Raw genomic sequence first — 132,856 nt, 5'->3', positions numbered from 1 at the left:
TGAAGTATGGATAGTTGATGAGTTGTAGAGGAAAATGATCAATGGATTTGAGACTGAAGAGAGAGTTTTTTTTTGGAAGGTGTAGATACATTGGAATTCCATTTGAAAGCCTTTTAAATTCTTCTTAGACACCATGCAGTCTTTTTATTTTTCTAAATCATTTTCCAAAGTGATTTAAACACTAAAAAGGAATACCTTAGACCATGCAATAAAGGACAGACAGATGATCTAAAGGACAGGACATAATCAAGATTTCAGTGGAAATTCCCAAGGTACTTAAGGAAACAATTGGGGTCAGAGGAAGGCTAAAGAATACCATGGCAAGTTTTGGCTATGTTAGAATTTTTCCTGCCCAAATCTAAGCTGAAAGTTTCCAGGAAGGAACTCTGAAAAAGAGAAAGTCCTCTTCTGTGTCTCCACGGCAGGCATATTTGCGATTTTTGGGATCCTGATGCATGCACTGTTGATGAAGATTTACAGGAGTCAGACCCAAAATCAACGTTAGTGGCCTCAATTTGTCTTCATCTGCTGCAGCTTTTTACTGAGAGTTCTGGTGATTGTTCCATACCTGTTAATCCAACTAGATTTAACTTAGTACAGAAAAGGTCTTTCATCCCTGTCATCTCTTCTTTTTTTCTTTTTTCTTTTTGAGACGGAGCCTTGCTCTGTCGCTCAGGCTGGAGTGCAGTGGCGTGATCTCGGCTCACTGCAACCTCCACCTCCCTCATTCAAGCAGTTCTCCTGCCTCAGCCTCCCAAGCAGCTGGGATTACATGCATGCGCCACCAAGCCCAGCTAATTTTTGTATTTTAGTTGAGTTGGGGTTTCATCATGTTGGCCAGGCTGGTCTGGAACTCTTGACCTCAAGAGATCCACCTGCCTTGGCCTCCCAAAGTGCTGGGATTGCAGACGTGAGCCACTGTGCCTGGGTTTTTTTTTGAGATGGAGTCTTGCCCTGTCCACCAGGCTGGAGTGCAGTGGCACAACCTCAGCTCACTGCAACCTCCATCTCCCGAGTTTGAGCGATTCTCCTGCCTCAGCCTCCCGAGTAGCTGGGACCGCAGGCGTGTGCCATCATGCCTGGCTAATTTTTGTATTTTTAGTAGAGACAGGGTTTCACCATGTTGACCAGGTTGGTCTCGAACACCCGACCTCAGGTGATCTGCCCACCTCGGCCTCTCAAAGTGCTGGGATTACAGGCATGAGCCACTGCATCCAGCCCATCTCTTCTTAATTTACCTTTTCTCTCATACATTGAATCTATCTGGCTATTCACCATTATTCCGTCTCCTGAATGATGCATGGCTGCCTTTCTGTGTTTTCTGTCCAGCTCTCCAGCTTATCTGTTTTACAGTGCTCTACTTTGTCTTTCCATCTTGACTGTTACAAGTTCATAAGACAATACCTCCCTCCCTGAGCTGAGGTAAGAATGAAATGTAGTAATTAATGCAAAGGTGTCATCGTAGTGACTCGGCATGTAATAGATACCCATTAAAATGTTAGTTCTATGCCTGGCATGGTGGTTCACACCTATAATCCCAGCACTTCGGGAAGCCAAGGTGGTGGATTGCTTGAGCTCAGGAGTTCGAGATCAACTCAAGACCAGCCTAGGTAATGTGGTGAAACCCCATCTTCACCTAAAATACAAAAATTAGTCGAATGTAGTGGTGCACACTTGTGGTTCCACCAACTCAGGAGGTTGAGGTGGGAGGATCCCTGGAGTCCTCTGGGAAGTTGAGGCTGCAGTGAGCTGAGATTGTGCCACTACACTTTAGCCTGGGTGACAGAGTGAGACCCTGTCTCAAAAAAGGAAAAAAATTCTTTAAAGCAGGGGTCCCCAACCCCTGGGCCACGTACAAGTTAGTTGCTTGTTCAGAACTGGGCTGTACAGTAGGAGGTGAGTGACAGGCGAGTGAGTGAAGCTTCCATCTGTATTTACTCCCCATCACCCGCCTTACCGCTTGAGGTCCACCTCCTGTCAGATCAGCAGTGGCATTAGATTCTCATAGGACCGCGAACCTTATTGTGAACTGCAGATGAGAGACATCTAGATTGCATGCTCCTCATGGGAATCTAATGTCTGATGATCTGTCACTGTCTCCCATTACTCCCAGATGAGTATTTGAATTACATTTGTAAGCCTCACTGTGCTGTACTTTTTATACTCATAGACTCTGTATCTAAGTTAATGAGACATTTTATGTAAATCCTGCCCAGTGAGTCTAGTCTAGTTGCGCAAAGACAAGCTTAGAGCTCCCACTGATCCTACATTATGGTGAGTTCTATAATTATTTAATTGTATACTACAATGTAATAATAATAGAAGTAAAGTGCACAATAAATAAATGTAATATGCTTTAATTATCCCAAAACCATCCCCCTCCACCATCTGTGGAAAATTCGTCTTCCACAGAACTGGTCCCTGGTGCCAAAATGGTTGGGAACTGCTGCTCTAAGGGGGAACCATGCTGTCTGTTTCTTTTTAGATCCAAAGTTTTTTTTTTTTTTTTTTTTTTTGAGACAGAGTCTCGCTCTGTCGCCCAGGCTGGAGTGCAGTGGCGCAGTCTCGGCTCACTGCAAGCTCCGCCTCCGAGGTTCACGCCATTCTCCTGCCTCAGCCTCTCCGAGTAGCTGGGACTACAGGCGCCCGCCACCACGCCCGGCTAATTTTTTTTTTTTTTTTTTTTTTGTATTTTTAGTGGAGACGGGGTTTCACCGTGGTCTCGATCTCCTGACCTCATGATCCGCCCGCCTCGGCCTCCCAAAGTGCTGGGATTACAAGCGTGAGCCACCGCGCCCGGCCTAGATCCAAAGTTTTCTGAGCCCTTAGATGCCAAACAAGTGCAAAAAAATTTGAGACTTTTTTCTTTTTGAGTCTTTGTTTTTGTCTTTGTCTCTGTCTCTTGATTTTATTATATCTTTATTTTTCATTTACATTCAGATTTCTCTTTTGCTATTTCTGTTTCCCAAGATTCCTTTCATTCAATCCATCCTCAACCAGATATACTTGGAGGACTAGCCTTAAGGGGACTAACATAACCTGAGGAAGGTAAACTATAAGGAAGTTTAGGTGAACCTAAAGCATATTCCCTGAATAGACTGAATCTCTCTGAGATTGCCCACAGTAGAAGTGACAGCACTTGAGTGTTTGAGTTACATCTGGAAGTCTCATTGTGCTGTACCTTTTATATTCATTGGCTCTGTATCCTGGTTAATACATTTTCTGTAAATCCTGCCTAGTGAGTCATGTAGACTCAGGTTTCAATTTAGACAAGAAGGTAGTTTAAAAAGGATTCATTATCAGCTCAGATGAGCAAGTAAAACCTTGTATAGACCCTTGTAGTCCCTCCTCTTCTGCAGCTGAAGAACAATATCTTTCAGTTAACAGAAAGCATATTAATTGTCAGTTTATCAATCAACAACTGTTTGCTGATGTGTGTAAGATAACAGAAGCCCTCAAAACAAATGGGAGAAACTTTTGCAAGTGAAGGAAAAAAGTAGAAAATAAAAATAAAAAGCAGGTAAAACATAGTCAAGAAATAACTTCTGGTTCAATGGAATTGTTTTGTAAGATACCGGTGATTCTTCTTTTTGGAGAACAATCATAAAGTACCTCAACTTCAAGCTAGCCAAAAATCTAGGTAGACATTCTTGAACACAATTGGGGCAGTTTTAATTTATTCATTTGGTGAGTAGCAGACTCTCACCAAAGGGCTTTGTGTGTGTGGGAAATCATGCTCCCAAATCGCTTGGGAAGAGAGAAGCAGCAGTTCTCAAGACAGATATGACCCTGTATACCCTAAAACAGCAGTCCCCAATCTTTTGGGGGCCAGGGACTGGTTTCATGCAAGACAGTTATTCCACAGACTGGTGGGGCAAGGTGGTTTTCAGATCAAACTGTTCCACCTCAGATCGTCAGGCATTAGGTTCTCATAAGAAGCACACCACCTAGATCCCTTGCATGAGCAGTTCATAATAGGGTTCGTGTTCCTATGAGAATCTGATCTGACAGGAGGCGGAGCTCCGGTGGTGATGCTCGGTCGCCTGCCACTCATCACCTGCTATGGCAGGCCACACATGGTTGCTAGTCTGCGCCCTGGGGTTTGGGGACCCCTGCCCTAAGAGGAATGTGAATTAGTTTTTTGTTGTTGCTATAACAAATTACCACAACTTAGTGTATTAAACAATGTATTAATAAATGTATTATCTTAAAGTTCTGTAGGTCAGAAGTTTAACCTGGGTTTCACTATGTTGGCAGCGTGTGTCCCTTTCTGGAGAATCTGTTTCCTTGCCCTTTCTGGCTTCTAGGCTTCCTACATTCCTTGGCTTATGACCCTCTTCTTTCATCTTCAAGCAATGAAAGATCAGTTCCTTCTCATGTCACTTCGTTATAATCCTCTGTCATTCAAATGCTCTCTAAAATGGCAGAGAAAGTTTGTTTACGTTTAAGGATTCATGTGATTAAATTAGGCTCATCTGGATAATCCAGGATAATCTCTCTATCTCAAACTCTTAACTTTAATCACATCTGCAAAGTCATTGTTCCCATGCAAAGTAATATATTCACAGGTTCTGAGGATTAAAATATGAATATCTTGGAGGGGGGCATTATTCTGCCTATGCAGAATTTTAATTATACTTTCCCTATTTTCCTTCTTTCTTGACTGATTTTTGTCAACGATTTGGAAAATTATAAATTTCCCAAGAAATGCCAGGAAGGAATTTCCACATGGAAACATGGCAATACAGCCTGGAAAGCACTATGTACAGTTGCATGGACCTCATAGTAAGAAAAATCTAACATAGGCTTCAGGCTGGGGAGAGCTTTATAGACAATGGTTGTCATAAATAGGTTTTGAAGAATGTGTAGTAGTTATCTTTGTGAAAGTTAAGGGAAGAGAGGATTGGAGTCATTAATTTACAGGACTATGATTAAACTGAGACATACAAATTTCGTTTTTAGGGGGAAGTTAAAAATAGTTTAGTATGAGTTCAAATGTAGGAGGAGAGGGATATAAAATTTGAGAGTTAAGCATGGGACCTGTGTAAGTCTATTCTCATGCTGTTAATAAAGACATATCTGAGACTGGGTAACTTATAAAGGAAAGAGGTTTAATTGACTCACAGTTCAGAATGGCTAGGGAGGCCTCAGGAAAGTTAGAATCATGGCAGAAGGGGAAGCAACCATGCCCTTCTTCACATGGTGGCAGCAAGGAGAAGTGCCAAGTGAAAGGAGAAAAAGCCCCTTGTAAAACCATCAGATTTAGTGAGAACTCAATATCATGAGAACAGCATGAGGGTAACTGCCCCCCATGATTAAATTACCTCCCACAGGTCCCTCCTGAGACATGTGGCAGTTGTGGGAACTACAATTCAGATGAGATTTGGGTGGGGATACAGCCAAACCATATCAGACCCAACATGAAAGTCTAAGAAGCTTTGACTTTTAAGACAACATTAGGAAGTGCTTGAAGGGTTGTAAACAGTGGCACCACAAAAAAAAAAAAAGCTATGTTTTTAAGATAACTTCAGAGGCTACAATACAGAGTATACATTTAAATACAATCAATAGATTAAAATGAAATAAACAGGGAAATGGTTTGAGAACCTGCATAGTAATCACAATCAGAAACATTACAGTGACTTCAACTAAGTGGAGCAAGGAAAACACTAATATACAGCTACTGCGAGTGCAAGTGAATGCAGTAAATTTGGAAAAGAGTGTGGCAGTATCTAGCTGAAGATACATTTTTCTTACCAGCAATTCTGTAATCACTTGACAGGTTCTTCTTGTCTGCTGCGCAGAAAAGCCAATGCAGTGAGAACGGCAGGTTTTGCAGCAAAGAAAGAGTTTAATAATTGCAGGGCCAGCCAAGTGGAAGGATGAAAGATAATGCTCAAATCCACCTCCCTGAGAATTTGGAGGCCAGAGTTTTTCAAGGATAGTTTGGTGGACAGGGGGTATAGGTACTGGGGAATGCTAATTTGTTGGGTAAGGGATGAAATCATAAAGGGTCAAAACTGTCTTATTGCACTGAGTCAGTTCCTGGATCAGGGGTTCATGAGACCAGTTGAGCCAGTTTTTTGTTTGTTTGTTTGTTTGCTTTTTGTTTTTTGTTTTTTTCGAGACGGAGTCTCACTCTGTCACCCAGGCAATGGTGCGATCTCGGCTCACTGCCACCTCCACCTCCTGGGTTCAAGCGATTCTCCTGCCTCAGCCTCCTGAGTAGCTGGGATTACAGACGTGCACCCCCATGCCTGGCTAATTTTTATATTTTTAGTAGAGATGGGGTTTCCCCATTTTGATCAGGCTGGTAGTTTTTTGTTTGTTTGTTTGTTTGCTTTTTAATGGGTTACCTGTCCAGGTGACATCAGCTGGTCCATCAAAATACAGGGTCTAAAAAATACGTCAAGCACCAATCTTAGGCTTTACAGTAGTGATGTTATCTATAGGAGCAACTGAGGAGGCTACAATCTTGTGACTTCCAGCTACGTTATTCCTGAACCATAATTTTAACCTTGTGCCTAATTTGTGAGTTTTACAAAGGTAGTTTCAGTACCTTAGCAGGGAGAGGTTACTTTTGGGAAGCAGCTATTATCATCTTTGTTTTAAAATTAAACTATGAATTCCTCCATAGTTAGCTTGGCCTATGCCCAGGGATGAACAAGGACAGTTTATGAAGTTAGAAGCAAGATAGTCAGCTATGTTAGATTTTTCTCACTGTCATAATTTTTGCAAAGATGGTTTCAATTCCACTCATTTTTGTATAGAAAATGCATGCTTATGTGTACCAGGATACACATTCAGGAATGTTTAGAATGGCATCATTTGTAATAACTGAAGGATAGATATAATATAATAGCTATCAATGGCAATATGGTTATACAAACTGTGATATGTTCATACATGGAAGTCTGTATTGCAATGAACAATATCAGGCAAGTGGTCATCCATCAACATAGATGGAATTTAAAAACATAATGAAAAGTTGATATCAAAGAAGCCAGATCTAATAATATCCTAAATGATTCCATGTGTATAAATATTGAAAACATACATGTACACATACATGCATGCATGTATACATACATACATTCAGAAGAGTTTGGAAAAAGAAGTCTTGCTGAGTCTTCAGGCCTCCATCTTTCTCCCATGCTGGATGCTCCCTGCCCTCAAACATTGGACTCCAAGTTCTTTGGCTTTTGGACTCTTGGATTTACACCAGTGGTTTGCCAGGGGCTCTTGAGCCTTTGGCCACAGACTAAAGGCTGCACTGTCGGCTTCCCTACTTTTGAGGTTTTGGGACTCAGACTGGCTTCCCTGCTCTTCAGCTTGCAGGCGGCCTATTGTGGGACTTCAACTTCTGATTGTGTGAGTCAATATTTCTTAATGAACTCCACCTCATAGACACATCTATCCTGTTAGTTCTGTCCTTCTGGAGAACCCTGACTAATACAGATCCAGGTGTACATACAAACAGATTTTTTGAACATACATATATGTATACACACACACACATATACAGCATACATCCATCCCTACACATGCATGTGTGCACACATACAGGTACATGTGCATGCACGAATACACATGTCCATACATATGTGTGCACATCCACACACATGCCTACACACATGCATGCGTGCACACAGTGCACACACAAATATGTGTACAAATGCATGCACACACACATAAATAACGTGTGCATACATGCATGTACACACATGCACACACATACGTGCACACACACATAATGCATGTACACATATATACATGTAGGCACACATGAGCACAATGTATACATGTACACATGCATATATATGCATACACATGCACACAAACGTACATGTGTATACACACATGCATACACACGTATACATGTGTAAACAAATGCATGCAAACATGCATGTGCACATTTATGCATACACGAATACCTACACACAAACATGCAAACATTCTGTGTACACACATACATGGATACACATGCATGCATGCACACACACACATGCATCCATGCTTGCAGGCATGCATGTGCAGACATGTGTGTACACACGTGCATACACACAGATGCATATGCACATGGGTGCACACACATACATATAGTTACACACATGTAGATGCATGTGCACACAAGTGTACATACATGTATACATACACACATGTATTCACATGTACATGCATGTATGTATGCATGCATGTGCAGACACACGTGTACAAATACGATACACACACATACATGTACACATATGTATAGTGCACATATGCACGCACGTGTACATACATTTAGGCATACACACGCATATGTAGATGCATGCGTACATGCATGTATACATGCACATATACATCTACACATGCACGGACACATACATGTACACATGCATACTGTGTACATAATACATGTATACAGATACATGTGTGCATGCATGTGTACACACATGCATGCATACACACATGCATTTGTAGATATATGTGTACATGTGTACACACAACATACACGTATGCATCCACACATACACATATACACATGAGGTGGCACGTTCAGCTTTCAAGAGGACAATCAGGGACTTTGTCACCTTGACAACTTTAGCCTCCCCTTCTTCTAGTCATCTTGCCGGAACACTTGTGCCCATGTTTTTCTAGCACTGTCATAAGAATACTTTTACCTATCAAGGCAACTGAGGGTTAGGAGAGCTTTTTGCACAAAAGGGTACTTGGCTTTGTTCGAAAACATGATACATGAGGATTGGGGTGGTGAATCCCTCACATGTTTCTTCATATGAAAAATGAGGACTGGGGGATTCTCTGGCTGGATCTCAGCACCTAGAGATGGATCTGGACAATAGGAACTGCTCAGTATTAGCTACTGCTTTGGTTGCCTTCTCCCTGTGGAAAGCTGGCCTCTCACTGAATTTGTGTCATAGGCACTCATGAGGGTCTTGACTGTATCAATATCTGATGAGAGATTTTAGTGCAGTTCTGTTATCGTGGCTGATTTGCTCATTTGGTAGCTAGCATCCAGCTTCTTGTGAACATTAAAATCAAATAAAATAGATTATGGAGGAATAGAATACAGATACATAGTAAGGTATTATTTTCCAGACAAAACGGATTTGGATAAAAGAATCTAATTAAGAATTTGTGCGTGATTCTTTTAAAATTCTTTTGAATCCACTTTTTTTTTTTTTTGGCCTGTTTTTCAAGTCTCAGATTTTTGTCACCCTTCTCACACCAGGTCAGAGAGATAGCTAATGGTCAGAAGGAATCTTCCAGCAATGACCATAGCATTTTCTTCTGCCTGCAGATGCCTCTTTTTATTCAGCCTTTATGGGAAGTAGCGCACCATCCAGTTCTCAGAGAGCAAGCTCTGGAGTAACTGAGCTAACCCCAGTCGCAAATCTGAGCTAACCCCAGTTACCCCAGTGGATTTACAGATTAGAGTTAGAACCCAGCAGGGTTCTTTTCCTGGAAAGAATAGGCTTCCCTCTAAGGTTTCAAATAGACCCTGGGTGAGGAAAGAGCCCTAAACAGCTTGAAAAATTGAATGCTCTTTGGGCAAAGCAGGAAGCCCTCCTGTGGAAGAGCATCATTTGAGCATAAATCAGGTTATCAGTACAAACAGAGTGTTCAGGAGGTCAAGATGGTTAAGCAGAGAGCCTGACCAGAATGTCCGTGGCGGAGAGAAACAATCTTGTTGGGAAAAGGTTGACAATAATTGGGGACTTAGAATAAAGGCTAAAAATGATTCAAAGAAAATGCAAAAATAATCAGGCGCAAATCATTTACCATATTCTGTTGTGCAAATCTCACCTTACTATGTATTTGTATTCTATTCCTCCACAATCTTTTATTTTAATGTTCAAAAAGACTTGTAGGTGCCAATTAAATGAACAAAACAGCCAGTGACAACAGAACTGCACTAAAAAAGTCCCTCATCTGCTCTTGAGAGCAGATTCCTTAAAGGTGAACAATATTCCACATACAAGGACTTTTTCAGCACCATGCATTAGAAATGGAAGTGAATGTTTATTATTTTTTGTATAAGTTGGTTGATATGGCTTTTCAGCTTCCCTCAGTATCATTATCCAAATTTTGTAGATGACACTAAAGCTCAGAGGAGTTAAATCATTTTCCTCAAATCACATAGCTTTAAATAGGAAAACCAGATATGAAAAGCAGATTTTTTTCTAAATTAAAAAAACAAAAACAAAAACACATGAGCTCTTGCTTTACCCTAGCACAGTCTCACCATCTGTTTTCTCCACACCAGGTCATTCCTGTAACATTCATTCACATAACAAACACAAATAAATGAGTGGATTCATTCATCAGATATTAATTCAGAATCCCTTTTGTGTCTACCACAAATCTGGACCATCTCACAACCTTTTGTGCCTTCCAGAAATCTGGACCATCTCACAACCCCCAGAGAGTCTCAGCTACAAGGAACAAGTGATAATGCCATCCCACTTTTATAAACACACACACACACACACAACACACACAACACACACACACACACACAATCATTTCATCATTTTTAATTATTTAATTATTTTTTAAAAATCAGTGACACTTTAGCTGGGCAGGTCTAGGTAGGTCCTTCTTTGCTGGAATGTGCCTTTTTCTGCCCCGGAATACCCTAAATTTGACATTTTGGCAGCATGAGTTTTCCCTTTGTGACTTTCTCCTTCTTCCCTTTTTTCCTCCTTCCTTGCAGAGAATGAGTAGCCACTGCTCCTTGCCCTGGGCTGTCAATGAGAAGATCTGCTCTTAGTAGAGCCCTGCTTTCCTGCTGAAGGCCCTGAAATCACCTGTGTTCCAGGCCACCCACTAAGGATAAACAAAGCTTCCCTGATGTGGGGAATTAGCTCAAGTGGTAGAGCGCTTGCTTAGCATGCAAGAGGCAGTGGGATCGATGCCCACATTCTCCAAGCTTTATTATTTAGGTATCCAAACCTGAGTCAGTGTCTGAGAGCAAGATACTGCTTTGGTTCAAGACATAGGAGCAACAACAATACAGGACTGGTGACGGCTGCCTCCCGGCATTCAGTATAGTGTAGATCTACTGTGTAATTCATTTGCTGTTTCTTCAAGGAGCTGTGAAACCAAGGGACATATAAAACTGCTCTTTTCTCCCTGTTTCTGCCTGCAGCTTGGTCCTAAATGTGAGACAATTGTGAAAAGTGCAGGACAGAGCCACCTGAGTAAATATAGTCCTGGCTTTCTGGTGAGGGGACTGAAACCAGGATGTGTCAAATAACTAGAATATGCCTGGACAGATACTGTAGAAAGCAAACCCATAAAGTTGTTGATGAGCTTGTGGACACACCTCCCAGCTGTGAATAAGTGGCTGTAATCCCAAACAACTCACCTAAAAAGAGCCTGAGAGCTGAACTGCGCAATGGCCCACTTTCCAGTCCTCACGGACCACTGGGTTGCACACACTTTGGAGATCTCTGAACAGCAGTGTCAAAGCTTTCAAATAAAGTTATCTTTGAAATAACAACAGATGGAAGGCTGGTTAGTACTTGGAACGTGAATACAAGGCAATTGTGTGCCTAGAAAAACAAAAATAGCAATATTATCCTTAAGATTTCAACAAGACACAGTGTCTCATCACATATTCCAAAGAAGTCCAGGTTACAACCCCAAAATATTCAGTATGTGGAAAACAGGCAGATCTTAATTTACATGGCAAAGAGAATCCTCGAATAACAATACTGAGAGGACACAGATGTCAAAATCATCTGACACATACATTAAAGCAGATATTATAACAATGCTCCTAGAATCAGGGGATAACATTCGTGAAGTGAATGGAAAGTTGGAAAGTCTCACCAAATACTTCGAATATATAAACACCAATTTAAACTGAAGAATTAAAAAAATGTATTAACCAAAACTCTTAGGGGAAATAAAAAGCTTCATTGGATGATCTCCATAACAGAATGCAGAAGACTAAGGAAAAAGTCAATGAACTTGAAAACAGAACAAGAATACCTACATAATCTGAACTATAGAGAGAAAGGAGGATTTTATTGTCTCTGAACAGAGGCTCAGGGACAAATAAAAAATAACAAATCCAACATTCACATTATTGTAATCTGGAAAGAAGAGGACAAAGAGGTCTTTGTGGGATAAAACTTTGAAGAATTAATAGCTGAAAATGGTTCAAATTTGTCAAAAGATACAAACAGATTTTTAAAGTTCAGTAAATGCCAATCAGGATAAACCCAAAGAAACTCATAGCAACACATATCATAATCAAACTGCTGAAAACTAAGAAAATACAAAACAATTTTGAAAGCAGCCAAAGGCAAATGAAAGAGAAACTACCATATGAGTGATTGCAGATTTCACATCAGGAATCACAAGGGCCAGAAAAAATGTCATAACATTCAGTAAGTACCAAAAGAAAAAGACATGCCAACCCAGAATGCTATGTGGAGCAAAAATATCTTCCAGACATAAAGGCAAATAAATACATTCTCATTGGAAGGTAAGTCAATACATTCTCATTCTTAGGAAGAATGCTGGAAAAGAATTAGCAAAGATTTGAGATAAGAAAAGTGATCCCAGAAGGAAACTTAGAACATCATCAATGAAGGAACAAAAGCAGAAATAGAAAATGTCTGGGTAGACATAACAAACTATTATTCTTCCCTTGAGTTCCTTAAGGTATGTTTGATGATTGAAAGCCAAAACTGTAACTTTATCAGAAGCAGTTGTCATTGTATCTAGATGTACTACATAGATAAGATAAAAGGGTAAGTGTAATGGGCCTAACTCTTGATGAGGTTTCTATATTCAATTTGAATGGTAAAATATTGATTCTAAGTATAATGTGAAAGGTTATATATGTATATGGTAAACCCTAGACCACCTACTAACAAGATTTAAATAAACCAAAACAAGATAGAAAGAGGAACATAGATGAATTAAAACAAAGGGAAAAAAGGCTAATAAATTATTAAATAATAGACCTATCTAAAAACTTATCTATAATGACATTACATGTAAATAATCTAAACGCATTAATTAAAAACTAGAGATCATCAGAATGTGTTAAAAATAAATATGCTAACTAAAGAAAGCCACCTGCAATACACTTATATATAAGAATAAAAGTTATATAGCAGATTGAAAGAAAAGAGTGGGAAAAGATACGGCATGCAAGCACTAATCAAAGACAGCTGTGGTGTATATATATAAAATCAGACAAAGTAGATTCGAAAGCAGAGAAACTTTTCAGGAATAATGAGGGCTGCTAAATAATTAAGATTGTTAATTTTCCAGGGGAATATTGTCCCAAGTGTATATGAGAACACAGAACTTCAAAACTCATAAACAAAATTGGATATGCAAGGTAAAAACAGAAAAATCCAATTATAGTTGCCGACACTAACACTCCTGTCTCAGTAGTTGGTAGACTTAGTAGAAAACAAATCAGCAAACATATTGGAGAATTGAACCACACCATCCAGTAATGGACCTATTAACTTCATAACGCAAAATAAAAATTTAGGTAGAAGGCAAAGACAAAAATTAAAAGACAAGTAAGATCATGTTATAACCAGGAAATTAAGAGTAGTCCAGCATATAGAAGAGTGCTATTATTGAAAGAGTTTGAAAGGGTTATTTGATTGTTTGGAGACGTTTTTTGAAGGAGTTATTTAGCTGGAAATGACAGAAAGACTGAAAATGGTGAATCTGGAGGTGGATCTTCCTTCGTCCATATTTATTTTGTCTTGTTTTGAGGTCTAGGGTGTCTACACTTCCTCCGAATTACCTACAGTGTCTGGCACAGAGCATCTCCCCAGTGAATATGTACTAAATGAGTGGAAAGTAATTGATAGATTCAAAAGAGTTGTGCAAGAATAATGTTCATTATTTGACAAATCTCTGAATGTGGTGTTTGAAGGAAGACAATGAGTCAAAGTTGACTTGAAAGGTAAGCCCAAGGCCAGACTCTTTTCTGTAATCCCAGCACTTTGAGAGGCCGAGATGGGCAGATCCCGTGACACCAGGGGTTTGAGACCAGCGTGGGCAACACAGTGAAACCCTGTCTCTACAAAAAATACACAAATTAGACGGGTATGGTGGTATGCATCTGTAGTTCCAGCTACTCAGGAGGCTAAGGTGGGAGGATCGCTTGAATCCAGGAGACGGAGGTTGCAGTGAACAGAGATAGCACCGGTGCCTGGACAACAAAGTGAGACCCTGTCATAAAATAAAATAAAATAAAATAAAATAAAATAAAATAAAATAGTTAAACCCAGGCCGGGAGGGGTAGCTCACACCTGCAAACACAGCACTTTGGGAGGCTGAGGTGGGCAGATCACCTGAGGTCAGGAGTTTGAGACCAGCCTGGCCAACATGGTGAAACCTCATCTCTACTAAAAATACAAAATTTAGCTGGGCATGGTTGCAAGCACCTGTAGTCCCAGCTACTCAGAAGGCTGAGACAGGAGAATTTCTTGAACCCGGGAGACAGAGGTTGCCATGAGCCAAGATCTCACCAGGGCACTTGCAGCCTGGGCGACAGAGCGACACTCTGTCTAAAAAATAAAAACGAAACAAAACAACAACAACAACAAAAGAAGTTAAGTCCAAAAAGTAAGTAAAGAGGAGGTTTGGAATTAGGTATTCGGTATATGAATGAACGGGCTAAAGTGCAAAAGAACGGGCAGAATAACTGAGCTGGTACAGAGGAAAAAAATCACATTTAAAATCTAAAACTATCTGCTTCTCAATTCGGGCTTTCCCACTTAGCAGCTTTGGCATCTTAGAAACAACACTTAACTTATCTGAGCCTCTATTACTTCTAAAAAGTGCATAAAGTGCACCCTAAGACATAGCATTTTGGCAAAATTCAGTCAGACTACATCAAGTAAACTTCCTAAGTCTCCTAGTATAATTCATGGCACAAAAAATTGGGGAAAAAACAGGGAGGATATGATTATAAGTTCAGTTTGTGTTTTTTGTTGAGTGAATGTCTCCAGTCCTATAGATGCAAGTGTAGATACACAGTAAGAGTAGTATGAACGGGAGACAGCTTGGAAGGCTATTTCTTCCTTCATTCATTCAGTTGGTCACTCAATGAACTATCACGAATTGAGCACTGCCTCTGTTTCTTATCAACAAAGGAGACTACGGAAAGGAAGAGTGACTAAGATCTCTGAAGAAGGGAAAAGCTAGATGACTGGGCCAAAAGAGGAAAAATAGCAGCAAGACAGGTACAATTGTTTCTGGTCCCTCAAGCCAGAAGGTCCTATCATTATGTGAATACTGGAAATGGGTGGACTCCACCTGTGCTGAGTGGGGAATTCTTCCAGTGCAGCATTGGCTGATAAGGAGTGATTTCGAAGTAGCATTGATTGTGTTCTTTAAAAGCTAGGAATTGATAAAGCAGCAGTGTGTGGGAAATGAGATTTGATAATCTGGATGTCACCTCTTAGGAACAGTTGCTCTCTTAGAGCAGCAGGCCGCCTGTCAATCTCGTATTCTGAAGGTCCTGAGTTTGAACATCAGACAAGGTACAGCTTTTGCTGCTATTTCCATTAAGGGAAATGAAATAGGTGTGATAAATAATGGAACACAAATGCCGTGAGATAATGATTTCAAGACAGACCAAATATTAGCTTAAAATTTAAAAGTGAGCTTTCTTTCCTTCCTCTTTCTTTCTTTCTTCTTTCTTTCTTTCTTCTTTCTTTCTTTCTTTCTTCTTTCTTTCTTTCTTTCTTTCTTTCTTTCTTTCTTTCTTTCTTCTCTCTCTTTCTTCCTTCCTTCCTTCCTTCTTTTCTTCCTTCATTCCTTCCTTTCTTCCTTCCTTCCTTCCTTCTTTTCTTTTCTTTTCTTTTCTTTTCTTTTCTTTTCTTTTATTTCTCTCTCTCTTTCTTTCTTTGTCTTTTTCCTTCTTTTGGCTTCTCAGTGGTTTGAGTACAAGGCGTGGTGAAGAGATATAAATTACACAAGAAACTGCAAGCTATGTCATATGTCTACCTCTCTAGCTGACAGGGGAAGCAGGGGAAATTTCACTTCCAATTGCCTGCTCTGAAGGTCATCCAAACATAATTATGGGGTGGGGTGGGTGAAGTCTTTTATTCTTTTAATCATCCAACAAATATTTCTCAAGCACATACCTTGTTAAGAGATTGTTTTGGGTACAGTAATTCACAGTGAATAAAACACAGATATTCTCACCTATGTGATACTACGTCATAGTGGGAAGGAGTGGGGAGAAACAGACAGGAAGTAAAGAAGAAAAATAAACAAGAAGTCATGTGATGATATCTACTGGGAGGGACTCATTAGGCAGTAAAGGACTCGGCAGTGTGGAGATGACACTTTCAGTTTTCAGGAGAATAATCAGGGAAGTTGTCACTTTGAAGCTATCATTTAGCTTCACTGTCTTCCAATCTTCTTTCTTTACATGGGAAATAAGGATTGTGGGATATTTTTGGGTGGATCACAGCACCTAGAGATGGATCTGATCAATAAGAACTGCTCAGTAAGCATTAGCCACTGCTTCGGTTGCCTTCCCCCTGTGGAGTGCTGGCCTCTTGGATTGAGCTTGCATCATAGGTGTTCAGTAGGAGCTTGCTTAGTGGATTTACAGGTTGAGGTTAGAACCCACTGGAATTCTCTTCCTGGAAAGAACAGGCTTCTCTTTAAGGTTTCATACAGACCCTGGGTGAGGAAAGAACCCTAAATTACTTGAAAAATTGAATGCTCTTTGGGCAAACCAAGAAGCCCTCCTATGGAAGGGCATCATTTGGGCATATATCAGGGTCTCATTAAAAGATGAGTGCTCAGGAATTCAAGATGGTTAAGCAGAGAATCTGACCAGAATGTTCATGGTGCAAAGAAATAATCTTGTTGAGGGAAGGATTACAACAATTGGGGAATTAGAATACAGGCTAAATGAGATTCAAAAATAATACAACAAGAATCAGGCACACATCTGTTACTACTACATTCTTTTGTACAAATCCATTTTGCCTAGAAAATCATACCTTACTATACATCCCTATTGTGTTTCTCCACCATCTATTTTACTTTTTAAACTTTATTTCATTTTTATCATCACAGAAGCTTGTTGCTACAAAATAAATGAGCAAATCAGCCAATGGCAACAAAACTGCACTGATATCTCTCCTTAGACCCTGAGAGCATTTTCCTTAAAGGTGAACAATACTCCACATTCAAGGACTTTTTCAGCTCTATGTGCTAGAAATTATACTGACTGTTTATTAATTTTTATGTAAGTTGGTCGATATAGTTTCTCAGCTTCCCCAAGTATTCTTACCCTAGTGTTACAGATGACACTGAAGCTCAGAGCAGTTAAACCACTTTCCTCAGGTCACATAACTTTAAAGAGGGAAACCAGATATGGGAAGCAGATTTCTTTCTAAATGAAAAAATTGTGAGCTCTTGCTTTCACTTAGCACATAGTCTCATCATCTGTTTTCTTCACATCAGCTCACTCATGTAACATTCATTCATTTACCAAATACAGATAAATGAGTGGATTTATTCTTGCATTCATCAGATACAAATTCAAAACCTCTTCTGTGTCTGCTACACTGGGCTCAAGACTTGCCACTTGCCAGTGCCTTTGTCTCCTCTCCCTCAAATCTCTCCACCCAATGTCTTGACAAATACTATAGATCCTTCCTGCATAAACTCTCTAGAATCTTGTTCTTCTGTTATCCATGCTACAGTGTTTATGGAGGATGTTTTCTTTACCCGTGAAGTGTGATGGGGGCTGAAGGTGCAGACTCATGCTGTTCACCTCAGGAGCTGACACAGTAAATGTGGATAAACCTCAATCCTTTAATATTTTTATGACTTCTTTCCCCGTTACCCCAGCGAATTTATAGATTGAGGTTAAAACCACAACAGGATTATCTTCCTGGAAAGAATAGGCTTCCCTCTAAGGTTTCACATAGATACTGGATGAGGAAGGAGCCCTAAATTGCTTGAAAAATTGAATGCTCTTTGGGCAAAGCAGGAAGCCCTGCTATGGAAGAGCATCATTTGAACATAAATCAGGGTCTCAGTACAAACGGAGTGCTCAGGAGGTCAAGATGGTTAGTTAACCAGAGAGCCTGGCCAGAATATCTGTGGTGGAGAGAAACGATCTTGTTGGGAGAAGGATGACAATAATTGGGGACTTAGAATAAAGGCTAAAAATGATTCAAAGAGAATGCAAAAAGAATCAGGCACACATCCTTTACTATACTCTGTTGTGCAAATCTCACCTTACTATGTGTTTGTATTCTATTCCTCCACAATCTTTATTTTATTTTATTTTTATGTTCATAGAGACTTGTTGGTGCCAACTAAATGAGCCCAACAGCCAACGACAAGAGAACTGCACTAAAAAAAGTCCCTCATCAGCTCTTGAGAGCAGATTCCTTAAAGGTGAACAATATTCCACATACAAGGACTTTTTCAGCACCATGCATTGGAAAAGGAAGTGAATGTTTATTATTTTTCATATAAAGTTGATTGATATGGCTTTTCAGCTTCCCTTAGTATCATTATCCGAATTTTGTAGATGACACTAAAGCTCAGAGGAGTTAAATCATTTTCCTCAAATCACATAGCTTTAAATAGGAAAACCAGATTTCTTTCTAAATTAAAAAAACAAAAACAAAAAAAACTTGAGCTCTTGCTTTACCCTAGCACAAAGTCTCACCATCTGTTTTCTCCACACCAGGTCATTTGTGTAACATTCATTCACATAACAAATACAAATTAATGAGTGGATTCATTCATCAGCTATCAATTCAGAATCTCTTTTGTGTCTACCACACTAGTCTCAAGACTTCCCAGTGTCTTTGTCTCCTCCCCCTCAAATCTCTCCACCCAATGTCTTGACAAATACTGTAGATCCTTCCTGCACAATGTCTCCAGAATGTGTTTCTTCCTTTTCACTCACCTCTGTCGTCATCCATGCTACAGTGTTTATGGAGGATGTATTCTGCAGCATGAAGTGTGATGGGCACTGGTGCTGCAGAAAGACTCCTGCTGTCCACCTCAGGAGCTGACACAATAAATGTGGGTAAACCTCAATCCTTTAATATCTTTATGACTTCCTTCTCTTTCCCTTCAATTCCTGTTTTCTCATGTTCAAGCTCTGACATTCAAAACTAAACCCCTTTCTCTAACATGTTGCTTTAATTATTTAAGCATTCTGCCTGGGATTTTTTCAACTACTCTTGGGAGTTTTCATAAAACTCTCCCAACATATCTCTAAGTGACCAGGATTTTCAATCACTGCTTCCCTCCATGTGTATTTCACACACACACACACACACACACACACACACACACACACACACACAGTACTTAAATAGAAGAGGTTTATTTCTTCACACAGGAATTCCTACAAACAGCCCAGTTTTCTCCACCATATGTCCACTCCTTCTCTGCATAGCTCAATTTTGATTCTTACACTCTGATATTTTACATATTCTTACACTGATATGATCTTGTCTCTTATTCTTTATAGCTCTGCTCTGTAATTTTGTTGATGTTGTTCTGAGATATAGTTGAACATGTAACTTGTACATGACACACCTTAGCAAGGAGGCAACCCATATCTCAGATGTAAGTGGAAGAAGCACTCTCCAGGGGTTTCCTAGGGGAGTGGTCAGAACGCTGGCCTGATTCCTGAAAGGGCCCAGTTATGAAAACAACAGGAGCTTTTTGCCTTCCAGAAATCTGTACCATCTCAAAATCCCCAGAGAGTCTCAGCTACAAGGAACAAGTGATAATACTATCCCACTTTTATAAACACACACACACAACACACAACACACACAAAACACACACAAAAAAACATTTAATCATTTTTAATTATTTAATCATTTTTTAAAAATCAGTGACACTTTAGATGGGCAGGTCTAGGCAGGGCCTCCTTTGTTAGGATGTGCCTTTTTCTGTCCAGCAATACCCTAAACTTGACATTTTGGCAGCATGAGTTTTGCCTTTTTGACTTTCTCCTTGTTCCCTTTCCTCCTCCTTCTTTGCGGAGAATGAGTAGCCACTGTGCTCTTGCCCTGGGCCATCAATAAGATCTGCTCTTAGTAGAGCCCTGCTTTCCCGCTGAAGGCCCTGAAATCACCTGTGTTCCAGGCCACTCACTAAGGATAAATAAAGCTCCCATGACGTGGGGGAATTAGCTCAAGTGGTAGAGCGCTTGCTTAGCATGCAAGAGGTAGTGGGATCGATGCCCACATTCTCCAAGCTTTATTATTTAGACCCTGGGTCTCCAAACACTCAGGTCTCCAAACCCAAGTCAGAGAGCAGGATGCTGCTTTGGTTCAAGATGTAGGAGCAGCAACACTACAGGGTTGGTGACGGTACCCTCCTGGCATTCAGTATAGCGTAGATCTACCGTGTAATTAATTTTCTGCTTCTTCAAGGAGCTGTGAAATCAAGGGACATAAACAATTGCTCTTTTATCCCTGTTTCTGCCTGCAGCTTGGTCCTAAATGTGAGACAATTGTGAAAAGTGCAGGGCAGAGCCACCTTGGTAAATATAGCCCCGGCTTTCTGGTGAGGGGACTGAAACTAGGATATGTCAAGTAACTAGAATGTGCCTGGACAGATACTGTAGAAAGCAAACACATAAAGTTGTTCACGAGCTTGTGGATGCATCTGCCAGCTGTGAATAAGTGGCTCTAATCCCAAACAACTTACCTAAAAAGAGCCTGAGAGCTGAACTGAACAATGGCCCACTTTCAATTCCTCACTGACCACTGGTTGCACATACTCCAGAGATCTCTCAACAGCAGTGTCAAGGCTTTCAAATAGAGTTATCTGTGAAACAACAACACATGGAAGGCTGGTTGGTACTTGGAGTTTAAATACAAGGCAATTGTGTGCCTGCAAAACAAAAATAGCAATATTATCCTTAAGATTTCAACAAGACACAGTGTTTCATCACATAATCTGAAGAAGTCCAGATTACAAGCCCCAAAATATTGAGCATTATGAAAAAACAGGGAGATCTTAATTCACATGGCAAAGAGAATCCTCGAATAACAATATTGAGAGGACACATATGTCAAAATCATCTGACACATACATTAAAGCAGTTATTATAACAATGCTCCTAGAATTACGGGATAGCATTTGTGAAGTGAATGGAAAGTTGGAAAGTCTCACCAAATATTTGGAATATGTAAACACCAATTTAAACTTAAGAATTAAAAAAAGTATTAACCAAAACTATTAGGGGAAATAAAAAGCTTAATTGGATGATCTCAATAACAGTATGCAGAAGACTAAGGAAAAACTCAATGAACTTGAAAACAGAACAAGAATACCTACATAATCTGACCTATAGAAAGAAAGGAGGATTTTATTGTCCCTGAACAGAGGCTCAGGGACAAATAAAAAATAACAAATCTAACATTCACATTATTGTAATCTGGAAAGAAGAGGACAAAGAGGTCTTTGTGGGATAAAACTTTGAAGAATTAATGGCTGAAAATGTATCAAATTTCTCAAAAGATATAAACCAGATTTTTAAAGTTTAGTAAATGCCAAGCAAGATAAACCAAAAGAAACCCATTGCAAGACATAATCAAACTGCGGAAAACTAAGAAAATACAAAACAATTCTGAAAGCAGCCACAGGGAAATGAAAGACAAAATACCAAATGAATGATTGTAGATTTCTCATCGGGAACCCAGGAGCCAGAAAAAAATGTCATAACATTCAGTAAGTACCAAAAGAAAAATACATTATCAACCCAGAATGGTATGTGGAGCAAAAGTATCTTCCAGACATAAAGGCAAATAAATACATTTTCATTGGAAGGTAAATAAATACATTCTCAATCCTAGCAAGACTGCTGGAAAAGAATTAGCAAAGATTTGAGATAAGAAAAGTGATCCCAGAAGGAAACTTAGAACATCATCAATGAAGGAACAAAAGCAGAAATAGAAAATGTCTGGGTAGACATAACAAACTATTATTCTTCTCTTGAGTTCCTTAAGGTATGTTTGATGATTGAAAGCAAAAATTGTAACTTTATCTGATGCAGTTGTCATTGTATCTAGATGTACTACATACATAAGATAAAAGGGTAAGTGTAATGGGCCTAACTCTTGATGAAGTTTCTATATTCAACTTGAATGGTAAAATATTGATTCTAAGTATACTGTGAAAGGTTATATATGTATATAGTAATCCCTAGACCACTTACCAACAAGATTGAAATAAACCAAAACAAGATAGAAAGAGGAACATAGATGAATTAAAACAAAGGGAAAAAAGGTTAATAAATTATTAAATAGTAGATCTATCTAAAAACTTATCTATAATAACATTATATTTAAATTATCTAAATGCATTAAGTAAAAACTAGAGATCATCAGAATGTGTTAAAAATAAATATGCTGACTAAAGAAAGCCACCTGCAATACACTTATATATAAGAATAAAAGTTATATAGCAGATTGAAAGAAAAGAGTGGGAAAAGATACCGCATGCAAGCACTAATCAAAGACAGCTGTGGTGTATATATATAAAATCAGACAAAGTAGATTTGAAAGCAGAGAAACTTTTCAGGAATAATGAGGGCTGCTAAATAATTAAGATTGTCAACTTTCCAGGGGAATATTGTCCTAAATGTATATGAGGACACAGAGCTTCAAAACTCATAAACAAAATTGGATATGCTAAGTAAAAATAGAAAAATCCAGTTGTAGTTGCAGTCATTAACAGTCCTCTCTCAGTAATTGGAAGATTTAGTAGAAAACAAATCAACAGACATACTGGAGAATTGAACCATGCCATCCAGTAATGGACCTATCAATTTCATAATGCAAAATAAAAATTTAGGTAGAAAGCAAAGACAAAAATTGAAAGAAAAGCAAGATCATGTTATAACCAGAAAATTAAGAGTAGTCCGGCATATAGAAGGGTGCTATTATTGAAAGAGTTTGAAATAGCGACTTAATTATTTTGAAACATTTTTGAAGGTGTTATTTAGCTAGAAATGACAGAAAGACTGAAAATGATGAATCTGGAGATGGATTTTCCCTTGTCCATATTTATCTTGTCTTCTTTTGAGGTCTGGGGTGTCTATACTTCCTCTGAATTACCTGACCCTCCTACAGTGTCTCGCACAGAGCATCTCCCCAGTGAATATGTACTAAATGAGTAGAAAGTAATTGATAGATTCAAAAGAGTTGTGCAAGAATTATGTCCATTATTTGACAAATCACTGAATGTGGTGTTTGAAGGAAGACAATGAATCAAAGTTGACTTGAAAGGTAAGCCCAAGGCCAGATGTGGTGGCTCATTTCTGTAATCCTAGCACTTTGGGAGGCCGAGATCGGTGGATCCCTTGACACCAGGAGTTTGAGACCAGCCTGGGCAACACAGTGAAATCCTGTCTCTATAAAAATTACAAAAATTATCCGGGTGTGGTGGTATGCATCTGTAGTTCCAGCTACTCAGGAGGCTGAGGTGGGAGGATTGCCTGAACTCAGGAGGCGGAGGTTGCAGTGAACAGAGAACGCACTGGTGCCTGCACAACAAAGTGAGACCCTATCATAAAATAAAACAAAATAAAATAAAATAGTTAAACCCAGGTCGGGAGGGGTGGCTCACACCTGTAATCCCAGCATTTTGGAAGGCCAAGGTAGGCTGACCACGTGAGGTCAGGAGGTTGAGACCAGTCTGGCTAACATGGTGAAACCCCATCTCTACTAAAAATACAAAAATTAGCCAAGCGTGGTGGCAGGCACCTGTAGTCCCAGCTACTCTGGAGGCTGAGACAGGAGAATTACTAGAACCTGGGAGGCAGAGGTTGCAGTGAGCAAAGATCTTACCATTGTACTGCAGCCTGGGCAACAGAGTTACACTCTGTTGAAAAAAAAAATGTTAAGCCCAAAAAGTAAGTAAAGAGGAGGTTTGGAATTAGATATTTGTTGTATGAATGAATGGGCTAAAGTGCAAAAGAACGGGCAGAATAAAAGAGCTGGTACAGAGGGAAAAAAATCACATTTAAAATCTAAAAATATCTGCTTCTTAGTTCAGGCTTTCCCACTTAGCAGCTTTGGCACCTTAGGAAGAACACTTAACTTATCTGAGCCTCTATTACTTCTAAAAAGTGCATAAAGTGCACACTAAGACATAGCATTTTGGCAAAATTCAGTCAGACTACATCAAGTAAACTCCCTAAGTCTCCTAGTATAATTCATGGCACAAAAAATTGGGGAAAAAACAGGGAGGATATAAGTTCAGTTTGTGTTTTTTGTTGAGTGAATGTCTCCAGTCCTATAGATGCAAGTGTAGATACACAGTAAGAGTAGTATGAACGGGAGACACCTTGGAAGGCTATTTCTTCCTTCATTCATTCAGTTGGTCACTCAATGAACTATCAGGAATTGAGCACCGCCCCTGTTTCTTACCAACAAAGGAGACTACGGAAAAGAAGAGTGACTAAGATCTCTGAAGAAGGGAAAAGCTAGATGACTGGGCCACAAGAGGAAAAAAAGCAGCAAGACAGGTACAATTGTTTCTGGTTCCACTTATATAAACACACACACACACACACACACACACACAAAATCATTTAATCATTTTTAAGTATTTAATCATGTTTTAAAAATCTGTGATGCTTTACCTGGGCAGGTCTAGGCAGGTCCTCCTTTGCTGGGACATGGATTTTTCTCTCCCGGAATACTCTAAACTTGACATTTTGGCAGCGTGAAGTTTTCCTGTTGTGACTTTCTCTTTGTTCTCTTTTCTCCTCCTCCTTTGCAGAGAATGAGTAGCCACTGCACCTTGCCCTAGCCCATCAGCGAGAAGATCTGCTCTTAGAGCCCTGCTTTCCCGCTGAAGGCCCTGAAATCACCTGTGTTCCAGGCCACCCACTAACGATAAATAAAGCCCCCCCGATGTGGGGAATTAGCTCAAGTGGTAGAGCGCTTGCTTAGCATGCAAGAGGTAGTAGGATCGATGCCCACGTTCTCCAAGCTTTATTATTTAGACATCGTGTCTCCAGACACTCAGGTCTCCAAACCCAAGTTTAGTGTCTGAAAACAGGATGCTGCTTTGGTTCAAGATGTAGGAGCAGCAATAATAGAGGGCTGGTGATGGCTCCCTCTTGGCATTCAGTATAGTGTAGATCTACCATGTAATTAATTTTCTGTTTCTTCGAGGAGCTGTGAAACCAAGGGACTTATACAACTGCTCTTTTCTCTCTGTTTCTACCTGCAGCTTTGTCCTAAATGTGAGACAATTATGAAAAGTGCAGGCCAGAGCCACTTGGGTAAATACAGCCCCGGCTTTCTGCTCAGGGGACAGAGTTTGAGGCACTACAGGGGAACCAGCCAAAGTATGAGACCCATATGTTGAGAGTGACAGAGTGCAAAGTTCAAAAAAATCAAAATATTTAAAGATTTATCATGGGTCTTGATGACATGATGGAACCGCTCTACTCTCTGGACTTATTATGTGTGGTAATAAATCTACTTTTTAAAAGCCGGTTGAGTGTTTTTAATGTTGTGGAGCTATTGCTAAGAGTTTCCTGAGTTTTTTTCTAGTAATGTAGAGATCTTTGTGCTAAATATTTCATAAAGAAGTTTGGTGGGTATTGTGTTCTAAATCCTAATCACTGGCATTAACTCAAACCAGCCATATAAAAGGTATGAGAAAGGTCTGTCTGGCGTGCACTTGTTTCACTGAGCTTTTGCTTTCCTGTCAGCAAATTAGACATTCTCCTCATTTAGGAGGCCAACTTCTCAGCCACTGGCTCTAGCCTAGCCCTATGGTTTGTCAGTGGCTTTAGATTTAATTGACACATGCCCAGCCCCAGCTCTCTCCTGCCTTAAGGATATAAGAGCCATTGTAAGCCTCAAAGTTATTATATCCAAGAACCCAGAAAACCACTTTTGTATATAGCAGTCCACTGTTTTTTCATTTAAACATATGGGTTGGAATAGCATAGGATCATACACCTGTGAGCCTACCTGTTTTGCGTGTTAAACCTTTTTCCTAATTCTTGCAAGCATTTTTTCTCACTCAACCCTACATGCATGTGTGCAGACTTTTAAGGTAAAATTAGTTTTTGTAGACACTGAATGTGCTGCCCTCAAGGAATATTACAATGGAGTAGGGAAGACAGTTGAGCAAACAGCTGTTTACAATTCTGATAAAAGTCACAATTGAGATGAATACTCAGGACACTAAAAGTACAGAAAGGAACACTACTCTCGAGAATGAGTAGCCTGATAGGGTTTGCCAGTGTTTCTGTTATTTCATTTGTTCATACCGGTCCCTGACACCTGGTTTCCTTTTCAAGCAACAAAATCCTAAAATCTCCATCATCTGCTGCTTTCACGTTCCTCACCACTGAGGTCAAGGACCTGAGGCTGGCAAGAAATTGAACTAACGACGCTTCAAGAAGACCATGAATCTTTTCATTTTTTTCAGCTGGAAAGCTGAGAGCAGACAAATGGGAGGGAGGCCAAGTGCTATCAACCACATTTAGAAATTTTATTTAATCTGCACATCTTTATTTGGTAGAAAGTTTTACAAATAAAATTTAACATAAAACAATTTTTTTTGAAAAACGATGTTGACTTAAGCAGAGCCAATGATGCAATGCATAATGTATCAGAAGATTCCTGATTCAACTGCTAGCTTGAAGTTGCCCCCTCCTTGTGTTCTGGAAAGATGGGGTGTTGTTTATCAGCCACATATCAAAAAGTAAACAGAAAGCAATATTTCTGAAACCATTTCTTTATGAGGAGATCTTCATAAAACTCGCATTATAACTCTTGTTGGATCATCACACACCTGAGAAAGATTCGGTGGAGGAAGGTGAAGAAGGCTGGAAAAGATTTACAAGGGAATAAAACAAGAATCTGGTCCAAACTGACTAATAGTATCTTCTGCATCAACCCATTTCCAGTGAAAAGTCCCCCGTTTTAGAACTTTTGGCTCTTTTTTTTAATGCTGCCTCCTGAGAATTAACAAAAATTTTGATTACTCTGGGCACACTACCTGATTAGCCCTGCTCCGCAAGGAGCAGTTATATATATAATCACACACATTTTTCAGGGAATCCTGCCTAATTTCTTCCGAAGTTCAGCTGTCCCAGTTCACAGCAAAACAAGTCACATGATTTCATAACGGATAGAGGACAGAAGCTTAAGGAGGGAGGGCCGAACGCACCGGGATCCCTAGTCAAGTGTAGGAAATCATGACGAGCGAGGCAAAGCAGGTCGTGGGCGACGAGACCTTCACTCAGGAACGGGGACGATGTGAATCGTGTTTCTATCGAGTGGCCGTGGGACCGGGTTGGGATCAGCCAGGAGGAGGTAGCCGCACAAGGCTTAGCTGGGTCTCCCGCGCAGAAATCTCCTGGACAGCGACCCAGCGCCGCGCAGGCGCTCACGGCCCGGCTCCAGGCCTGCGGGTGGCGGGTCGCTGCCGCTGCCCGGCGCTCGCCCTCGGGGAAGGACGGACACCTCGCGACGGCCGAGGATGCACCAGCGCAAGTGGTTCCTTGGAATCTCCCCATGTAATTCCACGAGATTAAATTTTTAAAGAGCCTCATACTCGTGACCTCAATGCCATCTAGCAACCATTCAGTGGCTGAATCCTCAGACAGGCACTCAGCATCGCCAGAGCCTAGGGGCATGCCATATGCCCCCATATAAAGATTTGTTGAATGAATGAAGGTGTCTAACTCCATTGTCTTGCCCTATTAAAGATGTATACTTTCTCTGCCTAGACCATTATGGTAATGCCCTGACCTTCCTCATGATCTTTGCACTCAGTTCTCAACTCTGTGCCCTATTGGAATGGTACTGAAATGCAAATTCAGTTACAGTGTCTCCTAAATTCATTTACCAGCAAACTTTGCTTACAGTGCTTAAACATTTTATCCTGACATTCAAAGCCCTTCATAAAAAGCTGGCCTCTCTTGCAGCTTTACTCCTGAAATTCAATCCTATGCACACTCTCAGAAAACAAAATCATTGTTAATTCACCTTCAAAACCTGTTGTTTTATTCTTCTGAGACTTTGCAAATACCTTTGAGCAAGGCATCTGGATAGCTCCTCATTTTTAAATGTAACTGCGGCTACTACCTTGAGTGGAGATGGAAAGAAAAGGGAAGCTGAAGGTTAATGGATTGTAAAAATTCGTGCTTTCTCATTCTTGTCTGATTTGATAATCAGTGCCTAGGAAGGAGTCAAAGAAGGTTTTCTTTATACATCTTCTAAATAACAGAAAACCTAGCTCCCCATTAAAGCCTTAGAATTAGTTTCTGGGATTAACTAAAAAAGCAGTAGATTTCAGACTGCCATATTCAGATTCCCACAGATGTTGCAGCCACAATGCAGAATACTAACCACTAAAGGATCATGACAGGCCACTGGGAAAAGCTGATGACTTCTATTTATTACAAATTTGTCATGCCAATTGCCTTTTCATCAAACCAGTAAGAGCTCAAAAGAGCATACTTTATGATTACAAAGTAGAAATAACTTTGCAAAATCTTCATGGGTAGATTAATCTTGCTTATTTTCACCTGTGGCCAATTATCTTGCTCATTCCAGAAAACCAGAAAGGCTCACAGCTTGCCATCTTATCTTGGTTTAAGAATTCTTTTTGAACTTACCCTGTGAAAGAAAACACACAGAAGAAAGCTTTCCCTCTGCATGTCACTGATTTCTGAACAGGAAAATACAAGAAAAGTATTATCATAACTGTAGACACTGGGTATAAACTGGGGAATCTAGATTGTCAGCTTTTCAAGAAGCTCATATTCTAGGGGAGAGATAGAAAATAAAACAATAATTTAATATGTTTTCCAATTTATTAAAAATTTTATTTAAAAGATGGAGAGAGAGGCAGGACATTGATTCAGCTAGAGAGGTCAAAGAAGGGCTCTCTGAGACAGTGACATTTGAGTTGTGGCCTCATTGTTGAAAATGAGTCCACTGTTCTGGATCTGGAGCAAAAGCAGTGGAGTTCAGAGGCTGACAGCTGGGGTCTGGGCCTCTGTGGGCAGCCAGAAGATGAGCCAATGGAGGACCGCACTTACCAGACTGATGGCAGAGCCAAATATGAAAATGTTCTTTTTTCTCAGGCCTCGAGACTGCACACCAAAGTCCCAAGCAATCAAGGTCACTCCATTTCCAGTTCCTTGGTGACTAACGCATAGGCTCAAAGTGAAGCAGACTTTTCCTGTGGTGAAATGCGGGACAGTCCCACTGCTCAGCTCAGTGAGGATCATGACCTTCCTGCCCTTCCCTTCTAGCTCACCCTCACCAGATTCTGAGGACTGATGAGGAAGGAATTGCTTTACAGCATTTTCTGCTGAGCATTTACTGCATGATTAGGTCAATCTCCAGTTCACTGTGCACTTAGAGAAAAAAAATCTACCAGGTTTCATGTGTGACTTTGAAAAATGTCCTCATTTGTTCCGTTTGTAATTTAGCAGGTTATCCAGAGGAATTTTCTCTGGATGTTATTACATTAAACGGTAGACAGAGAACTGCAAAGGTGAGGCCCAAGGCAGATGGAAATAACCACAGTTAACTCCCTGCTGCCACATACACCTTATTCCTAATCTGCCTGTGAGACTTTTTTCTAAGGATTTAGTTTATGCCAAATCTTTTATTCCCTGACTCTGGCTTTCTCTCTGTCTGTCATCTCCAGTGTCAGATATCGGCCTTTCTTATTTTTGAGGCTAAATCTCCACATAAATCTCAATCTCAGTTAGCAAAAAGCTCTTCCCATCACCACTGAAATCACCTTATTTTGGGCCCAGAGTACAGGGAATGGATGTCTGCTCCCACCCTCTGTAATGCAGCATGCATTCTCTTGGTTTTCTTTACCTTTTATAGTCTTTTACTTGGAGTGTTAGTGAAATAATTGCCAAGCCCAACCTGTACATGTCCAATGAAGAAAGAACCAAAAACTCGAACATCCATTACTATCTACATTTGAACCTCTGAAAAAGTGGAATAGTTCTTCTATTTATCAGACATTAATTCAGAATCTCTTTTGTGTCTGCCACCCAGGTTCAAAACTCCCAATTGCCCTTGACTTCTCCTCCCTCAAATCTTTACACTTAGGGTTTTTATAGATACTGTAGAGCCTTCTTATACAACCTCTCCAGAATATTCTTTTCTCATTTGTCTCCTCCTTCATCCATTCTACAACATTTATTTAGAGTGTGTTTTGAATTAGATGCTGATGATGCAGAAAGACTCATGCTGTTGACCTCAGGGCCTGACAGAATAAATGAGGATGAATCTGGATCCTTAATTTTTTAAATAATTTATTTCTCTTTCTCTCCAATTCCAACCTCTTTAAAATTCACAACTAAAATCCTCTTCCTAAAATGTTACTTCGATTACATAAGACATCTGCCTGGAGTTAAACCTCTCCTCAATATATCTCCAAATGTCTAGGCTTTCCCAACACTATTTCCATCAATACGCGTTTTACAAACATACACACACACCCCTACCAATTAAATAGGTATGTCCCACATACACACCAAAATATTTCTATACTATCACTGTTCTTTCTGTCCTGTGTGCCATCTTCATCTTCATTTCTCACCTATATCCATTTTTATTTCTTCTCTTTAATATGGCCTTGCCCCTTGCCACCTTTCTGTAATACGTTTCTAGTTTTTTGCTATTCACTCATATGTTATGATTATGTGACTACATATGAAACACATTAACAGGGATTGAAATTTAAGTTCTTATAAGTTTAAAACAGCCGGTTGTAATTATAAAATGTTTTAGGTAAACCTCACGATAAATAACCACAAGACCAAAACCTATAGTAAATCCACAAAAGATAAAGAGAAACAAATAACAGCATACTACCACAGAAAATAATTGAATCACCAATCAAAACAGCAAGAGAGGATGAAAGGAACAAAAAACCCTAAAAAACAACCAGAAAATACTTAACAAAATGTCAATACTACGTCCTTAACTGTCAATAATTGCAATCATGTAAATGGATTAAATTCTTCAATATAAAGACATAGAGTGGCCAACTGGATTTTTAAAAATATACCCCAAAAAAGACCCAACTATATGCTGCCTACAAGAAATTCACCTCACCTTTAAGGACACACAGATTGAAAGTGAAGAGATGGGAAAAGACATTATGTGCAAATGGAAACCAAAAGAGAGCAGATATACTTATATCAGATAAAGTAGACTTAAAGTCAAAAATTGTGAAAAGAGAGAAAGGGGTCTTTATATTATGATAAAAAGGTCGATTCATCAACAGGATATAACAATTATAAATTTATATGCACCCAACATTGGAGCACCTAAATATAGAAAGCAAATATTCATAGATCTAAAGAAAGACATAGACTGCAATCGAATAATATGAGGGGACTTCAGTCCCCCACTTTCAACAATGAACAGCTCATCCAGAGAGAAAATCAATAGAAAATATTGGACTTGATATATACGTTAGACCAAATGGACCTAACAGACATATACAGAATATTCCACCCAACAGCAGTAGAATGTCACTTCTATTTAACATGGTGCTGGAAGTCCTAGCCAGAATACACATTCTGGTCAAGTGCACATGAAACACTCTCCAGGAGAGGCCATATATAAGGCTACAAAACAAGTCTTAATAAATTTGAGAAGACTGAAATCACATCAAGTATCCTTTCTGACCATGATGGCATGAAACAAGAAATCAACAACAGGAGGAATTTTTGAAAATTCACAACTATGTGGAAATTAAACAACATGCTTCTGAACAACCAATGGGTCAAAGAAGAAATCATAAGGGAAATTGAAAAAAATATTTTGGGACAAATGAAAATGGAAATACAATATACCAAAACTTACAGGATACAAGAGCAGTTCTAAGAGAGTTTTCATCAAAAAAGATGAAAGATCACAGATAGACAACCTAGCATCCATTACACCTCAAGGACTGGAAAAACAATCAACTAAGCTAGTTACAAAGTTAGTAGGAGACGAAAATGATAAAGATCAGAACAGAAATAAACAGAAGATAGAAAAAATAAAGAGATCAACCAAACTAAGAATTGTTTTTTAAAGGTAAATAAAATTTACAAACCTTTGGCTAGACCGATTAAGAAAAAAAATGCAAAGACTCAAATAAAATCAGAAATGTAATCAGAAATGAAATGAAGAGGTAACAACAGTTACCACAGAAATACAAAGGATTATTTAAAAACTACTATGAACAATTATATGCCAACAAATTGGATAACCTAAAAACTGGATAAATTCCTAGACACATGCAACTTGCAAGACAGAATCAGAAACTCTGAACAGACCAAAAACAAGTAAGGAGATTAAATCAGTGACAAATCTACCATCAGAGAAAAGCCTAGGACCTGACAACTTCACTGCTGAATTTGATGAAACATTTAAAGAGGCAATACCAGTTCTTCTCAATCTCTTTCAAAAAACTGAAGCAGAGGAAATACTCCCAAATACATTTTACAAGGCCAGTATTACCGTGAACCCATTGCCTGAGGAGAGCACTACAAAGAAAAAAAAAATTACAAACCAATATCCCTGATGAACATGTATGCAAATATACTCAATAAAATACTAGCAAATTGAATTCAACAGCACATTTAAACAATTATATACCATGATCAAGCAAGATTTAGCACAGGGATACAAAGATGGTTCAACTTACACAAATCTGTAAATGTGTGATACACCATATTAACAGAATGAAAGACAAAAACCATCTCATCATCTCAATAGATGTGGAGAAAGTATTTGACAAAATTTAACATTCCTTCATGATTAAAAACTCTCAAAAATTAGGTATAGAAGGAATGTACCTTAACACAATAGAGGACTTTATAGGACAAACCCACATCTAACATCATATTCAGTGGGAAAAAAATTGAAAGCTTTCCTTTTAAGATCAGGAACGGCCGGGCGCGGTGGCTCAAGCCTGTAATCCCAGCACTTTGGGAGGCCGAGGCGGGCGGATCACGAGATCAGGAGATCGAGACCATCCTGGCTAACACGGTGAAACCCCGTCTCTACTAAAAATACAAAAAATTAGCAGGGCGTGTTGGCGGGCGCCTGTAGTCCCAGCTACTCCGGAGGCTGAGGCAGGAGAATGGCGTGAACCCCGGGAGGCGGAGCTTGCAGCGAGCCGAGATCGCGCCACTGCACTCCAGCCTGGGGGACAGAGCAAGACTCCGTCTCAAAAAAAAAAAAAAAAAAAGATCAGGAACAAGACAAGGATATCCAGTCTTGCCACTTCTATTTAACATAGTACTGGAAGTGCTAGCCAGAGCAATTAGGCAAGAGAAAGAAATAAAAGACATCCAAATTAGAATGGAAGAAGTTAAGTTGCCCCTGTTTGTAGATGACATAATCCTATATATAGAAAACCCTAAAAAATTCACCAAAAATCAAAACTGTTAGAAATAAAAAACAATTTCAGTACAGTTGCAGAATACAAAACAACATACAAAAATCAACATACAAAAGCTAGCATTTCTATACACTAACGGCAACCTAACCAAAATAAAAAATTTTAAAGATCCCATTTACAATAGCTACAAAAAATACTTAGAAATAAATTTAACCAAGGAGATGAAAGGTCTGTATACTGAAAACTATTAAACACTGATGAAAGAAATTGAGGAAGACACAAATGGAAAGATATCCTGTGTTTATAGATTGGAAGAATTAATATTATTAAAATGTCCATACCCTCTAAAGTGATATACAGATTCAGTGCAATCTGTTTCAAAATCCCAATGACATTTTTCACAGAAATAGAAAAAAAAACCCCTTAAAATTCATATGGAAGCACAAAAGGCCCCAAATAGCCAAAGCAATCTTGAGCAAAAACAAAACTGGAGGCATCATACTACCTGACTTTAAAAATATACTACAAATATATAGCAATCAAAACAGCATAGTACAGGTGGAAAAACAGACATATAAACCAGTGGAACAGAATAGAGAGGGCAGAAATAAATCCACACATTTATAGTCAATTAATTTTTGACAAAGGTGCCTAGAACACATAATGAGGAAAGGATAGTCTCTTCAATAAATTGTGTTGGGACAACTGGATATCTACACACAGAAAAATGATAGGAGGTCCTTATCTCATACCATATACAAAAATCAACTAAAAATTGATTGAAGACAAACATAAGATGTGAGACTCTAAAAATTCTAGAAGAAAACATATGTGGAATGCTCCATAACATTGGTCCGTGCAATGATTTTTTGGATATGAACCCCCCCAAAAGCAAAAAGACAAAAATAGATAAATAAGATTACATGAAACTAAAGAACTTCTGCACAGCCCCCTCCCCAAAAAAAAATCAACAGTGAAGAGACAACCGATAGATTGGGAGAAAATATTTGCAAACCATACTTCTGTAAGTGGTTGATATAAAAAATACATAAGGAACTCAACTCAATAGCAAGAAAACAAATAACCCAATTAAAACATGGAGGAAGACCTTAATAGACATTTCTCAAAAGAAGACACATTGCCAACAGGCATATGAAAAGTTGCTTAATGTCATTTATCATCAGGCACATGCAAACCAAAACCACACCTGTTACAATGGCTGCTATCAAAAAGGCAAAAGGTAAAAGGTGTTGGCAAGAATGTGGAGAAAAGAGAATCCTTGTACATTGTTGGTAGGAATGTAAATTAGTGCAGCTGTTTTGTCCAGCAGTTCCTCAAAAAACCAAAAAGAGCACTATCATATGATCCAGGAATCCCACTTCTGGGTTTGTGTTCAAAAATCGGTCTATTGAAGAGATATCTGCACGCTCATGTTCATTGCAGAATTACTCCTAAAGTAGCCGAATCAACCTAAGCGTCTATCAACAGATGAATGGATAAAGAAAATATTACAACTGCACAATGAAATACTATTCAGTCTTTTAAAAAACAGAAATCCTGTCATTTTCGATGTCGATGAACCTGGAGGGCATTGTGTTAAGTGAAATAAGTCAGGCGCAGAAAGACAAGTACTGCACGATCTCACTTAAATGTGAACTCTAAAAAAGTCGAACTCATCAAAGCAGAGAGTAGAATGGTAGTTACCAGGGGCTGGGGGAAGAGATGGGAGGTAGGAATGGAGATGTTTGTCAAAGGACACAAAATTTCAGTTAAACAGGGGGAATAAGTTCAGATCTACTATACCGTATGGTGACTACAGTTAATAGTAGTGTATTCTATACTTGATAATTACTGAAAGAGTAGATTTAAGTGTTCCCACCACACACACACACTAAGTAATAGATATGTTAATTAGCTCGAGTTAACCATTCCACAATGTATGCATATATCAAAACAGCATGTTGTACATCATAAATATATACGTTTTGTATTTGTCAACTAAAAAAATTGTAAAAACAGGTATTTAATGCTCATCTCAAAATATAAAAGCCTGCGATGCAAAGGGTTTCTGTGGTGTAGTAGTTACCACGCTGGCCTAACACATGAAAGGTCCTCTATTTGAAACCCAGCGGAAACAACAGGTTTCTCAGGTCTCCCAGAATCCGACCTGGAGTGGCCGCTTCTTCCCGGGAGTCCAGAGCTGCAAGGAACAAGTGATAATCCCGCCTCTTTTAAAAAAAAGATCGTCATCCTGGGATAACTGTGCCAAATTAGCAGGCCGCTCTGGGCGGGCGCTCCCCAGCTGGGACGTGCTCCCTTCTCTCCCTGAAAATCTGGAACGTGAAATCTTACAGCACCAGACTTTTCCAGTGCCCACTTTCTCCTGGTTACGTTTTTCCCGTCTCCCTCGCAGAGGAATAGCCATCATGCTCTTGCCCCTGGCCATTTGTGAGTAGACTCGCTTTAAGTCGAGTCCTGGTTCCCCATTAATAATCGAGACATTTCCTTTGTTCTGAGCCTCCAGAATTGGTGGGTAATCGCGGCACATCTACTCCTGAATAAAGGAAAGGGCAGAAAGTTTTGCGGTAGGTGACGAATGAGCTCAAGTGGTAGAGTACTCGCTTAGCATGTGAGAGGTAGTGGGATCGATGTTGTCACTTGGGGCCCCATGTCCATACAGTACTACATGGAGAATGGCTTCATTAGTCACCTGTCGAAGAAAACGAGGAAGCACCAGCCATCCTGAATGCCTCACTGGTAAAAGACCTATGGGCATAAAGAAACAGTGCTAATAATAGCCCCTAAACGTTCAGTGCACAGTACCCGTTTTCTAAGTTGTTTTCTCTTTATTCAGAGGAAAGAAGAGATCCCAAGAGGGTGGGACATACCCAATTGTTCCTTTTCTCTCCTTTCTGCAGCTTGACTCAAAATGCAGCACAGCTCTGGAAAGTGTAGGGCAGAGCAGGATAAGTAAAACCCCAGCTTGCTTTCTGGTCAGGGCACTGTAAAGTGGAGTTCCAAGTAACCGGAAAGTCCTGCTGATAGTGTGGAAAGCAAACCCACAAGTGGTTTGTCAACTCACCGAGTGCACCCCTGAGTTGCGAATATGTAGCTCTAAGGAGCAAAACCAAATACGGAAAGCTTATTTTTTCCCAGTTTAAAAACTTGTTTTGTGATTCTACTTTAGATATCTTGAATAGGCAAATTCATGCAGACAGAAAGAATAGAAGTTGTTGGGGAGAGGGAAATGTGGAGTTATTGTTTAATGGGTACAGAGTTGCTGTTTGAGATGATGAGAAACTTCTGGAAATGGGTAGTGATGATAGTTGTTCACACTGTAAATGTACTTAATGCCACTAAATTGAACACTTAGAATTTTGAATGTAAAATGGGTTATGTATATTTTACTGCAATAAGAAAACACAAACTCTTGTTCTTTCTTTAATTTAGCACATAGTCTCATCATCTGTTTTTCTCCACACCAGCTCATCTCATCCTTCTATTCATTTGACAAATACTTAGAAATGTCTAGATTTATTGTTCCATTCATCAGACATTAATTCAGGATCTCTTCTGTGCCACACAGTTTCAAGACTTCTCCCTCAAATGTGTACACCAAGGTCTTGACAAACACCATGGATCTTTCCTGCACAACCTCTCCAGAATCTTTTTCTTACCTTTCACTCATGTATCTCTTGCCCATTCTGCCACATTTATGGAGGATGTAGTCTGCACCACAAAGTATAATGGGCACTGGAGCTACGGAAAGACTCATGCTGTTCACTTCAGAAGCTGACGGAATAAATGTGAATAAACCTCAATTCTTTAATCTATTTATAAATTCTTTCCATTTCTCTTCAATTACAGTCCTCCTATTCCCAAGCTCTTTGACATCCAACACTAAACACCTTTTTCTTAAATGTTAATTTGATTATGTAAGCTGTCTGGAATTTTTCCAAGGGTTCTTAAGTCTCAATGTTTTCCCAATCATTATCTCCATGTGCACAGGCATTTCAATTACTACTTCCTTTCATTTTATAAACAGGCACACACACAAGCAGTCACACGTGCACTTGTGCACTATGCATCCCAAGTGAGCAGGCATGTTTCCTCACACAGGAATTCCTACATCTATGCATGTTCCTTCAAACTTACATTCATTCTTCCTCATCTGCATCCTTCAAGGTTCGTATTTATCCCTTTACTACAAGCTGATCTTTTAATCCCCATGGTTCTTGTCTGTAATACTTTTGTGATTTTTGCTGTTTTCTTATATGATGTGAATATGTGAGTTCTATATGATGTAACTTAAAAAGACTTGAATATATGTATGTGTATATATATAAATCTAACATAAATATATTTTATATATCTTATAAATCTAAGATATATACATATCTTAAATATCTTAGATACATTTATCTTAGATTTAGGAAGTCTGAGGGTTTCCATAGTGTAGAAGTTATCTCACTCACTTGCCTAACACGAGATGAGGCCCTCAGATAGAAAGACAGATGTTACATAATTATAAAGCATCTATTTACCGAGGGGATGCAACTGTCCTAAATATGTCTGTTTCTGGCCACAGAACTTCAAAACTTGTGAACAAAATGGATAAACCAGAAAGAAAATAGACAAATCCAATTACAGTTGCAGACATTAACACTCCTCTCTCAGTAATTGATAGATTCAGGAGAAAACAAATCAGCAAACATATTAGAGAATAGAACAACATCATCCACCAATGGATCTAATAGACTTTATAAAGCAAAATCACAACTTATGTAGAAAGATGAGCCAAAAAAATCAAAGAAAAGCAAGATCATATTTTAACTAGGAAATCATGAATGGTCCGAGTGCAGAAAAGTGACATTATTGAAACTGACATTTCTGAAACAGTTACTTAAATAGCAGGAAGACTGATAACAGCGAATCTGTAAGTGAATCTTTCCTTGTCCACATTTATCCTACCTTTTCTTGAGGTCTGGGCTGGCCAAATTTGTCCTGAAATTCCTGGGCCTATTACAGTGTCTGGCACAGAGCATCTCTCCAGCAAATATGTACTGAATGAGTAGAGAGGACTGACGGATTCAAAACAGACCTGCAAGAATAATGTTCAGTATTTGGCAAATCACTGAATGTGGTGTTTGAAGGAGGACAATGAGTTAAAGTTGACTTGGAAATCTAGGCCCAGGAGGAGGTTGAGAATTAGATATTTGGTATATGAATGAATGGACTACTGTGGAGAAAAACAGGCAGAGAGATAACGAGCAGGAGCAGAGAAAAGACTCACCTTTTGGAATCTAAAATAAATCTGCTTCTCAGTTCAGGCTTTGCTACCTAGCATCTCTGGCATCTTAGAAACAATAATTATATGAGCCTCCATTACATCTAGAAAGTGCACATTAGGATACATCGTTTTGTTAGCAAAATTCAATTGGACTATGTAAACGCAAGAAATCTCATAGTATACTTAATAGCACACAAGAAAAAACAGGGGTAAAAACCAAAGAGGGTACCATTATAAGTATTTTGTGTTTTTTTGCAGCGTCAATGTCTTCAGTCATGTAGGTGCAAGTGGAGATATGAAGGAAGACAGTAGTATGATCAAGAGACAGGTTTGATGACTATTTCTTCATTCATTTATCCAGGTGGTCAGTGAACTATCATGAACTGAGAACCTCCTGTCTCTTTTCAACAGAGGAGACCATGGAAAGTGTCAGAGTGACTAAGGTTTCTGCGGGAAGGAAAAGGGAAAAAGAGCAGCAAAAGGCAGGTACAATTGATCCTGGTAACGCAGAACCCAGACGGTCCTATGAAATACTGGAAAGGCGTAGACTCCTCTGGTCGTGGGTATGAAATCTTCCTAGTGCAGCATTGATTGTTACAGTAATTTTCAAGTAGGATTGATTGTGGTTTTTGAAAGCTGAAACCGTAAAGCGGTGGGAAATACACTTCGACAAAGTGGATGTTGCCCAGGCTTCACCGTAAGCCCTCTTAGCGCAGCTGGCAGCGCGTCAGTCTCATAATCTGAAGGTCCTGAGTTCAAGCCTCAGAGAGGGCATCGCTTTTTGCCATAGAAGTTGGATACACTAAATATCGGAACGCAAATGTTATAGCACATAAGGATTTCAAGACTGACCCAATATTTGTAAAAAATGGAAACATAATTTAAGTTTTCTTGTTTTTTCGACTTTCCAGTGGTTTCAGTAAAATGAGTGGTGAAAACTGAAGAGTAGATTACACCAGAAACTACAAGCTATGTCATATAATTGGTCTTTCTAGCTGACACAGGAAGCAGGGGAAATTTCTCTTCCAACTTCCCGTTCTCAGGGTCACCTAACACTAATTATTGGGTGGATGGGTGAAGTCATTTATTCTTTTAATCATCCAACAAATATTTCTTGAACACATATCTTGTTAAGAGACTGTTTGGGGTCAAGAGTGAATACAACGCAAACATTCCTACCTCTGTGAAACTACATCCTAGTCGGGAGGAGTGGGGAGAAAGTGTATAGAGCACAAATATTCCTACCATTGCGAAACTACATCCTACTTGGGAGGAGTGGGGAAAAACAGACAGGAAACAATCAAAAATATGTAAGAAGTGATTTGACGATGTCTACTGTGAGGGAATCGCTAGGCAGTAAAGGGTTTGGGAATGTGCAGGTGGCACATTCAGTTTTCAGGAGGACAATCAGGGACTCTGTCACCTTGACAACTTTAGCGTGGCCTTCTAGGCTTCTTGCCAGAACACTTGTGCCCATGTTTTTCTAACACTGTCATAAGAGTACTTTTACCTATTAAGGCAACTGGGGGTTAGGAGAGCTTTTTGCACAGAAGGCTAGTTGGCTTCGTTGGAAAACTGATGATACATGAGGACTGGGGTTGTCAATCCCTCACATGTTTCTTCATATGAAAAATGAGGACTGTGGGATTCCCTGGCTGGTTCTCAGCACCTAAAGATGGATCTGGGCAATAGGAACTGCTCAGTATTAGCTACTGCTTTGGTTGCCTTCTCCCTGTGGAAAGCTGGCCTCTCACACTGAATTTGTATCACAGGCACTCATGAGGGTCTTGACTGTATCAATATCTGATGAGAGACTTTAGTGCAGTTCTGTTGTCATGGCTCATTTGCTCATTTGGTAGCTAGCATCCAGCTTCTTGTGAACATTAAAATAAAATAATATAAAATTGATTATGGAGGAATAGAATACAGATACATAGTAAGGTATTATTTTCCAGACAAAATGGATTTGGATAAAAGAATCTAATTAAGAATTTGTGCATGGTTCTTTTAAAATTCCTTTGAATTTTTTTTTTTTTTTTTTGCCTGTCTTTCAAGTCTCCAATTTTTGTCACCCTTCTCCCATCAGGTCAGAGAGATAGCCAATGGTCAGAAGGAATCTTCCAGCAACTACCATAGGGCTTTCTCCTGCCTGCAGATGCCTTTTTTTATTCAGCCTTTATGGGAAGTAGCAGCACCATCCGTTCTCAAAGAGCAAGCTCTGGAGTAGGTGAGCTAACCCCAGTTACCCCAGTGGATTTCCAGATTGAGGTTAGAACCCAGCAGCGTTCTCTTCGTGGAATGAATAGGCTTCCCTCTAAGGTTTCACATAGATAGTGGGTGAGGAAAGAGCCCTAAATGGCCTCAAATTTGAATGCTCTTTGAGTAAAGCAAGAAGCCCTGCTATGGAAGAGCATCATTTGAACATACATCAGTGTCTCAGTACAAACAGATTGCTCAGGAGGTCAAGACGGTTAAGCAGAGGGCCTGACCAGAATATCCGTGGTGAAGAGAAACAATGTTACTGGGAGAAGGGTAACCATAATTGGGGACTTAGAATAAAGGCTAAAAATGATTCAAAGAGAATGCAAAAAGAATCAGGCCCAAATCTTTACTATATTCTGTTGTGCAAATCTCACCTTACTATGTGTTTATATTCTATTCCTCCACAATCTTTATTTTATTTTTATGTTCACAGAGACTTGTTGGTGCCAACTGAATGAGCACAACAGCCAGTGACAACAGAACTGCACTAAAATAGTCCCTCATCAGCTCTTGAGAGCAGATTCCTTAAAGGTGAACAATATTCCACATACAAGGACTTTTCAGCACCATGCATTAGAAATGGAACTGAATGTTTATTATTCTTTATATATGTTGGTTGATATGACTTTTCAGCTTCCCTCAGTAACATTATTCAAATTTTGTAGATGACAGTAAAGCTCAGAGGAGTTAAACCATTTTCCTCAAATCATGTAGCTTTAACAGGAAAACCAGATATGAAAAGCAGATTTCTTTCTAAATTAAAAAACAAGAACAAAAAAACTTGAGCTCTTGCTTTACCCTAGCACATAGTCTCGCCATCTGTTTTCTCCACACCAGGTCATTTGTGTAACATTCATTCACATAACAAATACAAATAAATGAATGGAGTCATTCATCAGCTATTAATTCAGAATCTCTTTTGTGTCTACCACACTAGGCTCAAGACTTCCCAATGTCTTTGTCTCCTCCCCCTCAAATCTCTCCACCCAATGTCTTGACAAATACTGTAGATCCTTCCTGCACAACATCCCCAGAATCTTTTTCTTCCTTTTCATTCACCTCTGTCATCATCCATGCTATGGTGTTTATGGAGGATGCATTCTGTGGCATGAATTGTGATGGGCACTGGGGCTGCAGAAAGACTCCTGCTGTCCACCTCAGGAGCTGGCACGATAAATGTGGATAAACCTCAATCCTTTAATATCTTTATGACTTCTTTCCCTTTCTCCCCAGTTCCTGTTTTCTCTTGTCCAAGCTCTGACATTCAAAACTAAACACCTTTCTCTAACATGTTGCTTTAATTATTTAAGCATTCTGCCTGGGATTTTTTCAATTACTCTTGGGAGTTTTCATAAAACTCTCCCAACATATCTCCAAGTCGCCAGGATTTTCAATCACTGCTTCCCTCCATGTGTATTTCACACACACACACACACACACACACACACACACACAAACACACTGTACTTAAATTGAAAAGGTTTATTTCTTCACACAGGAATTCCTACAAACAGCCCGGTTTTCTCCACCATACTTCCACTCCTTCTCTGCATAGCTCAATTTTAATTCTTACACTCTGATATTTTACATATTCTTACACTCTGATATGATCTTGTCTCTTACTCTTTATGGCTCTGCTCTGTAATTTTGTTGTTGTTGTTCTGAGATATAGTTGGACATGTAACTTGTACATGACACACCTTAGCAAGGAGGCAACCCATATCTCAGATGTAAGTGAAAGAAGCACTCTCCAGGGGTTTCCTAGGGAAGTGGTCAGCACGCTGGCCTCATTGGTGAAATGGCCTAGATATGAAAACAGCAGGAGCTGTTTGCCTTCCTGAAATCTGGACCATCTCACAACTCCCAGACAGTCTCAGCTACAAGGAAAAAGTGATAATTCCATCCCACTTTTATAAACATACACACACAACACACACATACACACACACACACACACGCATAAAATCATTTAATCATTTTTAATCATTTAATCATTTTTTAAAAATGTGTGACAATTTAGCTGGGCAGGTCTAAGCAGGGCCTCCTTTGCTGGGATGTGCCTTTTTCTGTCCCGGAAAACCCTAAACTTCACATTTTGGCAGCACGAGTTTTCCCTTTGTGACTTTCTCTTTGTTCCCTTTCTCCTCCTTCTTTGCAGAGAATGAGTAGCCATTGCGCCTGGCCCTGGGCCATCAATGAGAAGATCTGCTCTTAGTAGAGCCCTGCTTTCCTGCTGAAGGCCCTGAAATCCGCTGTGTTCCGGGACACCTACTAAGGATCAATAAAGCTCCCCTGATGTGGGGAATTAGCTCAAGTGGTAGAGCGCTTGCTTAGCATGCAAGAGGTAGTGGGATCGATGCCCACATTCTCCAAGCTTTATTATTTGGACCTTGGGTCTCCAAACACTCAAGTATCCAAACCCAAGTTAGTGTCTGAGAGCAGGATGCTGCTTTGGTTCAAGACATAGGAGCAGCAACAATACAGGGCTGGCCATGGCTCCCTCCTGGCATTTAGTATAGTGTAGATCTACTGTGTAACTCATTTGCTGTTTCTTCAAGGAGCTGTGAAACCAAGGGACATATAAAACTGCTCTTTTCTCCCTGTTTCTGCCTGCAGCTTGGTCCTAAACGTCAGACAATTGTGAAAAGTGCAGGGCAGAGCCACCTGGGTAAATATAGCCTCGGCTTTCTGCTCAGGGGACTGAAACCAGGATGTGTCAGGCAACTAGAATGTGCCTGGACAGACACTGTAGAAAGCAAATCCATAAAGTTGCTCATGAGCTTGTGGACACACCTGCCAGCTGTGAATAAGTGGCTCTAATCCCAAACGACTTACCTACAAAGAGCCTGAGAGCTGAACTGCACAATGGCCCACTTTCCAGTCCTCACTGAAGTCGCACGCACTCCGGAAATAACTGAACAGTAGTGTAAAGGCTTTGCAAATAGAGTTATCTTTGAAACAACAACACATGGAAGGCTGATTGGTACTTGGAACTTGAATACAAGGCAATTTTGTGCCTGCAAAAACAAAAATAGCAACATTATTCTTAAGATTTCAACAAAACACAGTGTCTCATCACATAATCCAAAGAAGTCCAGGTTACAAGCCCCAAAATATTCAGCATTATGAAAAAAACAGGTAGATCTTAATTCACATGGCAAAGAGACTCCTCGAATAACAATACTGAGAGGACACAGATGTCAAAATCATCTGACGCATACAGTAGAGCAGTTACGATAACAATGCTCCGAGAATTAGGGGATAACATTCGTGAAGTGAATGGAAAGTTGGAAAGTCTCAGCAAATATCTGGAAAATATAAACACCAATATTAAGCTTAAGAATTAAAAAAAACGTATTAACCAAAACTCTTAGGGGAAATGAAAAGCTTAACTGGATGATCTCAATAATAGAATGCAGATGACTAAGAAAAAGTCAACGAACTTGAAAACAGAACAAGAATACCTACATAATCTGAACTATAGAGAGAAAGGAGTATTTCTGTAAATGAACAGAGGCTCAGGGACAAATAAAAAATAGCAAATCTAACATCCACATTATCGTAATCTGAAAAGAAGAGGACAAAGAGGTCTTTGTGGGATAAAACTTTGAAGAATTAATGGCTGAAAATGTATCAAATTTGTCAAAAGATATAAACCAGGTTTTTAAAGTTCAGCAAAGGTCAAGCAGGATAAACCCAAAGAAACCCATTTCAAGACATATCATAATCAAACTGCTGAAAACGAGGAAAGTACAAAACAATCTTGAAAGCAGTCAAAGGAAAATGAAAAAGAAACTACCATATGAATGAGTGTAGATTTCTCATCAGGAACCACAGTGGCCAGAAAAAAATGTCATAATATTCAGTAAGTAACAAAAGAAAAAGACCTATCAACCCAGAATGCTATGTGCAGCAAAAGTATCTTTCAGACATAAAGGCAAATAAATGCATTCTCATTGGAAGGTAAGTCAATACATTCTCCTTCTTAGCAAGAATGCTGGAAAAGAACTAGCAAAGATTTGAGATTAAGAAAAGTGATCCCAGAAGGAAACTTAGAACGTCATCAATGAAGGAACAATGGCAGAAATAGAAAATGTCTGGGTAGACATAACAGACTATTATTCTTCTCTTGAGTTCCTTAAGGTATGTTTGATGATTGAAAACCGAAACTGTAACTTTATCAGAAGCAGTTGTCATTGTATCTAGATGTACTACATAGATAAGATAAAAGGGTAAGTGTAATGGGCCTAACTCTTGATGAGGTTCCTATATTCAACTTGAATGGTAAAATATTGATTCTAAGTATACTGTGAAAAGTTATATATGTATATGGTAATCCCTAGACCACTTACTAACCAGATTGAAATAAACCAAAAAAAGATAGAAAGAGGAACGTAGAAGAATTAAAACAAAGGGAACAAAGGTTAATAAATTATTAAATAGTAGATCTATCTAAAAACTTATCCATATTAACATTACATGTAAATGATCTAAATCCTTAATTAAAAACTAGAGATCATCAGAATGTATTAAAAGTAAATATGCTGACTGTAAGAAAGCCACCCGCAAAACACTTATATATAAGAATAAAAGTTATATAGCAGATTGAAGGAAAAGAGTGGAAAAGATATCTCATGCAAGCATTAATCAAAGACAGCTGTGGCGTATACATTAAAATCAGACAAAGTAGATTTGAAAGCAGAGAAACTTTTCAGGAATAATGAAGGCTGCTAAATAATTACGATTGTCCATTCTCCAGGAAATACTGTTCCAAATGTATATGAGGACACAGATTTTCAAAATTCACAAATAAAATTAGGTAAGCCAGGTAAAAATAGAAATATCCAATTTTAGTTGAAGACACGAAAACTCCTCTCTCAGTCATTGGTAGGCTTAGTAGACAACCAATCAGCCAACATATTGGAGAACTGAACCACACCATCCACCAATGGATCTAATCAACTTCATAACGCAAAATAAAAATTTAGCCAGAAAGCAAAGACAAAAATTAAAAGAAAAGTAAGCTCGTGTTATAACCAGAAATTAAGAGTGGTCCAGCGTATAGAAGGGTGCTATTATTGAAAGAGTTTGAAATAGTGACTTAGTTATTTTGAAACAGTTTTGAAGGCATTATTTAGCTGGAAATGACAGAAAGACTGAAAATGGTGAATCTGGAGGTGGATCTTCCCTCATCTATATTTATCTTGTCTTCTATTGAGGTCTAGGGTGTCTATACTTCCTCTGAATTACCTGATCGTACTACAGTGTCTGGCACCGAGCATCTCCCCAGTGAATATGTACTAAATGAGTGGAAAGTAATGGATAGATTCAAAAGAGTTGTGCAAGAGTAATGTTCATTATTTGGCAAATCCTTGAATGTGGTGTTTGATGGAAGACAATGAATCAAAGTTGACTTGAAAGGTAAGCCCAAGGCCAGACGTGTGGCTCATTTCTGTAATCCCAGCACTTTGGGAGGCTGAGGTGGGCAGATCCCTTGATGCCAGGAGTTTGAGACCAGCCTGGGGAACCCAGTGAAATCCTGTCTCTACAAAAAATACAAAACTTAGCCGGGTGTGGTGGTATGCATCTGTAGTTCCAGCTACTCAGGAGGCTGAGGTGGGAGGATCGCTGGAACCCGGGAGGCAGAGGTTGCAGTGGACAGAGATCACACCAGTGCCCTGGCAGTAAAGTGATACCTTGTCTTAAAATAAAATAAAATAAAATAAAATAAAATATAAAAGTTAAGCCCAGGCCAGGTGCAGTGGTTCACACCTGTAATCCCAGCACTTTGGGAGACCAAAGCAGGCGGATCATCTGAGGTCAGGAGTTTGAGACCAGCCTGGCCAACATGGTGGAACCCCATCTCTACTAAAAATTCAAAAATTAGCAGGGCACCTGTAGTCCTAGCTACTTGGGAGGCTGAGGCAGGAGAATCACTTGAACCCGGGAGACAGAGGTTGCAGTGAGCCAAGATTGCACCACTACACTGCAGCCTGGGCAACAGAGTGAGACTCCAACTCAAAAAAAGTTTAAAAAAAATATAAAAAATGTTAAGCCCAAAAGGTAAGTAAAGAGGAGGTCTGGAATCAGATATTTGGTGTATGAATGAATGAGCTAAAGTGCAAAAGAATGGGCAGAATAACTGTGAGCTGGAGTAGAGGGAAAAAAATCACATGTAAAATCTAAAAATATCTGCTTCTCGATTCCGGCTTTCCCACTTAGCAGCTTTGGCACCTTAAAAAAAAAAAAAAAAAAAAAACACTTGGCCGGGTGCTGTGGCTCACGCCTGTAATCCCAGCACTTTGGGAGGCCGAGGTGGGTGGATCAGGAGGTCAAGAGATAGAGACCATCCCGGCTAACACGGTGAAACCCCATCTCTACTGAAAAAACACAAAAAAATTAGCCGGGCGTGGTGGCGGGTGCCTGTAGTCCCAGCTACTCAGGAGGCTGAGGTAGGAGAATGGCATGAACTTGGGAGGCAGAGCTTGCAGTGAGCCCAGATCGGGCCACTGCGCTCCAGCCTGGGCGACAGAGCCAGACTCCGTCTCACAAAAAAAACAAAAACAACAACAACAAAAACAACAACAACAAAAACGCACTTAGCCTATCTGATTCTCTATTACTTCTAAAAAGTGCATACTAAGACATAATTTTGTTGGCAAAAGTCAATCAGACTACATCAGGTAAATTCCCTAAGTCTCCTAGTATAATTCATGGCACTAAAATATGAGGAAAAAACAGGGAGGATATGATTATAAGTTCAGTTTGTGTTTTTTGTTGAGTGAATGTCTCCAGTCCTATAGACGCAAGTGTAGATACACAGTAAGAGTAGTATAAACGGGAGACACCTTGGAAGGCTATTTCTTCCTTCATTCATTCAGTTGGTCACTCAATGAACTATCATGAATTGAGCACCGTCTCAGTTTCTTATCAACAAAGGAGACTACGGAAAGGAAGAGTGACTAAGATCTCTGAAGAAGGGAAAAGCTAGATGACTGGGCCACAAGAGGAAAAAAAGCAGCAAGACAGGTACAATTGTTTCTGGTCCCTCAAGCCAGAAGGTCCTATCATTATGTGAATACTGGAAACGGGTGAACTCCACCTTTCCTGAGTGGGGAATTCTTCCAGTGCAGCATTGGCTGATAAGGAGTGATTTCCAAGTAGCATTGATTGTGTTCTTTAAAAGCTAGGAATTGATAAAGCAGCAGTGCGTGGGAAATGAGATTTACTAATCTGGATGTCGCCTCTTAGGAAGAGTTGCTCTCTTAGAGCAGCAGGCCGCCTGTCAATCTCATATTCTGAAGGTCCTGAGTTTGAACATCAGACAAGGCACAGCTTATGCCGTTATTTTCATTAAGGGAAATGAAATAAGTGCGATAAATAATGGAACACAAAATGCTATGAGATAATGATTTCAAGACAGACCAAATATTAGCTTAAAATTTAAAAGTGAGCTTTCTTTGTTCTTTCTTTCTTTCTTTCTTTCTTTCTTTCTTTCTTTCTTTCTTCCTTCCTTCCTTCCTTCCTTCCTCCCTTCCTTCCTTCCTTCTTTCCTTCCTTCCTTCCTTTTTTCCTTTCCTTTCTCTTTCTGTCTTTATTTATTTTTTCCTTCTTTTGGCTTCTCAGTCGCTTGAGTACGAGGCGTGGCGAAGGCATATAAATTACACAGGAAACTTCAAGCTATGTCATATGTCTACCTCTCTAGCTGACAGGGGAAGCAGGGGAAATTTCACTTCCAATTGCCTGCTCTGAAGGTCATCCAACCATAATTACGGGGTGGGGTGGGTGAAGTCTTTTATTCTTTTAATCATCCAACAGATAGTTCTCAACACGTATCTTGTTAAGAGACTGTTTTGGGTATAGCAATTCACAGTGAATAAAATGCAGATATTGTCACCTTTGTGATACTATGTCAATGTTGGGGGGAGTGGGGAGAAAACAGACAGGAAGCAAAAAAGAAAAATAAACAAGAAGTCATGTGATGTTATCTACTGGGAGGGACTCATTAGGCAGTAAAGGACTCGGCAGTGTGGAGGTGACACATTCACTTTTCAGCAGAAGAATCAGGGAAATTGTCACCTTGAAGATATCACTTAGCTTCCCTTTCTTCCAATAGTCTTTCTTTACATGGGAACTGAGGACTCTAGGATTCTCTGGCTGGATCTCAGCACCTAGAGATGGATCTGGGCAATAGGAACTGCTCAGTAAGCATTACCTACTGCTTTGGTTGCCTTCTCCCTGGCCTCTTGGATTGAGCTTGCATCATACGTGTTCAGTAGGAGCTTGCTTAGTGGATTTACAGGTTGAGGTTAGAACCCACCAGGATTCTCTTCCTGGAAAGAACAGGCTTCCCTCTAAGGTTTCATATAGACCCCGGGTGAGGAAAGGGCCCTAAATGGCTTGAAAAATTGAATGCTCTTTGGGCAAAGCAAGAAGCGCCACTATGGAAGGGCATCATTTGGGCATATATCAGGGTCTGAGTACAAAGATGAGTGCTCACGTGGTCAAGATGGTTAAGCAGAGAATCTGACCAGAATGTTCACGGTGCAAAGAAATAATCTTGTTGGGAGAAGGATCACAACAACTGGGGAATTAGAATACAGCCTAAATGAGATTCAAAAATAATACAACAAGAATCAGGCACAAATCCTTTACTACTACATTCTTTTGTACAGATCCATTTTGCCTAGAAAATCATACCTTACTATGCATCCCTATTGTGTTTCTCCACCATCTATTTTACTTTATAAATTTTATTTCACTTTTACCATCACAGAAGCTTGTTGCTACAAAATAAATGAGCAAATCAGCCAATGGCAACAAAACTGCACTGATATCTCTCCTTAGACCTTGAGAGCATTTTCCTTAAAGGTGAACAATAATCCACGTTCAAGAATTTTTCAGCTCTATGTGCTAGAAACTATACTGACTGTTTATTAATTTTTATGTAAGTTGGTTGATACAGTTTTTCAGCTTCCCCAAGTATTATTACCCCAGTGTTACAGATGACACTGAAGCTCAGAGCAGTTAAACCATTTTCCTTAGATCACATAACTTTAAAGAGGGAAACCAGATATGGAAAGCAGATTTCTTTCTCAATAAAAAAATCACAAGCTCTTGCTTTATTCTAGCACATAGTCTTATCATCTGTTTTCTTCACACCAGCTCACTAATGTAACATTCATTCATTTACCAAATACAGATAAATGAGTGGATTTATTCTTGCATCGATCAGATATGAATTCAAAATCTCTTCTGTATCTGCCACACTGGGCTCAAGACTTGCCAGTGCCTTTGTCTCCTCTCCCTCAAATCTCTCCACCCAATGTCTTGACAAATACTGTAGATCCTTCCTGCATAAACTCTCCAGAATCTTTTTCTTCTGTTTTACTCACCTCCCTCTTTATCCATGCTATGGTGTTCATGGAGGATGTTTTCTTCACCATGAAGTGTGAAGGGGATTGAAGCTGCAGAAAGACTCATGCTGTTCACCTCAGGAACTGACATAGTAAACGTGGATACATCTCAATCCTTTAATATCTTTACGGCTTCTTTCTCTTTCTCCCCAGATCCAGTTTTTCCATTTTCAAGTTCTTTGACATTTAAAACTAAAAACCTCTCCCTAAAATGCTGCATTTCTACCTGGAATTTTTTCAATGAGTCTTTAGCTTTCATAATATTCTCCCAACATATCTCCAAGCATCCAGGCTTTTCAATCACTACTTCCCTCTGTGTGTATTTTACACACACACACACACACACACACACACACACACACACTCCACTTAAATTGAACAGGCATATTTCTTTACACAGGAATTCCTACAAACATTCCACCCTATACCTACCCTAGGTTTTCTCCACCCTATGTCCACTCTTTCTCTGCATTGCTGAATGTATTTTTTTTATTCGTTCACTCTGATATGATCTTGGTCTCTTATTCTTTATGCCTCTTATCTGCATTTTTTGGTTATTATTGTTCTGCCATGCAGTTGGATATGTAACTTTTACCTGACACACCTTAGCAAGAAGACAACACATGTCTCAGATGTAAGTAAGAAAAACACTCTCCAGGGATTTCCTAGTGTAGTGCTCGGCACACTGGCCTCACTCCTGAAGGTCCCTCGGTGTGAAAAAAGCAGGAGCTCTTTGCCTTCCAGAAATCTGCACCATCCCACAGCCTCAGTTACAAGAAGCAAGTGACAATGCCATCCCTTTTCTTTTAAAAAAATCATTTAAGCATCCTGAGATATCTGTGACACATTAGCTGGGCAGAGTCCTTCTGTGGGACATGTCATTTTCCGTCTCAGAATATGTGAAACTTGACATTTTGGCAACACCAGAGTTTTCCCTTTGTGACTTTCTCTTTGTTCCCTTTTCTCCTCCTTCCTCGCAGAGAATAAGTAGCCACTGCACTCTTGCACTGGGCCATCAATGAGAAGATCTGCTCTTAGTGGAGCCCTGCTTTCGCGGTGAAGGCCTTGAAGTCGCGTGTGATCTAGACTGCCCACAACGGATGAAAAAAGATGCTGTGAGATGAAGAGGTAGCTCAAGTGGTCGAGTGCTCACTTAGCATGTGAGAGGTAGTGGGATTGATGCCCACATTCTCCAGGTTTTACTAGTCGGACCTCAGGTCTCCAGGTTACAATGGAAAAAAATATGTATTAAACACCGATCTCAGAAAACAATACGTTAGACACTGATCTCAGTAGCAGCCTGGACACTTCTTTGGCTCATTATGTAAAGGCAGCAACAATACGGGGTTGACCAAGATTCTACTGCTATGTGGTATAGTATACATCTATCGATGTGTAATTAGTTTTCGGTTTCTTTGAGGAGCTGTGATAAAAAGGGACATATCCAGTTGCGCCTATTCTCCCTGTTTCCTCCTGCAGCTTGGTCCTAAATGCAGCATAATTATGGAAAGTGCAGGGCAGAGCCACTCGGGTAAATACAGCCCCAGCTTTCTGATCAGGAGACCGAAACTAGGAGTTGCCAAGTAACCAGGAAAGACACTGTGGAGAGCAAACTTGTCAAGTTGTATGTGAACTCCTGGATGCGCCTGTGAGCTGTGAATAAGTAGCTCTGATCAAAGACAACTTACCTAAAAAGAGTCTGAGAATCGAACTAAGTGACAGCCTACTTTCCAGTCTTCACTGGCCACTGGGTTGCACACACTCCAGAGTCTCTGAATAGCAGTGTTAAGGCTTTGAAAATAGAATTGACTTTGAAACTACAACACACAAGCCTGGCTGGTTATTGGAACTTGAACACGAGGCAATCACGTGCCTGCAAAAACAAAAACAGCAATATTATCTTTAAGATTTCAACAAGACACAGTGTCTCATCACATATTGCAAAGTACAACCCCAAAATATTCAGCATATGAAGAACCAGGACAATCTTAATTCACTTGGCAAAGAGAATCCTCAAATAACAATACTGAGAAGACACAGATGTTACAATCATCTGACACATACTTTTAAACAGTTATGATAACAATGCTCCATGAATGAAGGGATAACACTCTTGAAGTGAATGGAAAGTTGGGAAGTCTTAGCAAGTATCTGGAAGCTCTAAACACTGATCTTAAACTTAAAAATTAAAAAATGTATTCATCAAAACTATTAGGAGAAAAAAAGCTTCAGTGGGTTATTTCAATAACAAAATTGAGACACTCAGAATAAAATCAATGAACTTGAAAACAGAGCAAAAGTACCAACCTAACCTGAACAATAGAGAAAAAGGAGTGTTTTTGCAAATGAAGAGAGCATCCGGGACAAACAGAAAAATAACAAAAATCTAACACTTACATCCTTGTAATCCTGCAGGAAGAAGAGAGGGAGGTCCTCCAGAAAGAAAACTTTGAAGAATTAAAGGCTGAAAACGTATCAAGTTTATCAAAAGACTTTACAAGTTCAATAAATGTCAAGCAGGTTAAACCCAGAGAAATCCATACCCAGACACATCATAATCAAACTGTTGAAAACTAAGGAAAACCGTAAAAATCTTGAAGGCAGACAAATGAAAATAAAAGGGAAACTGCCACTTGAATGGACTTCTGTGGACTTCTCATCAGAAACCATAGGGGCCCAAGAGAAACATTTACTAAATACCGAAAGAAAAGACCTGTCAACCCAGAATGCTATGTGGAGCAAAAATATCTTTCAGACTAAAGGTAAATAAATACACTCTCACAGGAAGGTAAACTGAGAGAATTCATTGCTAGTAGAACTGCTGGACAAGAATTAGCAAAGATTTAAGATGAGAAAAATGATACCAGAAGGAAACAGGACACCATCAGTAAAGGAGCGAAAGCAGAAATAGAAAATGTCTGGGTAGACATAACAGACAATTATTCTTCTCTTGAGTTCCTTAAGGTATGTTTCATGATTGAAAGCAAAAATTGTAACTTTATCTGATGCAGTTGTCATTGTATCTGGATGTACTACATACATAACATAAAAGGGTAAAGGTAAAGGGCCTAACTGCTGATGAAGTTTCTATACTCAACTAGAATGGTAAAATATTGATTCTACGTATACTGCGAAAGGTTATATATGTATATGGTGATCTCTAGACCACTTAGGAACCAGATTTAAATAAACCAAAATAAACTAGGAAGAAGAACATAGAAGAATTAAGACAAGGGGAGCAAATGATTAATAAATTATTAAAAAGTAGATCTATCGGCTGGGCATGGGGTCTCACGCCTGTAATCCCAGCACTTTGGGAGGCCGAGGCGGGTGGATCACCTGAGGTCAGGAGTTTGAGACAAGCCTGGCCAACATGGTGAAACCCTGTCTCTACCAAAAATACAAAAAATTAGCCAGGCATGGGGCCGGGTGCCTGTAATCCCAGCTACTTGGGAGGCTGAGACAGGAGAATCACTTGAACCCGGGAGGCAGAGGTTGCAGTGAGGGGAGATTGCACCATTGCACTCCAGCCTGGGTGACAAGAACAAGACTCCATCTCAAAAAGAAAAACAACAGATCTATCTAAAAACTTATCTATAAGAACATTAAATGTAAATGATCTGAAACAGTGAATTGAAAACCAGAAATTGTCAGAATGTATTATAAATGAATATGCTGACTATAGGAAAGTCACTAGTAATATACTTATATGTGAGATTAAAAGTTATACAGCATATTGAAAGTAAAGAATGGGAAAAGATATGTCATTTAGGCATTACTCAAAGAAAGCTGTGGTGGATATATTCAAATCAGACAAACCAGATTTTAAATTGTGGAAAACTTCCAGGGATAAAGGGGGCTGTTACACAATTAGAGGTGTCAACACACCAGAGAAATAATGTCCCAAATGCATATAAGGACACAGGGCTTCAAAACCTGTAAGCAAAATTGGATAATCCAGATAAAAATAGAAAAATCCGATTACATTTGCAGACATTAACACTCCCCTCTCAGTAACTGATAGATCCAGTAGACAATAAATCAGTAAACACATTTGAGAACTGAACAACATCCATACAGCAATGGATCTAATCAATCAACTTTCTAAAGCAAAATCACAATTTGGGTAGAAAGAAGAGAAAAAAATTAAAAGAAAAACAAGATCATGTTATAACTAGGAAATCAGGAATGTTCAGAGTGCAAAAGAGTGATATATCGAAACTGACATTTTTGGAAGGGTTATTTAGCTGTAAATGACACGACACAGAGACTGAAATCGTAAAACTGGACGTGGATCTTCCCTTCTCCATATTTGTCCTGCCTTCTCTTGAGGTCTGGGCTGCTTGAATCTTTAGAATCTCCTGCACTTACTACAGTGTCTGACACAGAGCATCTTCCCTGTGAATGTGTACTGAATCAATGGAAAGGAATTGACAGATTCAAAAACGTTGTGCAGGAATAATGTTTACTATTTGACAAATCACTGGATGTGGGGCTTGAAGGAGAAAAATGTGTCAAAAGTTGACTTGGAAACAAAGCCCAAAAGGTGAGTGAAGGGGATTTGGGGAATGAGATATTTGGTGTGTGAATGAATGGGGTGCTGTGGAGAGGAGTAGGGAGTAAGACTGTGAACTGGAGCAGAGAAAGAATCACGTTTTAAAATCTAAAACATCTTCTCAGTTCAAGCTTTGACACTTAGCAGCTCTGGCACCTTGGAAACAAAACTTCTCTGAGGTTCCATTACTTCTAGAAAGTGCAGATTAGGACACATAGTTTTGTTGGTGAAACTCTATTGGACTATATGAAGTAAATTCAATAAATCTCTTAGTATAATTAATGGCATACAAGATTTGCTTTACGCTTTTTGTAGCAGGATTGTCTCCAGTCATGTAGATGCAAGTGGAGATAGAGAGTAAGACACAGTAGTATGGACAGGAGACACCCTTAAAGACTATTTTTTCATTCCTTCATTCGTTCAGTTGGTCAGTCAGTGAACTATTATGGACTGAACAAGTCCTGTGTGTCTTTTCAAAAAAGGAGACCATAGGAGGTGTAAGAGTGACTAAGATCTCTGAAGGAGGGAGAAGTCAGATCACTGGGCCACAAGAGGAAAAAAGTCAGCAAAACAGGTACAATTGTTCTTGGCCTCTTGCCTCAAGATGGTCGCCTTGTTAGGTGAATACTAGAAATGGGTAGATTCCACCTGTCCTGAGGATAAAATTCTTTGGGTGCAGGATTGGCTGATAAAGAGTGATTTCCAAGCACCACTGATTGTGTTCTTTGAAAGTTAGGAACTGATAAAGCAGCAGTGCTTGGGAAAATAGCATGTGGGATGTCAACTCTTGGGTGAGAACCGCCCTCTTTCTGCAGCAGGCCACTCATGAATCTCCTAATCTGAAGGTTTTGAGTTTGAACATCAGAGAGGATACAGTTTTTGCTGCTATTTCAGTTGAGGGAAACAAAATGGGTGCACTAAATAATGAAATGCAAATGCTATGAGATAACAATTTGAAGACTGACTCAACATTAGCTTAGAATGGAAAAGTGATTTAGGTTTTTTGGTGTTTTGTTTGTTTGTTTGTTTGTTTTGGCTTCTCAGTGGTTTGAGTAAAATGAATGGTAAAGGGATATAGATTACAGAAGGAACTGTAAGCTATATCATATAATTGGTCTTTCTCACTAGCTGATGGAAGAAACGGGAAATTTTTCGTCCAACTTCCTGCTCTCAAGGTTACCCAATTGTAATTATGAGGTGAGTGGGTGAAGTCATTTATTCTTTTATCTTACATGTATTTCTCGAGCACATATCTTGTTAAGAGACTGTTCGGGGTACAGCCGTTCAACAGTGAAAAAACGCATATATTCTTCACCTTTGTGAAACTACTTTCTAGTTGATAGGGGTGAGGAGAAACAGATCAGAAGCAAACAAGAAAAATACCTAAGATGTTATGTGACAATGTCTACTGGGAAGGAATCCATAGGCAGTAAGGGACTTGGGAGTGTGGAGATGGCCCATTCAGAAGCTCTTGGGAGCGGAATCTGAGAAGTTGTCACCTTGAAGACATCCTTTACCCACCCTCCACCCCCTCCCCCCTCCCCACTCCTGCTCCTTCCTTCAATCGTCTTTCTTCACGTGGGAAATGAGGACTGTGGGATTCTCTGGCTGGATCCCAGCACCTAGAGAGGGATCTGATCAATAAGAACTGCTCGGTAAGCATAAGCATTACCTCTTGCTTTGGTTGCCTTCCCCCTGCGGACTGCTGGCCTCTTGGATTGAGCTTGCATCATAGGTGTTCAGTAGGAGCTTGCTTAGTGGATTTACAGGTTGAGGTTAGAACCCACCGGGATTCTTTTCCTGGAAAGAACAGGCTTCCCTCTAAGGTTTCACATAGACCCTGGGTGAGGAAAGAGCCCTAAATTGCTTGAAAAATTGATTGCTCTTTGGGCGAAACAAGAAACCTTCCTATGGAAGGGCATCATTTGGGCATATATCGGGGTCTCAGTACAAAGATGAGTGCTCAAGAGGTCAAGATGCTTAAGCAGAGAATCTGACCAGAATGTTCGTGGTACAGAGAAACAGTCTTGTTGGGAGAAGAATGACCATTGAGGCCTTGGAATATAAGCTAAATAAGCTTCAAAGGGAATACAAAAAAGAATCAGGCATAAATCCTTTACTACATTCTTTTGTACAACTCAATTTTTGCCTAGAAAATCATACCTTGCTATGCATCCCTATTGTGTTCCTCCACCATCTATTTTGTTTTTTAAGCGTTATTTCACTTTTATGTTCACAGAAGCTTGTTGCTACAACTACATGAGCAAAACAGCCAGTAGCAACAGAAATGCGTTAATATCTCTCCTCAGACCTTGAAAGCATTTTCCTTAAAGGTGAACAATGTTCCACATACAAGGAGGTTTTCAGCACTATGTGCTAGGAATTATACTGAGTGTTTCTTAATTTTACGTAAGTCGGTCAATATAGTTTTTCAGCTTCCCCAAGTATTATTACCCCAGTGTCATACATGACACTGAAGTAAAGGGCATATCACTCTCTTTATTCTGTGTGTGTATGTCTCTGCTTACAGCTAAGGAGTTCCTAAATTATAGTTTTGTAAACATTAGTTCTAAATCATTCTGATCACTTGAATTTTGAAAATGTCAAAACCAATCACATTAATGTAATAGAAAATACAGGTTTGAAGTGCATTGGTTCACTGTTTTATTTACTGTCGATCAGTGGAGTAGAAATTCCCATCGCGGAAGAGGGTTCATTCCTGTCTCTCAGCCTCAGCAAAGTTTAACACTTCAGAGCTTTCCTGACTTTGGATCTATTGCGCATGCTCTGTCCTTTACCACTGTCCAATCCTAGGGGCATATAGAGCCACTCAGAGCCTTAGAGGTACATTCAGTGAAATGGAACCAATCACCAGATAGTGTCGCCTATTGTTCATCTGACCAAAATGCACTATGTTGGGATAGCATGGATTCTACAGACCCGTGAAGCCCATTTGGACCACAAGACACTCTTTCCATCATGCCTGCACACCTATCCTTCACTCTTCATTGGCTCGTGCAGACTTTTAAAAGTATTTAGCAATAAGCATCCTACCCCCAAGAAGCTTATGATCTCATGGAGAAGATGGCCAAGCAACAGACAATCCCAACATGGTGAATGCCGCTGAAACAAACGTGTACCTGGATCTCCGTGAGTGCTGGGAGGAAAGCAACCCAAACTCAGAAAACTAGGAGAGGTGTCAGGGAAGACATTTTCCAGAAGATGGTTTCGTGTCTAACAAAGCCGTGAGACGAGCAAAGAGGAGATGAAAGGCTCAGCGTTCCATGGGGACATTTCCTTAAGTCCAGTATCTCTAGAGTTGAGTGTGGGAAGCTAAAAGAGAGGAAACAGAAATGAAAAATGGGAATTCTTGAGAGGCTTTACTTACCCTGCACAAGCCAAGGACAGGTCTGCGGGAAGTAAGCAGATGCACAGTTAGGAAAGCCCGTATCAGGAGTTAGTCACGACAGGGAAAGATTTGTACACTTTGGAAATCGTAAAAGAATGAAGAGCCCAGGTCCTTGTTTCCGTCTCTGTTTTTCGCGTTCCTCCCGGATTTCAATTTCCTTCTGGGATCTCAGCTCTCTTCATCATCTGCTCTGGCAGGAACACTAAACTGCAAAACAACCCTACGATTCGGCGAACTACGTCCCATCAAGATTTCTCGGTATATATCCATTTACTTTCTTGTTTCCCGTGACTTTCGATATCACTGCACACAATTACTACTGTAAGATAAACACGAAAAAGCCACGTGTGGCCAGTACGGGGATCGAACCCGCGACCTTGGCGTTATTAGCACCACGCTCTAACCAACTGAGCTAACCGGCCCCGCTGGGAGCGAGGGACCTTACCTCTCTTGAGAAGTTTAACGGCGAACGTTATTCCAATCACCTAAGAAACTTTTCTGAAGTTCTTGGAGCTGGAAAGAACCTACGATCTTTGCTGACCTGTTTAGGATCCTCGGCAAATTTCTTCTAACCCTGAAATTTCAGTTAAAATACAATTCTGCGGAAGGAAAGTTCAAATGTCACCTGCTTCAGTGTTTCATGACAAGGGGTTTTAGTGACGCCATCACTGTCCGCCGGTACTGTGGCCTGTCCGTATCACTCCTTTCTACTTTGCTTCCGTAGCTTCTGAGCGACCCGTGAAGAAACTGACGGAAAACGGAAGGAATTACCGCCAGTTCCTTTCCACGGGACGTCAAGGCCAATATAAGTCTCCACCCAGGCTCCTCTGCTCGTAACTTCTAGCACGATTCCCACTGTATTCGCCCATGTTTCCCAAAAGTGAGTATTTGATCCCTACCCCACCCCATTTTTAGCAAACTCAGGAAAACACTCTCATATTTCTATCTGAAAAGGACACTTTAGAGAAATACTTTCCATTACAGTCTTTGTGTTCGCATTGTGTTCCTTCTCGATGAAACAGGTATAAGTCCATTGGTATTTTACGCACGACAAGACAACTTTGAAGCCCGACTCATGACCTTTAGATTAAGAAACACTCTCCGGGAGCCCTGCTGATCGCTGGGTCTTACGAGGTTGATGCCTGCTGTCCCAAAGAGAACTATTTCCCTGCGTGTTTCCGCCTGGCTGCCCACTTCTCCAGTGGAGAAACAGCTGTTCCTCGGATTCATTTTTGGAAGTTCTTTGGGTCCTGGGTAAATGGGGCCGCGTCTTGCAGCGTCGACAAGGTGGTTGAATACGCAGGAACACCCACAGTACCCAGGGACTAATAAATAGCTCAATAGGTAAGTTTCGAATAATTGAATAAAGGAAGTCTCAACCAACCCCCTTGCCGTATTACAGATGGTCCACCTCTCTGCCTAGACTATTGTGCTAATGTCCTGTTCCTTCTCCCGGCTTTTGAACTAGATTCTCACCTCTCTCCAATCCATCTTTCGCGGGGCTGGCCTGTCTTTCCGCCTCATTTCTGAAATTCTATCCATTGCCGCCTCTATGCAAACCGACTCTGGTTAATCCTTCACTCGGTATGGCTCCCCTCTTCCGCACTTTGCATTGCGAGAAATGCCCTTCCTTGAGGCAGCTGGAGGCCTCCTCCTCCTGAAAGCTTAATTGTGGACACAGCCTTGAGTAGAGGCGAAAAGGAAAGAAGGCTGGGAGATAATGGGGGAAAAACACACTTTTGGTCTGGTTTGAAAGCTGGCGCCCGAAAAGGGGAGCGAAAGGACAAGAAAAAAAAACACGCTCCGAAAGTGTCTGAGATTGCTGCGGCCGTAAAGCAGAGCACTAACCGCGGTACTGACACGGGAGGGGAGCAGGGCTCCACCGCCGGGCCTGTGCCCATGGACCTAGGTGAGGACGGGCTCTCCTTCCTCCGCGCCCAAATGTTGCATTTCCCAAGACCACCCTGGCCCGCCACGCCCCCATCCTGTGCCTATAAAAACTCCCGAGACCCTAGCGGGCACGGACACAAGCGGCTGGACGTGAAGAGGAACACACCGGCGGGAGAACACAGAACACCCACCCTCTCTTTAGTCACCCTGGAGGCCTCGGAGAAGGCGGTTTCGGTGATCCGTGAAGAGACCCTGAGTCTTTTACGTCCCGGAGAATGACAAGAGAGCGAGTACCTGGGCGACGTTTACTTTCTGGGATTTCGGGAGATGCGGTTTTCTGCACGCCAGGGGCCAAGCCTGAGACGTAGACGGACGGCAGGGATAGGAGCTCTCTCCGCGTCACAAACGCCGCTGCTCATACCTGGGTTCCTTGATTTTCCTGCCTATATAACCCAACTTCCCGTGGCCGGGCTCTGAGCTCTCATTCTGCGGACTGGGACAAAGGGGTTAACTGTCATGCGCTTTGTATAACCCCAGGATTCTGCACTTGCCCAAGGGCGAGGCGCAAATCCAAAACCACGCACAACTGAACACCGAGATCAGCTGAGTCCTCAGTGTCTCACGACACAAAATCCCTACGATTTTAACAAGAGTTGTATTTGTGCTAGCACTGTTACTGACAAACGCATGTCAGATCCCATCTGTCTTTAGCTCAATGTGTGACGTTAGACACGTCGTTTTGCTCCTCAACTTTCTTATTTGGAAAAAAAAAAGCAACTGTTCTAGATTTGCAGAGGGCCTTTTCAGAGCTAAGTTCCAGTAGCTATACTGTAAGTTGATCTCTTGGGCAGTCCTGTTGGTGAGGAAAGAGGGCAAATTGAGAAATGAACAAACAGAGAAGTTGCAAAAGCCCTGTGACTTGCAGCACAGGACAAGTCTACAAACCCTGCCATGCCACACTAAGCTCAAATTGTTTTAACACCAGCTTACTCAGACCCGATGATCCAAGATAAGACCAAAGCCAAACGGATCCAGCAACTCTGCGCAGATCTTCATGTTCCAGCAGCTAAGTTCCACTGAATAAACCTATGATTCGCCTCGTTTAGAAATTCTGGCCGTGCGCGGTGGCTCACGTCTGTAATCCCAGCACTTTCGGAGGCCGCGGCGGGCGGATCACAAGGTCAGGAGATCGAGACCATCCTGGCTAACACGGTGAAACTCCGTCTCTACTAAAAATACAAAAAAAAATTAGCCGGGCGAGGTGGCGGGCGCCTGTTGTCCCAGCTACTCGGGAGGCTGAGGCAGAAGAATGGCTTGAACCCGGGAGGCGGAGCTTGCAGTGAGCCGAGATCGCGCCACTGCACTCCAGCCGGGACGACAGAGCAAGACTCCGTCTCAAAAAAAAAAAAAAAGAAAGGAAAGAAGAGAAAAGAAATTCTGTCCAGTCCCTCCTGAGAAGGACCTTACTAACTTTCCCCCTAAAACTGTCCTATGAATAGCTCCAGTCCCCAAACCCTTTAAATTCTGGTCTCTGACTCACCCTTGTTTTAGGCGGTACTGGGACTCCATAGAGGCGGGGCTCTTTGCTCAGCAAATTTAATAAATCCAAGGTAGTGGAATCAATTCGTTTTCTTGGTCGCCTTTTTTTTGAGGGAGTGGGTCTTCTAAATGTTGATTCTGATCCCTGTCTATGGATATTTATAAATAAATAGATGTTTGCACTCCATCATTATGTGGAGCCAAAAGTGTTAAATTTAACTATCTAATTACCTCTAAAATAACCACTAAATTCAACGATGTGAAACTTATCTAATTAGTTCCACATCCTGGAATGAAGGGATGTAATAGGTAATAACAGGTCTCAGTCTCTAATGGAGACATAATCACACAGACACCAGATGAAAGCTGAGTAAAGTGGAAAGCAATAGGTAGAACACCAATTTGCTTTATGCTATGATTTTTGGAGGGAAGCAAGAAAATTAATCAAGGAAACAAAGAAGAAATCCAAGACGTAGTAGTGTTGGATTTGCATTTTTGTCATATGACACTACTTCTATTCTACAGGATTCACTTGATCTCCATCTGACCTCCTCAGGGTAGACTGCTCTTTCCCAATCACTCCTGCGATTACTCTAGGAGATTTGTGATCCTAAAGTAAGGGGGAGTTTTAAATTTACTTCTAAGTACACCTGCATGATGCCATTAGTCAGGGAGGTAGCTGAACACACTCAGCTCTGAATCCTTTAAGCAGAGGTAATAATTACTGACACTCTGTTTAATCAGATTCTGAACATGATGTGCCACTTTTCCTTTTGCGTCTGAAGTGACACCAGCCATTTTCACAGTTTCTTCCACTAGGAGGTCCTGGGAGAAAAGTGATAAGGGTAGATTCAAGAATGGTTAGTTTGATAAGAGAAATATAAAGGCAAGTATCTTTTTCACTCAGTTCCCCTTGATTCTAAGAGTGGGTCTATATAAAGAAATGGAACATGCTTCTGCTAATTAATATTCAGGCGGAAAAAGTCATGACTTCCACTACAAACCCACGTCCCTTCTTCCGAAGACATGACAAATTGATGAGGGTATTCTTTCTTCTGTCGCTAAAACGAAGTCTGAAATATAGGTTGCAATATTAGCAGTGCCATAGTGCAGAATTTATCATAATTAACACTTTTTACTTGACTACATAAGAAAATAGAATTGGAATGTAAAGTTAATAAATTAATCATGTTATAAACAATATGAACATAGAAGCAAAAATTGCATGGTCTTTGGCATGCAGTCTTTGATTTGGGGAATGCATTTTTTTCTATTGCTCTCAGGAAGAAAGAACAGAAACAGTTCATATTCCCATGGTATAGACAAAAGTATGCGTTTATGTTCTTACTCCAGAGGTATATCAAGTCCCCCAATTTTTCATAATCTACTCCAAAGAGAATTGAACTGTCCGGACTATCAGCAAAACATTAGTACACTGTATTGATAGTATCATTTAAATCTTCAATGAGCAAGAAGTGTCAAATAAGTTGCAGATTTTGTTAAGCCCCGCATGCTCCAGAGGGTGGGATAGAAACACAGAAACCATTCATCGACCTGGTTCGTGAATGAAAGTTTTTAGGATCTGTGAAATTCTGAGACATTTCCTCCAAAGTAAAGACTCACTGTTGCATCTCGGAAGCTCCCGACACTTAGAAGGGAGCACTGTGCTCACCATGTTTCTTTGAGCTGTGAAAGCGGCGCGTTCCACACTTGGAGACCCTTCTCTGACATATTTACCAACAGATACTGAATTAAAATATTAACAAATTGAATCCAGCGTTATGTATAAAGCATAATGCACCATGAGTTAGGGGAGATTGCCTTGGGAATAAAAAATTAGTTAAGCACTGAAAAGTCAATTAAATGTAACATACCACATTAACAAAACAAAAAACACACGTAATCATCTCACTAGATGCAGAAGAAATATTGGACCAAATTTGCCATTCATTCGTGGTGTTTAAAAAATATCTCAGTAAACTAAGAATAGAAGGAAAATTCCTCAGATGAATAATGGGCATTTAAGAAATTCCTACAACTAGCAACATAGTTAATAGTGGAACAATAAATATGTACCCTTTAATATTGGAGAAAAGTGCAAAATATCTGTTCTTACTTCTTCTACATTTTACTGAAAGTCCTAGCTAGTGCCAGAAAGTAAGGAACGCATGAATGAAGAATAAATGGCATACTCACTTTAGAATAAGAAAAATATATTCATTTGCACACAACATGATCAGATACACAAAAAATCCTAATGCATCTACAAAAACAAGCATTATAAGTAAATGCAGCTATGTCACAGATTACAATATACAAAAATTAATTGTATTTCTATGTACTAGCATCAACAAAAATGCAAAATCAAATTACCATTTTCAATAGGTTTAAAACAAATGAAATATTTAGAGATAGACTTGTCAATGTGCACAAGACTTGTACCTAGAAATCTACAAAAGATGGCTGAGAAAAACTCAGGAAAACCTGAATAATTGGTGGTGTTTGCCATATTGACAGATTGAAAAATGTAATATTATTAAGATATCTTTTTTTTTCCTCTGAGTTGATCTATAGATTTACTACAATCCCAACAAATATCCCAGCAGGAGATTTTGTTTTGTTTTGTTTTGTTTGTTTGTTTGTTTTTACAGAAATTGACAAGCTTATTCTGAAGGACCTAGAGTAACCTAAATAATTAGGAAAAGAAAAACAAAGTTGGAGGACTTACACCAAGTGATGTCAAGACTTATTATAAAGCTAAGGTAATCAAAATAATGTGGTATTGTCTCAAGGATACTTACACAGATTGATGGAATAGAATAGATAGTCCAGAAATAGACCAACGTATGTGGTCAACTGATTTATGACAGAGGTAAAATGTTATTTAATGAGTTTTTTAAACAAATGGTCCCAGGCAACTGAGTATGGAAAAAATGATTCCCTACCCTTACCTCACATCCTATACAACAATTAAATCAAAATGGTTTATATACGTAAAGCTTAACGTTAAAGATACCAAACTTGTAGAAGAAAAGAAGAAAAGAAGTCTACACATATTTGATGTAGCCAAAGCTTTTTCAGAAGGGACCAGAAAAGCACGAGCCCTTACAAAAAAAGATACATTGGATTTTATAAAATATTAAAATGTTTTTCTTTGAAAGACAGTATTAAGAAAATGAAAAGGCAAGACATAGACTTGAAAAGAAATTTAATATATTTTATGTGCACACATAGTTGTTATACATCATATGTGTTATAGATACACATATATATAACAAAGGACTTTTACGGAGAATATAAAACACATTTTAGAACTCAGTGATACAAACACTCAATAAGGATAAGGGGAAAAACCTTGAGCAGGCATTTCACAAAATAAGATGCTTATATGTCAATAGGCACTCTAAAAGATGTTCAACAACATTAATCAGTACAAAAATGCAAATTAAATCTATCAAGGATTAATAGGTAACAACAGATCTCAACTCCCCTGAATGGAGAAACAATTAGTAACACAGATATTAGATAAAGATAAGTTACTTGAAGGATCAGTCGATGAAAAGATACTTGGGTTTATTTCCAGGTTTGTGTTCTTAAGAAGTGATGCATTCAGCAGAGCATTTGAGGTAACTGCTAATTAGGGACGGTACTTCCTTCTCTTTCATCTAATGGGAGAGTGAAATCAGATTAGAACTAGAGCTTTCCTAGTGAGATCTTTTCTCTCTTTCTCAGGATCCCGACTCAGATTGAAAAAGCAGAGGATGGTCACTGCCTTCCAGGTCTGAGGCTGTGTCCCAGAAGCTTCACTCCTGGCTTCGCCTTGGTAGGGAAGTTTCCGGAGGTGTTTGAAAACCTGGAAACTTAAGTGGGACATGGGACGATATTTGTGCCCCGGTTATAAAAATTGGCAGAAAAGACAAGTGTAGTGTGGGGGATTAGCTCAAGCGGTAGAGCGCTTGCTTAGCATGCAAGAGGTAGCAGGATCGACACCTGCATTCTCCAGTTCCTTTTAATCCCTAGGCTACCCATGGTATCTGGCCTAGACGACAGTTGCACAGTACTATTACTCGTTATTGTTGTGGCAGTTTCTATGTGGATCATTGGCCTCATCCACTGTGCCTGGTGCTGAAGAAGTGCTTCAGGAATGAATCCACAGATTGAGATGAAAATTCTCAAGCTTTCTCTTTCTCAACTCCTCCAAGGTTCTCCATCACTTTCTGAGTCCTACAGGAGGGAAGTGCTATTGAAGATGCGGCTATATGGCGTGAAGCTCTGGGGCTGGGAGAACCTGCCCCACCACTTCCGGGAGGCGGTGCCGGCAAGGAGCAGGTGACGATCACAACTCTAGAGCGGGCTGGAATAGCTGTGCCCGCAAGCCAGGCAGTTCCGGGTGGTGCTTCTCCATCCGGAATGTGCTCTCTACTTCCGAGAGATGAAGAAGGCGAAATTGGAAAGTGAGGAGAGAGGTCTCCCTCATGATCTTCTTTGGAAATCCCTATTCTTCGCACTGTCAGGCTCATAGAACTTTGCTCAAGGCAGTATCTGAGAAGCTCCTCCCTCAATCTTGTCCTGCCAGGGGTTTGGCGACCCAAAGTACCGGCAGGCTCCTAATACCCAGGAAAATGGGTGGGGTGCAGTGTTTCCCCAGTGGGGAATTAGCTCAGGCGGTAGAGCGCTCGCTTAGCATGCGAGAGGTAGCGGGATCGACGCCCGCATTCTCCAGTTTCTTGTCTGGTTTATGTCTCTTAGTCTGTGTTCCCCGTTGTTTCTCCTGTTGACGATATCGGTGCTTCTTACCTGGGAGAAGATCAGAGGAACCTGCCGCCTCCCTAGAGCCCGTGTTTTATTGATCCCCGTATAAGAGTCTTGTTGCCCCTGCTTCCAGCCTCCCTTCTTTGCCACTCCTGCCGCAGGTTTGGCGCTTCTAGGTACTCAGGTCTCAGTGCAAATTTCCCGTCTTTAGACAAGTACAGCTAAAATGATGCCCACACGATCTCTCAGTTCCTATTACATCTTCACAAATATCGTCTCCTCCGGAAAGTATGTCTTTGAATTATTGGTTTGTTTTTCTCTCCCCTAGAATGGGAGCTTCCTGAGTACCGAAACACGGTCTGTGTAGAATGTGTTTAACTCACTTCATCACCATGTGTAGAGTTAAAGTCCTATAAAATACGGTTACTGCCTTGAACAGATGAGGTGGGTAGTATAAGGAAACCGGGAGATCAAACACAAAGCAATACTTAAAAAAATTATCCTGCCACATTTCTAAAATCTTAATAGTAGCATTCACTAATGTAGTTCGGTTTTTCTTTGTGCTTTCTCCATATCCCCTTATTATTATTATTATTATCGACATTTGACTGATAATTTTCCATTTGTTTTCAAATGACCAAGCAGATTTTGCAATTTTCTAGTTAATTCCTGTGTCTCCTTCACCATTCTATTTTCTGGTTTTCTTTTGGGCTACTGCTGCCTCTTCTTTTTCTTCTTCTTCTTCTTCTTCTTCTTCTTCTTCTTCTTCTTCTTCTTCTTCTTCTTCTTCTTCTTCTTCTTCTTCTTCCTCTTCTTTCTTCTGCTTCTGCTTCTTCTGCTTCTGCTTCTTCTTTTTCTTACTTCTTATATTTGATGTACTGACTTCTTCTAATGCTTTGTAACTTGGGTATTAAAAGGTATAATTTAAAATGAGAAAGAAGTTTCTACAGAATCCTTAGAAACATGTCATTATAAGCCCCCATTTTCATTATATTCTAAGGAGCTGGAAGATATACTTTTGATTCTTTTCTAAACTGTGCATTCGAGAATTAATCTCTTCTTGTTTACTTTTATGTTCATTCTTTCAATGTTATTTTCTAATTTTTGTGTATCATTTTATTTATCAACACATAAATAGATGAGTTATATATACATGTATTTATGAATGGCAGGTGAACCACACATTAGTGCTAATATTGGTGACTAAAAGTTGGAGAACCAGACATTATGTACCTCATAAAGCGAAGCAATGGAAAGTGCACAAGCCCACCTATCAGATTGTCTTGTTAAAAGATTTGAAGCTGAATCTAAATGAGCCTCTACTTGTAACTACCAGTTTACAAGAAATAGAGTAGATTAAGAAACATGTCAAGGGGCAGGAAATAGATACAATGAAATAAATACAACATAGAGGTGTTTCTAAGGATAAAAGGCCCAGTTCCTTCAACAATTAACTGGTATTAACTCTTTATGATACTATAAGGGTAAATATATGTCATTACACATTTGTTAAAAAAAAAAAAAAAAAAAAAAACCCCAGGATGTATAACACAAAGAGCAAACTGTAATGTAAACTGTGGACTTCAGTTAACAACAATGTATTAATAATTATTGGTTTACCAGTTGTAACAAATGCACCACACTGATGCAAGATGTTAATAATAGGGGAATCGTAAGAGAGGGAGAGTGATGGAGTTTGTGGAAAATCTATCTATTCTGATCAATTTTTCTTTAAACCCAGAACTTCTCTAAAAAATAATGTCTATCAATTTTAAAAAATAATATCCACAAAAGAAAGACCAGGGACCTTTTATGGATGAAAAGAGTCTTAAAAAACATAAAAATCTGTAGATTTTAGTTTATTATTTATAATCAGCAATTAGGAGAAATTTTTTTTGTATGGGTGACAATCAGAAAAAAGGTTAATATTAGATATATTTATGATCTATTACCAATTTGTTAACAATAGGTACATACACACATACAAACATGGCCCTAAAATTTCCTAGCTCTCTCAAGCTATTGATTTCATCATTCTCTCTGCTGCTGAGTTCAAGAAAGCGAAATGTGTAATGGGTATCTCTCCTTTCCAACCTTCCTTCCAGTTCACAACCTAGTGCTGTCCACTTGCATGGGATGTTTCTTTTCCACCACAATGCTCTGAGATAACTAAGTCAAGGGAAGTTTGTGCAGCCCTCCAGACCCTCCAGATTTCAAAGGAAAGCCCACCGCTGCTGGTCTGGGGGAGCTGATGGCCTATTCATGGATGAGATGGACTAAGGACAGTGGGAAGCACAATGGACCAACAGTATTGTTGGAGGGGACTGGGTGAGGAAGCAGGAGCCTAAACAACACTCTCCAGATACTGCGTGAACACTGTCTCCAGAGGGGTCTTGTAGCATCAAAAATTAAAGCTAAATGTTGATTTCTTTCTGGTAATCATTTTGTTCAGCAACCTGGAAAAACGAAAAAAAATTATCTCATTCCCTTTCCTATTTAAAGCCTGAAATATTCAATTAAAATGATAAAACTTTAAAAAAGTGCTTATTAGGCCAGGCTGGTGGGAGGCCGAGGCGGGGGCGGGAGGGCGGCGGGAGGGGGGAAATCACTTGAGGCCAGGAGTTTGAGACCAGCCTGGCCGACATGGCGAAACCCCGTCTCTACTAAAAATACAAAGTTAGCTGGGCGTGGTAGTGCGCGCCTGTAATCCCAGCTACTCGGGAGGCTGAGGCAGGAGAATCTCTTGAACCTGGAAGGCGGAGGTTACAGTGAAGCGAGATCGCACCACTGCACTCTCAAAAAAAAAGATGCCTATTGAAATTTTTAAACTTACAAGTACTCTGACATATAAGTAAATCATTTTCTCTACATACATGGTTTTTGCACTTATACATGTCTAGACACCCTAGGAATGGTGGTGCCGTGGTGTGAACATGGAGCCTGTAATGGCCAGCCCCAAAACCTCCTCCTCATCAACTGTTGACTCATCAACAGTCAGTAATCATAACTTCCTTAAAATACAAGAGCCGCAAAACATTCCGGGATATCTGTGCTAATTAATCTGGCAGTTCCTACTGTGTCTTCCCCAGGTGTGACGTGCTCTCTTCCGTGAAATTAGTAACTACAAACTGTAATGGGAACAAGGCAATTGATTGTCTCCCCACTCTTACCCAAAGCGTTCTCTGAGATGTTTGGTAGTTATCTGGGTCCTTACTTGACCTTCGTGACCTTAAAACAAAGGGAACATGGCATTTGTGAATCTGAAAGACTTGTGATAATTTTCTCATTTCCTCCAGGCTGTGTGCATCACTCTGAGTTTGCGGAGGGAACAGCCCTTTTTCAGGGCCCCCTCGTGTCCTGAGTATCATCCTCAGAATGTGAGGCTTGGGCCCAATCTGAAGAGGGTGTGAGGGAGAGCCAAAACGCAGGGATTGTCCCACAGTGCAGTCCTGCTCTGTAAATCCCTTCCTCTGACTAGCTTGATTTTAGGCTCTGAGAATGGATGGGGTGGGATTGTGAAGGGGTGGCCTATCCCTCCACACCTGTGGGCGTTTCTCGTCGGGTGGGACGAGAGACTGAGAAAAGAGACACAGAGACAAAGTATAGAGAAAGAAAAGTGGGCCCAGGGGACCGGTGCTCAGCACACGGAGGACCCGCGCCGCCCCGGTCTCTGAGTTCCCTCAGTATTTATTGATCATTATCTCTACCATCTCGGAGAGGGGGATGTGGCAGGACAACAGGGTAATGGTGCGGAAAGGGTCAGCAGGAAAACATGTGAACAAATGTCTCTGCATCATAAACAAGGTTAAGGAAAAAGTGCTGTGATTTGATGTGCACATACATAAACATCTCAATGCATTAAAGAGCAGTATTGCCGCCAGCATGTCTCACCTCCAGCCGTAAGGCGGTTTTCTCCTATCTCAGTAGATGGAATATAAAATCGGGTTTTACACCGAGACATTCCATTGCCCAGGGACGAGCAGGAGACAGATGACTTCCTCTTATGTCAACTGCAAAGAGGACTTCCTCTTTTACTTATCCTCCTCAGCACAGACCCTTTTACGGCTGTCGGGCTGGGGGACCGTCAGGTCTTTCCCTTCCCACCAGGCCATATTTCAGAATATCACATGGGGAGAAACCTTGGACAATACCTGACTTTCCTAGGCAGAGGTCCCTGCGGCCTTCCGCAGTGTTTTGTGTCCCTGGGTACTTGAGATTAGGGAGTGATGATGACTTTTAACAAGCGTGCTGCCTTCAAGCATTTCTTTAACAAAGCACATCTTGCATAGCCCTAAATCCATTAAACCTTGAGTCGACACAGCACATGTTTCTGCGAGCACAGGGTTGAGGGTAAGGTTACAGATTAACAGCATCTCAAGGCAAAAGAATTTTTCTTAGTACAGAACAAAATGGAGTCTCTTACGTCTACTTCTTTCTACACAGACACAGTAACAGTCTGATCTCTCTTTCTTTTCCCCACAGATTGCTTTTCAGTACTTTCTGCTGAGACATTTTTGCATATTCATTTCTCTCTCAAGGAGCCTCTATAACAAAAGAGAAAAAACGGTCTCGGTTTCTGTGTGTGGCACATGAGTTTGAAGGATTTCTGAGACTATCGTTCAGGACTGGCGTTACAGATTAAACGCCAGTTAGATTCAGGACCAGGGACGATGGGATCCCTGGCAGGCGGATATAACACCTCGTTAAGGACAGACTGCCCACCACTCTCCTTTCTCTGTTTCTGAATTTATTTTCTATAAATTCCGCTGGGTATCAGAACCTTCCTTCGGCTGACTGACGCTTTGCAATTTCCTCTCCAAGCCCGGATCTGTTCCCCCAAATTCTCTCGTTCCTGCTTCTAGCTTCCCTTTTTAGCTTCTCTAGGTTCGCGTCATCGGCTTTCCATTTTTACGAGGCTGAATCCCCAGTTCCACGCAGCGGAGAGGTCTTATTGTCATAAAATTAACTTCCCTCGGCTGCTGTAACAGGGAGTGGGAGCCCACCCTCCCACTCGCCGTGTAGCACTCTGCATCTCTGAGAAGAAAGTGACCACCCCAGCCCAGCACAGATTTTCTTCGTCTTTGAGCGCCTGCTCGGAGTTCCCGCCCCTCGTCGCTCCTTGGTTTTCCCTCATCGTCTACATACAGTCTGTTGGATGTCGGTCAAGGTATCGCCAGCCCCTGCCATGGGAACCTTCTGGGGAAAAACAGATCTGATTTATTATACTTCAGAGATGCCCAATGATTCCCGGTCGTCTGTGTACCATAAAAATAAAAACAGATAAAAATAAGAAGATCAATGTATTCGACATCTGCACCCAGGCGTACAGCTCTGAGGTGATCAACTGGGAAGCGAAGGTAGCCCACCCAGCGGGAAGAAAGGAACAAAGCTGGAGAATGCGGACCCGGACCCTGCAGGCCGCTGCCTCCCAAGTGAGCGGGTTACAAATTCCGCTAACCCCAGCCCTCACCCCGCTATTGGCTATTTGAGGCATGTGGGGTTTTTTTCCGGACTACAAGTCTTGTGTTCCACCTGGTTTTTCGGGACCACTCGACATTCCTGAGCTCCACCCCTGCCAAGGTGAAGCCAGCACAAGACTACAGGCGGAGTCTCCGGACTCATCCAGAAACAGCCACTGCGCGGAGCCAGGAGCGCGTGTCGAAAGAGCACCCATAGACAGCTACTGTGGGAAAGCTCTGGGCCCGACACAATTCCACTTGCTTGATATTTTAGAAAAGAAGGAATTATACCCCAGCTGTAAAGGGAGTGTGGATTACAGCTGTAACAAGTACTTTCCTTGCAAAAGCTGCCCTCTCTGAGGCTCGAACTCAGGACCTTCAGATTATGAGACTGACGCGCTGCCCACTGCGCTAAGAAGGCGACGAAATGCGACATCACGCCAGATTGTACAGGAATTTCCTAATTTCTTTCCCCAGGCGGGTTATTTTGGGACTTCAGTTTTCTTCGCCCAGGGTCGCCAGTTCTCCAAGATTATTTCCAATAGGCACGCGTAGGCTCCTTTTTAGCCCATCGGAAGACCCTCACAGTCGGAAGCCATAGTATACTGAACAATTATGCCTGATCTCATTTTCTATTGATCTGGATCTTCGTCCCCTCAGACACATTAGGCAATAATTACTGTCCACAGTTTCCTTAGCTGGAATAGCGGGCTCTCACTAAATGGTAGTTGAATGAATGAAAAGCTCCCAAACACGCCTGCAGTTTACACTTACCTGTCTTAATTTAAATTTGCATTTCCACTTACGTCACCTGAGATAGTCCCCTCAGAATATCACCAACTGATTTTATGATGAGTCTTCATGTTTTCTTCACCTCTATGTTGCAAATACCCTATTAAAGATTTTATTCCCATAATTTCATTTCGTCCAATTTCTTTCTTTATTTATTTGCCATAAATCTATACATCATTATCCCCATCTTACTGATGAAACTGAGGATCAGCAGAACTAAATCCACAGCTGATAAGGGGCAAAACCAGGCCTTGAAAGCAGATTTCGTTTTCCAAAAAGTGTGCTGCCCTCTTTCTCCCTCTAGACCATGCAATCTCCCCTTATCCTCTCCACACCACCACACTCACTTGTTAAGCAAATAGCTATAGAATTTTAGATTCGTTGGTCCATTCAACAAACTTTAATTCACCACCTGCCATGTACCCAGCATTTATGTTCTAGATTTCCAAGGCATCCTTGGCCCTTTATCCCTCACATCCCTACAAACACTTTAAATCATTAGTTCTCAAAGTGCGGTGTCCAGACCCACCACATAATTCTCGAGGACACATTCCATTTCAGGTACTGTGCTACCTGAAGGCTTTGAGGATTCAGAGGAAATTGAGCCATCCCTGACCTCAGGAGCTGACAGGACAAACTGTCCTATCTGGTCCGGTTCCTATACTCTCAAACTTCCGGATTCTTATAAATGCATTTTCCTAAATATTTTATTTTGACACTGTAACTCTTCCATTCTGTACTAGTTTGCTAGGGCTGCCATAATAAATATCACAGACTGAGTGGCTTAACCAACAGAAAATTTTCTCCGTCCTGGAGGCTAGAAGGGTTGTTAGCTTTGGTTTCTCCTGAGGCCTCTCTGCTTGGCCCGCAGATGGTCACTTACCTTCTTGCTGTGTTCTCGCATGGTCTCTCTCTCTAGACATATTTCCATCTTTTCTTATAAGAACGCCTATTGAGAGTTAGGGTTTCGACATGAATTTGGTGACGGGTGGGGCGGGACAAAATTCCACCATAACAGACTCAAAATTGTTCACATTTTCACCTTCAAATTTGCAGTAGACTCTGTTACTGGAAAGCACTACTTGCTTTTTTTTTTTTTTTTTTTTAAACAAGTATTTTAGAGTCCCTTAATTAAACAGACCATATACCTTTCCTTATCTAGGAATTCCCACTCCAGTGCCTGGTCCACACACCCATTATTTCTCCTCATCTCCATTCTTCAAGGCCCATTCTTGATTCTTTCATTCTTATTTGAAAGAATGTAGCATGGAGGAATGTAGCACATTAGTTTTTCCCTCTGAATTGCATGACTCGTTGTCAGTAACTATCTTATGGTTTTTGCTGTTAACGACATTTAGTATGGATGTGTGATATCTTTCATTAATATCCTCCATCTAGTAGTCACTGTTTCCATAAGGAAGCGCTGCCAGTGTGCACTACACTCCAAAACCTCACATATGCATAGACTGGTTATGTAGTCTAAAGAAATCCCTGGCTCTGAGTCCTAATTCTGAAGGTAGTGGTAAACTTCAGTCCTTTGCTGTGTTGTTCACTTAGGTTCATGCCAAGCTTATGGGGCCCAATGCAGGCCCCAGGAAAAGGAGGGAGTGATGTAATGTTTAACCTGTTCCTATTTCTACCGGCCAGGTTTGTTGCTGTTGTTGTTGTTGTTGTTGTCGTTGTTTGTTTTTCAGGTGGAAGCTCAACAGCATCCATGCCATGGGTGATTGATGCTATGTTTCTCTAATGTTAGCAGTATCTTTTTCTAATGAACTCTCTCCTTGATGATCTCTTGTCATTTGTCTTGGCCAGTGTCAGTAAGGGGTCTGCATGTAAAAATGCTCGTAGGTACTTGAGATGTTCATCTTTTCCTCCTTGTTTGAGTGAATTGTTTCTTTCTTAATTTAGGGAAGTCCTTTCTCTCCATTTTCATATTCCAAGCCAATATGCTTCTCTTAAAAAACCTCTCCTTCATACTACAGCCTTTCCAGACTCTTTTCAGGTCTTGGCTTAGATCTTTGAGGGGAAATTTTTGCAACAACTACTTTCTACTTTGCTGCACACCTCCACTTAAGCTCAAATACAGACCCAAAATGATAAAAAAAATATATATATACATTTGCATCTCCAGATATATACCTCAATGCAAACAGAAAACCGTGGACAATAGAGCAGTGATTATCTGCTTTCTGCTCTGGTTTTGTACAGTCTTTATGTGGTAATTTGTTGAAAGCAGATAAGTGGGAGCTATAGGCCAGAACAAGACATTATTCTATGAGAATAATTGAGGCACATGAAATTCATGGTTTATTCATAGAATACATACTTTTTATTTTATTTGCCATTTCTAAATAGAAATTACATCTCATTTGCACTCATACTCAGAAATCGGAAATGTTGGGAGAAAAGCTGAGGCAGGGCTTGCATGTCTGACATAACATAAAAGAGTCTTGGAACATGTCCTGGATCCAGGGTCTAAAACCCCTCATGGCCTTTGGAACACCAAACTCTGTGCTAAAGGGTGGAAGGCTGCCCTGCCACACCACAGTCTAAGCCCAGGGCATACAACCCTTCATGGCTTGGATGGAATCCAGGGCTCAGGGTATAAAACCCCTCGTTGCCCCTGGAATGTGTCTAGACTTGCTGGCTCCTTGCTTCTAGCACGCCCAGGTTCATAAAACGATTGTATCTTAAACTAGAAGAACATGTTCCCCATTATCTCAAGTAGCAGAACATGTTCCATATGCTTCAAAGGAAATGCTAAACTGTCACAGCTATAGCTCATGTGCTTGATTCGCTGCTTCCTTTCAACCCGCACATCCTCACCACCTGCTTCTTTGTTTGATCACCAATAAATATTGTGGGCTTCCAGAGCTCAGGGCCTTTGCAGCCTCCACACTAGCATTGGCCCCTTGGACCCACTTTGTGCACCTTAAACTTGTCTTGTCTCATTCCTTTGACTCTGCCAGACTTCACAGCCCCCACGGCCTGGTGTTGGGTCTGGCCACCCCAACAGGAAATGCCAAGCGGCTTCTTTATATATATATATATTTTTTTTTTTTTTTTTTTTTTTTTGAGACGGAGTCTTGCTCTGTGCCCCAGGCTGGAGTGCAGTGGCGAGATCTCGGCTCACTGCAAGCTCCGCCTCCCGGGTTCACGCCATTCTCCTGCTTTAGCCTCCCAAGTAGCTGGGACTACAGGTGCCCGCCAACACAACCGGCTAATTTTTTTTGTATTTTTAGTAGAGACGGGGTTTCACTGTGTTAGCCAGGATGGTCTCGATCTCCTGACCTCGTGATCCGCCCGCCTCGGCCTCCCAAAGTGCTGGGATTACAGGCTTGAGCCACCGCGCCCGGCCCGCGGCTTCTTTATATTATGCACTGCTATGGTTCGAATACCCCCTTCAAACCTCATGTTGAAATTTGATCCCTAATGTTAGAGGTAGGACCTAGTAGAAGGCATTTGGGTCATGAATAGATGAATGCCCTCCTTCTGGGGTGAGTGTGTTCTCACTCTATTAGCTGTTAGAGCTGGTTGTTAAAAAGAGCTTGGCACCTCTCCCCTAACTTGCCTCCTCTCTTGCCATGTGACCTCTGCACAGACTAGCTCCCTTTCAACTTCTGTCATGAATGGAAGTAGTCTCCAGGCCTTCACCAGATGTAGATGCTGGTGCCAAGCTTCATGTACGGTCTGCAGAACTGTGAGCCAAATAAACCATTTTTTCTTTATAAATTACCCAGTCTCAGGTGTTCCTTTTAGCAACACAAAATAGACTAAGGTGTGTACATTTTTGTATTTGTCAAAGGTGGTTAGAATACCAAATGAGGTACTGCCTCACAGATCCCTGAAATGTCATTACTTGGCATAACAAAATCATAAAATAGATATCATAATAATGCATAAGCAGACAGGGAAAAATCATAATAATAACAAAACTCGTTAAGGGATAGCCACATAAGTTTATCAGTTAGTTCTCTCTAAACTCTGTAATATGAATGTGGCCAATCTCTGGGATTTAATAATACAAAAAATATGTTTTGGTCTCCCAGTGTCATTTTAATCTTATTTAGTAGGATACATTCTTTCCCTACCTCCATATGAAGACATACACAGTTTTATGCCTCATCCCAGGCAATACAGTCTCAGTCTCAAAGTTAAGATGCTGAGCTCCACGTAACACTCTAAAATTTAAACTTGACGTAAAGATCAGATCTCTTCCTTTACTTACTGGGGCTGTTGAGTCATGACTATTTGGATAGTTTTCTAGGGAAGATGTTTCATCTCTCTTTTCTTACCCTAACATTCTACCATTTGTTAACCACTGTTCTGAGACTTCTGTGTTTCAATTGTGGTGGAAGATGAGTTAAAGCCAGGGAGGGGTGGTGGGTAGAATAATAAAGTTCTTACTTTTAAATGGTGTTGTCATTAGTCAGTGTCATGCTTTCCATTCAGCTGTTTGAATACGAATAATTTTTTAATACGATCCATGATTGTGGATTCTCATGTGCATTTCCCTTGATGATGATGTACTCTCCTGTACCCCCTTTTTTATGACTGCTTTTCCAGCCACTGCAAAACTCAAAACTTCCTTTTGCTTCTTTTTCCTTAGCTACATTCATCCTTCCACATAGCCCACTGGGACTGGCTCAAAGTTGACCTCATGCCAATGCTCTGTCTCTCCTGATTCCCACACCTGTTTTGTGGGAAAGGCCTACATCTGGTTGTCCCTGAAAAGCCCTGGGACTACAGGCCAATCCCAATATAGAAGGAACTTCAGGCAGTCAATCTGCCCATTTCTCCCCTTTACATTTCTCATGCGTCTAACTACTGTATCTCCCATATTTTGGTGCCAGTGATTGAACTTGTTGGCACTTGTATTAGTCCATTGTCACACTGCTATAAAGAACTACTGGAGACTGGATAATTTATGAAGAAAAGAGGTTTCTTGACCCACAGTTCCACAGGCTGTATAGGACGCATGGCTGGGAGGCCTCAAGAAACTTACAATCATGGTGGAAGGCGAAGGAGAAGCAAGCATGCCTTACCATGGCAGAGTCAGAGAGAAAGAGCGAAGGGGGAAGTGCTACACACTTTTAAATAACCAGATCTCAGGAGAACTCACTCATTGTCATGTGAACAGCATGAGGGAAATCTGTCTGGAACAGGTTGTCTGAACCCATTGAGGTGTTCATCCAGTGCTGTTTCAGAGAAATCTCTATTTCAATCTATTCATATACATTAGTTATTGAAAAACAACAGACAATCACAAAAACAAGTTGACCTTTTTGTGATCCTTGAGCCCAGTTGTGAAGGGCCCTCGTGACTGGGCCTCATGCCAAACAACTCGTTACAAAAAGAGCTAGGGTTCCAGACTGTGCTGAAGCTTCATGAGACTTCTCCTCGTCTGTGCGCAGACAGGTGGCCAACTCTGGAGCCCAGGCTGTTGCTTCCCGGTCTGTTGGTGAATCCTCCATAGTCTGGTGAGTGTGGGTGTGTATATACATATATATATATGTATATATATATATATGATTGGTATATATATATATGATTGGTATATATATATATGATTGGTATATATATGATTGATATATATATATATGATTCGGATATATATATATATGATTGGTATATATATATGATTCATATATATATGTCTTTTTCCTTCCCATTGCAATTTGCTAATTATATCAGTCTGCTTATTATTTCAATTTGCTTACTAGATCATTTGCTTATTATATCTGCATTGCCAGGAATTTCTTTAGACTACATAACCAGTCTATGCATATGTGAGGTTTTGGAGTGTAGTGCACACTGGCAGCGCTTCCTTATGGAAACAGTGACTACTAGATGGAGGATATTAATGAAAGATATCACACATCCATACTAAATGTCGTTAACAGCAAAAACCATAAGATAGTTACTGACAACGAGTCATGCAATTCAGAGGGAAAAACTAATGTGCTACATTCCTCCATGCTACATTCTTTCAAATAAGAATGAAAGAATCAAGAATGGGCCTTGAAGAATGGAGATGAGGAGAAATAATGGGTGTGTGGACCAGGCACTGGAGTGGGAATTCCTAGATAAGGAAAGGTATATGGTCTGTTTAATTAAGGGACTCTAAAATACTTGTTTAAAAAAAAAAAAAAAAAAAAGCAAGTAGTGCTTTCCAGTAACAGAGTCTACTGCAAATTTGAAGGTGAAAATGTGAACAATTTTGAGTCTGTTATGGTGGAATTTTGTCCCGCCCCACCCGTCACCAAATTCATGTCGAAACCCTAACTCTCAATAGGCGTTCTTATAAGAAAAGATGGAAATATGTCTAGAGAGAGAGACCATGCGAGAACACAGCAAGAAGGTAAGTGACCATCTGCGGGCCAAGCAGAGAGGCCTCAGGAGAAACCAAAGCTAACAACCCTTCTAGCCTCCAGGACGGAGAAAATTTTCTGTTGGTTAAGCCACTCAGTCTGTGATATTTATTATGGCAGCCCTAGCAAACTAGTACAGAATGGAAGAGTTACAGTGTCAAAATAAAATATTTAGGAAAATGCATTTATAAGAATCCGGAAGTTTGAGAGTATAGGAACCGGACCAGATAGGACAGTTTGTCCTGTCAGCTCCTGAGGTCAGGGATGGCTCAATTTCCTCTGAATCCTCAAAGCCTTCAGGTAGCACAGTACCTGAAATGGAATGTGTCCTCGAGAATTATGTGGTGGGTCTGGACACCGCACTTTGAGAACTAATGATTTAAAGTGTTTGTAGGGATGTGAGGGATAAAGGGCCAAGGATGCCTTGGAAATCTAGAACATAAATGCTGGGTACATGGCAGGTGGTGAATTAAAGTTTGTTGAATGGACCAACGAATCTAAAATTCTATAGCTATTTGCTTAACAAGTGAGTGTGGTGGTGTGGAGAGGATAAGGGGAGATTGCATGGTCTAGAGGGAGAAAGAGGGCAGCACACTTTTTGGAAAACGAAATCTGCTTTCAAGGCCTGGTTTTGCCCCTTATCAGCTGTGGATTTAGTTCTGCTGATCCTCAGTTTCATCAGTAAGATGGGGATAATGATGTATAGATTTATGGCAAATAAATAAAGAAAGAAATTGGACGAAATGAAATTATGGGAATAAAATCTTTAATAGGGTATTTGCAACATAGAGGTGAAGAAAACATGAAGACTCATCATAAAATCAGTTGGTGATATTCTGAGGGGACTATCTCAGGTGACGTAAGTGGAAATGCAAATTTAAATTAAGACAGGTAAGTGTAAACTGCAGGCGTGTTTGGGAGCTTTTCATTCATTCAACTACCATTTAGTGAGAGCCCGCTATTCCAGCTAAGGAAACTGTGGACAGTAATTATTGCCTAATGTGTCTGAGGGGACGAAGATCCAGATCAATAGAAAATGAGATCAGGCATAATTGTTCAGTATACTATGGCTTCCGACTGTGAGGGTCTTCCGATGGGCTAAAAAGGAGCCTACGCGTGCCTATTGGAAATAATCTTGGAGAACTGGCGACCCTGGGCGAAGAAAACTGAAGTCCCAAAATAACCCGCCTGGGGAAAGAAATTAGGAAATTCCTGTACAATCTGGCGTGATGTCGCATTTCGTCGCCTTCTTAGCGCAGTGGGCAGCGCGTCAGTCTCATAATCTGAAGGTCCTGAGTTCGAGCCTCAGAGAGGGCAGCTTTTGCAAGGAAAGTACTTGTTACAGCTGTAATCCACACTCCCTTTACAGCTGGGGTATAATTCCTTCTTTTCTAAAATATCAAGCAAGTGGAATTGTGTCGGGCCCAGAGCTTTCCCACAGTAGCTGTCTATGGGTGCTCTTTCGACACGCGCTCCTGGCTCCGCGCAGTGGCTGTTTCTGGATGAGTCCGGAGACTCCGCCTGTAGTCTTGTGCTGGCTTCACCTTGGCAGGGGTGGAGCTCAGGAATGTCGAGTGGTCCCGAAAAACCAGGTGGAACACAAGACTTGTAGTCCGGAAAAAAACCCCACATGCCTCAAATAGCCAATAGCGGGGTGAGGGCTGGGGTTAGCGGAATTTGTAACCCGCTCACTTGGGAGGCAGCGGCCTGCAGGGTCCGGGTCCGCATTCTCCAGCTTTGTTCCTTTCTTCCCGCTGGGTGGGCTACCTTCGCTTCCCAGTTGATCACCTCAGAGCTGTACGCCTGGGTGCAGATGTCGAATACATTGATCTTCTTATTTTTATCTGTTTTTATTTTTATGGTACACAGACGACCGGGAATCATTGGGCATCTCTGAAGTATAATAAATCAGATCTGTTTTTCCCCAGAAGGTTCCCATGGCAGGGGCTGGCGATACCTTGACCGACATCCAACAGACTGTATGTAGACGATGAGGGAAAACCAAGGAGCGACGAGGGGCGGGAACTCCGAGCAGGCGCTCAAAGACGAAGAAAATCTGTGCTGGGCTGGGGTGGTCACTTTCTTCTCAGAGATGCAGAGTGCTACACGGCGAGTGGGAGGGTGGGCTCCCACTCCCTGTTACAGCAGCCGAGGGAAGTTAATTTTATGACAATAAGACCTCTCCGCTGCGTGGAACTGGGGATTCAGCCTCGTAAAAATGGAAAGCCGATGACGCGAACCTAGAGAAGCTAAAAAGGGAAGCTAGAAGCAGGAACGAGAGAATTTGGGGGAACAGATCCGGGCTTGGAGAGGAAATTGCAAAGCGTCAGTCAGCCGAAGGAAGGTTCTGATACCCAGCGGAATTTATAGAAAATAAATTCAGAAACAGAGAAAGGAGAGTGGTGGGCAGTCTGTCCTTAACGAGGTGTTATATCCGCCTGCCAGGGATCCCATCGTCCCTGGTCCTGAATCTAACTGGCGTTTAATCTGTAACGCCAGTCCTGAACGATAGTCTCAGAAATCCTTCAAACTCATGTGCCACACACAGAAACCGAGACCGTTTTTTCTCTTTTGTTATAGAGGCTCCTTGAGAGAGAAATGAATATGCAAAAATGTCTCAGCAGAAAGTACTGAAAAGCAATCTGTGGGGAAAAGAAAGAGAGATCAGACTGTTACTGTGTCTGTGTAGAAAGAAGTAGACGTAAGAGACTCCATTTTGTTCTGTACTAAGAAAAATTCTTTTGCCTTGAGATGCTGTTAATCTGTAACCTTACCCTCAACCCTGTGCTCGCAGAAACATGTGCTGTGTCGACTCAAGGTTTAATGGATTTAGGGCTATGCAAGATGTGCTTTGTTAAAGAAATGCTTGAAGGCAGCACGCTTGTTAAAAGTCATCATCACTCCCTAATCTCAAGTACCCAGGGACACAAAACACTGCGGAAGGCCGCAGGGACCTCTGCCTAGGAAAGTCAGGTATTGTCCAAGGTTTCTCCCCATGTGATATTCTGAAATATGGCCTGGTGGGAAGGGAAAGACCTGACGGTCCCCCAGCCCGACAGCCGTAAAAGGGTCTGTGCTGAGGAGGATAAGTAAAAGAGGAAGTCCTCTTTGCAGTTGACATAAGAGGAAGTCATCTGTCTCCTGCTCGTCCCTGGGCAATGGAATGTCTCGGTGTAAAACCCGATTTTATATTCCATCTACTGAGATAGGAGAAAACCGCCTTACGGCTGGAGGTGAGACATGCTGGCGGCAATACTGCTCTTTAATGCATTGAGATGTTTATGTATGTGCACATCAAATCACAGCACTTTTTCCTTAACCTTGTTTATGATGCAGAGACATTTGTTCACATGTTTTCCTGCTGACCCTTTCCGCACCATTACCCTGTTGTCCTGCCACATCCCCCTCTCCGAGATGGTAGAGATAATGATCAATAAATACTGAGGGAACTCAGAGACCGGGGCGGCGCGGGTCCTCCGTGTGCTGAGCACCGGTCCCCTGGGCCCACTTTTCTTTCTCTATACTTTGTCTCTGTGTCTCTTTTCTCAGTCTCTCGTCCCACCCGACGAGAAACGCCCACAGGTGTGGAGGGATAGGCCACCCCTTCACAATCCCACCCCATCCATTCTCAGAGCCTAAAATCAAGCTAGTCAGAGGAAGGGATTTACAGAGCAGGACTGCACTGTGGGACAATCCCTGCGTTTTGGCTCTCCCTCACACCCTCTTCAGATTGGGCCCAAGCCTCACATTCTGAGGATGATACTCAGGACACGAGGGGGCCCTGAAAAAGGGCTGTTCCCTCCGCAAACTCAGAGTGATGCACACAGCCTGGAGGAAATGAGAAAATTATCACAAGTCTTTCAGATTCACAAATGCCATGTTCCCTTTGTTTTAAGGTCACGAAGGTCAAGTAAGGACCCAGATAACTACCAAACATCTCAGAGAACGCTTTGGGTAAGAGTGGGGAGACAATCAATTGCCTTGTTCCCATTACAGTTTGTAGTTACTAATTTCACGGAAGAGAGCACGTCACACCTGGGGAAGACACAGTAGGAACTGCCAGATTAATTAGCACAGATATCCCGGAATGTTTTGCGGCTCTTGTATTTTAAGGAAGTTATGATTACTGACTGTTGATGAGTCAACAGTTGATGAGGAGGAGGTTTTGGGGCTGGCCATTACAGGCTCCATGTTCACACCACGGCACCACCATTCCTAGGGTGTCTAGACATGTATAAGTGCAAAAACCATGTATGTAGAGAAAATGATTTACTTATATGTCAGAGTACTTGTAAGTTTAAAAATTTCAATAGGCATCTTTTTTTTTGAGAGTGCAGTGGTGCGATCTCGCTTCACTGTAACCTCCGCCTTCCAGGTTCAAGAGATTCTCCTGCCTCAGCCTCCCGAGTAGCTGGGATTACAGGCGCGCACTACCACGCCCAGCTAACTTTGTATTTTTAGTAGAGACGGGGTTTCGCCATGTCGGCCAGGCTGGTCTCAAACTCCTGGCCTCAAGTGATTTCCCCCCTCCCGCCGCCCTCCCGCCCCCGCCTCGGCCTCCCACCAGCCTGGCCTAATAAGCACTTTTTTAAAGTTTTATCATTTTAATTGAATATTTCAGGCTTTAAATAGGAAAGGGAATGAGATAATTTTTTTTCGTTTTTCCAGGTTGCTGAACAAAATGATTACCAGAAAGAAATCAACATTTAGCTTTAATTTTTGATGCTACAAGACCCCTCTGGAGACAGTGTTCACGCAGTATCTGGAGAGTGTTGTTTAGGCTCCTGCTTCCTCACCCAGTCCCCTCCAACAATACTGTTGGTCCATTGTGCTTCCCACTGTCCTTAGTCCATCTCATCCATGAATAGGCCATCAGCTCCCCCAGACCAGCAGCGGTGGGCTTTCCTTTGAAATCTGGAGGGTCTGGAGGGCTGCACAAACTTCCCTTGACTTAGTTATCTCAGAGCATTGTGGTGGAAAAGAAACATCCCATGCAAGTGGACAGCACTAGGTTGTGAACTGGAAGGAAGGTTGGAAAGGAGAGATACCCATTACACATTTCGCTTTCTTGAACTCAGCAGCAGAGAGAATGATGAAATCAATAGCTTGAGAGAGCTAGGAAATTTTAGGGCCATGTTTGTATGTGTGTATGTACCTATTGTTAACAAATTGGTAATAGATCATAAATATATCTAATATTAACCTTTTTTCTGATTGTCACCCATACAAAAAAAATTTCTCCTAATTGCTGATTATAAATAATAAACTAAAATCTACAGATTTTTATGTTTTTTAAGACTCTTTTCATCCATAAAAGGTCCCTGGTCTTTCTTTTGTGGATATTATTTTTTAAAATTGATAGACATTATTTTTTAGAGAAGTTCTGGGTTTAAAGAAAAATTGATCAGAATAGATAGATTTTCCACAAACTCCATCACTCTCCCTCTCTTACGATTCCCCTATTATTAACATCTTGCATCAGTGTGGTGCATTTGTTACAACTGGTAAACCAATAATTATTAATACATTGTTGTTAACTGAAGTCCACAGTTTACATTACAGTTTGCTCTTTGTGTTATACATCCTGGGGTTTTTTTTTTTTTTTTTTTTTTTAACAAATGTGTAATGACATATATTTACCCTTATAGTATCATAAAGAGTTAATACCAGTTAATTGTTGAAGGAACTGGGCCTTTTATCCTTAGAAACACCTCTATGTTGTATTTATTTCATTGTATCTATTTCCTGCCCCTTGACATGTTTCTTAATCTACTCTATTTCTTGTAAACTGGTAGTTACAAGTAGAGGCTCATTTAGATTCAGCTTCAAATCTTTTAACAAGACAATCTGATAGGTGGGCTTGTGCACTTTCCATTGCTTCGCTTTATGAGGTACATAATGTCTGGTTCTCCAACTTTTAGTCACCAATATTAGCACTAATGTGTGGTTCACCTGCCATTCATAAATACATGTATATATAACTCATCTATTTATGTGTTGATAAATAAAATGATACACAAAAATTAGAAAATAACATTGAAAGAATGAACATAAAAGTAAACAAGAAGAGATTAATTCTCGAATGCACAGTTTAGAAAAGAATCAAAAGTATATCTTCCAGCTCCTTAGAATATAATGAAAATGGGGGCTTATAATGACATGTTTCTAAGGATTCTGTAGAAACTTCTTTCTCATTTTAAATTATACCTTTTAATACCCAAGTTACAAAGCATTAGAAGAAGTCAGTACATCAAATATAAGAAGTAAGAAAAAGAAGAAGCAGAAGCAGAAGAAGCAGAAGCAGAAGAAAGAAGAGGAAGAAGAAGAAGAAGAAGAAGAAGAAGAAGAAGAAGAAGAAGAAGAAGAAGAAGAAGAAGAAGAAGAAGAAGAAAAAGAAGAGGCAGCAGTAGCCCAAAAGAAAACCAGAAAATAGAATGGTGAAGGAGACACAGGAATTAACTAGAAAATTGCAAAATCTGCTTGGTCATTTGAAAACAAATGGAAAATTATCAGTCAAATGTCGATAATAATAATAATAATAAGGGGATATGGAGAAAGCACAAAGAAAAACCGAACTACATTAGTGAATGCTACTATTAAGATTTTAGAAATGTGGCAGGATAATTTTTTTAAGTATTGCTTTGTGTTTGATCTCCCGGTTTCCTTATACTACCCACCTCATCTGTTCAAGGCAGTAACCGTATTTTATAGGACTTTAACTCTACACATGGTGATGAAGTGAGTTAAACACATTCTACACAGACCGTGTTTCGGTACTCAGGAAGCTCCCATTCTAGGGGAGAGAAAAACAAACCAATAATTCAAAGACATACTTTCCGGAGGAGACGATATTTGTGAAGATGTAATAGGAACTGAGAGATCGTGTGGGCATCATTTTAGCTGTACTTGTCTAAAGACGGGAAATTTGCACTGAGACCTGAGTACCTAGAAGCGCCAAACCTGCGGCAAGAGTGGCAAAGAAGGGAGGCTGGAAGCAGGGGCAACAAGACTCTTATACGGGGATCAATAAAACACGGGCTCTAGGGAGGCGGCAGGTTCCTCTGATCTTCTCCCAGGTAAGAAGCACCGATATCGTCAACAGGAGAAACAACGGGGAACACAGACTAAGAGACATAAACCAGACAAGAAACTGGAGAATGCGGGCGTCGATCCCGCTACCTCTCGCATGCTAAGCGAGCGCTCTACCGCCTGAGCTAATTCCCCACTGGGGAAACACTGCACCCCACCCATTTTCCTGGGTATTAGGAGCCTGCCGGTACTTTGGGTCGCCAAACCCCTGGCAGGACAAGATTGAGGGAGGAGCTTCTCAGATACTGCCTTGAGCAAAGTTCTATGAGCCTGACAGTGCGAAGAATAGGGATTTCCAAAGAAGATCATGAGGGAGACCTCTCTCCTCACTTTCCAATTTCGCCTTCTTCATCTCTCGGAAGTAGAGAGCACATTCCGGATGGAGAAGCACCACCCGGAACTGCCTGGCTTGCGGGCACAGCTATTCCAGCCCGCTCTAGAGTTGTGATCGTCACCTGCTCCTTGCCGGCACCGCCTCCCGGAAGTGGTGGGGCAGGTTCTCCCAGCCCCAGAGCTTCACGCCATATAGCCGCATCTTCAATAGCACTTCCCTCCTGTAGGACTCAGAAAGTGATGGAGAACCTTGGAGGAGTTGAGAAAGAGAAAGCTTGAGAATTTTCATCTCAATCTGTGGATTCATTCCTGAAGCACTTCTTCAGCACCAGGCACAGTGGATGAGGCCAATGATCCACATAGAAACTGCCACAACAATAACGAGTAATAGTACTGTGCAACTGTCGTCTAGGCCAGATACCATGGGTAGCCTAGGGATTAAAAGGAACTGGAGAATGCAGGTGTCGATCCTGCTACCTCTTGCATGCTAAGCAAGCGCTCTACCGCTTGAGCTAATCCCCCACACTACACTTGTCTTTTCTGCCAATTTTTATAACCGGGGCACAAATATCGTCCCATGTCCCACTTAAGTTTCCAGGTTTTCAAACACCTCCGGAAACTTCCCTACCAAGGCGAAGCCAGGAGTGAAGCTTCTGGGACACAGCCTCAGACCTGGAAGGCAGTGACCATCCTCTGCTTTTTCAATCTGAGTCGGGATCCTGAGAAAGAGAGAAAAGATCTCACTAGGAAAGCTCTAGTTCTAATCTGATTTCACTCTCCCATTAGATGAAAGAGAAGGAAGTACCGTCCCTAATTAGCAGTTACCTCAAATGCTCTGCTGAATGCATCACTTCTTAAGAACACAAACCTGGAAATAAACCCAAGTATCTTTTCATCGACTGATCCTTCAAGTAACTTATCTTTATCTAATATCTGTGTTACTAATTGTTTCTCCATTCAGGGGAGTTGAGATCTGTTGTTACCTATTAATCCTTGATAGATTTAATTTGCATTTTTGTACTGATTAATGTTGTTGAACATCTTTTAGAGTGCCTATTGACATATAAGCATCTTATTTTGTGAAATGCCTGCTCAAGGTTTTTCCCCTTATCCTTATTGAGTGTTTGTATCACTGAGTTCTAAAATGTGTTTTATATTCTCCGTAAAAGTCCTTTGTTATATATATGTGTATCTATAACACATATGATGTATAACAACTATGTGTGCACATAAAATATATTAAATTTCTTTTCAAGTCTATGTCTTGCCTTTTCATTTTCTTAATACTGTCTTTCAAAGAAAAACATTTTAATATTTTATAAAATCCAATGTATCTTTTTTTGTAAGGGCTCGTGCTTTTCTGGTCCCTTCTGAAAAAGCTTTGGCTACATCAAATATGTGTAGACTTCTTTTCTTCTTTTCTTCTACAAGTTTGGTATCTTTAACGTTAAGCTTTACGTATATAAACCATTTTGATTTAATTGTTGTATAGGATGTGAGGTAAGGGTAGGGAATCATTTTTTCCATACTCAGTTGCCTGGGACCATTTGTTTAAAAAACTCATTAAATAACATTTTACCTCTGTCATAAATCAGTTGACCACATACGTTGGTCTATTTCTGGACTATCTATTCTATTCCATCAATCTGTGTAAGTATCCTTGAGACAATACCACATTATTTTGATTACCTTAGCTTTATAATAAGTCTTGACATCACTTGGTGTAAGTCCTCCAACTTTGTTTTTCTTTTCCTAATTATTTAGGTTACTCTAGGTCCTTCAGAATAAGCTTGTCAATTTCTGTAAAAACAAACAAACAAACAAAACAAAACAAAACAAAATCTCCTGCTGGGATATTTGTTGGGATTGTAGTAAATCTATAGATCAACTCAGAGGAAAAAAAAAGATATCTTAATAATATTACATTTTTCAATCTGTCAATATGGCAAACACCACCAATTATTCAGGTTTTCCTGAGTTTTTCTCAGCCATCTTTTGTAGATTTCTAGGTACAAGTCTTGTGCACATTGACAAGTCTATCTCTAAATATTTCATTTGTTTTAAACCTATTGAAAATGGTAATTTGATTTTGCATTTTTGTTGATGCTAGTACATAGAAATACAATTAATTTTTGTATATTGTAATCTGTGACATAGCTGCATTTACTTATAATGCTTGTTTTTGTAGATGCATTAGGATTTTTTGTGTATCTGATCATGTTGTGTGCAAATGAATATATTTTTCTTATTCTAAAGTGAGTATGCCATTTATTCTTCATTCATGCGTTCCTTACTTTCTGGCACTAGCTAGGACTTTCAGTAAAATGTAGAAGAAGTAAGAACAGATATTTTGCACTTTTCTCCAATATTAAAGGGTACATATTTATTGTTCCACTATTAACTATGTTGCTAGTTGTAGGAATTTCTTAAATGCCCATTATTCATCTGAGGAATTTTCCTTCTATTCTTAGTTTACTGAGATATTTTTTAAACACCACGAATGAATGGCAAATTTGGTCCAATATTTCTTCTGCATCTAGTGAGATGATTACGTGTGTTTTTTGTTTTGTTAATGTGGTATGTTACATTTAATTGACTTTTCAGTGCTTAACTAATTTTTTATTCCCAAGGCAATCTCCCCTAACTCATGGTGCATTATGCTTTATACATAACGCTGGATTCAATTTGTTAATATTTTAATTCAGTATCTGTTGGTAAATATGTCAGAGAAGGGTCTCCAAGTGTGGAACGCGCCGCTTTCACAGCTCAAAGAAACATGGTGAGCACAGTGCTCCCTTCTAAGTGTCGGGAGCTTCCGAGATGCAACAGTGAGTCTTTACTTTGGAGGAAATGTCTCAGAATTTCACAGATCCTAAAAACTTTCATTCACGAACCAGGTCGATGAATGGTTTCTGTGTTTCTATCCCACCCTCTGGAGCATGCGGGGCTTAACAAAATCTGCAACTTATTTGACACTTCTTGCTCATTGAAGATTTAAATGATACTATCAATACAGTGTACTAATGTTTTGCTGATAGTCCGGACAGTTCAATTCTCTTTGGAGTAGATTATGAAAAATTGGGGGACTTGATATACCTCTGGAGTAAGAACATAAACGCATACTTTTGTCTATACCATGGGAATATGAACTGTTTCTGTTCTTTCTTCCTGAGAGCAATAGAAAAAAATGCATTCCCCAAATCAAAGACTGCATGCCAAAGACCATGCAATTTTTGCTTCTATGTTCATATTGTTTATAACATGATTAATTTATTAACTTTACATTCCAATTCTATTTTCTTATGTAGTCAAGTAAAAAGTGTTAATTATGATAAATTCTGCACTATGGCACTGCTAATATTGCAACCTATATTTCAGACTTCGTTTTAGCGACAGAAGAAAGAATACCCTCATCAATTTGTCATGTCTTCGGAAGAAGGGACGTGGGTTTGTAGTGGAAGTCATGACTTTTTCCGCCTGAATATTAATTAGCAGAAGCATGTTCCATTTCTTTATATAGACCCACTCTTAGAATCAAGGGGAACTGAGTGAAAAAGATACTTGCCTTTATATTTCTCTTATCAAACTAACCATTCTTGAATCTACCCTTATCACTTTTCTCCCAGGACCTCCTAGTGGAAGAAACTGTGAAAATGGCTGGTGTCACTTCAGACGCAAAAGGAAAAGTGGCACATCATGTTCAGAATCTGATTAAACAGAGTGTCAGTAATTATTACCTCTGCTTAAAGGATTCAGAGCTGAGTGTGTTCAGCTACCTCCCTGACTAATGGCATCATGCAGGTGTACTTAGAAGTAAATTTAAAACTCCCCCTTACTTTAGGATCACAAATCTCCTAGAGTAATCGCAGGAGTGATTGGGAAAGAGCAGTCTACCCTGAGGAGGTCAGATGGAGATCAAGTGAATCCTGTAGAATAGAAGTAGTGTCATATGACAAAAATGCAAATCCAACACTACTACGTCTTGGATTTCTTCTTTGTTTCCTTGATTAATTTTCTTGCTTCCCTCCAAAAATCATAGCATAAAGCAAATTGGTGTTCTACCTATTGCTTTCCACTTTACTCAGCTTTCATCTGGTGTCTGTGTGATTATGTCTCCATTAGAGACTGAGACCTGTTATTACCTATTACATCCCTTCATTCCAGGATGTGGAACTAATTAGATAAGTTTCACATCGTTGAATTTAGTGGTTATTTTAGAGGTAATTAGATAGTTAAATTTAACACTTTTGGCTCCACATAATGATGGAGTGCAAACATCTATTTATTTATAAATATCCATAGACAGGGATCAGAATCAACATTTAGAAGACCCACTCCCTCAAAAAAAAGGCGACCAAGAAAACGAATTGATTCCACTACCTTGGATTTATTAAATTTGCTGAGCAAAGAGCCCCGCCTCTATGGAGTCCCAGTACCGCCTAAAACAAGGGTGAGTCAGAGACCAGAATTTAAAGGGTTTGGGGACTGGAGCTATTCATAGGACAGTTTTAGGGGGAAAGTTAGTAAGGTCCTTCTCAGGAGGGACTGGACAGAATTTCTTTTCTCTTCTTTCCTTTCTTTTTTTTTTTTTTTGAGACGGAGTCTTGCTCTGTCGTCCCGGCTGGAGTGCAGTGGCGCGATCTCGGCTCACTGCAAGCTCCGCCTCCCGGGTTCAAGCCATTCTTCTGCCTCAGCCTCCCGAGTAGCTGGGACAACAGGCGCCCGCCACCTCGCCCGGCTAATTTTTTTTTGTATTTTTAGTAGAGACGGAGTTTCACCGTGTTAGCCAGGATGGTCTCGATCTCCTGACCTTGTGATCCGCCCGCCGCGGCCTCCGAAAGTGCTGGGATTACAGACGTGAGCCACCGCGCACGGCCAGAATTTCTAAACGAGGCGAATCATAGGTTTATTCAGTGGAACTTAGCTGCTGGAACATGAAGATCTGCGCAGAGTTGCTGGATCCGTTTGGCTTTGGTCTTATCTTGGATCATCGGGTCTGAGTAAGCTGGTGTTAAAACAATTTGAGCTTAGTGTGGCATGGCAGGGTTTGTAGACTTGTCCTGTGCTGCAAGTCACAGGGCTTTTGCAACTTCTCTGTTTGTTCATTTCTCAATTTGCCCTCTTTCCTCACCAACAGGACTGCCCAAGAGATCAACTTACAGTATAGCTACTGGAACTTAGCTCTGAAAAGGCCCTCTGCAAATCTAGAACAGTTGCTTTTTTTTTTCCAAATAAGAAAGTTGAGGAGCAAAACGACGTGTCTAACGTCACACATTGAGCTAAAGACAGATGGGATCTGACATGCGTTTGTCAGTAACAGTGCTAGCACAAATACAACTCTTGTTAAAATCGTAGGGATTTTGTGTCGTGAGACACTGAGGACTCAGCTGATCTCGGTGTTCAGTTGTGCGTGGTTTTGGATTTGCGCCTCGCCCTTGGGCAAGTGCAGAATCCTGGGGTTATACAAAGCGCATGACAGTTAACCCCTTTGTCCCAGTCCGCAGAATGAGAGCTCAGAGCCCGGCCACGGGAAGTTGGGTTATATAGGCAGGAAAATCAAGGAACCCAGGTATGAGCAGCGGCGTTTGTGACGCGGAGAGAGCTCCTATCCCTGCCGTCCGTCTACGTCTCAGGCTTGGCCCCTGGCGTGCAGAAAACCGCATCTCCCGAAATCCCAGAAAGTAAACGTCGCCCAGGTACTCGCTCTCTTGTCATTCTCCGGGACGTAAAAGACTCAGGGTCTCTTCACGGATCACCGAAACCGCCTTCTCCGAGGCCTCCAGGGTGACTAAAGAGAGGGTGGGTGTTCTGTGTTCTCCCGCCGGTGTGTTCCTCTTCACGTCCAGCCGCTTGTGTCCGTGCCCGCTAGGGTCTCGGGAGTTTTTATAGGCACAGGATGGGGGCGTGGCGGGCCAGGGTGGTCTTGGGAAATGCAACATTTGGGCGCGGAGGAAGGAGAGCCCGTCCTCACCTAGGTCCATGGGCACAGGCCCGGCGGTGGAGCCCTGCTCCCCTCCCGTGTCAGTACCGCGGTTAGTGCTCTGCTTTACGGCCGCAGCAATCTCAGACACTTTCGGAGCGTGTTTTTTTTTCTTGTCCTTTCGCTCCCCTTTTCGGGCGCCAGCTTTCAAACCAGACCAAAAGTGTGTTTTTCCCCCATTATCTCCCAGCCTTCTTTCCTTTTCGCCTCTACTCAAGGCTGTGTCCACAATTAAGCTTTCAGGAGGAGGAGGCCTCCAGCTGCCTCAAGGAAGGGCATTTCTCGCAATGCAAAGTGCGGAAGAGGGGAGCCATACCGAGTGAAGGATTAACCAGAGTCGGTTTGCATAGAGGCGGCAATGGATAGAATTTCAGAAATGAGGCGGAAAGACAGGCCAGCCCCGCGAAAGATGGATTGGAGAGAGGTGAGAATCTAGTTCAAAAGCCGGGAGAAGGAACAGGACATTAGCACAATAGTCTAGGCAGAGAGGTGGACCATCTGTAATACGGCAAGGGGGTTGGTTGAGACTTCCTTTATTCAATTATTCGAAACTTACCTATTGAGCTATTTATTAGTCCCTGGGTACTGTGGGTGTTCCTGCGTATTCAACCACCTTGTCGACGCTGCAAGACGCGGCCCCATTTACCCAGGACCCAAAGAACTTCCAAAAATGAATCCGAGGAACAGCTGTTTCTCCACTGGAGAAGTGGGCAGCCAGGCGGAAACACGCAGGGAAATAGTTCTCTTTGGGACAGCAGGCATCAACCTCGTAAGACCCAGCGATCAGCAGGGCTCCCGGAGAGTGTTTCTTAATCTAAAGGTCATGAGTCGGGCTTCAAAGTTGTCTTGTCGTGCGTAAAATACCAATGGACTTATACCTGTTTCATCGAGAAGGAACACAATGCGAACACAAAGACTGTAATGGAAAGTATTTCTCTAAAGTGTCCTTTTCAGATAGAAATATGAGAGTGTTTTCCTGAGTTTGCTAAAAATGGGGTGGGGTAGGGATCAAATACTCACTTTTGGGAAACATGGGCGAATACAGTGGGAATCGTGCTAGAAGTTACGAGCAGAGGAGCCTGGGTGGAGACTTATATTGGCCTTGACGTCCCGTGGAAAGGAACTGGCGGTAATTCCTTCCGTTTTCCGTCAGTTTCTTCACGGGTCGCTCAGAAGCTACGGAAGCAAAGTAGAAAGGAGTGATACGGACAGGCCACAGTACCGGCGGACAGTGATGGCGTCACTAAAACCCCTTGTCATGAAACACTGAAGCAGGTGACATTTGAACTTTCCTTCCGCAGAATTGTATTTTAACTGAAATTTCAGGGTTAGAAGAAATTTGCCGAGGATCCTAAACAGGTCAGCAAAGATCGTAGGTTCTTTCCAGCTCCAAGAACTTCAGAAAAGTTTCTTAGGTGATTGGAATAACGTTCGCCGTTAAACTTCTCAAGAGAGGTAAGGTCCCTCGCTCCCAGCGGGGCCGGTTAGCTCAGTTGGTTAGAGCGTGGTGCTAATAACGCCAAGGTCGCGGGTTCGATCCCCGTACTGGCCACACGTGGCTTTTTCGTGTTTATCTTACAGTAGTAATTGTGTGCAGTGATATCGAAAGTCACGGGAAACAAGAAAGTAAATGGATATATACCGAGAAATCTTGATGGGACGTAGTTCGCCGAATCGTAGGGTTGTTTTGCAGTTTAGTGTTCCTGCCAGAGCAGATGATGAAGAGAGCTGAGATCCCAGAAGGAAATTGAAATCCGGGAGGAACGCGAAAAACAGAGACGGAAACAAGGACCTGGGCTCTTCATTCTTTTACGATTTCCAAAGTGTACAAATCTTTCCCTGTCGTGACTAACTCCTGATACGGGCTTTCCTAACTGTGCATCTGCTTACTTCCCGCAGACCTGTCCTTGGCTTGTGCAGGGTAAGTAAAGCCTCTCAAGAATTCCCATTTTTCATTTCTGTTTCCTCTCTTTTAGCTTCCCACACTCAACTCTAGAGATACTGGACTTAAGGAAATGTCCCCATGGAACGCTGAGCCTTTCATCTCCTCTTTGCTCGTCTCACGGCTTTGTTAGACACGAAACCATCTTCTGGAAAATGTCTTCCCTGACACCTCTCCTAGTTTTCTGAGTTTGGGTTGCTTTCCTCCCAGCACTCACGGAGATCCAGGTACACGTTTGTTTCAGCGGCATTCACCATGTTGGGATTGTCTGTTGCTTGGCCATCTTCTCCATGAGATCATAAGCTTCTTGGGGGTAGGATGCTTATTGCTAAATACTTTTAAAAGTCTGCACGAGCCAATGAAGAGTGAAGGATAGGTGTGCAGGCATGATGGAAAGAGTGTCTTGTGGTCCAAATGGGCTTCACGGGTCTGTAGAATCCATGCTATCCCAACATAGTGCATTTTGGTCAGATGAACAATAGGCGACACTATCTGGTGATTGGTTCCATTTCACTGAATGTACCTCTAAGGCTCTGAGTGGCTCTATATGCCCCTAGGATTGGACAGTGGTAAAGGACAGAGCATGCGCAATAGATCCAAAGTCAGGAAAGCTCTGAAGTGTTAAACTTTGCTGAGGCTGAGAGACAGGAATGAACCCTCTTCCGCGATGGGAATTTCTACTCCACTGATCGACAGTAAATAAAACAGTGAACCAATGCACTTCAAACCTGTATTTTCTATTACATTAATGTGATTGGTTTTGACATTTTCAAAATTCAAGTGATCAGAATGATTTAGAACTAATGTTTACAAAACTATAATTTAGGAACTCCTTAGCTGTAAGCAGAGACATACACACACAGAATAAAGAGAGTGATATGCCCTTTACTTCAGTGTCATGTATGACACTGGGGTAATAATACTTGGGGAAGCTGAAAAACTATATTGACCGACTTACGTAAAATTAAGAAACACTCAGTATAATTCCTAGCACATAGTGCTGAAAACCTCCTTGTATGTGGAACATTGTTCACCTTTAAGGAAAATGCTTTCAAGGTCTGAGGAGAGATATTAACGCATTTCTGTTGCTACTGGCTGTTTTGCTCATGTAGTTGTAGCAACAAGCTTCTGTGAACATAAAAGTGAAATAACGCTTAAAAAACAAAATAGATGGTGGAGGAACACAATAGGGATGCATAGCAAGGTATGATTTTCTAGGCAAAAATTGAGTTGTACAAAAGAATGTAGTAAAGGATTTATGCCTGATTCTTTTTTGTATTCCCTTTGAAGCTTATTTAGCTTATATTCCAAGGCCTCAATGGTCATTCTTCTCCCAACAAGACTGTTTCTCTGTACCACGAACATTCTGGTCAGATTCTCTGCTTAAGCATCTTGACCTCTTGAGCACTCATCTTTGTACTGAGACCCCGATATATGCCCAAATGATGCCCTTCCATAGGAAGGTTTCTTGTTTCGCCCAAAGAGCAATCAATTTTTCAAGCAATTTAGGGCTCTTTCCTCACCCAGGGTCTATGTGAAACCTTAGAGGGAAGCCTGTTCTTTCCAGGAAAAGAATCCCGGTGGGTTCTAACCTCAACCTGTAAATCCACTAAGCAAGCTCCTACTGAACACCTATGATGCAAGCTCAATCCAAGAGGCCAGCAGTCCGCAGGGGGAAGGCAACCAAAGCAAGAGGTAATGCTTATGCTTACCGAGCAGTTCTTATTGATCAGATCCCTCTCTAGGTGCTGGGATCCAGCCAGAGAATCCCACAGTCCTCATTTCCCACGTGAAGAAAGACGATTGAAGGAAGGAGCAGGAGTGGGGAGGGGGGAGGGGGTGGAGGGTGGGTAAAGGATGTCTTCAAGGTGACAACTTCTCAGATTCCGCTCCCAAGAGCTTCTGAATGGGCCATCTCCACACTCCCAAGTCCCTTACTGCCTATGGATTCCTTCCCAGTAGACATTGTCACATAACATCTTAGGTATTTTTCTTGTTTGCTTCTGATCTGTTTCTCCTCACCCCTATCAACTAGAAAGTAGTTTCACAAAGGTGAAGAATATATGCGTTTTTTCACTGTTGAACGGCTGTACCCCGAACAGTCTCTTAACAAGATATGTGCTCGAGAAATACATGTAAGATAAAAGAATAAATGACTTCACCCACTCACCTCATAATTACAATTGGGTAACCTTGAGAGCAGGAAGTTGGACGAAAAATTTCCCGTTTCTTCCATCAGCTAGTGAGAAAGACCAATTATATGATATAGCTTACAGTTCCTTCTGTAATCTATATCCCTTTACCATTCATTTTACTCAAACCACTGAGAAGCCAAAACAAACAAACAAACAAACAAAACACCAAAAAACCTAAATCACTTTTCCATTCTAAGCTAATGTTGAGTCAGTCTTCAAATTGTTATCTCATAGCATTTGCATTTCATTATTTAGTGCACCCATTTTGTTTCCCTCAACTGAAATAGCAGCAAAAACTGTATCCTCTCTGATGTTCAAACTCAAAACCTTCAGATTAGGAGATTCATGAGTGGCCTGCTGCAGAAAGAGGGCGGTTCTCACCCAAGAGTTGACATCCCACATGCTATTTTCCCAAGCACTGCTGCTTTATCAGTTCCTAACTTTCAAAGAACACAATCAGTGGTGCTTGGAAATCACTCTTTATCAGCCAATCCTGCACCCAAAGAATTTTATCCTCAGGACAGGTGGAATCTACCCATTTCTAGTATTCACCTAACAAGGCGACCATCTTGAGGCAAGAGGCCAAGAACAATTGTACCTGTTTTGCTGACTTTTTTCCTCTTGTGGCCCAGTGATCTGACTTCTCCCTCCTTCAGAGATCTTAGTCACTCTTACACCTCCTATGGTCTCCTTTTTTGAAAAGACACACAGGACTTGTTCAGTCCATAATAGTTCACTGACTGACCAACTGAACGAATGAAGGAATGAAAAAATAGTCTTTAAGGGTGTCTCCTGTCCATACTACTGTGTCTTACTCTCTATCTCCACTTGCATCTACATGACTGGAGACAATCCTGCTACAAAAAGCGTAAAGCAAATCTTGTATGCCATTAATTATACTAAGAGATTTATTGAATTTACTTCATATAGTCCAATAGAGTTTCACCAACAAAACTATGTGTCCTAATCTGCACTTTCTAGAAGTAATGGAACCTCAGAGAAGTTTTGTTTCCAAGGTGCCAGAGCTGCTAAGTGTCAAAGCTTGAACTGAGAAGATGTTTTAGATTTTAAAACGTGATTCTTTCTCTGCTCCAGTTCACAGTCTTACTCCCTACTCCTCTCCACAGCACCCCATTCATTCACACACCAAATATCTCATTCCCCAAATCCCCTTCACTCACCTTTTGGGCTTTGTTTCCAAGTCAACTTTTGACACATTTTTCTCCTTCAAGCCCCACATCCAGTGATTTGTCAAATAGTAAACATTATTCCTGCACAACGTTTTTGAATCTGTCAATTCCTTTCCATTGATTCAGTACACATTCACAGGGAAGATGCTCTGTGTCAGACACTGTAGTAAGTGCAGGAGATTCTAAAGATTCAAGCAGCCCAGACCTCAAGAGAAGGCAGGACAAATATGGAGAAGGGAAGATCCACGTCCAGTTTTACGATTTCAGTCTCTGTGTCGTGTCATTTACAGCTAAATAACCCTTCCAAAAATGTCAGTTTCGATATATCACTCTTTTGCACTCTGAACATTCCTGATTTCCTAGTTATAACATGATCTTGTTTTTCTTTTAATTTTTTTCTCTTCTTTCTACCCAAATTGTGATTTTGCTTTAGAAAGTTGATTGATTAGATCCATTGCTGTATGGATGTTGTTCAGTTCTCAAATGTGTTTACTGATTTATTGTCTACTGGATCTATCAGTTACTGAGAGGGGAGTGTTAATGTCTGCAAATGTAATCGGATTTTTCTATTTTTATCTGGATTATCCAATTTTGCTTACAGGTTTTGAAGCCCTGTGTCCTTATATGCATTTGGGACATTATTTCTCTGGTGTGTTGACACCTCTAATTGTGTAACAGCCCCCTTTATCCCTGGAAGTTTTCCACAATTTAAAATCTGGTTTGTCTGATTTGAATATATCCACCACAGCTTTCTTTGAGTAATGCCTAAATGACATATCTTTTCCCATTCTTTACTTTCAATATGCTGTATAACTTTTAATCTCACATATAAGTATATTACTAGTGACTTTCCTATAGTCAGCATATTCATTTATAATACATTCTGACAATTTCTGGTTTTCAATTCACTGTTTCAGATCATTTACATTTAATGTTCTTATAGATAAGTTTTTAGATAGATCTGTTGTTTTTCTTTTTGAGATGGAGTCTTGTTCTTGTCACCCAGGCTGGAGTGCAATGGTGCAATCTCCCCTCACTGCAACCTCTGCCTCCCGGGTTCAAGTGATTCTCCTGTCTCAGCCTCCCAAGTAGCTGGGATTACAGGCACCCGGCCCCATGCCTGGCTAATTTTTTGTATTTTTGGTAGAGACAGGGTTTCACCATGTTGGCCAGGCTTGTCTCAAACTCCTGACCTCAGGTGATCCACCCGCCTCGGCCTCCCAAAGTGCTGGGATTACAGGCGTGAGACCCCATGCCCAGCCGATAGATCTACTTTTTAATAATTTATTAATCATTTGCTCCCCTTGTCTTAATTCTTCTATGTTCTTCTTCCTAGTTTATTTTGGTTTATTTAAATCTGGTTCCTAAGTGGTCTAGAGATCACCATATACATATATAACCTTTCGCAGTATACGTAGAATCAATATTTTACCATTCTAGTTGAGTATAGAAACTTCATCAGCAGTTAGGCCCTTTACCTTTACCCTTTTATGTTATGTATGTAGTACATCCAGATACAATGACAACTGCATCAGATAAAGTTACAATTTTTGCTTTCAATCATGAAACATACCTTAAGGAACTCAAGAGAAGAATAATTGTCTGTTATGTCTACCCAGACATTTTCTATTTCTGCTTTCGCTCCTTTACTGATGGTGTCCTGTTTCCTTCTGGTATCATTTTTCTCATCTTAAATCTTTGCTAATTCTTGTCCAGCAGTTCTACTAGCAATGAATTCTCTCAGTTTACCTTCCTGTGAGAGTGTATTTATTTACCTTTAGTCTGAAAGATATTTTTGCTCCACATAGCATTCTGGGTTGACAGGTCTTTTCTTTCGGTATTTAGTAAATGTTTCTCTTGGGCCCCTATGGTTTCTGATGAGAAGTCCACAGAAGTCCATTCAAGTGGCAGTTTCCCTTTTATTTTCATTTGTCTGCCTTCAAGATTTTTACGGTTTTCCTTAGTTTTCAACAGTTTGATTATGATGTGTCTGGGTATGGATTTCTCTGGGTTTAACCTGCTTGACATTTATTGAACTTGTAAAGTCTTTTGATAAACTTGATACGTTTTCAGCCTTTAATTCTTCAAAGTTTTCTTTCTGGAGGACCTCCCTCTCTTCTTCCTGCAGGATTACAAGGATGTAAGTGTTAGATTTTTGTTATTTTTCTGTTTGTCCCGGATGCTCTCTTCATTTGCAAAAACACTCCTTTTTCTCTATTGTTCAGGTTAGGTTGGTACTTTTGCTCTGTTTTCAAGTTCATTGATTTTATTCTGAGTGTCTCAATTTTGTTATTGAAATAACCCACTGAAGCTTTTTTTCTCCTAATAGTTTTGATGAATACATTTTTTAATTTTTAAGTTTAAGATCAGTGTTTAGAGCTTCCAGATACTTGCTAAGACTTCCCAACTTTCCATTCACTTCAAGAGTGTTATCCCTTCATTCATGGAGCATTGTTATCATAACTGTTTAAAAGTATGTGTCAGATGATTGTAACATCTGTGTCTTCTCAGTATTGTTATTTGAGGATTCTCTTTGCCAAGTGAATTAAGATTGTCCTGGTTCTTCATATGCTGAATATTTTGGGGTTGTACTTTGCAATATGTGATGAGACACTGTGTCTTGTTGAAATCTTAAAGATAATATTGCTGTTTTTGTTTTTGCAGGCACGTGATTGCCTCGTGTTCAAGTTCCAATAACCAGCCAGGCTTGTGTGTTGTAGTTTCAAAGTCAATTCTATTTTCAAAGCCTTAACACTGCTATTCAGAGACTCTGGAGTGTGTGCAACCCAGTGGCCAGTGAAGACTGGAAAGTAGGCTGTCACTTAGTTCGATTCTCAGACTCTTTTTAGGTAAGTTGTCTTTGATCAGAGCTACTTATTCACAGCTCACAGGCGCATCCAGGAGTTCACATACAACTTGACAAGTTTGCTCTCCACAGTGTCTTTCCTGGTTACTTGGCAACTCCTAGTTTCGGTCTCCTGATCAGAAAGCTGGGGCTGTATTTACCCGAGTGGCTCTGCCCTGCACTTTCCATAATTATGCTGCATTTAGGACCAAGCTGCAGGAGGAAACAGGGAGAATAGGCGCAACTGGATATGTCCCTTTTTATCACAGCTCCTCAAAGAAACCGAAAACTAATTACACATCGATAGATGTATACTATACCACATAGCAGTAGAATCTTGGTCAACCCCGTATTGTTGCTGCCTTTACATAATGAGCCAAAGAAGTGTCCAGGCTGCTACTGAGATCAGTGTCTAACGTATTGTTTTCTGAGATCGGTGTTTAATACATATTTTTTTCCATTGTAACCTGGAGACCTGAGGTCCGACTAGTAAAACCTGGAGAATGTGGGCATCAATCCCACTACCTCTCACATGCTAAGTGAGCACTCGACCACTTGAGCTACCTCTTCATCTCACAGCATCTTTTTTCATCCGTTGTGGGCAGTCTAGATCACACGCGACTTCAAGGCCTTCACCGCGAAAGCAGGGCTCCACTAAGAGCAGATCTTCTCATTGATGGCCCAGTGCAAGAGTGCAGTGGCTACTTATTCTCTGCGAGGAAGGAGGAGAAAAGGGAACAAAGAGAAAGTCACAAAGGGAAAACTCTGGTGTTGCCAAAATGTCAAGTTTCACATATTCTGAGACGGAAAATGACATGTCCCACAGAAGGACTCTGCCCAGCTAATGTGTCACAGATATCTCAGGATGCTTAAATGATTTTTTTAAAAGAAAAGGGATGGCATTGTCACTTGCTTCTTGTAACTGAGGCTGTGGGATGGTGCAGATTTCTGGAAGGCAAAGAGCTCCTGCTTTTTTCACACCGAGGGACCTTCAGGAGTGAGGCCAGTGTGCCGAGCACTACACTAGGAAATCCCTGGAGAGTGTTTTTCTTACTTACATCTGAGACATGTGTTGTCTTCTTGCTAAGGTGTGTCAGGTAAAAGTTACATATCCAACTGCATGGCAGAACAATAATAACCAAAAAATGCAGATAAGAGGCATAAAGAATAAGAGACCAAGATCATATCAGAGTGAACGAATAAAAAAAATACATTCAGCAATGCAGAGAAAGAGTGGACATAGGGTGGAGAAAACCTAGGGTAGGTATAGGGTGGAATGTTTGTAGGAATTCCTGTGTAAAGAAATATGCCTGTTCAATTTAAGTGGAGTGTGTGTGTGTGTGTGTGTGTGTGTGTGTGTGTGTGTAAAATACACACAGAGGGAAGTAGTGATTGAAAAGCCTGGATGCTTGGAGATATGTTGGGAGAATATTATGAAAGCTAAAGACTCATTGAAAAAATTCCAGGTAGAAATGCAGCATTTTAGGGAGAGGTTTTTAGTTTTAAATGTCAAAGAACTTGAAAATGGAAAAACTGGATCTGGGGAGAAAGAGAAAGAAGCCGTAAAGATATTAAAGGATTGAGATGTATCCACGTTTACTATGTCAGTTCCTGAGGTGAACAGCATGAGTCTTTCTGCAGCTTCAATCCCCTTCACACTTCATGGTGAAGAAAACATCCTCCATGAACACCATAGCATGGATAAAGAGGGAGGTGAGTAAAACAGAAGAAAAAGATTCTGGAGAGTTTATGCAGGAAGGATCTACAGTATTTGTCAAGACATTGGGTGGAGAGATTTGAGGGAGAGGAGACAAAGGCACTGGCAAGTCTTGAGCCCAGTGTGGCAGATACAGAAGAGATTTTGAATTCATATCTGATCGATGCAAGAATAAATCCACTCATTTATCTGTATTTGGTAAATGAATGAATGTTACATTAGTGAGCTGGTGTGAAGAAAACAGATGATAAGACTATGTGCTAGAATAAAGCAAGAGCTTGTGATTTTTTTATTGAGAAAGAAATCTGCTTTCCATATCTGGTTTCCCTCTTTAAAGTTATGTGATCTAAGGAAAATGGTTTAACTGCTCTGAGCTTCAGTGTCATCTGTAACACTGGGGTAATAATACTTGGGGAAGCTGAAAAACTGTATCAACCAACTTACATAAAAATTAATAAACAGTCAGTATAGTTTCTAGCACATAGAGCTGAAAAATTCTTGAACGTGGATTATTGTTCACCTTTAAGGAAAATGCTCTCAAGGTCTAAGGAGAGATATCAGTGCAGTTTTGTTGCCATTGGCTGATTTGCTCATTTATTTTGTAGCAACAAGCTTCTGTGATGGTAAAAGTGAAATAAAATTTATAAAGTAAAATAGATGGTGGAGAAACACAATAGGGATGCATAGTAAGGTATGATTTTCTAGGCAAAATGGATCTGTACAAAAGAATGTAGTAGTAAAGGATTTGTGCCTGATTCTTGTTGTATTATTTTTGAATCTCATTTAGGCTGTATTCTAATTCCCCAGTTGTTGTGATCCTTCTCCCAACAAGATTATTTCTTTGCACCGTGAACATTCTGGTCAGATTCTCTGCTTAACCATCTTGACCACGTGAGCACTCATCTTTGTACTCAGACCCTGATATATGCCCAAATGATGCCCTTCCATAGTGGCGCTTCTTGCTTTGCCCAAAGAGCATTCAATTTTTCAAGCCATTTAGGGCCCTTTCCTCACCCGGGGTCTATATGAAACCTTAGAGGGAAGCCTGTTCTTTCCAGGAAGAGAATCCTGGTGGGTTCTAACCTCAACCTGTAAATCCACTAAGCAAGCTCCTACTGAACACGTATGATGCAAGCTCAATCCAAGAGGCCAGGGAGAAGGCAACCAAAGCAGTAGGTAATGCTTACTGAGCAGTTCCTATTGCCCAGATCCATCTCTAGGTGCTGAGATCCAGCCAGAGAATCCTAGAGTCCTCAGTTCCCATGTAAAGAAAGACTATTGGAAGAAAGGGAAGCTAAGTGATATCTTCAAGGTGACAATTTCCCTGATTCTTCTGCTGAAAAGTGAATGTGTCACCTCCACACTGCCGAGTCCTTTACTGCCTAATGAGTCCCTCCCAGTAGATAACATCACATGACTTCTTGTTTATTTTTCTTTTTTGCTTCCTGTCTGTTTTCTCCCCACTCCCCCCAACATTGACATAGTATCACAAAGGTGACAATATCTGCATTTTATTCACTGTGAATTGCTATACCCAAAACAGTCTCTTAACAAGATACGTGTTGAGAACTATCTGTTGGATGATTAAAAGAATAAAAGACTTCACCCACCCCACCCCGTAATTATGGTTGGATGACCTTCAGAGCAGGCAATTGGAAGTGAAATTTCCCCTGCTTCCCCTGTCAGCTAGAGAGGTAGACATATGACATAGCTTGAAGTTTCCTGTGTAATTTATATGCCTTCGCCACGCCTCGTACTCAAGCGACTGAGAAGCCAAAAGAAGGAAAAAATAAATAAAGACAGAAAGAGAAAGGAAAGGAAAAAAGGAAGGAAGGAAGGAAAGAAGGAAGGAAGGAAGGGAGGAAGGAAGGAAGGAAGGAAGGAAGGAAGAAAGAAAGAAAGAAAGAAAGAAAGAAAGAAAGAAAGAAAGAACAAAGAAAGCTCACTTTTAAATTTTAAGCTAATATTTGGTCTGTCTTGAAATCATTATCTCATAGCATTTTGTGTTCCATTATTTATCGCACTTATTTCATTTCCCTTAATGAAAATAACGGCATAAGCTGTGCCTTGTCTGATGTTCAAACTCAGGACCTTCAGAATATGAGATTGACAGGCGGCCTGCTGCTCTAAGAGAGCAACTCTTCCTAAGAGGCGACATCCAGATTAGTAAATCTCATTTCCCACGCACTGCTGCTTTATCAATTCCTAGCTTTTAAAGAACACAATCAATGCTACTTGGAAATCACTCCTTATCAGCCAATGCTGCACTGGAAGAATTCCCCACTCAGGAAAGGTGGAGTTCACCCGTTTCCAGTATTCACATAATGATAGGACCTTCTGGCTTGAGGGACCAGAAACAATTGTACCTGTCTTGCTGCATTTTTTCCTCTTGTGGCCCAGTCATCTAGCTTTTCCCTTCTTCAGAGATCTTAGTCACTCTTCCTTTCCGTAGTCTCCTTTGTTGATAAGAAACAGAGACGGTGCTCAATTCATGATAGTTCATTGAGTGACCAACTGAATGAATGAAGGAAGAAATAGCCTTCCAAGGTGTCTCCCGTTTATACTACTCTTACTGTGTATCTACACTTGCATCTATAGGACTGGAGACATTCACTCACCAAAAAACACAAACTGAACTTATAATCATATCCTCCCTGTTTTTTCCTCATATTTTAGTGCCATGAATTATACTAGGAGACTTAGGGAATTTACCTGATGTAGTCTGATTGACCTTTGCTAACAAAATTGTCTTAGTATGCACTTTTTAGAAGTAATAAAGAATCAGATAGGCTAAGTGCGTTGTTGTTGTTGTTGTTTGTTGTTTGTTTTTTTTTGTGAGACGGAGTCTGGCTCTGTCGCCCAGGCTGGAGCGCAGTGGCCTGATCTGGGCTCACTGCAAGCTCCGCCTCCCAAGTTCATGCCATTCTCCTACCTCAGCCTCCCGAGTAGCTGGGACTACAGGCACCCGCCACCACGGCCGGCTAATTTTTTTGTGTTTTTTCAGTAGAGATGGGGTTTCACCGTGTTAGCCAGGATGGTCTCTATCTCTTGACCTCCTGATCCGCCTGCCTCGGCCTCCCAAAGTGCTGGGATTACAGGCGTGAGCCACGGCACCCGGCCAAGTGTTCTTTTTTTTTTTTTTTTTTAAGGTGCTTTTTTTTTTTTTTTTTATATCTTTTGACAAATTTGATACATTTTCAGCCATTAATTCTTCAAAGTTTTATCCCACAAAGACCTCTTTGTCCTCTTCTTTTCAGATTACGATAATGTGGATGTTAGATTTGCTATTTTTTATTTGTCCCTGAGCCTCTGTTCATTTACAGAAATACTCCTTTCTCTCTATAGTTCAGATTATGTAGGTATTCTTGTTCTGTTTTCAAGTTCGTTGACTTTTTCTTAGTCATCTGCATTCTATTATTGAGATCATCCAGTTAAGCTTTTCATTTCCCCTAAGAGTTTTGGTTAATACGTTTTTTTTAATTCTTAAGCTTAAAATTGGTGTTTATATTTTCCAGATATTTGCTGAGACTTTCCAACTTTCCATTCACTTCACGAATGTTATCCCCCAATTCTAGGAGCATTGTTATCATAACTGCTCTACTGTATGCGTCAGATGATTTTGACATCTGTGTCCTCTCAGTATTGTTATTCGAGGAGTCTCTTTGCCATGTGAATTAAGATCTCCCTGTTTTTTTCATAATGCTGAATATTTTGGGGCTTGTAACCTGGACTTCTTTGGATTATGTGATGAGACACTGTGTTTTGTTGAAATCTTAAGAATAATGTTGCTATTTTTGTTTTTGCAGGCACAAAATTGCCTTGTATTCAAGTTCCAAGTACCAATCAGCCTTCCATGTGTTGTTGTTTCAAAGATAACTCTATTTGCAAAGCCTTTACACTACTGTTCAGAGATTTCCGGAGTGCGTGCAACTTCAGTGAGGACTGGAAAGTGGGCCATTGTGCAGTTCAGCTCTCAGGCTCTTTGTAGGTAAGTCGTTTGGGATTAGAGCCACTTATTCACAACTGGCAGGTGTGTCCACAAGCTCATGAACAACTTTATGGGTTTGCTTTCTACAGTGTCTGTCCAGGCACATTCTAGTTGCCTGACACATCCTGGTTTCAGTCCCCTGAGCAGAAAGCCGAGGCTGTATTTACCCAGGTGGCTCTGCCCTGCACTTTTCTCGATTGTCTGACGTTTAGGACCAAGCTGCAGGCAGAAATAGGGAGAAAAGAGGAGTTTTATATGTCCCTTGGTTTCACAGCTCCTTGAAGAAACAGCAAATGAGTTACACAGTAGATCTACACTATACTAAATGCCAGGAGGGAGCCATGGCCAGCCCTGTATTGTTGCTGCTCCTATGTCTTGAACCAAAGCAGCATCCTGCTCTCAGATACTAACTTGGGTTTGGATACTTGAGTGTTTGGAGACCCAAGGTCCAAATAATAAAGCTTGGAGAATGTGGGCATCGATCCCACTACCTCTTGCATGCTAAGCAAGCGCTCTGCCACTTGAGCTAATTCCCCACATCAGGGGAACTTTATTGATCCTTAGTAGGTGTCCCGGAACACAGCGGATTTCAGGGCCTTCAGTGGGAAAGCAGGGCTCTACTAAGAGCAGATCTTCTCATTGATGGCCCAGGGCGAGGCGCAGTGGCTACTCATTCTCTGCAAAGAGGGAGGAGAAAGGGAACAAAGAGAAAGTCACAAAGGGAAAACTCGTGCTGCCAAAATGTGAAGTTTAGGGTATTCCGGGACAGAAAAAGGCACATCCCAGCAAAGGAGGCCCTGCTTAGACCTGCCCAGCTAAATTGTCACAGATTTTTAAAAAATGATTAAATGATTAAAAATGATTAAATGATTTTATGTGTGTGTTGTGTGTGTATGTTTATAAAAGTGGGATGGAATTATCACTTTTTCCTTGTAGCTGAGACTGTCTGGGAGTTGTGAGATGGTCCAGATTTCAGGAAGGCAAACAGCTCCTGCTGTTTTCATAACTAGGCCATTTCACCAATGAGGCCAGCATGCTGACCACTTCCCTAGGAAACCCCTGGAGAGTGCTTCTTTCACTTACATCTGAGATATGGGTTGCCTCCTTGCTAAGGTGTGTCATGTACAAGTTACATGTCCAACTATATCTCAGAACAACAACAACAAAATTACAGAGCAGAGCCATAAAGAGTAAGAGACAAGATCATATCAGAGTGTAAGAATATGTAAAATATCGGAGTGTAAGAATCAAAATTGAGCTATGCAGAGAAGGAGTGGAAGTATGGTGGAGAAAACCGGGCTGTTTGTAGGAATTCCTGTGTGAAGAAATAAACCTTTTCAATTTAAGTACAGTGTGTTTGTGTGTGTGTGTGTGTGTGTGTGTGAAATACACATGGAGGGAAGCAGTGATTGAAAATCCTGGCCACTTGGAGATACGTTGGGAGAGTTTTATGAAAACTCCCAAGAGTAATTGAAAAAAATCCCAGGCAGAATGCTTAAATAATTAAAGCAACATGTTAGAGAAAGGTGTTTAGTTTTGAATGTCAGAGCTTGAACATGAGAAAACAGGAACTGGGGAGAAAGGGAAAGAAGTCATAAAGATATTAAAGGATTGAGGTTTATCCACATTTATCGTGCCAGCTCCCGAGGTGGACAGCAGGAGTTTTTCCGCAGTGCCAGTGCCCATCACGCTTCATGCTGCAGAATGCATCCTCCATAAACACCATAGCATGGATGATGACAGAGGTGAATGAAAGGGAAGAAAAAGATTCTGGGGACGTTGTGCAGGAAGGATCTACAGTTTTGGCAAGACATTGGGTGGAGAGATTTCAGGGAGAGGAGACAAAGACACTGGGAAGTCTTGAGCCTAGTGTGGTAGACAGAAAAGAGATTCTGAATTAATAGCTGATGAATGACTCAACTCATTTATTTGTATTTGTTATGTGAATGAATGTTACACAAATGACCTGGTGTGGAGAAAACAGATGGCGAGACTATGTACTACGGTAAAGCAAGGGCTCAAGTTTTTTTGTTTTTGTTTTTTTAATTTAGAAAGAAATCTGCTTTTCACATCTGGTTTTCCTGTTAAAGCTACATGATTTGAGGAAAACAGTTTAACTCCTCTGAGCTTTACTGTCATCTACAAAATTTGAATAATGTTACTGAGGGAAGCTGAAAAGTCATATCAACCAATGTATATAAAGAATAATAAACATTCAGTTCCAGTTTTAATGCATGGTGCTGAAAAGTCCTTGTATGTGGAATATTGTTCACCTTTAAGGAATCTGCTCTCAAGAGCTGACGAGGGACTACTTTAGTGCAGTTCTGTTGTCACTGGCTGTTGTGCTCATTCAGTTGGCACCAACAAGTCTCTGTGAATATAAAAATAAAATAAAGATTGTGGAGGAATAGAATATAAACACATAGTAAGGTGAGATTTGCACAACAGAATATAGTAAAGATTTGTGCCTGATTCTTTTTGCATTCTCTTTGAATCATTTTTAGCCTTTATTCTAAGTCCCCAATTATGGTTACCCTTCTCCCAACAACATTGTTTCTCTTCACCACGGATATTCTGGTCAGGCCCTCTGCTTAACCGTCTTGACCTCCTGAGCACTCTGTTTGTACTGAGACACTGATTTATGTTCAAATGATGCTCTTCCATAGCAGGGCTTCCGGCTTTACACAAACAGCATTCAAATTTGAGGCCATTTAGGGCTTTTTCCTCACCCACTATCTATGTGAAACCTTAGAGGGAAGCCTATTCATTCCACGAAGAGAACGCTGCTGGGTTCTAACCTCAATCTGTAAATTCACTGGGGTAACTGGGGTTAGCTCAGATTAGCAACTGGGGTTAGCTCAGCTACTCCAGAGCTTGCTCTCTGAGAACACATGGTGCTGCTACTTCCCATAAAGGCTGAATAAAAAGAGGCATCTGCAGGCAGAAGAAAGCCCTATGGTAGTTGCTAGAAGATTCTTTCTGACCATTGGCTATCTCTCTGACCTGATGGGAGAAGGGTGACAAAAATTGGAGACTTGAAAAACAGGCAAAAAAAAAAAAAAAAAAAAAAAAAAAATTCAAAGGAATTTTAAAAGAACCATGCACACATTCTTAATTAGATTCTTTTATCCAAATCCATTTTGTCTGGAAAATAATACCTTACTATGTATCTGTATTCTATTCCTCCATAATCTATTTTATTTTATTTTAATTTTACTGTTCACAGGAAGCTGGATGGTAGCTACCAAATGAGCAAATGAGCCATGACAACAGAACTGCACTAAAGTCTCCCATCAGATATTGATACAGTCAAGACCCTCATGAGTGCCTGTGATACAAATTCAGTGTGAGAGGCCAGCTTTCCACAGGGAGAAGGCAACCAAAGCAGTAGCTAATACTGAGCAGTTCCTATTGCCCAGATCCATCTTTAGGTGCTGAGATCCAGCCAGAGAATCCCACAGTCCTCATTTTTCATATGAAGAAACATGTGAGGGATTGACAACCCCAGTCCTCATGTATCATCAGTTTTCCAACGAAGCCAACTAGCCTTCTGTGCAAAAAGCTCTCCTAACCCCCAGTTGCCTTAATAGGTAAAAGTACTCTTATGACAGTGTTAGAAAAACATGGGCACAAGTGTTCCGGCAAGATGACTAGAAGAAGGCGAGACTAAAGTTGTCAAGGTGACGGAGTCCCTGATTGTCCCCCTGAAAGCTGAATGTGCCACCTCCACATTCCCAAACCCTTTACTGCCTACCGATTCCCTCACAGTAGACATCGTCAAATCACTTCTTACATATTTTTGATTGTTTCCTGTCTGTTTCTCCCCGCTCCTCCCAGGTAGGATGTAGTTTCACAATGGTAGGAATATTTGTGCTGTATACACTTTCTCCCCACTCCTCCCAACTAGGATGTAGTTTCACAGAGGTAGGAATGTTTGCATTGTATTCACTCTTGACCCCAAACAGTCTCTTAACAAGATATGTGTTCAGGAAATATTTGTTGGATGATTAAAAGAATAAATGACTTCACCCATCCACCCAATAATTAGTGTTAGGTGACCCTGAGAGCGGGAAGTTGGAAGAGAAATTTCCCCTGCTTCCTGTGTCAGCTAGAAAGACCAATTATATGACATAGCTTGTAGTTTCTGGTGTAATCTACTCTTCTGTTTTCACCACTCATTTTACTCAAACCACTGGAAAGTCGAAAAAACAAGAAAACTTAAATTATGTTTCCGTTTTCTACAAATATTGGGTCAGTCTTGAAATCCTTATCTGCTATAGCATTTGCGTTCCGATATTTAGTGTATCCAACTTCTATGGCAAAAGTGATGCCCTCTCTGAGGTTTGAACTCAGGACCTTCAGATTATGAGACTGACGCTCTGCCAGCTGCACTAAGAGGGCTTAAGATGAAGCCTGGGCAACATCCACTTTGTCGAAGTGTATTTCCCACCGCTTTACGGTTTCAGCTTTCAAAAACCACAATCAATCCTACTTGAAAATTACTGTATCAATCAATGCTGCACTAGGACGATTTCATACCCACGACCAGAGGAGTCTACGCCTTTCCAGTATTTCATAGGACCGTCTGGGTTCTGCGTTACCAGGATCAATTGTACCTGCCTTTTGCTGCTCTTTTTCCCTTTTCCTTCCCGCAGAAACCTTAGTCACTCTTACACTTTCCATGGTCTCCTCTGTTGAAAAGAGACAGGAGGTTCTCAGTTCATGATAGTTCACTGACCACCTGGATAAATGAATGAAGAAATAGTCATCAAACCTGTCTCTTGATCATACTACTGTCTTCCTTCATATCTCCACTTGCGCCTACATGACTGAAGACATTGCCGCTACAAAAAAACACAAAATACTTATAATGGTACCCTCTTTGGTTTTTACCCCTTTGTTTTTTCTCGTGTGCTATTAAGTATACTACGAGATTTCTTGCGTTTACGTAGTCCAATTGAATTTCGCTAACAAAACGATGTATCCTAATGTGCACTTTCTAGATGTAATGGAGGCTCATATAATTATTGTTTCTAAGATGCCAGAGATGCTAGGTGGCAAAGCCTGAACTGAGAAGCAGATTTATTTTAGATTCCAAAAGGTGAGTCTTTTCTCTGCTCCTGCTCGTTATCTCTCTGCCTGTTTTTCTCCACAGTAGTCCATTCATTCATATACCAAATATCTAATTCTCAACCTCCTCCTGGGCCTAGATTTCCAAGTCAACTTTAACTCATTGTCCTCCTTCAAACACCACATTCAGTGATTCGCCAAATACTGAACATTATTCTTGCAGGTCTGTTTTGAATCCGTCAGTCCTCTCTACTCATTCAGTACATATTTGCTGGAGAGATGCTCTGTGCCAGACACTGTAATAGGCCCAGGAATTTCAGGAGAAATTTGGCCAGCCCAGACCTCAAGAAAAGATAGGATAAATATGGACAAGGAAAGATTCCCTTACAGATTCGCTGTTATCAGTCTTCCTGCTATTTAAGTAACTGTTTCAGAAATATCAGTTTCAATAACGTCACTTTTCTGCACTCGGACCATTCATAATTTCCTAGTTATAATATGATCTTGCTTTTCTTTGATTTTTTTGGCTTGTCTTTCTACATAAATTGTGATTTTGCTTTATAAAGTCTATTAGATCCATTGGTGGATGGTGTTGTTCTATTCTCTAATATGTTTGCTGATTTGCTTTCTCCTGAATCTATCAGTTACTGAGAGAGGAGTGTTAATGTCTGCAACTGTAATTGGATTTTTCTATTTTCTTTCTGGTTTATCCATTTTGTTCACAAGTTTTGAAGTTCTGTGGCCAGAAACAGACATATTTAGGACAGTTGCGTCCCTTCGGTGAATAGATGCTTTATAATTATATAACATCTGTCTTTCTATCTGAGGGCCTCATCTCATGTTAGGCAAGTGAGTGAGATAACTTCTACACTATGGAAACCCTCAGACTTCCTAAATCTAAGATAGATATATCTAAGATATTTAAGATATGTATATATCTTAGATTTATAAGATATATAAGATATATTTATGTTAGATTTATATATATACACATACATATATTCAAGTCTTTTTAAGTTACATCATATAGAACTCACATATTCACATCATATAAGAAAACAGCAAAAATCACAAAAGTATTACAGACAAGAACCATGGGAATTAAAAGATCAGCTTGTAGTAAAGGGATAAATATGAACCTTGAAGGATGCAGGTGAGGAAGAATGCACGTGAGTTTGAAGGAACATGCATAGATGTAGGAATTCCTGTGTGAGGAAACATGCCTGTTCACTTGGGATGCGTAGTGCACAAGTGCATGTGTGCCTGCTTGTGTGTGTGCCGGTTTATAAAATGAAAGGAAGTAGTGATTGAACTGCCTGTGCACACGGAGATAATGATTGGGAAAACACTGAGACTTAAGAACCCAGAAAGCTTACATGATCAAATTAACATTCAAGAAAAAGGTGTTTAGTAATGGAAGAGAAATGGAAAGAAGTTATAAATAGATTAAAGAATTGAGGTTTATTCACATTTATTCCGTCAGCTTCTGAAGTGAACAGCATGAGTCTTTCCATAGCTCCAGTGCCCATTATACTTTGTGGTGCAGACTACATCCTCCATAAATGTGGTAGAATGGGCAAGAGATACACGAGTGAAAGGTAAGAAAAAGATTCTGGAGAGGTTGTGCAGGAAAGATCCATGGTGTTTGTCAAGACCTTGGTGTACACATTTGAGGGAGAAGTCTTGAAACTGTGTGGCACAGAAGAGATCCTGAATTAATGTCTGATGAATGGAACAATAAATCTAGACATTTCTAAGTATTTGTCAAATAAATAGAAGGATGAGATGAGCTGGTGTGGAGAAAAACAGATGATGAGACTATGTGCTAAATTAAAGAAAGAAGAAGAGTTTGTGTTTTCTTATTGCGGTAAAATATACATAACCCATTTTACATTTAAAATTCTAAGTGTTCAATTTAGTGGCATTAAGTACATTTACAATGTGAACAACTATCACCACTACCCATTTCCAGAAGTTTCTCATCATCTCAAACAGCAACTCTGTACCCATTAAACAATAACTCCACATTTCCCTCTCCCCAACAACTTCTATTCTTTCTGTCTGCATGAATTTGCCTATTCAAGATATCTAAAGTAGAATCACAAAACAAGTTTTTAAACTGGGAAAAAATAAGTTTTCTGTATTTGGTTTTGCTCCTTACAGCTACATATTCGCAACTCAGGGGTGCACTCGGTGAGTTGACAAACCACTTGTGTCTTTGCTTTCCACACTATCAGCAGGACTTTCCGGTTACTTGGAACTCCACTTTACAGTGCCCTGACCAGAAAGCAAGCTGGGGTTTTACTTATCCTGCTCTGCCCTGCACTTTCCAGAGCTGTGCTGCATTTTGGGTCAAGCTGCAGAAAGGAGAGAAAAGGAACAATTGGGTATGTCCCACCCTCTTGGGATCTCTTCTTTCCTCTGAATAAAGAGAAAACAACTTAGAAAATGGGTACTGTGCACTGAACGTTTAGGGGCTATTATTAGCACTGTTTCTTTATGCCCGTAGGTCTTTTACCAGTGAAGCATTCAAGATGGTTGGTGCTTCCTCGTTTTCTTCAATAGGTGACTAATGAAGCTGTTTGTCGCTTGGGGCCCCATGTCCATACAGTACACTCCAAGTACTGTATGGACATGCGGCCCCAAGTGGGTTGTACTGTATGGACATGGTGCCCCAAGTGACAACATCGATCCCACTACCTCTCACATGCTAAGGGAGTACTCTACCACTTGAGCTCATTCGTCACCTACCGCAAAACTTTCTGCCCTTTCCTTTATTCGGGAGTAGATGTGCCGCGATAACCCCAATTCTGGAGGCTCAGAACAAAGCAAATGTCTCGATTATTAATGGGGAACCAGGACTCGACTTAAAGCGAGTCTACTCACAAATGGCCAGGGGCAAGAGCATGATGGCTATTCCTCTGCGAGGGAGACGGGAAAAACGTAACCAGGAGAAAGTGGGCACTGGAAAAGTCTGGTGCTGTAAGATTTCACGTTCCAGATTTTCAGGGAGAGAAGGGAGCACGTCCCAGCTGGGGAGCGCCCGCCCAGAGCGGCCTGCTAATTTGGCACAGTTATCCCAGGATGACGATCTTTTTTTTAAAAGAGGCGAGATTATCACTTGTTCCTTGCAGATCTGGACTCCTGGGAAGAAGCGGCCACTCCAGGTCGGATTCTGGGAGACCTGAGAAACCTGTTGTTTCCGTTGGGTTTCAAATAGAGGACCTTTCATATGTTAGGCCAGCGTGGTAACTACTACACCACAGAAACCCTTTGCATCGCAGGCTTTTATATTTTGAGATGAGCATTAAATACCTGTTTTTACAATTTTTTTGGTTGACAAATACAAAACGTATATATTTATGATGTACAACATGCTGTTTTGATATATGCATACATTGTGGAATGGTTAACTCGAGCTAATTAACATATCTATTACTTAGTGTGTGTGTGGTGGGGACACTTAAATCTACTCTTTCAGTAATTATCAAGTATAGAATACACTACTATTAACTGTAGTCACCATACGGTACAGTAGATCTGAATTTATTCCTCCTGTTTAACTGAAATTTTGTGTCCTTTGACAAACATCTCCATTCCTACCTCCCATCTCCTCCCCCAGCCCCTGGTAACTACCATTCTACTCTCTGCTTTGATGAGTTCGACTCTTTTTAGAGTTCACATTTAAGTGAGATCGTGCAGTATTTGTCTTTCTGCGCCTGGCTTGTTTCACTTAACACAATGCCCTCCAGGTTCATCGACATCGAAAATGACAAAAAGACTGAATAGTATTTCATTCTGCAGTTGTAATATTTTCTTTATCCATTCATCTGTTGATAGACGCTTAGGTTGATTCGGCTACTTTAGGAGTAATTCTGCAATGAATATGAGCGTGCAGATATCTCTTCAATAGACCGATTTTTGAACATAAACCCAGAAGTGGGATTGCTGGATCATATGATAGTGCTCTTTTTAGTTTTTTGAGGAACTGCTGTACAAAACAGCTGCACTAATTTACATTCCTACCAACAATGTACAAGGATTCTCTTTTCTCCACATTCTTGCCAACACCTTTTATCTTTTGCCTTTTTGATAGCAGCCATTGTAACAGGTGTGGTTTTGGTTTGCATGTGCCTGATGATAAATGACATTAAGCAACTTTTCATATGCCTGTTGGCAATGTGTCTTCTTTTGAGAAATGTCTATTAAGGTCCTTTCTCCATGTTTTAATTGGGTTATTTGTTTTCTTGCTATTGAGTTGAGTTCCTTATGTATTTTTTATATCAACCACTTACAGAAGTATGGTTTGCAAATATTTTCTCCCAATCTATCGGTTGTCTCTTCACTGTTGATTTTTTTTTTGGTGGGGGGGGCTGTGCAGAAGTTCTTTAGTTTCATGTAATCTTATTTATCTATTTTTGTCTTTTTGCTTTTGGGGGGGTTCATATCCAAAAAATCATTGCACAGACCAATGTTATGGAGCATTCCCCATATGTTTTCTTCTAGAAGTTTTAGAGTCTCACATCTTATGTTTGTCTTCAATCAATTTTTAGTTGATTTTTGTATATGGTATGAGATAAAGACCTCCTATCATTTTTCTGCTTGTAGATATCCAGTTGTCCCAACACAATTTATTGAAGAGACTATCCTTTCCTCATTATGTGTTCTAGGCACCTTTGTCAAAAATTAATTGACTATAAATGTGTGGATTTATTTCTGCCTTCTCTATTCTGTTCCACTGGTTTATATGTCCGTTTTTCCACCTGTACTATGCTGTTTTGATTGCTATATATTTGTAGTATATTTTTAAAGTCAGGTAGTATGATGCCTCCAGTTTTGTTTTTGCTCAAGATTGCTTTGGCTATTTGGGGCCTTTTGTGCTTCCATAGGAATTTTAAAGTTTTTTTTTTTCTATTTCTGTGAAAATTGTCATTGGGATTTTAATAGAGATTGCACTGTATCTGTAGATCACTTTGGGGGGGTATAGGCATTTTAATAATATTAATTCTTCCAATCTATAAACACAGGATATCTTTCCATTTGTGTCTTCCTCAATTTCTTTCATCAGTGTTTAATAGTTTTCAGTATACAGACCTTTCATCTCCTTGGTTAAATTTATTTCTAAGTATTTTTTGTAGCTATTGTAAATGGGATCTTTAAAATTTTTATTTTGGTTAGTTTGCCATTAGTATATAGAAATGCTAGCTTTTGTATGTTGATTTTTGTATGTTGTTTTGTATTCTGCAACTGTACTGAAATTGTTTTTTATTTCTAACAGTTTTGATTTTTGGTGAATTTTTTAGAGTTTTCTATATTTAGGATTATGCCATCTACAAACAGGGACAATTTAACTTCTTCCTTTCTAATTTGGATGTCTTTTATTTCTTTCTCTTGCCTAATTGCTCTGGCTAGGACTTCCAGTACCATGTTAAGTAGAAGTGGCATGAGTGGATATCCTTGTCTTGTTCCTGATCTTAAAAGGAAAGCTTTCAATTTTTTTCCCACTGAATATGACGTTAGATGTGGGTTTGTCCTATAAAGGCCTCTATTGTGTTAAGGCACATTCCTTCTATACCTAATTTTTGAGAGTTTTTAATCATGAAGGAATGTTAAATTTTGTCAAATGCTTTCTCTGCATCTATTGAGATGATGAGATGGTTTTTGTCTTGCATTGTGTTAATACAGTGGATCACACATTTACAGATTTGTATAAGTTGAACCATCTTTGTATCCCTTTGATAAATCCTGCTTGATCATGGTAAATAATTGTTTAAATGTGCTGTTGAATTCAATTTGCTAGTATTTTGTTGAGTATATTTGCATAAATGTTCATCAGGGATATTGGTTTGTATTTTTTTTTTCTTTGTAGTGCTCTCCTCAAGCAATGGGTTCATGGTAATACTGGCCTTGTAAAATGTATTTGGGAGTATTTCCTCTGCTTCAGTTTTTTGAAAGAGATTGAGAAGAACTGGTATTGCCTCTTTAAATGTTTCATCAAATTCAGCAGTGAAGTTGTCAGGTCCTAGGCTTTTCTCTGATAGTAGACTTATCACTGATTTAATCTCCTTACTTGTTTGTGGTCTGTTCAGAGTTTCTGATTCTCTCTTGCAGATTGCATATGTCTAGGAATTTATCCTGTTTTTCGGTTATCCAATTTGTTGGCATATAATTGTTCATAGTAGTTTTTAAATAATCCTTTGTATTTCTGTGGTAACAGTTGTTACCTCTTCATTTCATTTCTGATTACATTTCTGATTTTATTTGAGTCTTTGCATTTTTGTTCTTAATCGCTCTAGCTAAAGGTTTGTAAATTTTATTTATCTTTTAAAAAACCAATTCTTAGTTTGGTTGATCTCTTTATTTTTTCTATCTTCTGTTTATTTCTGTTCTGATCTTTATCATTTCCGTCTCCTACTAACTTTGTAACTAGCTTAGTTGATTGTTTTTCCAGTCCTTGAGGTGTAATGGATGCTAGGTTGTCTATTTGTGATCTTTCATCTTTTTTGATGAAAACTCTCTTAGAACTGCTCTTGTATCCTGTAAGTTTTGGTATATTGTATTTCCATTTTCATTTGTCCCAAAATATTTTTTCAATTTCTCTTATGATTTCTTCTTTGACCCATTGGTTGTTCAGAAGCATGTTGTTTAATTTCCACATAGTTGTGAATTTTCAAAAATTCCTCCTGTTGTTGATTTCTTGTTTCATGCCATCATGGTCAGAAAGGATACTTGATATGATTTCAGTCTTCTCAAATTTGTTGACTCATTTTGTGGCCTTATATATGGCCTATCCTGGAGAGTGTTTCATGTGCACTTGACCAGAATGTGTATTCTGGCTAGGACTTCCAGCACCATGTTAAATAGAAGTGACATTCTACTGCTGTTGGGTGGAATATTCTGTATATGTCTGTTAGGTCCATTTGGTCTAACATATATATCAAGTCCAATATTTTCTATTGATTTTCTCTCTGGATGATCTGTTCATTGTTGAAATTGGGGGACTGAAGTCCCCTCATATTATTCTATTGCAGTCTATCTCTTTCTTTAGATCTATGAACATTTGCTTTCTATATTTAGGTGCTCTAATATTAGGTGCATATAAATTTATAATTGTTATATCCTGTTAATGAATTGACTTTTTATCATAATGTAAAGACCCCTTTCTCTCTTTTTACAGTTTTTGACTTAAAGTCTACTTTATCTGATATAAGTATGTCTGCTCTCTTTCGGTTTCCATTGCACAGAATGTCTTTTCCCATGTCTTCACTTTCAATCTGTGTGTCCTTAAAGGTGAGGTGAATTTCTTGTAGGCAGTATATAGTTTGGTCTTGTTTGGGGTATATTTTTTAAAATCCAGTTAGCCACTCTATGTCTTTATATTGAAGAATTTAATCCATTTACATGACAGCAATTATTGACATTTAAGGACTTACTATAGACATTTTATTAAATATTTTCTGGTTGTTTTTTAGGTTTTTTGGTCCTTTCTTCCTCTCTTGCTGTTTTGATTGGTGATTCAATTATTTTCTGTGGTAGTATGCTGTTACTTGTTTCTCTTTATCTTTTGTGGATTTACTATAGGTTTTTGTCTTGTGGTTATCGTGAGGTTTACCTAAAACATTCCATAATTATAACCAACTATTTTAAGCTGATAACAACTTAAATTTCAATCCCTGTTAATGTATTTCATATATTAATCACATAACTATACCATATGAGTGAATAGCAAGAAACCAGAAATATATTACAGAAAGGTGGCTAAGAGGTAAGGCCATATTAAAGTGAAGAAATAAAAATGAATATAGCTGAGAAATGAAGATGAAGATGGCACACAGGACAGAAAAAACAGTGATGGTATAGAAATATTTTAGTGTGTATGTGGGACATACCTATTTAATTGGTAGGGGTGTGTGTGTATGTTTGTAAAATGCGTATTGATGGAAATAGTGTTGGGAAAGCCTAGACATCTGGAGATATATTGAGGAGAGGATTAACTTCAGGCAGATGGCTTATGTAATGAAAGTAACATTTTAGGAAAAGGATTTTAGTTGTGAACTTTAAAGAGGCTGGAATTGGAGAGAAAGAGAAATAAATTATTAAAAAATTTAAGGACCCAGGTTCATCCTCATTTATTCTATCAGGTCCTGAGTTCAACAGCATGAGTCTTTCTGCATCATCAGCACCTAATTCAAAATGCACTCTAAATAAATGTTGTAGAATGGATGAAGGAACAGACTAATGAGAAAAGAATATTCTGGAGAGGTTGTATAAGAAGGCTCTACAGTATCTATAAAAACCCTAAGTGTAAAGATTTGAGGGAGGAGAAGTCAATGGCAATTGGGAGTTTTGAACCTGGGTGGCAGACACAAAAGAGATTCTGAATTAATGTCTGATAAATAGAAGAACTATTCCACTTTTTCAGAGGTTCAAATATAGATAGTAATGGATGTTCAGGTTTTTGGTTCTTTCTTCACTGGGCATGTACAGGTTGGGCTTGGCAATTATTTCACTAACACTCCAAGTAAAAGACTGTAAAAGGTAAAGAAAACCAAGAGAATTCGCGCTGCATTACAGAGGGTGGGAGCAGACATCCATTCCCCATACTCTGGGCCCAAAGTAAGGTGATTTCAGTGGTGATGGGAAGGGCTTTTTGCTAACTGAGATTGAGATTTATGTGGAGATTTAGTCTCAGAAACAAGAAGGGCTATTTGACACTGGAGATGACAGACAGAGAGAAAGCCAGAGTCAGGGAATGAAACATACGGCATAAACTAAATCTTAGAAAAAAGTCTCACAGGCAGATTAGGAATAGGATGTATGTGGCAGCAGGGAGTTTACTGTGGTTATTTCCATCTGCCTTGGGCCTCACCATTGCAGTTCTCTGTCTACTGTTCAACGTAATAACATCCAGGGAAAATTCCTCTGGATAACCTACTAAATTACAAACAGAACAAATGAGGACATTTTTCAGGGTCACACATGAAACCTGGTAGATTTTTTTTCTCTAAGTGCACAGTGAGTTGGAGATTGACCTAATCATGCAGTAAATGCTCAGCAGAAAATGCTGTAAAGCAATTCCTTCCTCATCAGTCCTCAGAATCTGGTGAGGGTGAGCTAGAAGGGAAGGGCAGGAAGGTCATGATCCTCACTGAGCTGAGCAGTGGGACTGTCCTGCATTTCACCTCAGGAAAAGTCTGCTTCACTTTGAGCCTATGCGTTAGAGTCACCAAGGAACTGGAAATGGAGTGACCTTGATTGCTTGGGACTTTGGTGTGCAGTCTTGAGGCCTGAGAAAAAAGAACATTTTCATATTTGGCTCTGCCGTCACTGGTAAGTGCGGTCCTCCATTGGCTCATCTTCTGGCTGCCCACAGAGGCCCAGACCCCAGCTGTCAGCCTCTGAACTCCACCGCTTTTGCTCCAGATCCAGAACAGTGGACTCATTTTCATCACTGAGGCCACAACTCAAATGTCACTGTCTCAGAGAGCCCTTCTTTGACCTCTCTAGCTGAATCAATGTCCTGCCTCTCTCTCCATCTTTTAAATAAAATTTTTAATAAATTGGAAAACATATTAAATTATTGTTTTATTTTCTATCTCTCCCCTAGAATATAAGCTTCTTGAAAAACTGACAATCTAGATCCCTCAGTTTATACCGTGTCTACAGTTATGATAATACTTTTCTTGTATTTTCCTGTTCAGAAATCAGCAACATGTAGAGGGAAAGCTTTCTTCTGTGTGTTTTCTTTCACAGGGTAAGTTCAAAAAGAATTCTTAAACCAAGATAAGATGGCAAGCTGTGAGCCTTTCTGGTTTTCTGGAATGAGCAAGATAATTGGCCACAGATGAAAATAAGCAAGATTAATCTACCCATGAAGATTTTGCAAAGTTATTTCTACTGTGCAATCAAAAGTATGCTCTTTTGAGCTCTTACTGGTTTGATGAAAAGGCAATTGGCATGACAAATTTGTAATAAATAGAAGTCATCAGCTTTTCGCAGTGGCCTGTCATGATCCTTTAGTGGTTAGTATTCTGCATTGTGGCTGCAACATCTGTGGGAATCTGAATATGAGAGTCTGAAATCTACTGCTTTTTTAGTTAATCCCAGAAACTAATTCTAAGGCTTTAATGGGGAGCTAGGTTTTCTGTTATTTAGAAGATGTATAAAGAAAACCTTCTTTGACTCCTTCCTAGGCACTGATTATCAAATCAGACAAGAATGAGAAAGCATGAATTTTTACAATCCATTAACCTTCAGCTTCCCTTTTCTTTCCATCTCCACTCAAGGTAGTATCCGCAGTTACATTTAAAAATGAGGAGCTATCCAGATGCCTTGCTCAAAGGTATTTGCAAAGTCTCAGAAGAATAAAACAACAGGTTTTGAAGGTGAATTAACAATGATTTTGTTTTCTGAGAGTGTGCATAGGATTGAATTTCAGGAGTAAAGCTGCAAGACAGGCCAGCTTTTTATGAAGGGCTTTGAATGTCAGGATAAAATGTTTAAGCACTGTAAGCAAAATTTGCTGGTAAATGAAGTTAGGAGAGATTGTAACTGAATTTGCATATCAGTACCATTCCAATAGGGCACACAGTTGAGAGTTGAGTGCAAAGATCATAAGGAAGGTCAGGGCATTACCATAATGGTCTAGGCAGAGAAAATATACATCTTTAATAGCGCAAGACAATGGAGTTAGACACTTTCATTCATTCAACAAATCTTTATGTGGGGGCATATGGCATGCCCCCAGGCTCTGGGGATGCTGAGTGCCTGTCTGAGGATTCAGCCACTGAATGGTTGCTAGATGGCATTGACCCATGGGTCACGAGTATGAGGCTCTTTCAAAATTTAATCTCATGTGGAATTACATGGGGAGAGTCCAAGGAACCACTGTTTCTCTACATGTAGAAATAGCATTCTGTAAAACAATATATGGTGCATGGGAGGAGAAATTAGGTCTAAGTTTCGAAGTTGAATGTGACAACCTCATCTGTTGATTGATTGAGGGAATTGGTAGAACTTTCCTTGCTTAATCTGAAGACCCTAGTGTGGGAGTTTAAAGTAAGTTCATTTTTCTGTGCATAAAATATCAATTGACTTATCTGATCAAGAAGAATATGAATCAAATCGACACAGATGTTAAGCAAGCATATACAGTCCCTGATTTAGGATGGTTCAACTTAGAATTTTTCAATGTTACGATGGTGCAAATGCGATATGCATTCAGTAGAAACCCTACTTCAAATTTTACATTTTAATATTTTCTTGGACTAGTGATATGTGGTATGATACTCTCTTTTAATGCTGGACAGCAGCAGTAAGTCACAGCTTCCAGTCAGCCACGTGATCATAAAGGTAAAAAGCTGATACACTACAGTGTAATGTGTTGCCAGATGAGTTTACCTGACTGTAGGCTAAAGTGTTCTGGGCACTTTTAAGGTAGGCTAGGCTAAGCTATGATATTTGGCTAGGTGTATTAAATGCATTTTCAACTTATGATGCATTTATTGGAATGTAAACCCCACTGTAAATCATGGAGCATCTGCACTTCCGTAATTCCTTTTACAAAAGCAGTTTGGGTCTACAACCAGAAGTTGGTGCAAATTTCAGGAGAATCAAAATATTTCCTTTTCAGAAAAATGAGTAGAGTTAAAAGTGGAAATTGGGAGAGAATCCATGGGCAGAGAGGCTGAATGTGTGTTTCTTTGCCTTTGCACCTTTGCAGCTTTGCTCCACTTGACACGTTGGGAAAAGGAAGAAATTTTATCTTCAGTCAGCCTCTGAGGATCATCAAGGTACTATGGAGACAAAGCAGGAAGAAGGTCCAGAGACAGACCAGGCTATGGGGGTAGCAGGGTACGTTGCATTATAACAAGGGTCATCACATTAAACAGATGACATCTGAAGTTTCCCACTGCAGAGTTTCATAGTGACCAAAATTTCGGGTTAGAAATAGAGGAGAGGATAAACTTTTGTCTTAGTAATGAACTGGAGGAGGGGAAAAGTAACTCTGAATTACGTATTATTATTGACCATTCAGGGAAACGCTTTAGAGACCTGATCAAAGCTGTTAGTATTCTTGTAGTTCAGTTAGTTACCATATGCTGTCATCAGCTCCTAGGGAGTAATATTACCTTGTTAGAAATCCCAAGACAAAGTGAAGCATAACTATAACAGGAGATCTGGTACCAATGAGTTTGTAAGCAGGAAGAGAGTGTGAAAGGAAATTCATAAATACTTTTCTCCTGCACGGGCCACACAGTGCTATTGAAAGTGGTTGTCAGTGATGGGGCAACCTGGGCGGTGGAATCGTCTTTTGACCCCTGGAGTGTATCTTACCTTCTAAACGTTTAAAAAGAACACTTCAGCTATATTAACCTACAAGGCCACGACAGAGCTGGGAGATAGGGCCCTGTTCAGAGAACCCAGGCCTCCCTCCCTGGCCCCGACTCCTTTTCTTTTCTCTGTCGCCGGAATTTTTTCAGCCGCCTCCCGCACGCTTTCAGCGTCGCCCTCATTCTAACAGGATAGAAAAGAATAAAATACCTAGGAATCCAACTTACGAGGGATGTGAAGGACCTCTTTAAGGAGAACTACAAACCACTGCTGAATGAAATAAAAGAGGATACAAACAAATGGAAGAACATTCCATGCTCGTGGGTTGGAAGAATCAATATCGTGAAAATGGCCATACTGCCCAAGGTAATTTATAGATTCAATGCCATCTCTATCAAGCTACCAATGACTTTCTTCACAGAATTGGAAAAAACTACTTTAAAGTTCATATGGAACCAAAAAAGAGCCCGCATCGCCAAGTCAATCCTAAGCCAAAAGAACAAAGCTGGAGGCATCACGCTACCTGACTTCAAACTATACTACAAGGCTACAGTAACCAAAACAGCATGGTACTGGTACCAAAACAGAGACACAGATCAATGGAACAGAACTGAGTCCTCAGAAATGATGCCGCATATCTACAACTATCTGATCTTTGACAAACCTGACAAAAACAAGAAATGGGGAAAGGATTCCCTATTTAATAAATGGTGCTGGGAAAACTGGCTAGCCATATGTAGAAAGCTGAAACTGGATCCCTTCCTTATACCTTATACAAACATTAATTCAAGATGGATTAAAGACTTACATGTTAGACCTAAAACCATTAAAATCCTACAAGAAAACCTAGGCAATACCATTCAGGACATAGGCGTGGGCAAGGACTTCATGTCTAAAACACCAAAAGCAATGGCAACAAAAGCCAAAATTGACAAATGGGATCTAATTAAACTAAAGAGCTTCTGCACAGCAAAAGAAACTACCATCAGAGTGAACAGGCAACCTACAGAATGGGAGAAAATTTTTGCAACCTACTCATCTGACAAAGGGCTAATATCCAGAATCTACAATGAACTCAAACAAATTTACAAGAAAAAAACAAACAACCCCATCAAAAAGTGGGTGAAGGACATGAACAGACACTTCTCAAAAGAAGACATTTATGCAGCCAAAAAACACATGAAAAAATGCTCATCATCACTGGCCATCAGAGAAATGCAAATCAAAACCACAGTGAGATACCATCTCACACCAGTTAGAATGGCCATTATTAAAAAGTCAGGAAACAACAGGTGCTGGAGAGGATGTGGAGAAATAGGAACACTTTTACACTGTTGGTGGGACTGTAAACTAGTTCAACCATTGTGGAAGTCAGTGTGGCGATTCCTCAGGGATCTAGAACTAGAAATACCATTTGACCCAGCCATCCCATTACTGGGTATATACCCAAAGGACTATAAATCATGCTGCTATAAAGACACATGCACACGTATGTTTATTGTGGCACTATTCACAATAGCAAAGAACTGGAACCAACCCAAATGTCCAACAACGATAGACTGGATTAAGAAAATGTGGCACATATACACCATGGAATACTATGCAGCCATAAAAAATGATGAGTTCATATCCTTTGTAGGGACATGGATGAAACTGGAAAACATCATTCTTAGTAAACTATCGCAAGGACAAAAACCCAAACACCGCATGTTCTCACTCATAGGTGGGAATTGAACAATGAGAACTCATGGACACAGGAAGCGGAACATCGCACTCCGGGGACTGTCGTGGGGTGGGGGGAGGGGGAGGGACAGCATTAGGAGATATACCTAATGCTAAATGACGAGTTAATGGGTGCAGCAAAACAACATGGCACATGGATACATATGTAACAAACCTGCACATTGTGCACATGTACCCTAAAACCTAAAGTATAATAAAAAAAAAAAAGAAAGAAAAAGAAAAACCCGACCATTCACTGCCTGGGGTTTGTCTCCTGCTTCTCTTCTGCTAACTGATCGGCCCGCTGGTGCGTCCGCGACCGTCGCGAGGCGTCTGTCCTTCCCCGCGGGCGAGCTCCGGACAGCGGCAGGGACTCGCCAACCGCAGTCCTGGATCCGGGCCATGAGCGCCTACGCGGCGCTGGGTCGCTGTCCAGGAGATGTCTGCGCGGGAGACCCAGCTAAGCCTTGTGCGGCTACCTCCTCCCGGCTGATCCCAACCCTGCCCCCAGCCACTCGAAAGAAACACGATTCGCTTCGTCCCCGTTCCTGAGTGAAGGTCTCGTCGCCCACGACCTGCTTTGCCTCGCTCGCGATAATTTCTTACACTTGACTGGGGATCCGGTGCGTTCGGCCCTCCCTCCTTAAGCTTCTGTCCTCTATCCGTTATGAAATCATGTGACTTGTTTTGCTGTGAACTGGGACAGCTGAACTTCGGAAGAAATTAGGCAGGATTCCCTGAAAAATGTGTGTGTGTGTGTGTGTGTGTGTGTTATATATATATATGTATATATATATATATATATATGTATATATATATATGTGTATATATATATATATGTATATATATATATGTATATATACATATATATATATGTATATATATATGTATATATACATATATATATATATATATATGCATATACATATATATCTGCTCCTTTCGGAGCAGGGCTAATCAGGTAGTGTGCCCAGAGTAATCAAAATTGTTGTTAATTCTCAGGAGGAAGCATTAAAACAAACAGCCAAAAGTTCTAAAACGGGGGACTTTTCACTCGAAATGAGCTGATGCAGAAGATACTATTAGTCAATTTGTACCAGATTCTTGTTTTATTCCCTCGTAAATCTTTTCCAGCCTTCTTTACCTTCCCCCACCCAATCTTTCTCTGGTGTGTGATGATCCAACAAGAGTAATAATGCAAGTTTTATGAAGATCTCCTCAGAAAGAAAAGGTTCCAGAAATATTGTTTTCTGTTTACTTTTTGATATTTGGATGATAAACAACACCCCATCTTTCCAGAACACAAGGAGGGGGCAATTTCAAGCTAGCAGTTGAATTGGGAATCTTCTGATACATTACGCATTGCATCATTGGCCTTACTTAAGTCAACATCATTTTTCAAAAAAATTGTGTTAAATTTTATTTGTAAAACTTTCTACCAAATAAAGATGCGCAGATTGAATAAAATGTCTAAATGTGGTTGATAGCACTTGGCCTCCCTCCCATTTGTCTGCTTTCAGCTTTCCAGCTGAAAAAATGCAAAGATTCACGGTCTACTTGAAGTGTCATTAGTTCAATTTCCTGCCAGCCTCAGGTCCTTGACCTCAGTGGTGAGGAACCTGAAAGCAGCAGATGATGGAGATTTTAGGATTTTGTTTTTGGAAAAGGAAACCAGGTGTCAGGGACCGGTATGAACACATGAAATAATAGAAATACTGGCAAACCCTATCACGCTACTAATTCTCGAGAGTGGTGTTCCTTTCTGTACTTCTAGTGTGTACAGTACCCATCTCTATGGTGACTTTTATCACAATTGTAAACAGGTGTTTGCTCAACTGTCTTCCCTACTCCATTGTAATATTCCTTGAGGGCAGCATATTCAGTGTCTACAAAAAGTAATTTTACATTAAAAGTCTGCACACGCTGGGCTCGGTGGCTCACGCCTGTAATCCCAACACTTTGGGAGGAGATCAGGAAGATTGAGACAAGGTCAGGAGATCGAGACCATCCTGGCTAACACGGTGAAACCCCGTCTCTACTAAAAATACAAAAAATTAGCTGGGTGTGGTGGCGGGTGCCTGTAGTCCCAGTTACTCAGGAGGCTGAGGCAGAAGAATGGCGTGAATCCAGGAGATGGAGCTTGCAGTGAGCCGAGATCACGCCACTGCACTCCAGACTGGGTGACAGAGCGAGACTCTGTCTCAAAAATAAATAAAAATAAATAATAATAATAATAATAAAAGTCTGCACACATGCATGAAGGGTTGAGTGCGAAAAAATGCTTCCAAGCATCAGGAAAAAGGTTGAACCTGTAAAACAGGTAGGTTCACAGGTGTATGATCCTATACTATTCCAACTCACATGTTTAAATGAAAAAACAGTGGACTGCTATATACAAAAGTGGTTTTCTGGGTTTCTTGGCTATAATAACTTTGAGGCTCACAGTGGTTCTTAAATCCTTAAGGCAGGAGAGAGTTGGGGTTGGGCATGTGTCAATTAAACCTAAAGCCACTGACAGACCATATGGCTAGGCTGGAGCCAGTGGCTGAGAAGTTGGCCTCCTAAGTGAAGAGAATATCTAATTTGTTGATAGGAAAGCAAAAGCTTAGCGAACCAAGTGCACGCCAGACAGACATTTTTCATACTGTTTATATGGCTGGTTTGAGTTAATGCTAGTGATTAGGATTTGGAACACAATACCCACCAAACTTGTTTATGAAATATTTAGCACAAAGATCTCTACATTACTAGAAAAAACCCAGGAAACTCTCAGCAATAGCTCCACAACATTAAAAACACTCAACTGGCTTAAACAAAGTAGATTTATTACCACACATAATAAGTCCAGGGAGTAGAGAGTTTCCATCATGTATGTCATCAAGACCCATGATACATGTTTAGATATTTTGATGTTTTTGAACTTTGCACTCTGTCACTCTCAACATATGGGTCTCATACTTTGGCTGGTTGCCCTGCGGTGCCTCAACCCTAACAATCTCTTGATAAATTTTAGAAAAACAAACAAACCGACCTCTTGCTTGTATCTCTTGTTGAGGAAAACTCGTCCTATATGATCTCCAGTAGATTTTCTCTCACATTGTGAAAAGATCCCAGTCATGAAACTCCCAGAGGGTGGAGAATTTTAATCAAAACTCAGGCTTCATAGGTGAAGAAAAAGCTTTGTCACTGTTAGAAACTCCTGCCAGGGACCACAAATAACAGTGAGGGGGTGGGATGGCCTAGGGAGTCTTCAAGGTGAGGAGAAAGGTTTTCATTATCAGTCTCCAAGAGCCAAAGATTCATTCATCTTCTCACACCAAACTGTGTCTTCTCTCCTGTGAAAACCCAGGTTCCTAGACGCCTAATCCATATTTGAACAATGATTAGTAAAAGGCCAACTCTTTCCAGTCTTACACAGTTATTAAACAAGGGTGTGTGTGTGTGGCCATGAAGACTTGAACGACATGCTAGATATGAACTTTCAGAAATTAGCCTTGTCACCACTACCAAGGTTAGCCTAGCCATCTCTACCCAGTTTCCTCTCTGTTTGATATTGGATTCATGTTAGTTACTGATATTTGCATGGGTTGCACTTGGATTGGTTGCAGTAAAGCACATTGAAGCCAACAAGGAAGAAAGCTGAAGAAGCAGAGAATTCCTGAGGAAAGAAATGATGATATAGAAGATGAAAATGACTACAACTATTAATATTTATTTAAAAATTACAGTTTTTAAACAGGTTTAACAAATGAGAATGTTGCTTAGGAGCCTAGAGTACAGGTTATGCTAGTGGTAGGAGATCAGGAAAAAAATTAAAATTTAAAAATTAAAAAATAAGTATGGGTTACTCTCTTAATCTAATTTCTTTATCCCAGCCCTTGCCCTACTACAATTTATTTTACAAATTCTCTTATCTCCAAGATATGGTTCTAACAGAATTTATAAGATAAATAGATTCTTTGCCTTCTATGAAGGCAGAATTCTAACACAGTAAGAACAGCTGCGACGAGCAAATGAGAAGCCATTGTACCAAATAATGCCTAGAAAGTAGCAAGGGAAACAGTTGAAACTGATAGATATGATGGTCCTAGATTCAGGACCTACCCCAACTTCCACTCGCAAAGCCCCAAGCACACTTAACCAGATAAGGGAAATAGTGTGGCACTGCAACAAAGGATGAAAAATGGGTAGAGAAGGGTGATTTTCACTTTCTTGTATAACTTATTTACTTTCAAAGCATGCAAAGAGTGCAGCAGTAATGCAAGGAACACACAGATACCTGTTACTCAAAAAAAAGAAAAAAAAGTGATGACCCATCACCTAGTTAGCTTAGTCTACTGCCTAAGGGCTAATTCCCAGAACCTTAAGTTGTCATTTTAGCTCCTCCTACTCTGTTTTTTTTCCCTTTTTCTCCCACTGGATCTTCCTTTTCCTTAGCAGTCCCTGAGCAGTTTCCAAGAGACTATGTCTAATGGAACACCACCCCACCCAGAATCAGGATTATTGAGGGAATCTCCTTCCTCCTACTCCTTACCTATAATGATGAAGGTGATTGCACAGTTAAGGTGCATTTCCAGGTATCATGAAAGAATGAGGGAAGGCCAGGAGTATGAAGCTCAGGAAGGAGAGAAGAAGGGTGCTGATCATGAAAATTCAATCAAATATGAAGTAGTCTGAATTAGCAAAGGAGAGAGAAGAAAGGCTAACAGCTTTCTAGGGCCTCCTTCCTCAGTCTAAGTGCCCAGAGAGCTAAAAGATGCAGTTCAGGGACTTTAAGGCAGGAACAAATGGCAGCTCAGGGGAAGCGTAGGGGTAGAGGGAGAAGGAAGCTGCAAAAATATCTAGAATCATGAGTCTACCTGATCTGGTATCCCTAGAGGGCCCCTGGATAAGATACCCTTTGAAATGAGCCACTATTACTGGCAGGAATGTTTCCTTCAGGTATACTAGGGCAGAAAAAGACGCTGACAATTTCTGGAAGGGACTGGATTGGAGCTGGACCCTCCCTTTCAAGAACAGAACTTACTTGATTTTGATAGAGGAATCCAACATGTGACCTCACCACTGCAGATTGCAAAGGGAACACTGAGCAGACTTCAGAACTGCCTGGGATTTCTATATTCGCCCAGGTCAAGAGGTTGAAGGCCAACCACAGAAGGGCAGAACCAGTGAGAGTACAGATGAGGATTAGAATGCCATATAGTCTAATTATCCTAGGTTTCACACAAACAAGCACTGAGTGAAAAAAAGAAAAGGAGTCAAATGAATTAGATTTCCTCAGTCCCTTTGGGATTTCTTCCCATTCTTAAACACCCGTCAAGGCCAGTCTCCTTGTCTTGACTCCTACTTAGTTTCCAGGACTCTCCCTCCTTCTCATACCCCAACCAAATCCTCTTGGGGCCACAAACTGACCCTGTGTCCCTCACCCTCCTTCTCATACCCCAACCAAATCCTCTTGGGGCCACAGACTGACCCTGTGTCCCTCACCAGCAAGAACTGAGATCTTTCTCTTTAATCTCAACTTCTTATCTGAATCACTTACCTGCACACAACCATACACAGCCTTGTATTGTTACTAAGCTTTTCCTGGGCATATATCTTGTCTCTCCATCTAGATTAAAAGTCCCTAGAGGACAATCACCCTGAATTCTTCATTTCCCACCACATTTATCACAGTGCTTTCTTTACATGTAGCAGGATCTCAGTGAGTATCTGTTAACAGCAAGGAAAAATAAAAAGCCACACCACATGCCAAATATACTCCTTGGTGATGTCAACAGAAGTAAAATTTTTTTCTAGTGCTCTGTATGCTCAACATTCCCCTCCTGACTTCTCCCCTCAAATCACAGCCTTTTTTTCACTTCTACTGCTCATGTTCCCAGCTTACCTTCTCTTTTATTTCTTCTCTTCACCTTCTTTGTTTCTGCCTGCCAGGAGTGTTCTCCTTCAGCTTTCATCATTTGGTTACTCTGTTTTCGATAGAGCTTTTTTACACTGAGGTCTATCCTAGCCTTCTCCTCAAGAGTAGAACCCTGTGATCCCTTCCTGCCTCCCTATTGGCAGGAAATTTAGTGACATCATAAGTATATGAACTCTGCCCCCAAAGTGTGAGATCCTACCTTGCTCCCCTTGTTTTTTAAAACACCTCCCATACCCTTCAATCTAGCATGGCTCTGTTTCTCTTGGCACATGCATGCCCCCAAAACTATAGCTTGTGCCCTTAGTTGTAACTTCTAATACTGACTAGGCAGGAATGCTGTATTCCTATATAAGAATGAAGGATACTTGAGAGAGAATACAGAATAATCTGGGCAATATCTGGGAAGATGTAAGTGGAAACCAATTATGTGTTAAAGAACAACGGGATATACTACATCCTTTCCACTCCACCAGAATGATGTTAAGATATGTAATGCCGATGAAGGAATTAGCAAATAAGTGGGTAAATGAACATAAGCTGAAAAAGAAGACCGTTGCTAAAATCCTCCATTGAAGTTTACTAAATGTAAGCTCTAGGAAAGTGGGATGATTTTTAGTGGCGCTATCTCGGCCCATGGCAACCTCTGCCTCCTGGGTTCAAGTGATCCTCCTGCCTCAGCCTCCTGAGTAGCTGGGACTACAGGCGCACACCACCACACCCACCTAATTTTTTGTATTTTTAGTAGAGATGGGGTTTCACCATGTTGGCCAAGATGGTCTCGATCTCTTGACCTCATGATCCCCCTGCCTCAGCCTCCCAAAGTGCTGGGATTACAGGCGTGAGCCACCGCACCCAGCCAATTTTTATCTGTTTTATTCACTTACGTGTTCTGAGCATCTAAAATACTGTCTGGCACAAGACAAGTGCTATATAAATATTTGTGCAACGAATGAATGACTGATCCAGGAACAAAAGGCTCATCCTCAGAAGAGAGAATTGGCATATCTGCCAGTTTCCCCTGGTCGACTGTTTCTGTTGGATATGTATTATGCTAACATATTTATAGGATTAACTAGGATTTAGAGCGTGCAACAGCAATACATGTCTCATTAAATTTTAAAAACTAACTAGAATGAGTGTTTAAAAGAATCACTTAGGACAATGTAAAAATTTATACACTAAATAGTTTGTATTCTTAACCAAATTTTAAAACTAGCAGCACACAGGCTAGGATGAGTTATCATTGTATAAATATTTGAAACTATGTTGGACACTGGCTGACAAAAGAGGGTAGCATACTAATGCCATTGGCTGGGGGAGGGAAGGGATATTTACAGCAGAAAATCAGAAGTAATTCACCTAGGTGAAGATTGCTTT

At 40.5% G+C, this 132,856-nt stretch overlaps 4 long non-coding RNA genes and 14 other non-coding genes across 25 annotated transcripts; 10 read left to right on the top strand and 8 right to left on the bottom strand.

The window, feature by feature from the left end:
• Positions 1-10,858: 10,858 nt before the first annotated feature.
• On the top strand, positions 10,859-10,931 carry TRNAA-AGC (transfer RNA alanine (anticodon AGC)). The gene has a single exon. It is a non-coding gene; the product is annotated as a tRNA-Ala (tRNA).
• A 9,251-nt stretch (positions 10,932-20,182) lies between these two features.
• On the top strand, positions 20,183-20,255 carry TRNAA-AGC (transfer RNA alanine (anticodon AGC)). The gene has a single exon. It is a non-coding gene; the product is annotated as a tRNA-Ala (tRNA).
• A 15,199-nt stretch (positions 20,256-35,454) lies between these two features.
• Positions 35,455-60,002, bottom strand: LOC134735726 (uncharacterized). 3 transcript variants are annotated; one of them, XR_010119149.1, is made up of 8 exons: positions 59,829-60,002; positions 58,084-58,276; positions 56,616-56,783; positions 52,077-52,261; positions 43,808-43,989; positions 38,392-38,521; positions 36,309-36,532; positions 35,455-36,186 (listed from the first exon to the last, which is right to left on the bottom strand). It is a non-coding gene; the product is annotated as an uncharacterized lncRNA (long non-coding RNA). The 3 variants fall into 3 exon arrangements; XR_010119148.1 differs by having other exon boundaries at positions 56,616-56,743; XR_010119147.1 differs by lacking the exon at positions 59,829-60,002 and adding an exon at positions 58,798-59,011 and having other exon boundaries at positions 56,616-56,743.
• TRNAM-CAU (transfer RNA methionine (anticodon CAU)) lies at positions 39,412-39,484 on the top strand. Its single transcript has one exon. It is a non-coding gene; the product is annotated as a tRNA-Met (tRNA).
• TRNAA-AGC (transfer RNA alanine (anticodon AGC)) lies at positions 43,272-43,344 on the top strand. The gene has a single exon. It is a non-coding gene; the product is annotated as a tRNA-Ala (tRNA).
• Positions 58,701-58,774, bottom strand: TRNAI-AAU (transfer RNA isoleucine (anticodon AAU)). Its single transcript has one exon. It is a non-coding gene; the product is annotated as a tRNA-Ile (tRNA).
• LOC129473590 (uncharacterized) lies at positions 58,804-68,962 on the top strand. Of its 3 annotated transcripts, XR_008654295.2 has the most exons (5): positions 58,804-59,232; positions 64,433-64,543; positions 65,514-65,604; positions 65,984-66,110; positions 68,639-68,962. It is a non-coding gene; the product is annotated as an uncharacterized lncRNA (long non-coding RNA). The 3 variants fall into 3 exon arrangements; XR_008654296.2 differs by lacking the exon at positions 64,433-64,543; XR_010119142.1 differs by lacking the exons at positions 64,433-64,543; positions 65,514-65,604; positions 65,984-66,110; positions 68,639-68,962 and adding an exon at positions 59,375-61,865.
• TRNAA-AGC (transfer RNA alanine (anticodon AGC)) lies at positions 65,711-65,783 on the top strand. Its single transcript has one exon. It is a non-coding gene; the product is annotated as a tRNA-Ala (tRNA).
• On the top strand, positions 66,431-66,503 carry TRNAA-AGC (transfer RNA alanine (anticodon AGC)). Its single transcript has one exon. It is a non-coding gene; the product is annotated as a tRNA-Ala (tRNA).
• Positions 68,963-72,340: 3,378 nt separating the features above from the next.
• TRNAM-CAU (transfer RNA methionine (anticodon CAU)) lies at positions 72,341-72,413 on the bottom strand. The gene has a single exon. It is a non-coding gene; the product is annotated as a tRNA-Met (tRNA).
• A 7,986-nt stretch (positions 72,414-80,399) lies between these two features.
• On the top strand, positions 80,400-80,472 carry TRNAM-CAU (transfer RNA methionine (anticodon CAU)). Its single transcript has one exon. It is a non-coding gene; the product is annotated as a tRNA-Met (tRNA).
• Positions 80,473-83,850: 3,378 nt separating this feature from the next.
• LOC129473589 (uncharacterized) lies at positions 83,851-94,006 on the bottom strand. 3 transcript variants are annotated; one of them, XR_008654293.2, is made up of 5 exons: positions 93,578-94,006; positions 88,267-88,377; positions 87,206-87,296; positions 86,700-86,826; positions 83,851-84,174 (listed from the first exon to the last, which is right to left on the bottom strand). It is a non-coding gene; the product is annotated as an uncharacterized lncRNA (long non-coding RNA). The 3 variants fall into 3 exon arrangements; XR_008654294.2 differs by lacking the exon at positions 88,267-88,377; XR_010119143.1 differs by lacking the exons at positions 83,851-84,174; positions 86,700-86,826; positions 87,206-87,296; positions 88,267-88,377 and adding an exon at positions 90,945-93,435.
• Positions 86,307-86,379, bottom strand: TRNAA-AGC (transfer RNA alanine (anticodon AGC)). The gene has a single exon. It is a non-coding gene; the product is annotated as a tRNA-Ala (tRNA).
• TRNAA-AGC (transfer RNA alanine (anticodon AGC)) lies at positions 87,027-87,099 on the bottom strand. The gene has a single exon. It is a non-coding gene; the product is annotated as a tRNA-Ala (tRNA).
• Positions 92,808-106,337, top strand: LOC129473592 (uncharacterized). 2 transcript variants are annotated; one of them, XR_010119150.1, is made up of 5 exons: positions 92,808-92,981; positions 94,534-94,726; positions 96,067-96,194; positions 100,549-100,733; positions 106,253-106,337. It is a non-coding gene; the product is annotated as an uncharacterized lncRNA (long non-coding RNA). The 2 variants fall into 2 exon arrangements; XR_008654298.2 differs by lacking the exon at positions 92,808-92,981 and adding an exon at positions 93,799-94,012.
• Positions 94,036-94,109, top strand: TRNAI-AAU (transfer RNA isoleucine (anticodon AAU)). Its single transcript has one exon. It is a non-coding gene; the product is annotated as a tRNA-Ile (tRNA).
• Positions 106,338-106,897: 560 nt separating the features above from the next.
• TRNAA-AGC (transfer RNA alanine (anticodon AGC)) lies at positions 106,898-106,970 on the bottom strand. The gene has a single exon. It is a non-coding gene; the product is annotated as a tRNA-Ala (tRNA).
• A 3,792-nt stretch (positions 106,971-110,762) lies between these two features.
• On the bottom strand, positions 110,763-110,835 carry TRNAM-CAU (transfer RNA methionine (anticodon CAU)). The gene has a single exon. It is a non-coding gene; the product is annotated as a tRNA-Met (tRNA).
• Positions 110,836-132,856: the final 22,021 nt, after the last annotated feature.

This window comes from Symphalangus syndactylus, chromosome 23 (genome assembly GCF_028878055.3).
Source record: "Symphalangus syndactylus isolate Jambi chromosome 23, NHGRI_mSymSyn1-v2.1_pri, whole genome shotgun sequence".
Lineage (NCBI taxonomy): Eukaryota > Metazoa > Chordata > Mammalia > Primates > Hylobatidae > Symphalangus > Symphalangus syndactylus.
This window is presented reverse-complemented; position numbering and strand designations above follow the sequence as displayed.